The sequence below is a fragment of the Pongo abelii genome, chromosome 9 (genome assembly GCF_028885655.2).
Source record: "Pongo abelii isolate AG06213 chromosome 9, NHGRI_mPonAbe1-v2.0_pri, whole genome shotgun sequence".
Lineage (NCBI taxonomy): Eukaryota > Metazoa > Chordata > Mammalia > Primates > Hominidae > Pongo > Pongo abelii.
This window is the reverse complement of record NC_071994.2, coordinates 107832744-107957074: the sequence shown is the minus strand read 5'-3', so window position 1 is coordinate 107957074 and position 124331 is coordinate 107832744. Positions and strand designations below refer to the sequence as shown.

General features: G+C 35.0%; 1 protein-coding gene across 5 annotated transcripts; it reads left to right on the top strand.

The window, feature by feature from the left end:
* The first annotated feature begins 9077 nt into the window (after nt 1-9077).
* LOC100436165 (caspase-12) lies at nt 9078-94079 on the top strand. Of its 5 annotated transcripts, none has more exons than XM_054524980.2 (11): nt 9078-9454; nt 10386-10637; nt 12219-12284; nt 12449-12526; nt 16598-16692; nt 17089-17262; nt 18159-18393; nt 18925-19074; nt 22163-22272; nt 22664-22783; nt 93684-94079. In XM_054524980.2, exons 1-10 carry the CDS (start codon nt 9448-9450, stop codon nt 22760-22762), a joined length of 1266 nt encoding a protein of 421 aa, XP_054380955.1. In that variant the 5' UTR covers nt 9078-9447; the 3' UTR covers nt 22763-22783; nt 93684-94079. The 5 variants fall into 5 exon arrangements, 4 of the variants coding, with proteins under 4 accessions (XP_054380955.1, XP_024110639.2, XP_063567420.1 ...); XM_024254871.3 differs by lacking the exon at nt 93684-94079 and adding an exon at nt 23374-23541; XM_063711350.1 differs by lacking the exon at nt 93684-94079 and adding an exon at nt 23035-23541.
* The last annotated feature ends 30252 nt before the right edge of the window (nt 94080-124331 follow it).

The window sequence follows — 124331 nt, the reverse complement described above, 5'->3', positions numbered from 1 at the left end:
ACCAGGCTAAAATCAATTTCATATTGTTGCTAAATTAATGCTTAACAAATTTTTATTATAAAATTGTGCTTGTTTTCTCATTTTGCCATAAAATAAGTCATGCTTATAGGTGAAAAAATTAAGTATTAAAAAGCATAAACAAGAAAAAAATTAATGAAGAAATAATCATTGTCAACCTTTTTAAAACTATTCATAAAAACATAAGTTATTTTATATAGCTTATTTATTTTGTATATCCAATTTTGTGTCCTTTTTATTATATTGTTATAACATTACTACTAGTAATAAGAATGCCCTAAATATAAATTTCAATTTTATAAATTCATCAGGTAAATATATATTTAACTTTCACCTGACTTTTAGATGTTGATTTCAATATTCTTATATTTTATTTTATTTTTTATTTCATTAGGTTTATGGGGAACAGGTGGTGTTTGGTTACATGAAAAAGTTCTTTTGTGGTGATTTATGAGGTTTTGGTGAACTCATCACTCGAGCAGTGTACACTGTCCCTAATGTGTAGTCTTTTATACCTCAACCCACTCCCACCTTTTCCCCATAGTCTCCAAAGTCCATTGTATCATTCTTATGGCTCTGTGTCCTCATAGCTTAGCACCCACTTATGAGTGAGAACATACGACATTTAGTTTTCCATTCCTGAGTTGCTTCACTTAGAATAATGGTCTCCAATTCCATCCAAGTTGCTGCAAATGCTATTATTTCATTCCTTTTTACAGTAGCATTCCATGGTGTGTATGCATATCACATTTTCTTTATCCATTCATTTATTGATAAGCATTTGGGCTGTTATCACAATTTTGCAATTGCAAATTGTGCTGCTATAAACATGCATGTGCGAGTATCATTTTTATAATGACTTCTTTTCCTCTGGGTAGATACCAAGGAGTGAGACTGCTGGATCAAGCAGTAAATCTACATTTAGTCCTTTAAGAAATCTCCACACTGTTTTCCATAGTAGTTGTACTAGTTAACTTTCCCACAAACAGTGTAAAAGTGTTCACTTTTCACCACATCCACACCAACATCTATTTTTTTTTTAAATTTTTTGATTATGGGCATTCTTGCAGGAGTAAGGTGGTATTGCATTTGATTTGCATTTCCCTGATAATTATTGAGGTTGAGCACTTTTTCATATGTTTGTTGGCCATTTGTATATCTTCTTTTAAGAAGTGTTTATTCATATCCTTAGCCCACTTTTGATAGGATTGTTTCTTTCTTTCTTTCTTGCTAATTTGTTTGAATTTCTCATAGATTCTGGATATTAGTCCTTTGTCAAAGGTATAGATTTCTCCCGCAGAGTGGGAGAAAATCTCCCATTTCCACATATTTTACACGATCTTACGTGTGCTGTGAGAACAGATTCCTCCCCCCCACACATGTATTTTAAAAATTGTACTTTTATTATAAGTGTTACACTTTACAGTCAAAGGCATACCAAATATTAAAGCAACATAACACAAGAAATCCCATTCACCAATCACCATTTAAACATAAATGATGGATTCCGTTTTTTATTAAACCCATTTAACATTTTGTATAGTGTTTTCATGGATTCCAGGAATGGCTTCCCCTTCTCAAATGATCAACTTCAAGTCTTCTTCTCCATTTTTCCCATCTGATTCCACAAAAAGCAGTGCCATTACATGCCCTACTAGAACTGTGGATACCCTTTAAAACAAGTGGAAGATGACAGGGTGGGGCTGATTAGGTCTAATCTCAGTGAACACTGGTTAGTATTTAACTTCTAGGTACATATCTTAAGGAGTATACATTTAACTGTTTTTAATTTGTATATTTTTAAGTCTTATTTTTTAAAACCAGTTTACTGAGGTGTGATTGACATATATAATGTACACAACTTAATAAGTTGGAGATAAGTATGCACTCCTGAAACCGTCACCACAATCTATGCCATAAACATCTCTCTCTTCTCCAAAACATCCTTCCATTTCTGTTTCTTATTATTATTCCATGAGTGTGAGTGAAAAGAACACTTAACATAAAATCTACCCTCTCAGCAAATTTTAAGTTTACAATACAGTATTGGTTAATTTTGGCACAATCCTGTAGATTTTTATCACTTTTTCCATCTTCTGTAACTGAAGATTTGCATGTATTCATCTATTTTGTTTATTATATGGTGAAAGGCAGCGTGGCATAATTTGCCAACAGCTTTGGAGCCTAGTGGCAATTTTTTGTTGCTTACTCACTGTGTGAACATGGGGAAGTTCCTTCATCTTTCTGAGCTTCTATTCCTTCCTCTGTAAAGTGGAATGATTCCTCTTATTTCTCAAGCCCCTGTAAAACATAAAAGAATGAAAGTGAGATTTGTAGTAGAAATTCAGTACCAAGAAACAAAATTCAATTACTATGCAATCTCTTGCAATGCTTATAAACTGCACTTTTTGATCACCTTTTGCTAGGTTTTCTGTTGACATTCTGTGGAAAGTGGGTAAATGTCAGGTTATAAACTTGTCTTCCAAATCTGTAAAGATAATTCCCAAGCTATGCTTTTCTTTTTAAAAACATCCGCAAAACAAAAATATAAACAAAAACATAGTGAACGTCATAGCCCAAGGCATACCCATCTGTATCATCATAGATAATGTGTCCAGGAGAGACATCACACAACTCATCACATGCTTCCAGTGATATTCCTGGCACTATCACCTAGAGGAAGTATTTCAGAAGGTAAGCCTTTCTTTCATTCCTAGTCATTCATCCATTTGTTCAAGAAGAATTTGTCGTGATTCACCTTTCACTTCACTCTGACAATCTTTGTCAGGCAAGTGAAAGTAGAGAGATACCTAGTTTCTGTCATTCAAGTGTTTAAAATATGGTTTAGGAAAAAGCAGTTCCAATATATCTCAGCAGGAGATCAAAGTAAAACAAAATAATGTCAAACATAAGCTTTATGTTTTAGGCTATGAGTTCTTAAGTTTCAGAGAATGAAAAATATTTTGAAATACTTTTTATTATTTATTAAATGAATAAAAGTGGGTGGTCTGCTAGGTCATTGGGTCTATCCTGGTGACAGTGGGGTTCACGAGGCATGCATAATGTCAGCCTATCTAGCACTCACATTTTTGTGGGAGGTATAGATACTGATAATGTGGGTTACTGAACAAATACGTGTTTACAGACTGTGATACGATCCATAAAGGCATGTGAGAGGGAAGAAAAAAGTCACTTTTTCAATGGAAAATTGCAGCAGGAAAGGCTTGCTCCTCCTTGCCCAACGTGGGACATTCCTTATTCCCACTCCTTCTTACGTTATTCTTCTCCATAACTCTTACCTGCCCCCACTCAGCATATATTAATAGCTTATGTATTTGTCTGGTTGTTTTTTTTACTCATATTTACTTTCTAACATGCAAACTTCAGGATTATGGGGATTTGCTCAGCACCCCAGCAAAACTGGCATACAGTAAATAATAATTAATAATAGTTGAATAAATAGATGCATAAGTGAATAAAGAGAAAATCTATTCTATTTAATCTAAATACATTCTATTTTTTAAAAGAGAAATCATAATTGGTATTAACACAGAATCGTGTGATTGTTTATAAAGTAAAAACTGTAGAGAACAGTACGATTCCTGTGGGAAAAGAAGAATACACCTCTGGTGTTTAAAGAAGAAAGCCATCCAGGACTGGCGCCGCAGCTCATACCTGTAATCCCAGCACTTTGGGAGGCCAAGGTGGGCCAGTTGCTTGAGTCCAAGAATGAGAGGCCAGCCTGGGCAACATGGCAATACTCCGTCTGTACATAAAATACAAAAATTAGCCTAGTGTGATGGTGGGCGCTTGTAATCCCAGCTACTTGGGATCTGAGGTCGGAGGATTGCTTAAGCCCAGAAAGCCGAGGTGGCAGTGAGTGGAGATCATGCCACTGCTCACCAGCCGGGGAGACAGAATGAGACACTGTGTCAAAAAATAAAAAAGAAAATAAAAGAAGAAGAGTATGAGAAGATTGAAGCATAAATTGAGACAGAGTTTCTGTGGCTAAAGACCTAGGAAGTTAAATCTTTTAGGATAATTAGGAATTAGACATTGCACTTTCAAGCGTATTCTTAGAAAAAAGAGCGAAACACTCTGGATTTAGAGTAAGTAGAATCTCATCAATTAGTCCAAAAGACTACAAGGTCAACTATTTGGTGGAGATGTGAAAGTTGTTCAGCGTTCAAGTCTTAAAGACAAGATACTGAGACTTAATTCTCATTCAGTGGAGGAATCAGCCTTGGTGGGAGTTGAAAGTACAGAGTCATTCCCTATCCTGCCCTCATGAACCATTTCCAAGGGATAACTGATTGTCTGATCTGTAGGTCAGAAATGGAAAACAGAGGAAATGAATGTTGAAAGGCTTTGGATTAGACATGAGGTGTTTATCCTGATGTAAAGGGTACAGTCTGACATGGAATGTGAATTCTAAGAGGCAGTGTACAATGTTGAGAAGATAGAATACCCGTGAGCTTGGTCCTACGAAACCTGCAAGCTCTGTTCATTCCAGGACTTCCCTGGTTCTTGGTTCAAGATGCTTTCTGAGTCTTGAAAAGAGTCGTATCTCATCTATAGCCTACTTTCTTTTTCAGATACAGCAAGCATTTGAAAGTCCGGAGGCAACAGTCCAAATGCCCACCATAGAACGAGTGTCCATGACAAGATATTTCTGCCTCTTTCCTGGCAATTGAAAATGATTAAGTATTGAGAGTTGCTGGTGGTGCATGAAAAAAGTGACAGCATGATATTGGAGGTGAGGTCCGATGATCAATGACAGCTGAGTACTTGGACAGCCAAATGAGTGTACTTGTTGACGTAGTCTGGTGATTATCTGCTATTTTTTATTCGATTTTTTTGCATTTGGGTTCCCCCAACCGTACAATTAATCAGGAAATCAATCAATCAAGGACGTAAGGAAAACCGAGGTCGAATGAGATAATAAAAACCCCAAGGTAGCATTTACTGAAATAGAAACGTGCTCTTACATCCATTATTATTTATATTCATTTACCTCTCATACTCTTTCTCTTTTTTTCTCCTTTTCTTTTGTGTGCACGTGCACACACACACAAACACATACAGACACAAACACATATTGAGTTACCAAACATTGCATCAAACTCTGAACAAAAAAGAATAAACAGAGGCACTAACTCTGGAGAAAGCACTACTTTGATTTTCTGAGTGAGGATATCACAGCAAATACCACATTACTGACATTCAGCTACATTACAAAATGTATCCTACACTGTAGAGTTTGTGTTGTTCCAGCCTCGCGTTCTCAGAATGTTCTCACAATGCCAATCACAAAAAACTCACAGGCTCTTTTCAGACCCTCAATCACTCTCCAGAAGTTCCTTCAAGCTTATTAATAGGTAAACTTTTATTTTTACTCTTTTGGTAAAAATGTTATAGATTTGGTACATACAGTCTGGATCAAACGTTTACTTTCTTCACTCATAACAGCTTCATTTAATGCTATATTTTAAGCCTATTATCAATCTCCATCTCAGATACATAATTAAAATTATACTCTATACTCAACTGTGTAAAGGTTATCTCAATACTTCCAATATTTGCCACATAATCTTTTACTCTTGGTTTCTGACACTACACTCCAGTTACAATATTGCATCATTTCAGCATAACAGCTTTCAGTGCCTAATCCATCCAATGGGGCTATATTTGGATGTTGTTTGTTTGACTAATATTTGCAACATTAACCATGCACCAGGTTCATTTCTAGATGCTTGGAATATGCCAGTTAACAAAGCAAATAGATTCCTTACACCCAGAAAGTTTATATACTAGTGAGTAGAAACAGACTCTGAATACATAAACAGGTAAATATATCACAAGCCAGAACACACACATACAAAAAAAAAAAAAAAAAAAAAAAGCTAAGAGGAAACATAAAGGAAGACAAAGGAAAACACAGAATGATGGATGCTGTACTCCTATAGATATTTCACTCAGGAAAGCCTGCCTTGAAATAATGAAATGAGAACAAAGAATGGACAGGGTTGGAAAGTGAACCTTGTGGTTCTTATGCAGGAAAAGTGTCCCAGCACAGAATATAGCAGTGCAAATGCCCTGAGGTAGAAATGCACTAAATATGTTTAAAGAACTGCCATGAGAAAGTGTGACCAAAAGAGAACATGAGTGGGGAAAATGGCAGAGACATATTAGGAGAAGCAGTGTAAGGCCAGATCTCGTGGTTATTGATTATCACATGGTAAACCTTTAAAAATTACTATCTGAGTGAGACAGGAAGTGTTTCTAGTGCTTTAGAAAAGTGAAATGACATAATTTTACTTAGACTTTACAAAGACCACATTTTCATGAATAGACTAAGAGGTCACAGATGGAAGTCAAGAGAAGTGTCAGAAACACATGGAAGAGGATGGAAGAAGAATCATGATGAGGGATGGGATAAAGGCATCAAGGGGTAACCATCTTGACCTTCTGTTCTTTCTCTCCCCAGCAGGAAACCACAAGCAGCCCAGCCGTCCTTTATCAACTTCAAGGAGCCCCTTTACTAGTGCATCTTGCACGTTTAACATTTTGTGTTTCAATAAAAGTGAAGACAAATGAACTGTGTCTTTTTCGTTTTCTAATAGAGAATATAATTTCACTGAAAATGGTGGGTGAGTCTAAATGAAGTGGAAGAAGCTAACTGGATTTTTTGTCTTTATGGCTCACATAATATCTGATGAAGAAAACTGACTGTGACTTAGCCCCAACAATAGGATGAAAGAAGATGTTGCTGAAAACTATAGTGCCATAGCGTCTCATACCCATTAGAATGATTCCCATCAAAACAAACAAACAAACAGAAAATAACAAGTGTTGGCAGGGATGTAGAATAATTAGAACCCTGTGATCTGTTGGTGAGAATTTCAATTGGTACAGCTACTGTGGAAAACTGCATTAACAGTCCTGCACAAATTAGAAGTAGAGTTTCCATATGATCCAGAATTTCCTTCTATGGGTACATACCTAGAATAATTGAAAGCAGGGTCTCAAAGATATATTCATACACCCACAATCATAACAGCATTGTTCACAAAGTCTAAAATGTGAAAGCCACCCAACTAACCAATAAATGATAAATGGATAAGCAAAATGTTGTATACACTCATAATGGAATTTTAGCCTTAAAAAGGAAATTCTAACATTTGTTACAATATGAATGAACCTTGAGAACATTAGGCTATGTGAAATAAGGCAGCAACAGAAAAACCAACACTGTATGATTTCACTTACATGAGATAACTGGGGTATCAAATTCATAGACATAGAAGGTAGAATGGTGATGGTCAGGGGCACTGGGGAGGAGGAAATGGGAAGTTATTATTTAATGATATAGAGTTTCAGCTTTACAAGATAAAGAGGAATTCTGGAGGTAGATAGGGGTGACTGTTATGACATTATGAATGTATTTAGTATCACCAAACACTACATGTAAAAATGTTAAGATGGTCAATTTTGTGGTATGTATTTTTACCACAATAGGAAATTAGGAAAAAATGGTGTAATTGGAGGTGAGAAAAGATGGAGTAAATTGCACCTGGGAAACTCTGCTCCACTTACACAGAGGAGAATTAAGCTACTATGCAAAATTGATGAAGAAATGAGAGTTAAGTGTATTATTTATTATTTCAAATTGAATCAAGGAAATAATTGAAAATCACACTATCATCAATATTAGGTAGAACAGGAAAGAGATTTGGCAGTGTGAATGAGCTACATTTCATTTTTCATATGAGACAGTGAATAGCATTGTTTGCAGTCTATAGATCATGAAATAGATAAAACAGGCATTATTAGGTGTTCCAAAGATTGCCACCAAATAAAAGCAAATAACTTAAGGAAATTACACCTAGTTTGTGGGACTGAAGATAAAAATCATAAAAATCTGATTTTTATTGCAGCCCTTTCTCTACTACTGGATAAGCTTCCTTGCAAATGCTATTAACTTGATAAAACATTTTAAAATTATTATCTATCCATATTTTAATTACTGTACTGCTATAAAAATCAGATAGTGTTTCATGTGTTGATTTTTAAAAATGTTTGTCACACATTGTGAAGTTAAATAAAGCAAATTATCAATAATATAGTTGTAAGATACTGCCACTATAAAAAAAAATCTGTAGATAATTACATGTCTGTAAGTTATCTGTTGTTGAGTATCAAAACAACCCAAAATACAGTGGCTTCACACAAGAAGCATTTATTATTGTTACAAGCTGGCCAGTCAGCTGAATATTTCTTTTCGTCACTGCTGGCATTGTGTCTGAGATTATCTGTGTGTAGGATAGGCATCTCTGCTGATAAGGCTGGGATATCTCATAGGCTGGGAAAACACCTGGCTGGAGGCTGGTCTAGGATGGCCTTGGTTGGGATGACTGGGCTCTTCTACACATGGTGTCACCAATCAGCTAGCAATCTAGCCCAGGCTCATCCTCATTTAGCTTCAGGTGTTCAAGAGGGAGAAGGGCACAAGGATTTCTAAAACTCAGGCTGAAAACTCTATCAGATCGCTCTGCTGCATCATGTTGGCCAAAACCAAGTCATAAGGCCAGTTCACAATTAAAGTAAAGGCCAAAAATGCTAGGAGGTCAATGATTAGAGGCATGAATAAAATCAGTGTCGTATTGTTTTATAAAATTATAGAAAAAAATACACACAAAGATGCAAGCTACACAAATAATTGTGGTTACATTGTCATGTGAATTAAGGAACCTAGATGATCTTTTTCCATTTTATAAACTTTTCTAGTGTTTGATTTTAATGGCACACATATATCTACTTCAAAAATAAGTGAGTCTCTTGTTCATTTATCAAACAAAAATACTTTAATCTCATGAATAAACAACATCCCAATTTAAAAATGAGTGGATCTGGAAAGAGAAGAAAAGAGATAACTTGTGTGAGTTTTTCAAACAGTAAAGGGAGTATCACCATTTGGCAGTCCTCAGTCAGTCTCTTTCTCTTACCTTCCAAAATCCCACTTCCGGGGTTGAGTAAGTATCAATGAAGTAAAGATTCCTGACCATTTAGAGGCTGATGGTGGCAGAGAGACAAACTGAGGTTTAATTTGATTTATTAACAGTGTTAAAAATAAGTGAGAAAAAACAGAATGCAGAGACGTGTTCTCGTGTGAGTGTGCATGCTTTGATTCTGATCACTTTGTTACATCAAATAGAAAAAAAACACCTTCCGCTTTCTGTTTTCCAAAAGAAAGCAGTTATATACATATGAATCAGGAGTCTAATTGTTGGCAAAGAAAAAGAGAATTTGAGGACTTGCAGTTCTCCATTTAGGGCAGTATCAACAAACTGGTCCACTGAGAGCAGTACAAGTCTGTTGAAATTGCTTTCACTTTCGTAGCTTTTTCCTTTCCAGGGAGCAGGAGCAGCCATGGCTGGTGAGTGGCTTGTTTTTCTGTTGTTTATGGCTGTACTTTGAGAAAACTGTAGTTCAAGGGAAAGAAGAAGGCCGAGTGGAGAGGGTTCTCCCAAGACCTAATTATTTTGCTCTAGGTGTGGCGGGAGATATGTGAACTTGGTCACAGCACTAAAAATGTCAACCAAGTGTCTTAGTTAATATGTTACGACTTCTCAAATGAAAGAAAAATGTAGAAACATCTGGATCTCTGTTCTTAAACTTTTCCTTTGATTTTAGACTCTTCTTTTAACTCATACTGACCTGAAATTCTCACCCATTTTATAAGTGTTCTGTTATGGTGAGGGTAAGAAGCCAGGCGGTTGAACAGGGTAACTTGCATTTCCTCCACATTTCTGCTCTCTGTGTGACATTTCAGTTACAGCAGCAAATGGGTCAGCTACAATATGTGCTTTCAATCTGGGCATACCGAGCTTCCCTGCCAGCCTTGATAAAGGAAACAAAAAAGGTGTTATTTTATAGATGAATGAATTTATGCTACACATATTGAATGTAATGTCTTTTCAAACTAGTTATTGATAAAAGTGAAAGAAAATGAAGAGATCATAGGAAACGCAAAGACTAAACTGAGTCAGCTGTCACTAACTTCCTTAGTGAATTCACTTTGCTTCTCTGAATCTTTCACCATCTATGAAAATGGAGAGAGTTGAAGAAGATAGGAGTTTCTCCACGTGTGGTCCTTGCACCAGAGGCTTTGGCATCACCTGAGAAATTGTTAGAAATGAAAATTCATGGGCCAATTCTCACCTATCAAATAAAATTTGTTTGGACTAGGATGCAGGAAGCTCTCCTTACTAAGCTGTCTAGGTGATTCTTATGCATGTTACAATTTGGGAGCCACTACCCTAGAATGGGGATCTAAAGTTCTGTCTAAAATTCTGTCATTCTCACAGATAAGCAGCCATCCAAAGATGATCCAGTCAACATGGTGAAGTTGCTGGCCAGGAACGTTCTAGATGGCATTTTTGATGACTTGATGGAAAATAATGTGTTAAATACCGAAGAGTTACGCAGTCTAGGAAAAGGTGTGAACTTCCTGGTGAACAACGCTGAAAACCTAGTTGATAATATCACTGAGAAAGCTCAAATGGCAGGCAAAATACTTAAGGACCGCCTATTGAATCCCCCAAAACAGCTGAGTTTAGGTGAGTATTGTGGGGCTAAGAGCTAGTAACTCATTCTTTCTCTACTATTCTTATTCAGTTTTTGTCTTCTTTATTTTTCCCTTCTCCAAGTGGAGAATAAACTATCCCCATCTTAGGACCTTCTTCACCTATCTTTTTTTTTTTTTTGAGACAGAGTCTCACTCTGTCACCTAGGCTGGAGTGCAGTGGCACGATCTTGACTCACTGCAATCTCCACCTCCCTGGTTCAAGCAGCTCTCCTGCCTCATCCCCCTGAATAGCTGAGTTTACAGGCACCCTCCACCACGCCTGGCTAATTGGTTTTGTTTTGTTTTGTTTTTAGTTGAGATGGGGTTTCACCATGGTGGCCAGACTGGTCTCGAACTCCTGATCTCAGGTGATCCTCCTGTCTCAGCCTCCCAAAGTGCTGGCATTACAGGCATGAGTCACCAGGCCTGGCCTCCTGTCTATCTTATTTAATGCCACAAAATACTATGATTAACCCCAATTACTTTTACACTGCTGTTTATTTTTTTCTTTAACAATACTCACCCTTGTCACTCCCTTCAATTTACTGGTTCATTATATTATTATGTCTCCCTCTGGTGAAATGTAAGCCCCGCCATGTTGGGGATCTTTGTCTATTTTGTTCATGTATCATTTCCTAAATGCATGGAAATGATACCTGACACATAATAGGTGCTCAGTAAATATTTGTTAAATAAACTAATGGTGTTGGATACGTTAAATTCAGTGATAGCCTTTAACTATTCTGGGCTACTCTGATTTCACAGTGTGGACTTTAGTGTCATTCCCAGATACAGAATGTACAATAGGGAATATCCATTATCTTTTGCTTAGCTGTGGCTTTGCCCCAGGAAGAAATGTCTGGAAATCTAGATTTCTATTTAAGGAAGGAATAGGGAATTCATGGGTTAGTGGGGGTATAAATGTTTCTTTCTCTGTGGGGCATGGGTTGTTGCACTTTTGCTTTGAAAGATAATGAATATTTTAATCTTTCTGGACAATGTGGACTCTGTCATGACTCAAATCATCTACTGCAGCTCACAAACGGCAGTAGACCATAAGTACGTGATGGGTGTGTTGATGTGTGTCCCAGTACAACTTTATTTATAAAACTGGGTGTTGGGCTGAAGCTGACCCACAGGCTGTGGTTTGCTGATTTCTACTCCAGACTGTAATATATAAATGAGTATATTCCCAGTTCTTGGACATGCATCTGGAATTATTTTTGTTGTAGATAATTTTTATACATAGATGTACTTTCTTTCCTCAGAATGAACAATGCTGTTGCATAAAAACTTTGATTAAAGATTTTGATTATTCCTTGAATTCTATAAGAAGACAGATAACAAGCTCCCCTTTGTTTTATAGAAACTCGGCCTCCCTTTACACTTGGCTGAAGGCTAGATTCCTCTAGAACAAACTTGATGCTTAGAGAATGGGCCAAATCTTCATACTTCATAGAGTAGCCCCATGCTAGCATAGTCATCTACTCATTAGTGAAAGGGAAAGACTGTGAAGTGTGTAGGTTCTTGAAACTTAGTTCTGCAAACAAATCTGCGTTTTATATTGTTTCAGAATATCAACTTAAGAGTGAGGACACGGAATCTGAAGAAAGCTCTGCATCATCTTCCTCTTCCACAGGTAACTGCCTCCAAATGCCAGATTCCAAAGGAAAACTCTTAGTCTATTGTGAAAAGGTATCCCAGTAAAGCCCTGGGAAACCTGTGTTTTCAGTCATTTTAATCCTTGGAAATGGCTTTCAGAGTAGTGCACTGATCCTAAACCTTTTCTTCATTCTATTGCAGAATCTGAAGAAGAAAATGAAAAAATCAGAGATGAAGAAAAAGCTGCATCAGCCCAGTCAATGGCTGTTTCTCCAACAGGTAAATTGCCACCAAAAAAGTGGCTCATGGGAACCCTCAGGCATTGTTTGGGGGTAAGATAGCCTTAGAATGAGCCCTGTGTTACAGAGGAAACACCACTGCATTGAGGTTCAGACAACATGGGTTATCTCTCACCTCCTGTTGTAGCAACGTATCTCAAAGCAAGATTAGCACTTATATCCCTGCTCTTCAATTCTCCTCAAAACCCAGAACTGAAAGTGAAAATGAAGAAACTGAGCAGAATGCTGTGTTGGTCCAAGCATCAGCTCTAGCACTGACAGGTAATATCTATCCATGGACATGTATTGACATTATTTGAGATAAGGCAGACTTTTTAAAGGTCTTATGGGGTAGTGCAAAGAGAACTGGAATAAAAGCTAAGAACACTATATATGCTGAGCCCACCACTACCACTGACTATGTGCTTTGGTGTAAATATCCTCACATTTCTGACACTCATATTTTTAAATGGAATTCATAACATCTTTAAAAAATGTGTAAAACTACAGATATATAAGAAACTACTAACTGCACAAAACAGAATAAGGAAGTGGTTAAGAAAAGCACGTACAAAACAGTAAAAACTGCATATGAGTCACATTCTATGTAGTGACCAAGGAAACTTATAGAGCTACATTATAGAGCTACAACTATAGAGCTACATTGTAGAGCTACATTATAGAGCTACATTAAAGAATTGTAGTGTCTAGAATGACAGGATGAGCATAAATAATAGTATTGTCTTCCGAGTGCCATATTTTCAAAAGTTCTGAACAAACTTAAAAAGAAATAAAAACTTTGTAACCTTTATCATGGTTTTATCTATTCAGTATATATTAATTGAAAACATACTGTATGCTGTCTAGTACTGTGTGTATAGCAGTAACTAAGATAGACAAAGCTCCTGCTCTCATGGAGTTTACAATGTAGGGAAGTAGGTATATAATAGACATATAAATAATAAATGGTGTGATTTCAGAGAATGCATAAAATAAAAGAGGATTAGGTCATAGAAGTGGTGTGTGTGTGTGTATGTGTGTGTGTGTGTGTGTGTTTGTGTGTATGCACGTGTGTGGGTCAGACAGGGATGGTCAAGGGAAGACCAGTGAGCCAAGGTGTTTAGCCATGACCTCGCCCCAGAGGTGGCATTTCAGTACATACTTGAACTGTGGGGAAGGAGTTGTGCCAATCTCTGAAACAAAAGTGTTCTCTAGGAAGGGGAAACAAGAGCAAGGACCGTGAGACAGTAATACTCTTGCTGTGTAAGAGGGTCACAGCCAATCCGACTGCAGAGTAGGAAATTTGGGGGAGTATAAGTGGAGCTATTAAGGAGTCGTGCCTGGGATTTTATTTGCAAAAGAAAACATTGCAGGATATTGTTTTTTGTTTGTTTGTTTGTTTTGGACAACTGTTTATTAGTAGTTAATGATCCTTACAAATCTCAGGAGTGTTGCATAGCCTCTGCTCTTCCTAGCCATCTACTACAGTTAACATCCATTGCTAAAACACGTGCTTAAACTTATATAAGTATTAAAGAATATTTTCACGTGAGCTAAGTTTTATCTTAGTTTACATAAAATACGTTAACATTAAAAAGCAAAAGCAATATAAAATACAATAAATTGACCTCTCTGTGTAAGAATTTAGTACTCCCTTTTACCAAAATGTAAATAAGGTGGTTCCAACTGCGGTTTCTTTTTTTTAATAATAACCCTCAAGGTGAAAGAGAGCCGTTAATCTCCCACTTTTCTTTCTCCATCTCTTTCATTTCCGCTTCTTACCATCTGTTTCATTTTCTTTCCATTGACATTCTTTTTCTTGTTCCTCTGTTTTTCCCTCTTCTCTTTTTTTCCTCTGTTCTTTTTCTCCTTCCTTTCATTTACTTCGCTCTGTACTCTCAATTCTCCCTTTAATCTCCCTGCCCATGTTGAAATCATTGCATAGTAATTGAGCCAAGTAAATTGCAACTGCAAGGACATGACCTAATGTCTACAGCAGAAAAATGATAAATGATGCAACTTGCCTTCATTTACACTACCTTAGAAGTTGTTAAACAAGGATTGATAGGATAAGTGTCGCATCAAAAAGGCCAGTTAAAAGCGGTTTAAATATTTCAGTTAGAAAAACAATAGCTTTTAGACTGACTTTATGGCAATAGAGTTGATGAAAAGTTGTTAAATTTGAGACCTAGTTTTGGCAGCAGAATCAATGGAAACTGACTAATGGATTGGATATAGGATGTGAAAGGAAGGAAAGAATTAATAATAACTAGGTTTTTGGCTTGGCAACTGGGGTGAATGGTGCCATTTACTGAGTCAGAGAAAACAAATGTGCAGGAGACACAGTTTTGAAAGATTGCACAATATCAGGAGTCTTGTTTTGAATGTTTAGTCTGGAACATGTGTTACCTCCAATGGCAGATGTTGAATAGGCAAATGGATGGGCTCACAGAGAAATCTGGACTGTGAAAAATCTGGAGATTCATCAGCATGTAGATAGTATTTAAGAGATTGAGACTGGAAGACCCCACCTGGGAAAGAGCATTGATAGAGAATAACAGAGTTTCTAGCATAGGAAAACACAACTTTTGGAGACATTGTGGGAGAGGAAGAACCAACAACGAAGACAGACAGATTTAGGAAGAATGGCTGGAAAATGCAGCATTACAGAAGCCTAGAGAATGTTTTCCAAGAAAGAGTGTACGTTCAACCATGCCATGCTAAGAAATCAACAAATGATCAGTGGTAGTTTTGACAACAAGTATTTTATTTAAGGATTGAGGATAACAGTCAGATTGGATTGCATACAAAAAAATGAGATGAAAATTTGAAATAGCAAAAAAAAAAAATGCTTTTAAGGCATTGTGTAGAGAAGTAAATTAGAGAAATGGGACAATAGCTGGCAAGGAGACAGGAAGGCTTTTTTTAAAAAGAAAAAAAAAACGTTTATAGATATTAAGGCAAGCTGATGTCAGTGGGAATAAGTCTGTAGGAATAGAGGAAGAGATTGATGACATAGAACCTGAGGCTGAATAAATACCTGAGAAAAACCCTGGTGGGCGGCAGGGGATGGAATTCAGAGCTCAGGTAGAGGCAGTGACCTTAGATAGGAGGAAGGACACATTTTTTATGTAGTAAAAGAGAAAGTAGAAGAGATGAGCAGAGATGTAGGCAAATTGATGGATTTGGTGGTTAAAAGGGGAAATATTTCTTATGCAAAACTATGATAAGCGATAGGTTTGTTGCCCTAAGGGAACAAAGAACCAGGGGAAACCTTGTAGCTGTTTTCAAGAATTTGAGGATAATTATTCACTAACAGAATTTATAAACTAGCAATTTTTCCAGATACAATTCTATATACTTGAAATACAAAGATAGAAGACCATCTTATCTATCCTAATTAAGGTTATAGTACAGTAAACACAATTAAAGTACAGTGCAATAGTTGTTTATGTTGAGGGTATTTTCATGTAAGAATGAAAACGGAAAGACACATTGGTCATGGAAGAATTCATGGGCTTTTACAGGGAAATGAATTATATGTTTTCTGTATGATTCTGAGGTGGGAAATACCTATCAATACCTAGAAGGTACACAGTTTGTAATATACATAACTGTTCAAGAATGCCTTGGAATGTTTTGAGTTCCATGAAAGGGGAGATGTCTCAGAGAATGGTAATAATAAAGAAGGGATATTTCAAGTGACATTCAAATATCTGAGTAGTGATTCCACTAGGCTAGATAAACATTACACTTCCTTCCAAATCTTAGTTTCTGTGTTTATATGATGCTAACGTGTTGGGTCTGAAAGATTAGTCCATGCCATGAGCACTAACAAAAACACAGAAATTGATAACCAGGTCAGTAAGAAGCAGAAGGAAAATAGGGATGTACTCAATATTTTTGCTTTAGGCATTTTAAACATGAAGGAATTTTCTCATTTTATGAAACTTTTTCATGGACTGGCAGCAAGCAGTTTTGAGGAATGAGAGCCTAGCAAAAAGATCTGCAGTGTTGCAAGGCAGCAGACATTACTGCTTACTGAGCTACACAACTTTTTTCTCTCTTTCAGCTCTTCTGGAAATCCAGGGTGCACAACCCAGTGGCAAGTTAAAGCTTTGCCCTCATGCTCACTTCCATGAACTAAAGACGAAAAGGGCAGATGAGGTGATATGCTTTGAAATACGGAGACACAAGATTACTCATTCAGACAAGACACTGGGGACTTACTGGAATGCTTTAACTCTAGTCACAAAGGCCTTAAGATCAGGAAATGATCTAATCAATTGGTCTTCACATTACATTCTCTGTTTCTTCCATCTCATTTTGGGACACAGTCTAAACTCCTCTCCACCGTCTAACTTAAGCCAACTTCATACAGTGAACACTTACACCGCGTACATGCTTTCAGTCTGGTTTTCTGCCTCTTTCCTCACGAGGGTATATTTTCATGCAGAAACTTTGTGTCACTTACTCTATATTTATATTGGCCTGTTGTGTATGAACTTTGCAGGCAAAAGAGAAAAGTCCTGGGGAAAGTCATTCTGTGTGTATTAATTGCAGATATATCCAGTGATGGAGAAAGAGGGCCGAACACGCCTGGCCCTCATCATCTGCAACAAAGAATTCAACTATCTTCATAATCGAAATGGTTCTGAACTTGACCTTTTGGGGATGCAAGATCTACTTGAAAACCTTGGATACTCAGTGGTTATAAAAGAGAATCTCACAGCTCAGGTAATGGGTCCAGAGAGAAGAACAAGCTTTTTTTTCCCCCCTTTAGACAGTTTTCAACCTCTTAATTGGCAGCTGAAAGAGCAAGATGTGTGATATTATAGGAATTATATTTTCTCCAGAATAGGATCCCCTGGATTTCATTTTTCTCTAATGCACAATCTTATAGCATGTACATATGTGTGTGTGTGTGTATCTAGAAAAATTCTATGTAGCAGAGTTTTAGTAAAAATATTAGGTCTTTCTGATGTTGACAATCTGGGAGACATCTACTACTTGATGGTCTGGGTAAGACAAAAGCTCTGCACCCTGAAATGTCTGATTCCTACAGAATTAGCTTGTGAGATTTTTATAATGTCAATAGCAAAAGTCTAAATGTAAAGGCAGGTATAGGGGGAACAAATCACACACACGCAAATATATAATGAAAAAGTTGTGATTCTAGCTCCGTTTTGCATGACCTTAGGCCTTTTTAAACTACCTTTCTGCTGCTCCAAAGTGAATGAATTTCATATTTTTAATATTTGTCAGTTTTATCTTTTAAAATAAAAACTTACAAGAATTCCATTGTTAAACAGATTATAGCAAAATGGTCCTATTGGTGTCTTGTCACCTCACTTGGCCTTCATTTTATTCCATCTCCCAGCATCTTCTGAAACCTAAGGTTTTACTAAAAACCACTGGACAAGACACTACATAAAAACCCTACTAGCTTTAATATTCTATACAGCTAAATTTTCTAGTTTTATGTCAGAACACTGTTTATCTTATAATCCTATTCAGTCTAAACCATCTGATTCCTTAGTACTGGCTCCTTTTTGTGAACCCTACCTATTATTTGAGTACAAACTACATACATATGGAGACTTCCTCGATAGTGACTCAAGGGTCTCTTTCAGGAAATGGAAACAGCACTAAGGCAGTTTGCTGCTCGCCCAGAGCACCAGACCTCAGACAGCACATTCCTGGTGTTTATGTCACATGGCATCCTGAATGGAATCTGTGGGACTAAGCACTGGGATCAAGAGCCAGATGTTCTTCACGATGACACTATCTTCGAAATTTTCAACAACCGTAACTGCCGGAGTCTGAAAGACAAACCCAAGGTCATCATCATGCAAGCCTGCCGAGGCAGTGAGTCTCCAATTAGAAAGCTGTAAATCTTGATTTTGAGACCCCAGGGAGTGGCTGTGCACTTTTAAAAATTAGCCTGGTGTTCATTTTCCTAGGGATGGGCAAGAGAAACAACATTTCAGTACTACTCCTAGGTCCAGTGCACTTCGAAATTGTATTAAGTCCCTACCATTTTTTAAAGAAACTGTAAGTAGCATAATTAGAAACATCCCAATCATCTGGGACTATGTTGTCAACATGGTTGTTCTAAACTCAAGTGGGCTCTGTTTTGTTCCCGGTAAGTGAGGCAGTATTTCTAGTAGTAAGGTACTTGCATTTTTAAGCAATGCCATGATAAAATGTACTAAAGTAAAGGTATTATGGTAAAAGAGACAGTATTGTGTATGTGTATGCATATGTGTATGTGCGTGTGTATGTGTGTGTATGTGTATGTGTGTGCATATGCATATGTGTGTGCATATGTGTATGTCTGTGTGTATGTGTGTGTATTTATAAATATCTCATCTTTCATAAGACATAATCCTCTCTCAGATGGTGCTGGGATTGTTTGGTTCACCACTGACAGTGGAAAAGCCAGTGCAGATACACATGGTCGGCTCTTGCAAGGTAACATCTGTAATGATGCTGTTACAAAGGTTCATGTGGAAAAGGACTTCATTGCTTTCAAATCTTCCACACCACGTAAGTGATTTCAGAGAGAAGAATTTCTAAATTTCTTAGTAGGTTTCTAGATAGTAGGCTTGGCTATGATCATGTCTTATCACTGATAAGAGCATTTCTTCTCTAATTACTAGGATATTTTAGGTGGAGAAAAGATTTAAAATGCTGAGACTTTCATAATTAGAAAGCTATAAATCTTGATTTGGGAAGAAACGTTCAAAGTTAACAGGACTTTGGAAGGACTTTGGTGAGCGTCAAGACTTGGAATAATCTAACTACAAAAAGTGAGGCATTATTTGATTTTGTTTTTAGAATGTAGCAATGGCACAGAAAGGTATCATTTTTTCAGTGTAGCTCCACAGCCACTTCCCAGCAATTAAAGAAGCCAACCACTGAAACCATTATACTTGCTCCACACATCCCAGTAACTCTTGACCTATTATTATTAATCTAGTTTCAGGAAACTAGTTAACATTTAAATGCCTAAATGTTAACTAATTTAGGATAATGAAGTCACTGAATAAAAAATCAGTCCTTTGGCAGGAAAGTCATAATACAATGGAAAAATAGAGAATATTCTTGACCGCTCATGGTCAGAATTGTAGAACATCTCTTTAACAATCATCCACAATATTATTCTATCAATGATTTGGATAACAGGAACAATTTTTAAATACCTCCTTTGCACAGTTCACAGTTCTAAATGCTCTAACTTAGGGATTTCAGGATTTCAGATTTTAATGAACATAGAAATCACTTGATTTCTTATTCAGTAGTTTGCTTATTCAGTAGATTTCTTATTCAGTAGGTCTGGGGTGGGGCCTGACTTTCTGCCTTTCTTAAAAGCTTTGTTGTGATTAGGGCTGTTGCTTGTGGCTGCATGTGAGCACTGAGGGACTAGAGGACACTCTGAGTCCAGCCTGGGGAATAAATAAGTAGAGTAGCTTCCCTTCTATTCATGTAATGTATTCGAGTTTTAATAAGATTTTATTTGAATAATAAGTTCTACACTTACAGCTGTTGAAGGAAGTTAAAGAGGTATATAAGGCCTGGTACAAATTTTGAAAGTATACTTAATTTAGTTGGGGAAATACAATATAATATGCAAAATTGTTTCTTTCTCCTTCCTTCCTTCCTTCCTTTCTTCCTTCCTTCCTTCCTTCTTTCCTTCCTCCCTCCCTCCCTCTCTCGCTCCCTCCCTCCTTCCCTCTCTCTCTTTTTTTCTTTCTCTTTCTCTTTCTTTCTCTTTCTCTCTTTTTCTTTCTCTTTCTCTCTCTCTTTCCCTCTTTTCCTTCCTTCCTTCCTTCCTTCTTTCCTTCTTTCTTTTACATGTAATTGTGTGCTAGGCCTGGGTTTGGTGCAGGACATACCACGCACAATTAAAGCAGGTATGGTTACTGAACTTCATGGAGTTTACAGTCAGAAAGGCAGGCACTAACTGTGGGAAAAACACAGTTACAATATAAGAAGAATAAATAATAATTGTCGACTCTGGTAAAAGCCTTAAAAAATACGTGTTCACATTTGAGAAATGAAGGAGTTAACAAATCAAGGGTAAGAGCGGAACTTTTTAGTCAGGGAAGGCAGTGCCTATGGAGAACTTACAGACAAAAAAGGAGCTTAGGAGAGGGGGCTGGGTGGCTGGAACACAGCGTCAGGAGAGATGCTAGTGGAGAGGCTGGAGAGTGAGGCAGGCACTGAAACACCTGAGGCCTTATATGGGCCTTCATACTAATAGTAATAGGAAATTCTAGTAGGCTGTAAGCAATTAAATGATAAGATTTTTGTTTTTGAAGATCATTCTGGAGGTTCAGTGTGGAATAAATTACAGTACAGCAAGAGTCGATATATGAGGACAGGTTAAATGCTACCACAGTATTGCAAGCCATAGATGATACTGATAGTCTTGGGATGTAATAAGTTGTTGTATCTAAGAAACAATTAGTATACAAAAATAATATGACTAACCATCCAATTAGTTTGGTGAATATATGTCAGGTGAACAAGAAGGTGTGATAGAAATGACTCTAGCATGCAAGTAAATGGTGGGGCATTAATTAAAATGTAAGTTTTGCAGGAAGTTTTGAGGTGCTTTGGCGTATTTTAAGATGAAATGAAGAGTAGAGAGCCGCACAGTTGTATATTTCAGAGGAGAGATTTGCATTCAGGATAAAATTTTGAGAGATGCTGCCTTAAGGATAATATTTAATATCCTAAAAATGGATGAAATCATCTAAGAATTGAGAATCGCATGAGAAGAGACCTTGAAATGGAGGTTAAAATTACCCTAGAGTTCAATATTACAGAAATAGGAACCAGCAAATTTGACTCACAAAGTAGAATCAGAGAATAAGAAAGCACACAAGGAGTATGCATTGTCAGACTTTAATGTGAATGAAAGATCAGGTGAAGGTGAAGCTTGATGAATGACTATTAGATGTAGTAACTTGGAGGTCATGGTGACCTTGGGGAAAGCCATTTAGCAAAGTTGGTGTTAGGTATAGGAAGGAGAAGCCTGATAGGAGTGAGTAGGATATGGGAAATGGAATGGTGAATATAGACCAAATTAGAAATTTGACTTTAAAAAGTAAGGAGAAATCAGCAGCTGGCAGCAAATAAAGTAGTAGTTAGAGAAGTATTGCCTTTTTTTCTAAATTATAGGAGCAACTTGATCATATTGAAATGGTAAACAAAAGCAGTCCTTGAAAATATTTTTATACGACATAACAAAAACTGCAAAAAAAAATATAGTATGAAACAAGTCAGGATGACATTCCCAGAATCAAGGAATGTCAAGGCTGTATTATTTTTCTGTTATGTAGTTAGTGCTGAAAGGACTTACACTCTTTTCCACTACTTGCAAACCCAGAGGATATCACTTCGGTCTAGCCTACTAGAAAATCAAGGTGATTTATGAGTGAGGAAGGTCCATGATGGCTTTTTCTGGGCCTGGTATGGAAGCTGGGGGTCCAACTTTATTTAGCACTGGCTTCCCTCTCTTCTCCAAAGAAACAAACTCAGATTTTTTTCCCCAAAGTTATGGCTCCAGGAGTCTTCCACATGTATAAAAGATCACATCCTCCAATATTTTGATGCCTTTTATTTGCAGATAATGTTTCTTGGAGGCATGAAATAAACGGCTCAGTCTTCATTTCCCAAATTATCTACTACTTCAAAGAGTACTCTTGGAGTCATCATCTAGAGGAAATTTTTCGAAAGGTAGGGTCTTTCTTCTTTTATTTTCAATGTTATGCCCCAGAAAACTTTGGAGAGCCATTTGTGAATTTTTATAGGAAATCCCAAAGCTCTTAATTCATCTTGACAATCCTTCCTGTACTCCAAGTTTATTCAAAGATGGGGTCTTCCAAAATGCTACATAGAACCAGTGTGGGTTTTCCCAATAACCTGACTCTGATAGCTTTGCTCACCCAGGGAATTCTTTTTAAAGTAACAATTCATTTGTGTATGTGTTATATCTAAGGAAAAGCTAAAAAATCTTCTGTTTACATTACCTAGCTACAGCCTTAGTACACACCATGAAGTTTCTCACTCCTGAAAGAGTCAGGTTTTCCTTTTAGAACATCTCTAAAGGCTTTCTTTACTACTTTAGGTTCAACATTCTTTTGAGAACCCAAGTATACTGACGCAGTTGCCCACCATTGAAAGACTATCCATGACACGATATTTCTATCTCTTTCCTGGGAATTAAAACTCATAAGAAGCAACTCAGGTAAATATATTCTAGAAGTGGATTTGGGTGCTCCCTGCTCAGTCTATTCAGAAAGTCTGGATAGAATGGAGAATAATGATGGCATGTCAGCTGCCCACTAGTTATACAGGCTCGTGTTATTTGCCTTTTCTTAGTGACCCCCAGTGAAACCCTGGTTTTATATGACATCAGTCATAGTACAATGGTTGTATAACTAATGGTAGCGCAATAGTGGTCAGCTAGAAAATCCTTTATGTCTAATTTCTCTCAAGGAACTACTCAGCGAGTGGGGAATATTGGATTCCGATGTATGCAGAAAGTAAAGTCATTGGAAATGTGACGTATAACCAGTGTTTGTCTCTCTTCACCCAAAAGTCAGTTTTTCTGAGTCATGTTCTCCTATCTTTGTGATGAGGCTTTCCTGTACCATATGTCCGACTAGCTGCTAAATCTATGCTGAGGCAATGAGATCCTAGTACAGATCTTCCCATTTGGGGATGACAGGTCCGTAGCCCTTTTGTAAAAGTATTTCTCACAGTAGACATTAGTTATATTTACATCTTACCGATAATAGCCAGATTACTCATGTTCTTTTCTTCTACTTTCTCTAGGAAAATGAAGGCATTATGGTGTCTATGAATCTGCTAGTAGAAAAGGTCAATTTTTGATTAAGAATATTTTTATAACAAACTGCTCAGCTGTCCACCTTTTCAAATACCAGGCTAAAATCAGTCTCATATTTTTGCTAAATTAATGTTTAATAAATTTTTATTATAAAATTGTGCTTGTTTCCTAATTTTGTCATAAAGTAATTCATGCTTATAGGAGAAAAATTAAGTATTAAAAATCATAAAAGAATTAATGAAGAAATAATCATCATCAACCTTTTTAAAACTATTCATAAAAACTCAAGTTATTTTATATAGCTTATTTATTTTGTATATCCAATTTTGTGTCCTTTTATTATATTGTTATAACATTACTACTAGTAATAAAACTATCCTAAATATAACTTCTAAGTTTATAATATTTGTCAGGTATATATACTACATACTATTTAACTTTCACCTGACTTTTAGATGTTGATTTCAATATTCATTTATTTTATTTTATTTTTTGTTTATTTCAATAAGTTTTGGGGAACAGATTGTGCTTGGTTACATGAATAAGTTCTTTCGTGGTGATTTATGGTGCACCCATCACCCGAGCAGTGTACGCTGTACCTAACGTGTAGTCTTTTATCCCTCAACCCACTCCCACCCTTTCCCCAAGTCCCCAACGACCATTGTATCATTCTTACAGCTTTGTGTCCTCACAGCTTAGTTCCTACTTATGATTGTGAACATACCACATTTAGTTTTCCATTCCTGAGTTACTTCACTTAGAATAATGGTCTCCAATTCCATCCAGGTTGCTGCAAATGTAATTATTTAATTCCTTTTTTATGGCTAAGGAGTATTCCATGGTGTGTATATATATCACATTTTCTTTATTCACTTGTTGATTAATGAGCATTTGGGCTGGTACCATATTTTACAATTGCAAATTGTGCTGCTATAAACATGCATGTGCAAATATCTTTTTTGTATCATACCTTTCTTTTCCTCTGGGTAGATACCAAGGAGCGAGATTGCAGGATCAAATAGTAAATCTACTATTAGTCCTTTAAGGAATCTCCACAGTGTTTTCCATAGTGATTGTACTAGTTTACATTCCCACCAGAAGTGTAAAAGTGTTCACTTTTCACCACATTTATACCAACATCTATTTTTTTTAATTTTCTGATTATGGCCATTCTTGCAGGAGTAAGGTGGTATTGCATTGTGGTTTTGATTTGCATTTCCCTGATCATTATTGACTTGAGCATTGTTTTTTCATATGTTTGTTGGTCATTTGTATATCTTCTTTTAAGAATTGTTTATTCATATCCTTTGCCTACTTTTTAATAGGATTCTTTGTTTCTTTCTTGCCGATTTGTTTAGGTTTGTCATAGATTCTCGATATTAATCCTTTTTCAGAGGTATAGATTGCAGATTTTCTGCCACTCCATGGGTTGTTTGTGCACTCTGCTGATTATTTCTTTTGCAGGCAAAAGCTCTTTAATTTAATTAAGTTCCATCTATTTATCTTTGTTGTTGCTGCATTTGCTTTTGAGTTGAAGCAAAAAAAAAATGTTGTTTTGCATTTGCTTGGTCATAAAGTCTCTCCCTAAGCCAATGTCTAGAAGGGTTTTTCTGATGTTATCCTCTAGAATCTTTATGGTTTCAGGTCTTAGATTTAAGTCTTGATCCATCTTGAGTTGATTTTTGTATAAGGTGAGAGATGAGGATTCAGTTTTATTTTTCTACATGTGGCTTGCCAATTATTCCAGCACCATTTGGTTAATAGGGTGTCCTTTCCCCACTTTACGTTTTTGTTCGCTTTGTCAAAGATCAGTTGACTGTATTTGGATTTATTTCTGGTTTCTCTACTCTGTTCCATTGGTCTATACACCTGTTTTATACCAGTGCCATGCTGATTTGGTGACTATGGCTTTATAGTATAGTTTAAAGTCAAGTACTGTAATGCCTCCTAATTTGTTCTTTTTGCTTAGTATTGCTTTGACTACATGGGCCCTTTTTGGTTCCATATGAATTTTAGGGTTGTTTTTTTCAAGTGCTGTGAAGGATGATGTGGTATTTGTATGAGAACTGCATTTAATTTGTAGATTGCTTTTGGCAATATGGTCATTTTTCACAGTATTGATTCTATCCATCTTTGAGCATGGGTTATGTTTCCATTTGTTTGTGTTATCTATGATTTCTTTCAGCAGTGCTTTGTAGTGTTCCTTGTAGAGGTCTTTTACCTCCTTGGTTAGGTGTATTCTTAAGTATTTTGTTTTTTTGCAGCTATTGTAAAAGGGGTTGAGTTCTTGATTTGATTCTCAGCTTGGTCGATGTTGGTGTATAACAGAGCTACTAATTTGTGTACATTAATTTTGTATCCTGAAAGTTTGCCAAATTCATTTACCAGTTCTAAAAGCTGTTTGGATGAGTCCTTAGGGTTTTCTAGGTATAAGATCACGTCATCAGCAAATGTGACAGCCTGACTTCCTTTTTACTGATTTGGATGCACTTTATATCTTTCTCTTGTCTGATTGCTCTGGCTAGGACTTCCAGTACTATGTTAAATAGAAGTGGTGAGAGTGGGCATCCTTGCCTTATACCAGTTCTCAGAGGGAATGCTGAGGGTTTTAATTATAAAGAGTTGCTGGATTTTTTCAAAAGTTTTTTCTGTGCCTATTGATATAATCAGGTGATTTTAATTTTTAATTCTGTTTATGTGGTGTATCACATTTATTGACTTCTGAATGTTAAGCAATCCCTGCCTCCACAGTATGAAACTCACTTGATCATGGTGGATTATCTTTTTGATATGCTGTTAGATTCGGTTAACTAGTATTTTGTTGAGGATTTTTGCATCTATGTTCATCAGGGATATTGGTCTGTAGTTTTCTTTTTAAATTATGTCCTTTCCTGGTTTGGGTATTAGGGTGATACTGGCTTCATAGAATGATTTAGGGAAGATTCCCTATTTCTCTATCTTTTGGAATAGTGTCAGTAGGATTGGTACCAATTATTTTTTGAATGTCTGAAAAAATTTAGCTGTGAATTTGTCTGGTCCTAGACTTTTTGTTGTTGTTGTTGTTGGTAACTTTTTAATTACCATTTCAATCTCGCTGTTCTCTATTGGTGTGTTCAGAGTTTCTATTTCTTCCTGATTTAATCTAGGAGGGTTGTATATTTTCAGGAATTTATCCATCTCCTCGCGGTTTTTTAGTTTGTGCACAGAAAGGTGTTCATAGTAGCCTTGAATGATCTTTTGTGTTTCTATGGTATTGCTTGTAATATCTCCATTTCCTTTCTAATTGAGCTTTCTTGGATCTTCTCTCTTCTTCTCTTGGTTAATCTCGCTAATGGTCTATTGATTTTATTTATCTTTTCAAAGCAGCAGCTTTTCATTTCAGTTAGGTTTTGTATTGTTGTTGTTGTTTCCATTTCATTTAGTTCTACTCTGATTTTTGTTATTTCTCTTGCTCTGCTAGATTTGGCTTCGGTTCTTGTTTCTCTAGCTCCTTGAGGTGTGACCTTAGAATGCCTATTTATGATCTTTCAGACTTTTTGACTTAGACATTTAATGCTATGAACTTTCCTCTTAGCACCACCTTGGCTGTATCCCCAAGGTTTTGATAGGTTGTGTCACTACTATTGTTCAGTTGTAAGAATTTTTTAATTTCTATCTCGATTTCATTGTTGACCCAACGATCCTTCAGGAGCAGGTTATTTAATTTCCATGTATTTGCATGGTCTTGAGGGTTCCTTTTGGAGTTGATTTCCAATTTTTTTCTACTGTGGTCTGAGAGAGTACTTGCTATAATTTTGATTTTCTTAAATTTGTTGAGACTTGTTTTGTGGCCTGTCATATGGTCTATCTTGGAGAATGTTCCATGTGCTGATGAATAAAAGTATATTCTGCAGTTGTTGGAATGTAGAATGTTCTGTAAATTTTTTTAAATCTATTAGTTCTAGGGTACAATTTAAATCCATTGTCTCTTTGTTGACTTTCTGTCTTGATGACCTGTCTAGTGCTATCAGTGGAGTATTAAAGTCCTCAACTATTATTGTGTTGCAGTCTGTCTGATTTCTTAGGTCTAGTAGTAATTATCTTATAAATTTGGGAGCTCCAGTGTTAGGTGCATATATGTATATATTTAGGATTGTGATATTTTCCTGTTGGACTAGTCCTTTTATCATTATATAATATCCCTCTTTGTCTTTTTTAACTCCTTAAAGTTTGTTTTGTCTGATATAAGAATAGCTATTCCTGCTTGCTTTTGGTGTCAATTTGCATGGAATATCTTTTTCCACGCCTTTACCTTCAGTTTATGTGAGTCCTTATGTGTCAGGTGAGTCTTTTTTAGACACCAGATACATGGTTGGTGAGTTTTTATTCATTCTGCCATTCTGTATCTTTTAAGTGAAACATTTAGGCCACTTACATTCAATGTTTGTATTGAGATGTGAGGTACTACTCTATTCATTGTGCTGTATGTTGCCTGAATACATTTTTTTTGTTTTGTTTTTCATTGTGTTGCTGTTTTATAGGTCCTGTGAGATTCACGCTTTAAGGAGATTCTATTTTGGTGTATTTCAAGGATTTGTTTCAACATTTGGAGCTTCTTTCAGCAGTTCTTGTGGTGCCAGCTTGGTAGTGGCAAATTCTCCAGCATTTGTTGTTTGAAAAAAACTTTTGCTTTCCTTCATTTGTGAAGCTTAGTTTCACTGGATACAAATTCTTGGATGATAATTGTTTTGCTTAAGGAGGCTAAAGATGGGACCCCAATCCCTTCCAGCTTGTCGGGTTTCTACTGAGAAATCTACTGTTAATCTGATAGATTTTCATTTATAAGTTACCTGATGCTTTTGCCTCACAACTCTTAAGATTATTTCCTTCGTCTTGACTTTAGATAACCTGATGACTATGTGTCTAGACAATGATCTTTTTGTGATAAATTTCCCAGGTGTTCTTTGAGCTTCTTGTATTTTGATGTTTAGATCTCTAGCAAGGCCAGGGAAGTTTTCCTCAATTATTCTGTCAAATATATTTTCCATACTTTTAGATTTCTCTTCTTCCTCAGGAACACCAATTATTCATAGGTTCGCTCATTTAACATAATCCCAAACTTCTTGGAGGTTTTGTTCATTTTCTTTAATTTTTTTCTTTGTCTTTGTTGGATTGAGTTAATTCAAAAGCCTCGTGTTCAAGCTCTGAAGTTCTTTCATCTATTGTTCAATTCTATTGCTGAGACTTTCCAGCAATAGAATTGCATTTTGCATTTTGCAATTATCTAAGTTCGCCCTTCATTTTCAAATATTGTGATTATTTTTTATTTATGCTATCTATTTCACTGGAAATTTTTCCATTCATATCCTGTATCTTTTTTTTTTTTTTTTTTTTTTTGTCTTTAAGTTGGACTTCACCTCTCTCTGGTGCCTCCTTGATTGGCTTAATAGTTGACCTTCTGAATTCTTCTTCTGGCAATTCAGAGATTTCACTGGTTTGGGTCCATTGCTGGTGAGCTAGTGTGATCTTTCGGTGGTGTTAAAGAACCTTGTTTTGCCATGTTACCAGAATTGTTTTCTGGTTCCTTCTCATTCATGTAGACTATGTCAGAGGGAAGATCTGGGACTCAAGGGCTGCTGTTCAGATTCTTTTGTCCCACTGGGTGCTCCCTTGATATGGGGCCTTCCCCTTTCCCCTAGGGATGGGGCTTCCTCAGAGCCAAGCTGCAGGGATTGTTATTTCTCTTCTGGGTCTAGCCACCCAGCAGAGCTATTGGGCTCTAGGCTGCTACTGGGGAGTGTCTACAAAGAATCTGTGATGTGATCCATCTTCAGGTCTCTCAGAGGTGGATACCAGCACCTGCTCTGTTGGAGGTAGCAGGGGATCGAAGTGGACTCTGTGAGGGTCCTTGGTTGTATTTTTGTTAAGATCACTGGTTTTGTGTTGGTTACCCTCCAGCAACGAGGTGGTGCTTTCAAGAGCACATCAGCTGTGGTAGTATAGGGAGAATCAAGCAGTAGGTGGGAACAAAGAGCTCCCAAGGGATTATGTCTTTTGTTTTTGGCTACCAGGGTGGGTAGAGAAAAAACATCAGGTGGGGGCAGGGTTAGGCATGTCTTATCTTAGAGTCTCATTGGGTGGGGCTTGCTGCAGCTGCTGTGGGGTTGGGGGTGTGGTTCCTAGGCCAATGGAGTTATGTTCCTAGGGGGATTATGGCTGGCTCTGTTGAATTACACAGTTTACCAAGGAAGTAGGGGAAAGCCAGCAGCCACAGGCCTCACCCAGCTCCCATGAAGCCCACAGCTCAAAATGCCAGTCTCACTGCCACTGTGTCCCCACAACAGCACTGAATTTATTTCCAGGCAGCCAGTGAGCAGGGCTGAGAACCTGCCCCCACTACAAGCCTCCCAGCTGAGAAAGCATGTGGACTCACAGTTCCTCAGCTGTCCCACAGAGCCTGCAGTAGCAATCTACCTTCTTCAAAGGGTCTATGGATTCTCTGAGCTTTCCTGGTATGTTCTTGTGGTAGTTCTTGTAGCAAAGTACATGATGTAGGTCTACATCTGCTGCTCTGTCTGTCCAGGTGCGAGCTGCAAGTTGGGCCTGATTCTTATCTGTCATTTTCTCTGACGTCTCCTATTTATTTATTTTCTTTCTTTCTCTTTCTTTCTTTCTCTTTCTTTCTTTCTTTTTCTTTCTCTTTCTTTCTTTCTTTCTTTCTTTCTTTCTTTCTTTCTTTCTTTCTTTCTTTCTTTCTTTCCTTCTTTCTTTCTTTCTTTCTTTCCTTTCTTTTTTCTTCTTTCTTTTTTTCTCTTTCTTTCTCTCTTTCTTTTTCTTTTTTTAAAACTTATTTTAAGTTCTGGGATACATGTGCTGAATGTGCAGGTTTGTTACATAGGTATACATGTGCCACGGTGGTTTGCTGCACCCATCTACCCATCATCTAGGTTTTAAGCCCTGTATGCATTAGGTGTTTGTCCTAATGCTCTCCCCCAACTTAGCCCCCACCGCTGGACAGGCCCTGGTATGTGATGTTCCTCTCCCTGTGTCTATATGTTCTCATTGTTCAACTCCCACTTATGAGTGAGAATATATGGTGTTTGGTTTTCTGTTCCTGTGTTAGTTTGCTGAGGATGATGATTTCCAGCTTCATCCATGTCCCTGCAAAGGACATGAACTCATTCTTTTTTATGACTGCATAGTATTCCATGGTGTATATGTGCCACATTTTCTTCCAGTCTATCATTGATGGGCATTTAGGTTGATATGATTATGAATATGTTTAACTTTTACTTTTGTCTAGAAAGAGGTTTATTTTCTTAGAATGTATTACTAAAAAGTAGAATTACTGGATCCATACACTTAAACTGTTTGATAAATTATTGCCAAAATTTTATGCCAAATTATATGCATAGAAGAAATTCAAGATAATGACTGGTAGGTAGAGGAATATTTTTTTAAAAAAAATCATTACTAATATAATAGGTAAAAATAGTCAGTTTCATTGACATGTCTTTTGTTATTGACATTATTTAACATTCTAACCACTTTATTTGCTGTGTTTTGGTGAACTGTTAATTTATTTTTTTAATTTTATTTCAAATTTTATATGTGTTTTCCTTATCAATTTGTATAAATCCTTTATATATGAGAATATATTAGCTCATATAACATTAGGTCATATAATATTTTTAGTTAGTTCTTTGATATTATATTTTCTATATGATATTATGTGATGTGGAATACTCACATTTTCAGTAATAGAATCCATTTATATTTTCTTCTGTGTTTGTTTTTATATTTTCAAGCTTAAATATTGTATCACTACCTATAATTTCTTACAATTATATTCAAGATATATTTAAATATCTTATTCTTCTTTAAATTTTATGAATTCATTCTCTAAACAATATGATTTTGCAGTGAAATGTGAGATGAGGATATTATTGATTTTTTCCAATGAACTACCAGTTGTCAATGATACACCACTTGAATCATATATATATATTATCATATATATATATACACACCAATTGTAACATTGTCTTTAATATTAATTTAGAATGTGTTATGGAATGGGTATCTTGGAGGATATTTAAGAAAAATACTGAACATTGGTATCTACTTTAGAGAAACTTTTACTACGAGGGATTGAAACTCACTCAAACTAGCTTAAAGAAAAAGTTTTGACATAAGCATACAATGGGTAATCTCATATTCCTCCATTATAAAAAGCAAACCACAATTAGGTCTCTGGAGATACGGTCTAGAACATTGAAAATCAGGTAATCATTCTCTTTGGTTAGCATCTTCATTGTGTAATGACTCCTTTTGGATCATAAATTTTCAGATTACTAATTATGGTATTTTTAATAAATTAACTTATCTGACACCAGTTTCCAGGTATGAAGTGGGCGTGCTAGTATCTGACTCATATTGAGCAGGTATATTATGTGCATGTAGCACCTCCCTGTTGCACTGCCTGCCGCACAGTGGGCAATTGTTTATGGTAGAGATAATTAGTGTTACATTCATTGATTCATCTTTCAGGACTTATGCTGTATTACATTGCTAATTACTGTTTGATCATCCTCTGTAGCCCTTGCTTGTTCTTACTGTCCTTACTCACATATTGTGTGTGCTTCCAGGTAAATTTTATAATGACTGTATAAGTTTTCTGATAACTAAAATAGGGTTCTAATGGAATTTAAACGTGTACATTTGTTTATCTAGAGCTATGGTTTTCAAATTTATTGTCATGCATTTTTTAATTTTTGAGCAAATGTTTATATTTTTCTTTGTATAACTTCCTCAAATTTCTGAATCAGGATATACCTAGACATTTTGTATTTTGTTACTATTTTGAATAAGAATGTTTTTCCTCCAACATTTCTAACTGATCAATGCTGTGGATGTAAAGGAAATAAAAATGACAGATTCCCTAGATTCTTAAATATATATGTCCGTTTTCACGCTGCTGATAAAGACATACCCAAGACTGGGGAATTAACCACAGAAAGAGGTTTAATGGACTTACAGTTCCACATGGCTGGGGAGGCTAGGGAGGAACAATCATGGCAGAAGGCAAGGAGGAGCAAGTCATTTCTTTCGTGGATGCGGGCAGGCGAAGAGAGAGAGCTTGTGCAGGGAACTACTCTTTAAAAACCATCAGATTTCATGAGACTCATTCACTATCATGAGAACAGCACAGGAAAGACCCACCTCCATGATTTAACCACTTCCCACCAGGTTCCTCCCACAACACGTGGGAATTGTGGGAGTTACAATTCAAGATAAGATTTAGGTGGGGACACAGGAAAACCATATCAATATGTAAATATTTATATATATACATATATGCAGTTTTTGTAAATATCAAATTATATATTCATATTAGCAGCTTCAATGAACATTCAATTCATGGATCTAGATAATTTTTTGTTTTATCCTTTGAAAATTAATTACATAAAATTTTATTATCCACAAATTCTAGATTTGTTTCTTTCTCACCAATATCCACAGTTTTTATTTTATTTTCATAAAGTTTTATATTTATTATATGTCTAGATTATATAGCCAATTAAAATAATGATAGCAAATATTCTTAATTATTATCTTAATAGGAATTCTTCCAATTTCCTGATTAAATATATTTCCTGTTGATTTTTAGCTAGTTTTTATATAATGAAATGTATATTTACATTGCTATTTTTCATATGATTCATCTCTCAGTGTTATTTGAGGTCCTCATGTAGAATAGATAGAATAAATGGAAAGTATAATCTTTGTATTTAGAATACTTATATGATCATACTAGCCAGTGGTCTAATATGAAGCAGTGATTGCTTTCTTAGTATGACATCTTTGTAATGTAGGTTTATTTATTTCTTCTACACTTAAAATAATTTTGCTAGTAGTTGATTTTGAAATCCCATATTTATATTTATAGATGGGATTCTCATCTTTTTTGATTTATTTTTCATTATTTCATAGGATATTTTTAATAATAAAGTATTCTTTAGGGAAATACAAATGATATTTTTTAATAAAACAATAATACTTGAACATGTTTTATACCTGAGTTCACCTCAGGTGAACTATATATAAGCACATATAAAGGCCAGCCTAAGTTTAATCCTTAATAGTTACTATTAAAAACTATCAAAATGATGTAAATTTTTAAAATAAATTACCAATATATGTTTGCAATTTTGTAGTGCTTATTTTAACTTTTCATCTAGATAAAGGCTTAGTTATGCAAACTAAAAACTATTTTGTTTTAATCTTGAGAACATTGGCAATTTTGTAAAACTATCCAAACAGAACTAAAAATTATAAAGAGGGAAGTGAAAATCATCTATGTTCCACAAGATGCCATATGTTCTCTCATTTTCACCTTTCTGTCTTTCTTTGTCTCCTCACATACAAAGACATATACAATGAGAAGCATAGTGTACAAGCCACTCTATGACCTGCTTTTTAATTTTTCTTAAAAATAATCACCTAGAATTAAATTGAGTAACAGATATGTGAAGAATAGGTGACATAAATGGAATAAATTCAGAAGTCTTGGGGATGACAATCTATGGTACAACTTGAGGGTGCCATATTTACATAATTTTCTGATTTTTCTCATTCCCTCTCTGTCCCACCTGCCCACTGCCACCAGCTGTCTTTTCTGTCACTCCTCTGTGGGTGCCTGCCTTTCAAAGGTCACCTCTTGGTTCAAGGTGGCTACCGGAACTACAGCCATTACTACTATTAAAAGCATACTCCAGCCAACAAGGAGGAAGAGAGGAAAAAAACACATTTGCCCTCCCTTTCAGGGAATCATTTATGCTTATAAGCCATTAACCAGAATTTAGTAACAGAGCAACTCTTAGCAATGAGATGAAAAGTGACATATTCATTGCATGCTACCACATGACTAGCTAAATACTGGGGATTCTATTAGGAAAGGAAAAAACAATATTGGGTCTCAACTGGCTGCCTCTGCCGTGCATTGTTTCCACATTTAATAGCTACCCAATATTCCTTTTAATAGGTGTACTAGAATTTATTTTATGAATTTAGGTAATTTCTAAATTTGTTATCTTAAGAATTTCCATAATAAAAATTCCCTTGTACATATATCTTTAAGTTTCTGTCTGATAAAATTATTGGAATAAACTCTCAGAACTGAAATAACAGAGTCAAAAGCATTAAATTTTAACTTTTCTATTTGTAAGGTACTGTTAACAAAATTGTCCAAATGGGCACTATCTGTGAGCAGAAAGTGACAGGGCCCACTTATCTATAGTTTCACCAATGTGATATATAGTTAATCCTGTTGATTTGTCAAGCCACAAACAAAATCACTGTAAATTTTAGTTATTTCTTTTATAAATTGATTAAGCATCCTTCCATATGCATACTGGTCACTATACACAAGTTACATGTTAGCTGGTGTCTCCTATTGCCCACAGGTTCTACACATGTTTGCTTTGCACTTAAAGCAACTATCTTCTGGGCTACCTCTCCAAATTCAAACCCCACCAAGCTTTTCCTCTTACCTGTTAGGCACATTCTCACTTTAGAATTTGCTACCATTACCATCACTGCCCAAAATAATACCCCTTCTCATCACCATACTCACATGATGTGCCACTGCATTATTTCAGCCCTTATTGGCAAAATCTAATAAAAAGCTATCCGACTAAGGAAAAGTAGGGTTTGCAGAATTCCAAACCTGAGATCATAGAGCAACGTATGAAAGGATGAAATTAAAGTTGATAAATAATTGTTTAATGACTGGTACAGTGCACTGCTGTGTCCTATGTAACTTATCAAAATCATTCTGCTCTTCTTAGTGCTACAGTAGCATTACCACAAAAGCAGAATCAGATTGTTTGTATCTGTATCATTCAGAATTTGATCAGAGAAGCAGAATCCTCTGAAAGCTGTTTCAATGGTCTATGTGAAGCTGATGCTTCTTTGTCTATGACTGGAGCCTGTAGGGTACCTGACAGGGTAAGCAAGAGGTGAGTGAAAATAGACTTGATGGTAAGGAAGCAAGACAACCTAAAACCTGTATGAATCAGCTAAAAACCAAAAGACTGGACTAAACTCATTCCAGTCTCTCACTGTTGCTATGCTTCCAACTTTGGAGATAGGTGTGTTCTGCAGAAGGAGCTGTTAAACTCATACCTGGATCTAAGTAATCATCTCATTGAAGAATTGAGGAAGGTGAAGGAGAAAACTGACTGGACCCGCAGGAACTGTGGGCCTGGCTGTTTCTCCAACCAACCACAAGAGTGGTGACCTGTTTTTCACCAGGCTTCCATGTCTAATAAAATATGGTTGCTGCTTTACTATCATCTTCCAAATCTCAGGAAAAAATAGCTCCTGTGGCCTAAGCTAACCTGGAACTACATACAGAGGGGAATTCTGAAAAACTTAGTTTCAGCTTAGTTAAGTTGACACAATAAAAAACTAAAACATTGGCCTGCATGTAGCACACTATAAATATGTATGTATAAATAGTCATATATATTGATCCACTGACTTCTCTTATCACTTCTACATTATCTTCTTAGATGAAATCATGTTATTTCATTGTATTCAATGTCATCTGTATGTCGCTATATTCCCAACTTTGTATATACTCAATAGATTTGTCTTCTAAGTTTCACATCAATATTTAACAAATTGACAACTGGTATATTTTTGGGACATAATTCCAAAACTGGATTTATATTTATCATGTCTTTCTACTCCTCATTTAACTCTTCCTTCATTCTTCCCACACTTCTTAGTGAGTGATACTTATACAGAACCAAAAAACTTGGAGTTATCCTTGATATCTTTTTCTCCTGCAAATCCCACAAAAAATCAGTCACCTAGTTCTGCTAATTTTCTCTCAATTTCATCAACTTTTCCACATCCTGTGTGGTAGGCCCAGGCTAAGGCAAAAATCATCTCTCAATTGAAGTATGACAAATGTCTCTTAATTCCTTTAAAAAATGCAAGCTCTCTTTTTTCGGTCTGGAAAAATATTGGGGAATACAATGAACAAATTTTGTGATTATAACAGTAATCAAATTAGATGGATTGGCTAATGGCATTATGTAATGGGATTTTGCTGTACTGTTGAGAATATTCAGTTCTGCTATAGAAGATTAAAAAACAAATAGGATGGATGGAATTCATAAGAAGTGCTAAACATGGACAATAATATGCTAGAAAATAAGCATGTGAGATATAGGCAAAACCCACAGGATAGGTTTATTATATATAAAGAAAAAGAAGTAATTTGTGAGACATAGGTAGAATTCAGATGATCTGGTAAAACAGATAGTAAGTTAGTAACCTGTATGACAACCAGAGATAGAATAAATAGAAAATGTGATGGAACAAAAATATGCTGCTTAGATGCAAAGGATGAAAAGACTGACATCTTGAGGATGCCACTTCTTCTTGACCAAGAACTTTATTAAACCTCAATTAGCCACCACTTGTTGACACACAGCATGGTTCTATTCTAGTCCTGCCCAAGAAGTTCAATAAGATACCCAGTATGGTTCTATTCTGGTCCTGCCCAAAAGTGCAAATAAAACCAAAGGCTGTTCAACAAATGAATTGATGCTACTCTTGCATCAAGCACACTTCTCCTGCATCTCTCTGAAAGAGGAGGTTTGTGTCCTTGGCTCAGGATATCTTCCCCTGGGGCCCTTCTCTGTTCAGACATTAAGTCTGGCCCTCATCATTGAACCAGCACCCGTGAAGGCTGATGTTTCAAAAGAGAAGCAAGATTTATGCACATTGTGAACACTAGGACTCAGGGAGTGTAGTCCTTTCACCCTGTTTGCACCTATCTAAATGAATTACCTTACCCCATTTCATTCTCCTTGTTTTTTGCTCAGTATTTTAATCAATTTAATAAGCCATGTGGTTTGGTTATTTTAATTTGGTCTGAAAGCCTTTCTGTTCCTCGACCTCTGGGATAGCTCGCCAGTTAGTGCTTCCACTGCATCAAGGTAATTTCCCACATATTGCATTCTCAGCTAATGTAGTGTCTTTCTGTATTGAAATAAAACTTGGGAAGGAGGCAAATGTTTCTCAGCATCATAATACTAAGGCTATCATTTTTCAAGTCAGGTCAAAGTCTAATTGATGGGATAAATTTATATTCCTTAATGAGACTAAACTATGTGTGCTTTAGAGAAAATGTAATATACTTAGAACTGGTGTGTCTGCCCTTAAGTAATTTAGGAAGAAATTCATCTTTAATGTTTACTGTTGGAGAGAATAGGGAATATTCCCCAACCCAAAGGAATAGATTCCCTAGGTTTCATCAGTGTTAGCATAGTCTGGGCAGAAGAAGAGAGTCTAAGGCACCAGACTTTGAATAATTCAAGAAGGAAAAGAGAAATGAGGACTTTCATGATTGTTTAAGTTTCTAAAGAAAGGCAAGTAGAAGTGTTGTTATTGAAAGTGGACCTCTGGAAGAAGACATAGATTTTGAAGACAAACTGAAATATTAAAAGTAATTGAAACTTATACTAGATTCTTAAACTAGTGCATATATGAGCACACACATACACTCCCACCACCCGCCCCCCTACACACACACTGAGGCATGAGAACAGGAAGTCACACTTTTTTCCTTCCTCTCTGTCTTATTTTCATTTTACTTTCATAGCCCTTGATTCTCAGAACTGCTTAATCCTTTTCTGAAGTTCAGTGTATCTTTGGTCTGAAATGGCAATTCTCAGCAAAATAACACTTCTATTTTCTGATTATTTCAGAACTAGAAAAGCAAAGTGTTGGCCTTCTGAGATTTAAGAAAAAATCATATTGTGTATTTCTAGTCTCATGCACTCAACCAATCACTCAACTCAACACTTCTGACACTAGATGTATGGGGGTCTTTCCCCACACACCAAATAATTCCCCGGCAGACACTAGCTGGGTTTCCTATAATTCAATTTAATTCTGATACTATCTAGATAGATAATGGGATCTGGATAGTGTCTGATATGGTTTGGCTGTGTTCCCATGTAAATCTCATCCTGAATTGTATTTCCCATAATTTCCTTATGTCCTGCGAGAAACCTGATGGGAGGTAATTGAATCATGGGGGCTATTTTACCCATGCTTTTCTTGTGATAGTAAGTTCTCATGAGATCTGATGGTTTATAAGGGGCTTCTCCCTTCGCTCGGTTCTCATTCTCTCTCCTGCTGCCATGTGAAAAAAGACATGTTTGTTTCCCTTTCTGCCATGATTGTAAGTTGTCTGAGGCCTCCCCAGAGATGCTAAACTGTCAGTCAATTAAACCTCTTTCCTTTATAAATTACCCAGTCTTGGGTATGTCTTTATTAGCAGCATGAGAATGGACTGATATGGTGTCAGATCCCACAAGTTAAAGGCTTATTCCCATAAAATTTTCCCCCACTTCAAAGGCCAATTGCAAGTAGTAGGTTATCAACAATACTTCCTATTAATCAGCTACAAATCATGTTTTGCATTAGTGGCTCACAGAAGTCAGAGAAACAGTTTACTTAGAATTACTGGCTTATTAATCATGGATATAACCAAGGATACAGATGAACAGCCAGAGGAAGAGGTACATAGGGTGAGGTCTGGAAGGATAGCTTCCGTCCCTATGGAGTTGAGGTGCACCATCCTCCCAGCACTCAGATGTGTTCACCAACCCAGAAACTCCTGAACCCCATAGTTCAAAGATTTTTATGGAGGCTTCATCATGTAGCCATGACTGATTACAAACTCCATTTGCAGCCCTTCTCTTCTCTTTGAGGAATGGCGGGTGGGGATGACAGCTCCAAGCATATAACCATGGTTTAGTCTTTCTGGTGACCAGCTCCATCCTAAAACCCACCAAGTCACCTCATTACAACCAAAGATACTTCTATTACCCAGGAAATTCAAATGGATTTAGGACCTCTGTGCCAGGACCCTAAATCAAAGACCAAATATTAGAACAAACAAACGATTAACCTACCATCTTTATCTACAATGTTACTAGGAGCTTTGTCTCAGGAATCAGGGCAGAGACTAAACATTAGAACAAAAGATTCTTTTAGCACCCCTATTGCTCAGAAAATTACAATAGTTTTAGGAGTTCTGTGCTAGGGACTGGGGTTAGAGACCAATATGTGTATTTCTTATTATTTCTCTGATCTTCTTCCCTGTCTGAAGAAAAGTACAGAAAAGAAGACGTTCCCTGAGGATGAGAAAACAGGAGACCAATTTTCCTAATTTTTATTCATTGGGCAGCAAGTGATATCTTCACCGGATAACAAGTGACAGAAAGGAGAGAGTCTGATAAAGTAATACTAGATATCCCCATCTCTTTTGCATCCTCGCCAACCCCACTCCTGCCTCTGATTCATTCTCGAAGCAATAGCCTGAGTAGTCTTACAAAATACAAAATCATAAAAAAAAAATCCTTAACAAACATTTCTGACACTGCTAACTTCGTTTTATATCATTTGTTTTCTCTGAACCACATGCAGACAAGCAGTTTCTCACCTAAGGGCCTCAGGGCCTGCAGGAATTCACATGTTGTTTTTTTCTGCTTGTAATACAGTAATTTTCCTTTCACTGTCCATTGGGCTAACTCATATGCCTTCTTCAGCCATCATCTTAAGAGGCACTTCCTCACAGAGGACTTCTCTGATCCTCAGTCTAAACTGGATATCCTGTTATTTACTGGCATAAAAATGAGATTTTAAAAAATCCTTCAATGTACTTGTCACAAATTGTAATTATATATTTACCAATTTTTTTTTGTTTAATGTCTATCCTTTCCTAAAACTATAAGCATTTATTAGGGTAAATGATCCCTTTTTTATTCTCATCTGCACAGAACCTACCAAATTATATAAAACAGAATTTGTGCTCAGAAATACTTAGGGAATGGAATAAATTCTCAAATAAAGTGTATTTTCCCAAAATGTATATGGATTCATCATGTTAAATATACCAGAGATTAGGCTAGATGGGAAAGAAATCAAATAATTTATACATAAGAATTTAAATATCTTTTAGGATTCAAGTTCAAAGTGTTTTACTGTCATGGCAAAAGAGTAAATGACCATGATTAGATGCATTTACTCCATTATATTTTCAAGAGTGTTAAACATTAATCTGAACTTCCAAATAATCATGTTTCTCTCCCTTCTGTTTAATTGTGAACAAACTAAGAAGTCCACACCCTATTCAGATAGTTAGAAATAAGCAAAACTCCTTTACCATTAAGTTGGCTCCTAATAGGATTTTGAATATCTTTTGCCTGAAAGTGAGGCACTCTCCCATAATAGCACCCTTCCCCTGGCTGCATTCACAGACCCTAATGTGGTAAAATTATTTCATAGCACAGAAGAGCATGAATACGATAGTCCCCCCTTATCCATGTTTTGTCTTCCGTGGTTTCATTTACCTGCAGTCAATTATGGTCTGAATATTACAAGATTTTGAGAGGGAGAGAAAGACCATATCTACGTAACATTTTTACAGTATCTTCTTAATTTTTTATTTTACTATTAGATATTATTATCAATCTCTTACTATACATAATTAATAAATTAAACTTTATCATAGTATATGTACAGGAACAAGCACCGTATATTTAGTGTTCAGTACTATCATAGATTTCAGGCATGCACTGACAATTGTGGAACATGTCCCCCAAGAAAGATAAGAGGGGAAAACTGTGTTTTCTAAGCATATGCCCCTCCAAAAAGACGAAGAAGACGCCAAACTGATTATATGCAACATATTCTTATTTCACAGAATAGATAACTTACTTTCTTTCCCATTATAAGGAGTGAAAAGAAGGAGAGGACAAAGTGCAGAAGGCTTCCTCCGAATGTTGGCTCTTCCTGGGTAGCAGGACTGATGCTTTCTTTGTAGGCCCAGTTACAAATTCAGGAAGAAGGAGACCATGGTTTTGCCAACTTTCTTCTCTTTTCCTAGATATTTTCTCCTCCTCAGTTTATAGTGTAAACACTTCTTCCTATGAAAGAAGTGACATAGGAAAGTCTATGTCACTTCACCTAAATCCACAAATTGCTACCCACTACCATTTACAAAGAAAGTAAATGAGAAAAAGATAACTTTTAAAATCTAAAGGATTGTAAATTATATGAAGAATAAAAAAATTGCATAACACTCCATACACAGAGTTAAGAAAAGTAAAATAATGGCATTTAAACATTTTATCCAATTTTATAATATTAAAGGAAAACATAAAGAAGCAAAAAAACAATACAAGCAGCTTCGTTATGTTTAAGAAAGTGTGTGTGTGTGTGTGTGTACAGCAAGGTTTCTGATTTAGTAAATACTAAGAAAAGCAAGTTAGTCTTTCATTCTTTTTTAAACAATACCATCACGAAATTCTTGTTTTTCATCCCAGTTATCAACGGTTTGAAAGTAGCTATGTTTGGACCTGGACCATTCTCCAGCTCTTTTTGTTTGTATTATCCGTGCCCACCTAAAGGGGGAGCACAGGTCAGACGACAGGCCCTGCTCCCAGGCCACACCCACTCCCAGCTGCACCCTTACCTATGCCCTCGCGTGATGAAGATGCCATTCTCAGTAGAGAAGGCGTCTAAGGGCAACCCTTGGATGTTCCAGCTCCAGACTTTCGTAGGATTGGACAGGAAGTTATCAATGGCAAAGCCAGGGGAGCAAGGAACCTGAAGCTCCCAGATCTTGAAAGTATCTGGTTAGATAGTCAGAAAGAAGTCCAGCTGAGGGAGCAAGCTGTCGCAGGAAAAAGAAAAGTGCACTGATTGGCTAACAAGCTAAAATTAATACTGAAAGATTCAGTGTGTATTAGGCCTTTTTTGTGTTGTTATAAAGAAATATCTGAGGCTGGGTAATTTGTAAAGAAAAGAGGTTGAGTTGGCTCACACTTCTGCAGGGTGTACAGGAACCATAGTGCTGGCATCTTCTTCTGATGTGGGTTTCAGGAAGCTTAAAATCATGGTGAAAGGCGAAGCAGGAGCAAGCATGTCACATGGCAAAGGTAGGAGTAAACCAGCGAGGGGCAAGGTGCCATACACTTAAACTACCAGATCTCATGAGAACTCAGGGCAATAACTCACTTATTAGCAAGGAACGATGTTAAACTGTTCCTATGGGATCTGCCCCCCATGATCCAATTACCTCCCACCAGGCCCTGCCTTCAACACTAGGAATCACATTTTAACATGGGTTCATGTCCTTTGTAGGGACATGAATGAAGCTGGAAACCATCATTCTCAGCAAACTATCGCAAGGACAAAAAACGAAACACCGCATGTTCTCACTCATAGGTGGGAACTGAACAATGAGAACACTTAGACACAGGAAGGGGAACATCACACACCAGGGCCTGTTGTGGGGTGGCAGGAGGGGGGAGGGATAGCATTAGCAGATATACCTAATGTAAATGACGAGTTAATGGGTGCAGCACACCAACATGGCACATGTATACATATGTAACAAACCTGCACGTTGTGCACATGTATCCTGGAACTTAAAGTATAATAATAAAAAAAAAAGAAATTTGGAGGGGACAAACATCCAAACCATATTAAGGTATATACACACACACACACACGCATATATATATATATAATGGTCTATAAGACTGAGAGATCCATGCAAAAGCTGGTATAGCCATATATATCTTAGATGAGAAAGGGATTGAAAGTGAAGGGGGGGACCAGAAAATAGAGGCCATATGGGACCTAAACTTTTTAACTTCTGAAGGTTGCTAATTTTCTGCCCAGGGAAATGTCCTAAAATATCTTAGATGAGAAAGGGATTGAAAGTGAAGGGGGGGACCAGAAAATAGAGGCCATATGGGACCTAAACTTTTTAACTTCTGAAGGTTGCTAATTTTCTGCCCAGGGAAATGTCCTAAAAGGGGTCAACTGATAACCTTTTATTAGTTAAACTAGGTTCTAATACAACAACAACAAAGTTTTCACTCATTGACCTAAGTATCAGGTATCAATGCTGAATTACACACTGTATCAAGAGCAACAAAGACAAGTTATGGGGAAGGAGCTTTGCACATTGACACAGACTGAGAAGGAGATCCTGTGTCCCAGTGTCCTTTCTAATCCTAGATTACAGCAAGGAAGTATGACCAGAGCATCCTGCGCTTCCACACATGGCCCAGTTCCACTTTTGGGTGTGTGTTTGCATGTGCTTGCGCACCTGTATTAAAATTTACATAACCTAGAATTCACTCTTTATCCGTGTTAAAGTGCACAAGTCAGGAGTTTTAATTTATTTACAGTGTTGGACAACCTTTATCACTATCTGATTTCAGAATATTTTCATCACATGAAAAGAAAATGCCTTGCCCCTTAAGCATTTACAACCTATTTGTTCCCTCCTTATAACCTTTGGCCACTAAGTTTCTTTTGGTCTGTATGGATTTTTCTATTCTAGACATTTTATGTAAATGGCATCATATAATACATGGCCTTTTTTGTCTGGCTATTTTCACTTACCATAAGATTTCCAAAGTTCATCCATTTTGTAGCATGTACAAATACTTCATTTCTTTTGATGACTAAATAATATTCCACTGTACGCACATACCATAATTTGTTTATCTGTTGATCAATCACTCTTTGGCTATTGTGACTAATTCTACTATGAACATTTATGTGCAAATGTTTATTTCATTTGAAGTTATGTTTTTATATTGAATATACATGTTCAATTCTCTTAGGAAACACCTAGCAGTGTAAAATCTGGGTCATATGGTAATTCTATGTTTAACTTTTTGATTAGTCTATTGCTTATACCAACTATTATCATTTGCCCCAGGCAGTAGCAACTATTAAATTTGTCTTTAAATGTTTTTGTCGTTAAGTAGCCTCCTCAGACCTGAGAGAGTTCTGAGTTAGGAAAAATAAAGGCAAGCCCTTTGAGCCAGGCTTTCAAGGAGTCATCACATAGGTTAAAATAAACAACCACAATTCTTTGAAAATAAGGCCCACCCTGGACCCTCTCGTGCTAGTTACTCATACCAGGAATAAAAATTGGCCTTTTCAAGACTATCATCAAGGAAGTAACTGAGGTAAGTTAAAATGCTACAAACATCTCTTACTGAGATTCAGCTGTCTTTTCCTTAAGCATTCTAAAATAGTTTATTCTTACAGTTTTTGTCAGTGTATTTATTAATTATTGGGGAGGCAGATTTTAGAGTTCTCTACTTTGATATTTTTACTGACATTGACTTGCTGTACACATTTTTGTAACTTCGAGTCTATACTTGCTTTAAAATAAAAAGTTAAAAATCCCCAAATCTTTCATATATATGATAAATACTGAATAAACAATGGGTAACAAGAAATAAAATAATTTTAGTTACGACTCAATATGTCCCAGTAGGCTCACTGAGAGAAGGGAGTCTTTACCCCAACCCAAAAGGACTGATTACAAATCTCTTCTATCCTTTCTCTCCCCTAAACTACATTCCTTGCATACACCCTGAAACACAACATTATAATTTCTATTTCTAATAAACTTCAAATCAAAACCACAATGAAGAAAAGTAAATACCACAAATTAATAAATAAGAAAAAACTACTATTTAGAAATTATTTGCTTTTGGATCCTTCCAACAATCAAAACAATAAACTAGAAGTATTTTGTCCCTTTTCTCAAAACATTTAATATGGTATGGTAGCATAAATACATTAACTATGTTAATTATTATTAATTTAATATGGATTTATTCTTTTTCCTTGATATCATGAGACATGAAGTATCAGTTATTATTTTTAAAGTAGGTGAGCATGGCTTTAATTCAAGTGCAAAAGATAGTTTTTCGTCTCTGCAGATGGTAATAAAAAAGTAGGGCATACATTTTTAAAGGTAAAAATAGATAGGACAGTTTGAACACAGCAATTAACTCAGCAGCTTATCAGTATGTTTTTATTTTATTTCCTTTTGAGACAACGTTGTTTTCTATATTTGTATGAGAAATATTTAAATTGTAGTTTGTTTAAAGACGCATTTATTTCAAGTGTGTAGTAAGTGCTGATTCTGCAATTATTGCTAATTACAGAATTTCCAAATTGCCTGAAGTGTTGAAAGCCTCATCATTTTATCATTATTCCTTTCTACTTTTACTTCAAATTTGTGAAATGAAAAATATGCTAAACTAAAATTAAACTTTCAAATACATAATAATATTGCTAAACTTTGTCTTTTAGCCACAATATATTACCATATTATAAACTTTCTATGTTTACAGTAGAGTTGGCGCAAACTCAGTAGTGACAGCTTTTATCTCAGTGACTCATCTATGCTAGTTCATTGGAAATATGTAAAGGTTATTTGGGCTACTAAATTTTGCTGTACCCCAAACAAACAAAAAACAGTTTTCACTTTAAATATGAATTTAAAATATATGTTTGAAAATTAAATCACAATCTATATTTTAGCAGGGAGAAGATATTTACTTTAGATAGGACTCTCATTTTTATTTTCACAGATTGTATGTTAATTAAAATAACAGTGATAGTAAATGGTAATAATAATTATTATCCTTTCTGTAACTTCATGGAGAATCACATAAGGAACAGTGGTACTAATGAGGGTCAACTTATGGATAAGTCACATGGTAAAGTTCTTTCCTTAAAATTTCTAAAAATAGGAAAAATAAGTCAAAATGGTTGAATCAAAGTTGGGGAATTAATAAAGATTACTGCATTCTCCCTTAGAGGATCTCTGAGATTTTGTCCTTATTATCACAAGTTGGGCCAGCTGAACTTACATAAAATATAGTCAGATGATATGGCTACTTCATATTTGAAACCAATCCAATTCTCATATTAGTAAATATCTTTAATTATTTAATTCCCAATATTTTAGTAGTTGTGGTAATAATTAAGTAGGTCATTTTAATATTAATTCCATTTACTCAGAGAACTGTATGAGATATTGAGGGTTAGGGAAAAGAATAAGAAATGACATGTCTCATCGCATAACGTGAAATTTAATGGATTTGTTTATGAAACTACATGAAATTTAAGGTAAACATAAAATTTTATAAGTGAAGGCTGTATGTTAACACCATGGGCCAGAGTTTTTTATTTGTTTGTTTAGTTTTTTAAAAATGCTTTGTTTTCTTCTATGTGTTCAGTACCTGGCATTTAGTAGACACTCAATACATGTTTGTTTAATCAGTGAGGTTTCATGTTGGAAACAGTTAATTGTATCCATTTTGATTCTTGAAAGACTATTTGGTAGAAGTTCGATTTTCCACATGTTTTAAAAAATTAAATTATACTCCCAAATAAAATGTGAAGGCTGGTCAACAATACAGAAAAAGGAGCCATGCTCTTACAAACATCACATAAGGACAAGATACTAAACATTAGTAAGGAGGTACTATGTGACTTTCAATGAGAATTGTAGAGAGCAACAGGAGTTTTTGAATATTGCATGCCATTCCTCCACTTTTCCCGCATTTTCTGTTTAATTAGAGCCAGCTGGCCTTTGTATAACTGTTGTGTAACTATTTTGTATAACCACAGATTCTTCTCTTCTGATATCTCTTGACTATGGTCAGCATTTCTTTGACTTTAAAATTCTAAGACTCCTGCCTATTCAATAGCTTTTTGCATTTTACAGCCTTCATTTTCTAATTCTCACACATTTCTAGAACTACTGTTGTGTGACTTCTCTCATAATTACTTCGTGGGAAATGCTCTTGACAGGGACACCCATTATTCATAAGCCAAAGTAAAAGAAGTGTTTATTTAACTTGTTTCAAGCAAATATAACTGCAGATGTTTCCCTCCTATGGTTTCTGTATTCTGAGACACTTTTTTCATAGATTCCTCAAAAGCAGGCTCTTCTCCTGCAACTCACTTTACATTTGGCTTTCTCAATTCCTCATTTCTAGCCTCACTTGTGATGCTTTACATGCTTTATCTGGAATATCTTATTTATTTCTAAGGATTCAGTGTTCATGTATAAGGCTATGACTCCAAAACCTGTATTTCCTGAGCTCTATAACCATAAACCCGACCCTTCATTCAATGTCACCAGTGGATGTATTACACAAACAACACGTTCAAATGTGATGTCAACCTGTTCCTGTGTAGCTAATTTGTAATGCATATTGATTTCTCCTTGCAGTGAAGGGTACTAGCATCCAGCTCATTGTCAAAGCCAGAAACAGGGAGCTCCCCTTGACTTCTCCCTTATTTTGTATATCCACATCAAGTCAACCTGTAAATCCTATGTCTCTCAAAACTCCATGATTTTCATGTTCTTTTTAATTTTTTTTCTAGCTTTATTGGGTATAATTGACAAAAAACTGTATCTATTTAATGTGTACAATAGAATGGTTTGATACAAGTGTACATTATGAAATGATTACCAGAACCAAATTGATTAATATATCCATTATCTAAGATCCTTACCATTTAGTGTGTGTGGGGATGGGGAGAACATTTAAGATCCACTCCTTTAGCAAATTTTAAACATATAATACTCTATTAACTATATTCATCAAGTTATAGATTAGATCTCCAGGATTTACTCACCCTGCATAACTGACACTTTGTACCCTTTGACCAACATCATTTTATTTTCCCACACCCCAGACCATGAAGACCACCATTCTACTCTGCTTCTGTAAGTTTGACTTTTTTAGTTCCACATATGAGTGAGATCATGCAGTATTTGCTTTTTGCGCCTGGCTTACTTCACCTAACAAAAATGTTCTCCAGGTGCATCCATGCTGTCACAAATGACAAGATTTCCTTGTGTTTAAGATTTCTTTGTGTTTAAGATTAAGCATGTAAAGCATGGTATTCTGTTGTGTTATATATATACACACACATATATATATATATATACACACACACACACACAAACACACACACATACACACACAGCCTATATACAAAGGGTCATTTAACTGGCCAACAAAAGGCACTTTTGACACTCAATGTACATTGACCCAGGTTTCTGTATACATACATACACATTTACACACATGTATATATCTTAGCCATTCTAACAGTTGCAAAGTAATATCTCATTGTGGCTTTAATTTGCATTTCCCTAATTAGTAAGGCTGAGCAGTTTTTCATACACCAGTTGTCCATTTGTATGTCTTCTTTTGAAAAATGTCTATTCTGCTCCTTTGCCCATTTTTTAATCAGTGTATTTGCTTTCTTGCTATTGAAATTTTTAAGTTACATATACATTTTGGATAGTAAACCCTCATCAAATGCATGGTTTGCAAATATTTTCTGCAGTTTCATTGATTGTGTTTTCACTCTGTTGTTTCCTTTATCGTGTAGAAGATTTTTGGTTTGATATAATCCCATTTGTCCATTTTCACTTTTGCTGCCTGTGCTTTAAGGTCATATCCAAAAAAACATTTCCCAGATCAATATCACGAAGCTTTTTCCCTAAGGTTTCTTCTAGTATTGTTACAGTTTTGGGCCTTTAATCCATTTTGCAATGATTTTTTAAATAGTATGTGATAAAGATCCAATTTCATTATTTTTGTATGTTGAATATACAGTTTTTCCACCAGGATTTGTTGAAGAGACTATCCTTTCCTTACTGTGTGTTCTTGGTACCTTTGCCAAAAATGAATTAACCATAGATGTGTGGATTTATTTCTAGGCTTTCTGTTTTGTTCCATTAGTGTATATCCCCATATGTATGGAAGTACCATACTGCTTCAATTACTTTAGCTTTGTAGTATATTTAAAAATTAAGCAGTTTGATGTCTCCAGCTTTGTTTTTCTTGCCATTCTTATGACTTTGGCTATTTAGTTTTTTGTGGTTCCATGTGACTTTTAGGATTTGTTATTTTTTTTTTATTTCAGTGAATAATGCCCTTGAAATTTTGATAGAGATTACATTTCTGGGTAGTATGAACACTTTAACAATATTGATTCCTCTGATCTATGAACAGAGGATATCTTTGCATTTATTTTTGTCTTCCTAAATCTTCATCAATATCAGAATTTTCAGTATACAGATATGTCATTCATTTTATTAAATTTATTGCTATGTATTTTATTCTTTTTGAGTGGTATTTTCAATGAATTTTTTTTCTTAATTCCTTTTTTGGATAGTTTGTTTTTAGCATATAGGAATGCAATTGATTTTTATATGTTGATTTGTATCCTGTGACTTCACTGAATTCATTTATTAGTTCTAACAGTGTTTTGGTGAAGTCTTTAGGATTTTCTTAGTATAAAATCATGTTATCTGCAAACAGAAAAAATATACTCCATCCTTTCCATTTTGGATGCCTTTTATTTCCTTGTCTTACCTAATTCCTCTAACTAGGACTTCCAGAACAATGTTGAATTGAAGTTGCAAGTTGGGAAATTCTTGTCTTGTTTTTTGATCTTAGAAAAGAAGCTTTCAACATTCAACATTAAGTATGATATTAGCTGTGGGCTTGTTGTGTTGAGGTACATTTCTCCTGTACATAATGTGTTGATAATTTTTAACATGAAAGGATGTTGCTTTTTATCAAATATTTTCTCTGCATATATTGAGATGATCATATGATTTTCATCCTTCATTCTATTAATGTGGTGTATTACGTTTGTTAATTTGTGTATATTGAACCATCCATGAATGCCAGGAATCAATCCCACTTGATGACAGTATATCAGTCTTTTAATAGTTTGTTGAATTCAGTTTGCTGGTATTCTGTTAAAATTTTTGTATCTATGTTCATGACAGATATTGGCCTGTAAGTATGTTTTTAAATTATTTATCTGTCTGGCTTTAGTACCAGGGTAATACTGGCCTTGTGAAATGAGTTTGAAAGTCTTCTTTCCTTTCTTTTTTTTTTTTTGAAAGACTTTGAAAAAAGATTGATATTAATTCTTTATTAAATAACTGGTAGAATTCATCAGTGAAGCTATCAGGTCCCAGGGCGGGGAAAAAAGAAAAGAAAAGAAAAGAAAAAAAACCCTCAGCTTCTTTCTCAGGCAGGGAAAAGAAGCAGGCAGGGAAAGTCACTCAGCTGTGCTGCTTCATCTGGGATTTAACTGCTTCCTGTTCCTACTTTCAAGACTAATATCTTTCTCTCCTGGCCAGGCTTATTATCCATTTCTGATTTTATTTATTTGTGTCTTCTCTATTTTTTCTTAGTCTAACTAAATGTTTTTAAATTTTACTCATCTTTTCAACAAACTAGCTCTTAGTTTGGTTCATCTTTTCTGTTATTATTCTAATCTGTATTTAACTTATTTCTGCTCTAATCTATCTTATTTGCTAACTTGGGCTTAGTTTGTTTTTCTTTTTTGGTTTCTTCTTTGATCCATTAACTGTTCACGAATGTTCAATTCATTTCTACTTATTTATACATTTTCCTATTTTCCATTTTCATTGCCAACATTTCCATTAAAGCTAATATTATTTATCTCAAGAATATTCTCATATATTCTTACTGGACACCCTGTCTCTATATGTTTTTCAGCTTTTATACTCTAATCTTTTTCTACTCTCCTTAGGGTAAAATATTTACTTCCAGATTTGATTATAAAGTCTGTCATAGTCAAGCCATGACTTGCCCACTCTTTAGCCACCTCTTTCTCTCTGATCTCGTCACACTCAATCCCCTTCATCTCTTCATTGTTCTTTCTTTTTCGTGTGCATTCAACGTATCTCTGCGTGGGATGGCCATTTGATGTGCTTCTCTGCTCCCTTTTAGTTTGGATAACTTCTTACTATCATTTTGTTCTTAATGTCAACTTATCATTTCCTGGTAAAAACCTTCTCTGAAACTCCAAATTAACCTATAGGGCATTTGGGTATCAGCACCTGCTTTTTCCCTATTATAGCATTTATCACCCTCTGTTTTAATAGTTGCTTAATGGTATATCTGTGGTTATACTAAAAACACAAGGAAGACAATGTCCATTCCTGCATTCGTTACTATTATAACGTCTAGAACAGAATATAGTTTCAATAAACATTTGTTGAACAGATGGATACCTTAGTGACAAATGGATGAATAAATAAATGTTTTCTTTTCATTAATTTGTACAGAATTATCTAAAATACATATGTAAGTATACATGTGAGATTACTGTAATAAGTATTATACTGATTTATGTACTGAAATGGAAAACTTTATATGTCTGAGGTATTCTTCTATGTGCTGCAGAAAAAAAAAATGAGAGAGAGGTAATTTATCTCTTACCAGAATATAAATATTGATTATTAAATGCTGATCAATAACGTGCTTATGAAACAGTACATTTTACTCTTCCAAGACTAAGCCAGGAAAAAATTGAATTCCTGAACAGACCAATAACGAATTCCAAAACTCAATTAGTAATAAATAGCTTAGCATCCAAAAAAAGCACAGAACCAGAAAAATTCAGAGATGAATTCTATCAGACGTACAAAGAAGAGCTGGTACCATTCCTGCTGGAACTATTACAAAAAACTGAGGAGGAAGCTTTCCTCTCTAACTCATTTTATGAGGCCAGCATAATACTGATACCAAAACTTGGCCAAGACACACACAAAAAAGAAAACTTCAGGCCAATTTCCTTGATGAACATCAATGCAAAAATCCTCAAAATAATACTGGCAAACCGAATCCAGCAGCATATCAAAAAGTTTATCCACCACAATTAAGTAGGCTTTAACCATGGGATGAAAGATTGGTTCAATGTACGTCAATCAATAAATGTGATTTATCACATAAACAGAACTAAAGACAAAAACCACATGGTTATCTCAATAAATGCAGAAGAGACTTTCAATTCAACATCCCTTCATGTTAAAAATTCTCAAAAACTAAGTATTAAAGGAACGTAATACAAAGTAATAAGAGTCATCTATGACAAAACCAAAGCCAACATCATACTGAAAGGGAAAAACCTGGAAGCATTCCCCTTGAAAACCAACACAAGACAAGGATGCCCTCTCTCAACACTCCTATTCAACATAGTATTGGAAGTTCTAGCCAAAGCAGTCAGGCAAGAGAAAGAAATAAAGGGCATCCAAATAAGAACAGAGGAAGTCAAAGTATCCTTGTTTGAAGACCACATGATTCTCTACCTAGGAAACCTCATAGTCTTGGCCCAAAATTTTTTCAGCTGATAAACAATCAACAGTTTCAGGATACAAAATCAATGTACAAAAATCACTAGCATTCCTATACACTAACAACAGCCAAGCCAAGAAAAAATCAAGAAGGCAGTCCTATTCACAATTGCCACAGAAAGAATAAAATACAGAGGAACACAGCTAACCAGGGAGGTGAAAGATATCTACAATGAGAATTACAGAACACTGCTCAAAGAAATGAGAGAAGACATGAACAAATGGAAAAACACTCCATGCACAGGGATAAGAAGAATCAATATCATGAAAATGCCCATACTGCCCAAAGCATTCTATAGATTCAATGCTGCTCCTTTCAAACTACCAACGACATTCTTCATAAAACTAGAAAAAAAAAGCTATTTTAAAATAGTTTGGAACCAAAAAAGAGCCTGAATAGCCATGACTATACTAAGTGAAAACAACAAAACTGAAGGCATCATGTTACCTGACTTCAAACTATATTATAAGACTACAATAATCAAAGCAGCATGGTACTGGTACTAAAACAGGGACATGGATAAATGGAACAGAATAGAGAGCTGATATATAAGACGATATACCTATGACCATCTAATCTTTGACAAAGCTGACAAAAACAACCAATGGGGAAAAGACTCCCTATTCCATAAATGGTGCTGGGAAAACTGGCTAGCCATATGCAGAAAATGTTTGTTGCAGCACTATTCACAATAGCAAACACATGGAATCAACTTAAATGCCCATCAACGGTATGCTAGATAAAGAAAATATGGTATACATACACTATGAAATACTATGCAGCCATAACAAAGAATGAGATCATGTCCTTTGCAGGTACATGGATGGAGCTGGTTGCCATTATCCTTAGCAAACTAATGCAAGAACAGAAAACCAAATACAACATGTTCTCACTTATAAGTAGGACCTAAATAATGAGAACACATGGATACACAGAGGGGAACAGACACTGGGTTCTATTGTAGTGTGGAGAGTGGGAGGAGGGAGAGACTCAGGAAAGATAACTAACGAGGACTGGGCTAATACCTGTGTAAAGAAATAGTCTGTACAACAAACCCCCATGACATGAGTTTACCTATTTCATGGGAGTTTCCATGGTTGGTAACTCCTTTCTGTTAACCACTGAATAATATTCTATTGTTGGAATGTACTAAGGCATGTTATCCATTCCCTTGATTAAGCACATTTTGGTTGCTTCCAGGTTTTGGCAATTATGTTGCCAAACATCTGTCAACATCAGTTTGCATGTCTTTGCATGGATATAAGTTTTCTACTCTTTTGGGTAAATGCAAAGGAGCACATTTGCTGTACTGTATGGTAGAAATATATTTAGTTTTGTAAGAAAGTGTTTTGTCTTCCAAAGTAGCCATACAATTTTGCATTCCCACCATCAATGAATGAAGCTTGCTATTTCTCCACATCCTTGCCAGCATCTGACACTGTTTGTGTTTTGAATTTAGACAATTATTATAGGTATGTAGTGGTATCTCATTGTTTTAATTTATAATCTCCTAATGATATATGATGTTGAAAACAGAAGCATCTTTTCACATATTTATTTGTCATCTGTGTGTTTTTTTGGTGAAGTGTTTATGTCTTCAGCCCATTTTTTATTCAGGTTGTTTGTTTTTACATTGATGAGATGCAAGAATTCTTTGTATACTTTGGATAGCAGCCCTTTGCCAGTCATGTTTCTTGCAATTATTTTCTCTCAGTCTATTGCTTTCCTTCTCATTCTGCTGACAGTGTGTTTCAAAGACTAGAAGTTTTAATTTTAATAAAGTTCAATTTTTCAATTATTTCTTTCATGTATCCTACCTTTAGTGTTGTATCTAAAAAGTTATCAGCATATTCATCATTTAAATTTTCTCCATGTTATCTTCTAGGAGCTTTACATTTACATTTTATATTTAGGTATGAGATCCCTTTTGAGTTAATTTTTTGTGAAGTGTGTAAGGTCTATATCTGGATTTATTTCTTTTTCTGCATGTGCATATCCAGTTGTTTCAGCACGATTTGTTGAAAGGCCCATCTTCTCTCCATTACATTGCCTTTGATCCTTGTCAAAAATAAGTTGATTATATTTGTGCAGATCTATTTCTAAACTCTCTAATATTTTCCACTGATCTTTCTGTCAATTATTTTGCCAATGTTACACTGTTCGATCACTGTAGGTTTCTTTTTTTTTTGAGATGGAGTCTTGCTGTGTCACCCCAGGCTGGAGTGCAGTGGTGTGATTTCGGCTCACTGCAAGCTCCGCCTCGCGGGTTCACGCCACTCCTGCCTCAGCTTCCCGAGTAGCTGGGACTACAAGTGCCCACCACCATGCCCAGCTATTTTTTTTTTTTTTTAGTAGAGACGGTGTTTCACCGTGTTAGCCAGGATGGTCTCGATCTTCTGACCTTATGATCCGCCCGCCTCAGCCTCCCAAAGTGCTGGGATTACAGGCGTGAGCTACCTCGCCCGGCCTAATTACTGTAGATTTCTAATAAGCCTTTAAGTAAAATAATGTCAGTCCTCGAAATTTGTTCTCCTCCTTCAATATTGCATTGCTGTTCTGGTACTTTTACTTGTATGTTAACTTTAGAATCAACTTATTGATATCCACAAAATAACTTGCTGGAATTTTTATTTGGATTGTTTTGAATCTAAAGTTCAAATTGGAAAAAAAGTGACATATTGAAAACATTGAGTTTTTCTATCCACTAACATGAAATGCCTCTCCATTTATTTAATTTTTCTTTAGTTTTTAAAATCAGAGTTCTGTAAATTTTCTCACATAGACTTTGCACACATTTTTAGATTTATATTTAAGTACTTCATTTTGAGAGAGCAGGTATTTTGAATGGTAATGTGTTTTTAATTTCAAATCCCATTTGTTTATTATTGTTATATAGGAAAGCAGTTTACTAATTTTTATTGTGGTAATAAAACACATAACATTACATTATTAAATGTATTTTCTTAATATTTTTAGTATATAGTTCAATAGTGTTTATTATTACATGGTTGCATAGCAAATCGCTACAAATTTTTCATCTTACAAAACTGAAACTGTATACCCACTAAATACTAATTCCTCTTACACCCTCCATCACCCAGTTCCCACTCATGACAAAAACCTTTCCACTCTCTGCCTCTGTGATCTTTATTTCCTTCAATACTTCATATGAATGGAATCATACAGTACGTGACTTTTTGTGACTGGCTTATCTCACTTAGTATAACTTCTGGAGGTTCATCCATATGGTAGTACGTGACAGAATTTTTTTCTTTTTTAGGGCTGAATAACATAACTTTGTGTGTATATATCATGTTTCTTCATCTATTCATCTGTCAGTGCACATTTGGGTTGCTTCTACCTCTTGGCCATTGTGAATAATGCTGAGATGAACATGAGTGTGCAAATATTTCTGTGAGATCCTACTTTAAATTCTTTTGGATATATGACTAGAAGTGGGATTTCTATATCACATGCTAGTTCTATTTTCTAATTTTTTGAGGAAACTTCATATTCTTTTCATAGTACTTGAATTAATTTAAATTCCCACCAACAGTGTGCAAGTGTTTCAATTTCTCCACGTTTTAACACTTGTAATTTTCTGTAATTTTTATACTGACAATTTGTTTCTAAAATTGGTATTTTCTTAATTTCTTTTGCTGATTGGTCTTTGTTAGTGTACAGAAACGCTTAATATTTTGTCTGTTAATTTTGTATCCTGAAACATTGCTGAAATTGTTGTTGTAACAGTTTTTCGTGGATTTTTTTTAGGTTTTTCTACATAACTAAATTATATCATCTGCACACAGATATAATTTTCCATTTCCTTGTCCAATATGTATGCTTTTTATTTATTTTCCTTTTTCTTTATTTTTCGTCTCTAGATAGGATTGATAGTTTGCAATGTTTTTATCATGAATAGTGTGGATTTTGTGAAATGGTTTTTCTGTGTCTATTAATATGATCATATGATTTTTTTCCTTTGGCCTGTTGATGTGATGAATTAAATGAATTCGTTTTCAAATGTTGAAATTTCCTTGCATACCTGAGAAAAATTCCATTTGGTCATGGTGTTCAATTATGTATACATTATTAGATTTGATTTACTAAAATGTTGTTGACAATTTTGCATCTATGTACGGGAGATATTAGTCTCTAATTTCCTTTTTTTAAGAATGTCTTCATCTGATTTGGGTATTAGGGTGATCCTCTTCTTATAGAATGGGTTAAGAAGTGCTCTCTCTGCTTTTATCTTCTGAACAAGATTGCAGAGAATTAGTAAAATTTCTTCCCTAAATGTTTCCTGGAATGCACCTGTGAATCCATATGAGCCTGGTGATTTCTGTTTTGAAGGGCATTTATTATTGATTCTATTTCATTAGTAGATATAGGCTATCCAGAGTGTCTACTTCTTTTTGTGTCACTTTTGGTAGATTGTGTCTTTCAGGGAATAGGTAGATGTCATCTAGGTTATCGAATGTGTTGACACAGTACAGCTATTTCAAATATTCTTTTATTATCTTTTTAATATCCATGAGATCTGCAGTAATATACCCTCTTTCATTTATGATATTGGTAATTGCACCCTTCTCTTTTTATCTTAGTTAGCCTGGCTAGAGATTTATTAATTTTATTGACCTTAATGAATCAGACTTTAGTGTCATTGATTTTCTCTTTTGATTTAATTTTCATTTTTATTGATTTCTGATCTACAGTTTATTATGTCTTTCATTCTGCATACTTTAGATCTAATTTGTTCTTTTTCTTTCCAGTTTTCTAAGGCGTAACCTTAAGTTGTTAATTTTAGATCATTCTTCTTTTATAAATCTACAAATTCCCTCTAAATATGCTTTTGTTATTTCCCATGAATTTACTTGTGTTTTCATTTTTATTTAATTCAAAATATGTTTTAATTTGTCCTGAGATTTCTTCTTTGACTCATGTGTTATTTAGAAGTGTGTTGCTTAATCTCTAAGTATTTTGGAATTTTCCAACTATTATTTTTATTGATTTCTAGTTTAATTCCATTGTGATTTCAGAGTAGGCATTGAATAATTTATATTATTTTAATTCTGTGAAGGTGTTTTCATGGCCCAGAATACGGTCTATTTTGATGATTATTTAATGTGACCTTGACAATAATATGTATTCTACTGTGTTAGATAAAGTAGTCTACAGATATCAATTTTATTGAGTTGGCTTATTATGCTATTGAGCTCAACCATGTTGTTACTGAAAGTCTGAGTACGTTACACCTTTTGAAGTTGTCTATGGTTCTTAGATACTTTATTCTTTTCTTCTTCTTTGCTTTTCAATTTTGGAAGTTCCTACTGACATATCTTCAAGTTCAGAGATTCCTTCCTCACTCATGTTCAGTGTACTAATGCCCATCAAAGGCTTTCTTTGTTTCTGTGTCTTTTATCTCTAGCCGTTTTTTAAAATTCTTTCTTAGAGTTTCCATTTCTCTTTCTGCACTATTTTTCTGTTATCACGTTGTCTACTTTGTACATTAGAGCCCTTATTAATCTTAGTATTTTTAAATTGATGGTCTGATAATTCCTACATCCCTGCCATTTTTGAGACTGGTTCTGAATCTTGCTCTTTCTTCAAACTGTGTTTTTATCTGTTTAGTGTGCCTTGCAATTTTTTTCTGGATATCCTGACATGAACGAGGGCACAGGGAACTGCAGTAAATAGGTCTTTAGGGATGTGGTGGTGAAGTGGGGAGAAGGGGCTGTTTTGTAGTCCTATAATTAAGTTGCAGTCTTTTTAGTGAGCCTGTGCCCCTGGACCATAAAATTCATCAGTGCTTCTCAGTCCTCCTCCCACTCAAAAGTAGGACCAGATGGCTGAGGCGGAGGGGGTGGCTAGAGTTGTGTATTTCTCTTCTCTCATTTGAAAGGCTAGAACAGGCTGAATTTGACTATTTCCTTTCACCCATGTGAAAGCTAGAGAGGGCTGGATTTGCTTTATGTACTTCCTCAGGTCAGTTGGGCTCTGATAAAATCCCAATAGGTTACTCTCTGGTGAAATATTTTCTCTTGAGGGCAGGCCTTGTTAAGAAGAATAGAATGCTCTGGGGTATTTAAAAGTGAGTACATTTTTACCATGCTGGAAACACCAGGGAATTTTCTCGCATCTTCACTGTAAAAACCTGATAGCTCTAAGAAGTAAAGCTCACAAAAGTGTCAGGGCCCTCCTATTACTTGGTTCCCATAGAGTTTTCAACTCTCCAACTTTTCCAATCTAAGCCTCCAGCAACTCTTCAATTACAGTTCAGTTTTCCCTACTATGTCATTGGTTTCTAAGGATGTTTTTGATTATGGGTTTCTGTCCTGGTAAGTTGTAATTTTTTGCATCCACTTGTCTGTCTCTCCAATTTGGGGTTTAGTGGTTTGCCCTGTGACCTCATTTCTGTGAAGACTCTAAGAAAAGTTGTTGCTTTTACGGTTTGTTCAGTTTTTTACTTACTGTTAGAACAAAGACTTTCAAATTTCCTACATGCTAAACTGAAAACTAGAAGTCCATATTGTTATTTGAAAGGAAAAATAAACCCTTCATATCCAAGTAGGAGAGTAAAACTTTGAAAGCAATTCTGAATCCAATTCTACAGTGTACTATTGGCTTCTCTCAGTTCAGACCAGAACCTTTTTCATGAAGTTTTTTATTTTGCTGGTTTTCTTTTCCATTTCCATGACCTCCACAAGGCACCTTGTTTTTGCTGGGTTCTATTACCTGTTATTGCCTCTTCACTTCTTGAGTGAACAGGGTAGACTTCAGTCGCCTGCTTAAATATTAATTTCTCCAGTCTTTGAGCCAGTTTAGATATTGATGCATCTTGCCCTCTCTACCATTATGAAGATACCTGAAATTACTGTGAGCTTGCTGAAAATTTCAGCTTAAAATAATTTTTCTTTAGCAATTGCCTGTTTTTCTGAGTTAGAATGAACAGCATGAATCTTTGAAATTGAAGAACATGACATGCATACTTTATAGTGTTTTGGTAAAGCTCTCTAACTCATTTTCATTGTGTCTACATGACAGGCTTTTACCTTGAAAAGATGTCCACAAACTCTGCTTGTTCACGAAAATTCAGTAAAATCTTGACATCAAGTTTATTTCTTTCTATGTAAGTACATATCTCAAGAAGAAGTCCCTAAGGAGGGCACTACCCCATTTCTCACCAGATCTCCTGTAAACTGGAGTCTCTCTCTCTCTCTCTAGTTAATGATACAATTATTCTATTTTGCTTTGCAAGACATAGCCTATTATCAACAAACAACAACAAAAAAAGTGACTACTCTCTCTTACCTTGTTTAGGCATCTCCTACAGGACCTCTGAATGATTTGCTTGTGCTTATTTATATGCTTTTCTCTCAATAAATTTTGAATTACAGAGAGAACAGCAAACACCACTTTCTAATCATTTTTATTTTAATGGTCTCTGGCATAATTTTGTTGAATGAAGGACTTGAGTAACAGTTTTGTGACTTTGAGCAGGATATTTCACCGTATCAATCCTTATATTTTTTCATTGTAAACTAAGGACAAAAATGCCTCCTTGTCTTATCTCATAGAGTTTAAGGATTAAATAAAACAAATCATGGGAAGATACTATGTGAGCTGTAAACTGTCATACAGATGTGAGTGTTATAAGAATAAGAGAAGCATGTACATATATTCAAATTATCTGTCTCCTTACTTTCCCTTTCTTTGCCAGGAGGACGCATAACTAAGCTGTCAAAATCGAAATAAATACAAAGTTTAACTAGGAAGATTAAGTGATAAAACAAAATTAAGTTATTTACCTAATAGTAGGTAGATACATTATGGTTCCATTATTTTAAGTTATATGCATTTAGAGGAAAGTACGGAAAGATGTTCAAGTCAGTATACTTTCAGAAGAGGTTTGCATTCTTTTTTTACTTTTTTGTATTTTTTAAAGTGAGCATTTATTATTTTTACAGATACAGAAGAGTAAGTTTCAAAAAAAGAAAAGTTAAAGAAAAGGTAGGCTTGCTTTGATGCTTTCCTTTGCCACTTCTCACCTGCTCATCTAAAGTCTGCATTGTACTTAACCTCATTATATTATAAAATACTCTTGTAAAGATACCAATGGTTACTTGGTTGCTAAATGCAATACATTCTTAACCTCTTTCAATTTGCCAGACACCCCTGAGCTATTTCTCCAAATCGTTTTTCTCTTTGGTCTCAGGGACATGTCTTTTTCTGTGTAGTTTTGCTTGTTCATATGATAATTGACTGCCCTCTCTTTCACTGACATTTCTTCTTTGGTGCTGTTAAAATATAATTTTCAGAAAAGGAAAAAATTGTAACTCTCACACAGATTTAAAATAAACACATTTTAATATCTACTCATTTAATGTGGTTGCCAGACACATGTTATAACTGGTTCAAAGAGGACTGTATAAGCAGGCACATTTATAGATCAGGAATGTTGAAATAAATATGTAAAGGGTGGCAAAACTGGTGTTAATACAGAGTGGAAAGGAAGTGTGTTGAACCTCTATTATGCAAGACAGAATTCATAGGTCTATTAGAGACCTACCACTTACAGAGTTGAAAATTAGCTCAGTCAGTAAAAAGCTAGAATTAAGTAATGCTTGGAAGATTTTTCTGTATGGGGCAATGCATAGTTTTCTGTTGAAAAGTGCTCACCCACCCACACGCATACAGTCTCCATTCAAATAGCATTGTTTCCCTAAATTCTGATCTTTTCTTCAGTCATTCTACGTACACTTCTGCTTATTAATACTTAATTTAGATATGTTGATAAATTGCCCAGATTTTTTTTAGAAGCACATAGGGATTGGTTTTGTAGTCACTCAATTTCTTATGTTAATTTTAATTACAATAATAAGACCTTACACTTGCATAGCAATTTGTGCTTTTTCAAGTTCTATCACATCTCTTACCTCATTTAATCCTCACATAAACCTATACCTTATAAGAAGTTAGCATTTGGCAAGTTAGGAAACCCATTTTACAGATTAATGTTTTGCTTAAAATATTAAGTGACTTATCCTTGGTATTAGTAATATATTGAGGTTTGAACTCAGATCTTACTTTTTGTATATTTTGTTTTCTAATATTCTGAGAAATGAACATTAAGTGAGATTGGGTTGTAGGTATTTAAAGAACTTTTTTTCCAGATTATACTAATATGGTTGGCAGCTATAGCTGAGAGCTACTTCTCAAAAAGACTTGAGAATTGAGGAGTCAGTGAAAGATTCATAACAACCTCTTTCACTGAACTGAACCCAGTTCAGTGTTCCAGTGAACTATTTCGTAACAACCCATTTATACATAACGGTTCTTTTTAGTATTGCACAGTGACGTCAACAAAGACTATAATTCAAAGAACAATAGTGCAGCTATTTCATTATGAAATTTGAATAAGTGAAAGAAGCCAAGCACAGGATGACTAATGTCATATAATTTCACTTATATGTGGATTTTTAAAAAGTTGACCTCATAGAAGCAGAGAGTAGAATGGTGGGGTGGGATTATGGTGTTGGAGAGATGCTGGTGAAATAATACAAACCTTCGGTTAGACAGGAAGCATACGTTCAATAGATATATTATACAACTTAATGGCTATAGTTAGTAGCAATGTATTGTATTCTTGAAAATTGCTAAGAGAGTAGGTTTTAAGTGTGCTCACGACACACACACACACAAAGATAAGTATATAAGGTAATGCACATGTAAATTATCTCAGTTTAGCATTCCACAATGTATGCATATTTCAAAACCATATGTTGTACATGGTAAATATGTACAATTTTTATTTTTCAATGAAAAATAATTAAATATTATCTTATAAAAAGAGTACATGCCCTGTAGTTAAGAAAAAAATGTATTATTCTGCATCTGTGATTTATAGAAATGCAGTAGTAATGTCTGTCTGTCTGTATTTTACAAAGCATTGCAAGGCCACTCACATATCAAAATGAAACTACCTAATTATCTTGTATCATTTGTATTCTTAATACCAGTTCATATAGTGGTCTTTGGATGGTAGCCATTAGCCCTACACATTGATTGATTTAAACAGTATTTTAGCAAGAAGAATCAGTGACAGAAAATAAACCTTTTATATATACAGTAAAAAAAAAGTAATATTCATTTGTTTTCTATCTCTAAATAACCACTACAAGGGGATATGTATGCTCTGCTTCATCATTTCAATGGTTTAGCATATTAATCTTGAAAACTCCATTATCACCTTTTATTGCAAATTAGAGGAAGCTTTTAAATAATACCTGATGTGTTCAATTGCTATTAGAAAGCATGTTGTATGCACACATATGCATATTTTGTTTTATTTTTTGACAATGCGAAAATACATTATATTCAATATTTAAGACAATAATAGCATCTTCCTTTCCTATTTTCTAGGCACGTAAAGCCGTAATCTCTTATCTTTTCTAAGATGATGGTATCAGAATGCAGTACCGTCCTTCTGAAAAGTCATGATATCCTAAAACTGCATGAATACACTTTAGAAAAACGCTGCAGTTCTCGATAGCTGCTTGCCTTGTGTCTAGAATGTAACAGTATGCTGCCTGTTTACTTCAGGCCAAAGTTGTTATTTTCACTATCTGGGCCACTACATTTCCTCTGGCTAGAGGCCTGTCTTGTATGTATTAGGGACTTCTGTTAATGCTGGTGTGTGCAGTTACTCTACACTGAATTGGATTTTTGTCATCTATTTGAGGATTACATGCATGATATGCCTAGTCATTTTGTTCTTCATCATTATGTTATACCAAATCTGAACTGAAAAGTCTCCACATTGTAATGTGTGAGGCCCAATTATTCAGATAGCAAACAGCAATTATATATAGATGTAGATATTGATAAGGAAATGTAAAGTTCAGGGAACTTTCAGGCGAGGTCACAAATTAATAAATTCCAGGTAATTCAAGATCAATGAGAGATTAATACTTACATGAATAGTATTTTTTTTTTGGAAACAAAGATGTTTCACCTTGATTTATGTTGCTAAAATGTGCCTATGGACTTGAAGATTATACAATGGCTAAGTTGAGTTAGGTGAAGCACCATGCATTTGGCAAAGTGTGCTCATTAACGCCCTCATTCTGAATTGCTTGTAACACTGTCACTCTCAGGATAAGTAAATGGAAGCACAGGCTGGCAAGCAATGGCTAAGAAGCAGGATGCCCATGTCAAACTCTCTCCCTCAAAGTAAAGGGGAAGGGAGTGGTTTACGTAAGGAGTACAAATGAAGACAGATTTATTTAAGTGTAAAATGTGAATTCTGAACTAGATGAACATAAAGCCCTGTTCAGCTTTGTGAATCTACGTTTCTATGATTATCTTGAGTTATTAAAAGTAAATTATGATAGATCATAATTAATAAAGAGCCATTTGAGCCATCTGTAACACAAAATCCTCCTTTTCAATTGGGCTGGGTGATTTGCCCAGGATATTTATTTTAGGGGAGATAGGAGATGTGGAAGAAACTGAAAACTGCTCTATCCCCTTTCCAGGCACAGTTTCTCAAACTTAGCTGCAAATAAAAAATAGAAGGCCTGATTTTATTCAGTGCTAAATTAGGGTGTTGATGCAAGATTAGGTGACTAGTATTGCAAAAGTTTGAATAAAGTAAGAGAACTTCCTAATTGTATGATTTACAATATTTAACAATCAAATTACCAGGAAGTAATTTTTCTGGAGGAGATTAAAAGCCAATTCTATTTGCCATTACTGAATGAGTGCTGATACAGGCCAACTGCTATTTTAATATTTTACAAGAATTACTTATTTAATTTTCATAACAATCTGATAGAATAGACATAATTATTATTCCCATTTTGTAAATGAGCAAAGTTTTGCCCAGAAAGATAACATTACCAAGATCGCACAAGCAGAAGTGAGAGAGTCAGGTATTACAAGCAGATGCATTGCTTAAATATTAGCTCCTCACTTCTGACAGTTGATCTGATACCCTTTGGATGGCCTAGCATCTGGTGGACCAGGCATATCAATTCAGTGAGTGCAGTTTTCTGCCTAGATATTGTCTGTAGTGTAGAAGAGAAGACAAACTTGCCTGGAGGCTTTCTTCTAGAATCAGTAGCAATTTCTTACCCACAAAAAAGAGAGACTATTCATTCCTGGCCATGGAGATGAGAAAGTGTGCATCTTAGCCTCTGCCACTGACAGTAAAAGATAACCCGATATCCAGAAACATGAGAAAAACCACCTTGAGCATCTGCCATCATAAACATTTCACTGCCTTTAATTTGAAACTTTTTAAGCTACTTGTGTATTGTCAGCACTCTTTCAACCCCACTTCCTCCACCTTAGTGGGAACTACATAGTCTACGCATGGCATAAAAATCAAGCCTTAATAGCAGGTAGAATTGCAGATTCCAGATTTGCCCATCAACTTGCCAGAGCTGCTGAATAGTTTATGACTCACACTGAGATACACATCTTGGGCACCGCTTTATATATTCTAATCTTGAATCTATTAACATTCTCTTTTTCTGGACTGGCCTAAAATGCCTGCCATCTGAATTATATTTTTAGGTTCAACAGCAAAGTTTTACTCTGTTAAAAAATACTTATTGAGAACCCATGGCTTGTGTAAAACAATGCTTAATGAAAAGGTATATAGAGATAAATAACTACATTTAAGCTCTCAGTGAATTTACAGTACAATGTCTTATCTCCACTCTACCACTGTTAACACACATCCATTATTTGGGGACAATAACAACAGCAGCCACAACACAGCAGTAACTGTTAAGTATGTATTGAGCATTTACTATGAGCTAGATATTATTACAAATATTTTGCAAAATTTATCTTGATAAATTTTCATAATAACCAAATAAATATGTTGTATTACCCTGATTTTATAAATAAGGCATCAGAAAGATGTGGCTATAGATAAATAAAATAAATTTAAATAAATAAAATTTAAAATAATAAATGAGGAAACTCAGGAACACAAAAATTGGATAATTTGGCCAAGATCACCAGCCCAAACTCCTAAACACTGAGGAAAATAGTAGCATGGCCAGGGAGAGAGGAGTATCTTTTCGTAATCTTAGAATCACCTAGAAACCAAGATTCAGTTTTTAAATATAAGAACGCTCACTTTGGAAATTCTAAGAGAGTGGTGTGGAGGGCTAGAGATACAGGGCAACCATGTCTTAGCTAAGTAAAGGGGTTAGTTCAGACGTGAGTATCATGAAAGGAATAAATTGCAGGGTGCACTGAAGACTTGTCTGTGTGGGCAAGTGGAATGAGCACCTAGCTAGTTTTTTGGACAGTCCGAGGCATCTTGGGAGCAATTGACAAAGATTCCTTTTCTATACACACCTAATGTTTTAGCTTATTTGTAATGCTGTCTTTTAACACTTCTTCTGTACTGCTTCTCGGGACACATTTTAAAATTTAGAAAATAAAATAAATCACTATTCACAATGAACAGCCCTATAAAATCCACTCTTTGAGTTCACTTTTTCCTCTGTTCTTGCTGACCTTGGGATACTCTTACATGACTAGTTTTGAGTTTGGTGGTTGGGTCCGTAAATGTACCATGAAGTCAGTTTTTGCACATTGCACGCATCTTCAAATAAAATGTTCAGCTCTGCTGGGCAGTGCTGTTGTTTCTGGTGTGCTTATCTCCTTCAGCAAGAAACAGGTGAGTTTGCATTTACCACTATGTCAGGAATTACATGTGGATGTTTGAGATAAATGGCACCATAGCTTTGATCTCCACATCCTTCCAGTGGCAGACTGAGCAACTGGTTAATCTCTATCTGCACCCGGTTCCTTACTCTGTGAATTTCTAACAAACACTAAAGCCTTATTTTATAGAGGTTCATGTGCTCTGCTTTGTACAACATATGTGGCAAATAGTTTTTTGTTCAAACTTTACTCAACTTATTAGTTTTAAGTAGATGGAAAGCAACATGTCAATCATATGGAAATGCTCATGTGATTTGATAAGTCAACCAGTCATGTTGACCTACTGAATCATTTTTTTAGGATATTTTATTAAATTATTAGTACAAGTGGTTCTCATTTTTCCACTGTTTTTAATCAGGTCAAAACCCAAAATCTTTTAAGAAACACATAAAAAATAAGTATACACATTTAATTATCATTTTATGTCACCTGAGACCTGCAATTTTTAAAATTTCCCGGTATTCATTGAATATGTCACCATGGAATCAGACCAAATTATTAAATTAAGCATTTTATTAGTTTCAAATGTGTTCTAGAATTCAGGGCAAATATAATTTTAGGTTTGAAATCACAGTGATGCTGAAGACAGCATTATTTCTCCTTCACCTTCATCTGAAAATAGATTGCTTCAGGGAGTTTGAAAAATAAAATATGAAAAAAATGTGTTGTGTCAATTTCCACAAGATAAGCAAGGATATTAAATGTGGCCTGATTTGAGTAATAAATCTTTTTTGTACTCGTCAAAATGCACCTTCCTTGTTAGGATCCTTCAAGTTTTCTTCTGGCCATTTCCTAAATCTACTTCTTATAATGTATGAATTGAGAATGCTGAAATATCCAAATAGACCATTAAAAAACACACATTGAATATAAATGGCCTTGAAATATTTGGATTAAAACTTAAATCTCCCATAGTAAATTAAGTTATTCCTCCTATCTTCACATTGCTTTCGGTAATTGAATCTCATACAATAGAAGTTCATTGTGACAATACATGGGCATTGGAACAATATGTAAAAAGCAGTAAAACTAAAAATTAATCCACCTTCATATTTGGAAGTCTGTAGAAACAGACTAGGAGTTTGCTAAGTCACAAAAATGAACTCAAATGAGTCAGAGACAAATATTATGTTCCAAGAATAATACCACGATGCAGAGGAAAATATAGATAGAAACTCTGTCAGAAACAAACTTTTAAATTTTTGTTATTTACAGTGTTTCCTGTGAACTAAGAATCAAAGATGTAGTGTTTCTAAATGTTCTCCATCCCTCCAGATACCAATCTTCAGGACTGGGAACAAGAAATTAGACAGAAATTGGGAATTTCTGCAACCATGTTATTCTGAAAATACACCCAAGGTTTCTCAGATTCTTTAAAAATTGTTATGAATATCTTTTTTCAATGTCTAATAAATACAAAATTTTGAGTGTAGTGGTATTTACAAGGACCTGTAGTGTTGGGTGAATATTTAAACACTGGAAATCACCAGTCATCCTTATTGGGCAGTATTTGAATAATGTAACATTAGGATCATCTAAGCAAGTTAAACGGCTCTACACAGTATCACGTGTTTAACTTGCTATTTTAAGGTCTTATTTTGTTTCCTAAACTTGCATTTTTGGTCACCTTATGTGCAAAAATTACTTGTTAGCTGAAGATAGGACCATAAACATCTGCTTATAACATGGCAAGAGCTACAGGTAAGACTGAGGAAATCATGATCATTTCTCTCCTGCCAGCTCGTGAAAATGGTCATGTTAACCTTAGACTTTGCATGTCAGCTTTGCTTCCTCCAAACCAGTTAAGTCTCTATGTTAATATTTAAGCTTTAATGCTCATAGAATAATCATTTTCCTGATTTCTCAACTAATTTTCTCTTGACATCAAAAATTGAGAAAAAATATAAATTTCCTAAAAAATAGAAAAATCTACATGGAGATATTAAAAAGATAATATACATTTTTTAAAGTATAACTGTGATATTAGGATTGTTGGGATTATGGGTTTAGTTTTTATTTAATATTATTTGGTAATATTATATCAACTTTGCAATAGTAAAGGCTTGCCCTTACTGAGATACTCTTAAAAATTGTTTAAAAAACTATAAGGCTATTTATTGAGATAGTAAATTATAAATGTCGATATATGCTGCATGAAATGAGGTTCAGGCAAAATTTAAGTGAGTGATTACATTACCTCAAACATAGCTCAACCTTTCTTACATTAAAGATCTCCCAGCCAATCAATCCTTGTGGCTCTGTCCTTTTACCCTTTAAGAACTGCCATAAAGGATAAGAGGAAGCCTGAATTTACTGCTTCAACCTGTAGTGATTTTCTACCCTAAATCTTATATCTTTTTGGGACTCATATCTTTAGCCATTAAAACAACAACAACAACAACAACAAAACCTCAGAATGTCCACTTTTTCAGATGATTTTAACTAACCAATAACCTACCAAGATATTACAAAATAGCAGGGACCTACATTAAACTCCTGTGATGTTTTGCTGCATGTGCTTCAATCCCCTAATGTAGATGTAAAATAAAAACTCAGTAAGGATTAGTCAATAGAGTCAGATTGTCTGATAAAATAGACTATAGTTTTCTTGATAATTTCCACAGTGCTTTTAATGATTTCATATAATTTTGACTTAGAAGAAAATAAGGGCTCTACTTACTGAATTAAACAGAATCTCAATTTAATTGGCTGCCCATCAGATGACCTCCTTCTTAGTCTCATCTTTTTTCCTGTTCTAATATGAAATTCCTGCCAGTATTTTCTTGAACATGCTCTTTTTTATCCCCTGAAATCTGTATGCCGCCACCTTTAAATTGGAGATTTCAAAAAAAGTCTTCCTTTCTCTGTTATCAGAAGTTTTTAAGAATTGCAAAGTACCCAGATTGCCTCTATAGTAAAGTAAAATATAAATTTTATGTTATAGAGCCATACAAAAATGACAGTCATTTAGTTGTTTAGTTGCTCTGGCAGCTTACAATGCATTGATTCTCACTGTATCTCAAAGAGTTACATAGGCTTCACTTTTAGTATATATGATTGACTGTGGGGCTTAATATTGAATAAAATAGCTGCTATAGATGCTCAAAATAGGCATAATCAAAGGTTTTCACTCTCTGTGGCACGTGTCATGTTAGAACGGAATTTTAACTGGAAGGTAGTAAGCCCTTGCAGAGAAATCTTAGTCCCGGGTAAAAAGTGGGAAGAAACACCAGTGGATCTATAGCACATCTCTAGCCATAAGCATTTCTCTCCTTTTCTTGGAATCAGGACATAAGTTGTCAATTTATGTGTCTAAACTAATGTATTCTTCTTTCTCAATCATGTATTCACTTAAAAAATACACAAGGACATAATGACCAGTCTTTTTTCACCCATTATGTAAATGTAGACATAATTTTTATAGGGACAACTGGAAGATCACCTTTGTGAGAGACAGAGATAGACCTTGGAGCAAAACCTCAAGATAATGTTCCTCCAACAGCACCATAAAACAGCTATCTATCTGACCTACTCACGAAAGAGGTCTTTTACTGCATCCTTTGCCCAACTGTATACTCTCACCTAGGTTTTTAAAATTTTCCTGAAGTTGAATAGCTACGATTATATTTACACTATTTACCTCACATTGTTGTTAGAATCGAATCATCCAATAAGTAGGGAGGTGTTTTAAGAATAATGCTATCCAAATGTATTATAACAAAGGATGCTCTTAAATGCCATGTTTTCCAAAAGAATAGAAAAATTAAAAAACTTTTAAAACACAGGAAATACAGCATCTTATATAAAACCTTCAGGGATATGTAGGAAATGTAACGAGAATACATCTCTAAGAACAAAACGAAGGTAAGCAAAGCAAACTTAAAAAAAAAGTAGGCTCAGACCCACAAAATCTCTATGAAATGATCATCAGAACAGAACACTACTATATTTTCCATCTGTCATCTCAGACTACCCATGTCTCCAATCAGACATTAGGCTCTGTTTCACAGCTGAACCAAATTCTATAGTTAGAATGTGTGCTCCAAACACAGCTGGATTAAGGAAGTGTCACGAAATATTAGATTATTTTAGAGCCAAGGGAAGTCTTTCCTCTTTACACATAGTATGAGATTGCCCTAGGCTGGATGTGATGGCTCAGGCCTGTAATCCCAGCACTTTGGGAGGCTGAGGCAGGTGGATCACTTGACGTCAGGAGTTAGAGACCAGCCTGGCCAACATGGCATAATCCTATCTCTAGTAAAAATACAAAAAAAAAAAAAATTAGCTGGGCATGGTGGTGGGAGCCTGTAATCCCAGCTACTTGGGAGGCTGAGGCACAAGAATCGCTTGAACCCAGGAGGCAGAGATTGCAGTGAGCTGAAATCATGCCACTGCACTGCAGCCTGGGTGACAGGTGAGACTCTGTCTCAAAAAAAAAAAAAAAAAAAAAGAAAAAAAATCTGCATATGGCTAAGCAGTTTTCCCAAAACCATTTATTAAATAGGGAATCCTTTTCATATTGCTTGTTTTTGTCAGGTTTGTCAAAGATCAGGTGGTTGTAGCTGTGCTGTCTTATTTCTGACATCTCTATTCTGTTCCATTGGTTTATGTGTCTGTTTTGGTACCAGTACCATGCTGTTTTGTTTACGGTAGACTTATAGTATAGTTTAAAGTCATGTAGCATAAGGTCTCCAGCTTTGTTCTTTTTGCTTAGGATTATCTTAGTTAGACAGGCTCTTTTTTGATTCTATATAAATTTTAAAGTAATTTTTTTCTAATTCTGTGAATAATGTCAATAGTAGTTTAATGGGAATATCATTGAATCTATAAATTACTTTAGGCAGTATGGCCATTTTCATGATATTGATTTTCCCTATCCATGAGCATGGAATATTTTTCCATTTGTTTGTGTCCTCTCATTTCCTTGAGCAGTGGTTTGTAGTTCTTCTTGAAAAGGTTGTTCACGTCCCTTGTTAGTTGTATTCTTAGGTATTTTATTCTCTTTGTAGCAATTGTGAATGAGAGTTCATTCATGATTTGGCTCTCTGCTTGTCTATTGTTGGTGTATAGGAATGCTTGTGATTTTTCACATTGATTTTTGTATTCTGAGACTGCTCAATTTGCTTATCAGCTTGAGGAGCTTTTGGGCTGAGTAGATGGGGTTTTCTAGATGTAGGATCAAGTTGTCTGCAAACAGAGACAATTTGACTCCCTATCTGAATACTCTTTATTTATTTCTCTTGCCTGATTGCCCTGGCCAGAACTTCCAATACTATGTCGAATAGGAGTGGAGAAAGAGGGTATCTTTGTCTTCTGCTGGTTTTCAAAGGGAATGCTTCCAACCTTTGTTCATTCAGTGTGATATTGTCTGTGGGTTTGTCATAAATGGGTCTCATTATTTTGAGATATATTCCATCAATGCCTAGTTTATTGAGAGTTTTTTAAATGAAGGGATATTGAATTTTGTCAAAAGCTTTTTCTGCATCTATTGAGATAATCATGTGTCTTTTGTCATTAGTTCTGTTTATGTGATGAATTACGTTAATTGATTTACACATGTTGAACCAGCCTTGATTCCCAGGAATGAAGCCAACTTGAAAAAAAAAAAAAAATTGCTCTTCTGATTCACTGAGATTGAAACAGAAAGAAAGAAAAACACAACTTATTAGTCAATAATTTGAACTCCTCCTCTTAGCAGCATCTCCTGGTCAGCATTATAATAATTATTCAAAAGCAGTGATTCTGAATATTCAAAAGCAGTGATTCTGCAAATAATCTCAGAAATTCCCCGATGATTTGAAACATCTACTATAAGTTCTCAAAATAAATGGAAAAATATTATTGTATTATTTAAACAAAGTCCATATCTTTGTTACAAACCACTGACTACACCCCAGGGATACTTCAAGGAAGAAAAGACACAAGAAGATTTTGGGGTAAGAGCTAAATAACTAGAAGTTTGAGGAAATCGATTTATTTAGTGGAAATGATTTTCATTTACTGATAACATGGCAAAGCTTAGAAATTCCTATATATTTATTATCTAGGAATTCATCCCCACATACTAAATTGGAGACACACACCCATGCAATAGAAAGCCTCAATTTTCTTTGAGAGACCTATGAGATGTAATGTCTTAGAATCCTGGCTTATTAACACTAATGCCATTAAAACTTTTGTAATATTTTGAAACTTGAATTTTAAAAAAAGGATTAAGTTATGAAGACAGGAAAATTTTTCTGTATGCTGGTAATTAACTTGATGTAAATGAACAGATGCAATTTAAAATTGTATATACTAGGATAATGATTTAAATGAATCTTAGCTAATACAGCTTATGAACTGAAAAAAAATTAACAAGTTTGAAACTTAGCAAATGCAGAAAGTAACAGAAAGAAAAGCAAAACTTATTCATAATTACATCATTCATAGACAACCACAATTAGCTTTGAAGGTATAGCCTTCCAGTTTCTTTAGCAAATATATGTTTTATGAGTGTATGGGTGTATAAGTTCAGTTTACACTTGGGAATTTTTTTCCCCTTAAATGCATATTGAAACTTTTGTCAAAAGGTTAAATAATTTTTTCTAAAACAATAATTTGAATAAATTATACATATTAATTATACGGCTATCCCATAACGCCGTACTTAATGAATTTTCAATTATTAAAGCTTATTTTGTTTTTAATGTTTTTATTGAATAAACAATGCTAAAATAAATATAATTCTAGATTAACATTTGCCAATGTCTGGTTATGTCTTAGAGTATAAATGATTTAAAATTATTTAGCCATTGAAATCACCCATTAAGATTTTTAATATATTTTTTTAAATTGATCTCCAAAGTCTCTACGACTTTACAATTCCAACTGACAATGTAAAAGAAAAGTCTGTTTTAAAATATTTTTGCCAATTTTGAATACAATCAATTCTTTCTTCTTTGTCAATTTGCCAGACATATTTTTAAGATATCTTATGTGCTAAATTATATTTTCTTAGCACAGTGGCTTAAGAACATATTTATAGGAATTTGTCAGTCATAAACTTGTGATTCAACTCTACCACTAAATAAATTTCGACAACATAACTTCCCTTTTTATTTCCCCATTTCCTCATCTGAAAAGCAGGTTTTATAAGAATAATAATAATAATGCTTTTATATACTTTTAAAATACCACTTTTATAATAATAATAATAATACTTATCTCCTACATTTGCTATGATGTTTAAATGGTTTAATTTAGGTCGGTGCTTGGCACATGGTAAACGCTTAATAAATAGTAGACATAATTTTGTTGTTACTACTAGAAGCACTACCGATCTAAAATTAATTTGAACTTCTCTTTACATTAATTGAAAACATTTATTTTTCTGAAATTCCACATTTACTTTTAAGAAACTTCAAAATTATGGGAGTTTTATTTTTATTGGTTTATTAAAGTTCTTTACTTTTAAGCTGCATCATTTTCTTCAATATAATATCTGAAATAAATATGTTATTGCTATTTGTCTTTATCCTTTTAATATGGTTTATGACATTTTCTGAACTTTGAAATTTTGTAATTTTCTTTAGTGAAATAGTATGCATTTTCCTATTTCATTTTGCCTTTGCTTGTACACTTACAAACGTTTTGCCATACTAAGATAAGTAATGGATATTAACATCAAACCACAATATCTAATTAAAGGATTATATGTGCTAAGAAATCTGGGTGCCAGCAATATGCCATGACTGAGAATCTACATAGCTAACATTAGAATTTCTGAACAAGGTCACAAAACACATTAGATTATTTAACATTGTCGTGCATGAAAACAATGTATCAATAAAAACATATGCCAATGTCTATTGAACGGTAAAACTAAAGAACGTACTAATAGAAAATAAGGATTAGGCCAAATGTCAAAGGATATGCTTTGAAAGATTCATAAATAGTGATTAAAAATGTAGATTAAAATAAAACTATCTGAGTGTAATGCTCCTGTGTTAAATTATCCAAGAAAATTTGGTCACCGTTACTCTCTACAATTTAAATTGATTGCTATCAACATGTTTGCATAATATTAGAATACCCACAAAATGTTGACTTACTCTGTTTTAGAGGTTAGTGTTTCAGTTCCTTTTCTCTAAGAACATGCATTAAAAGACTTAACTTTTTATTGTTTCTGAATGACTAATTTTTATTTTGATGAGCAGATTTCTAAAGCAATAAATACCTCATGGCATATCTTAATTTTTTCTTTGTGTGTATTGGATACATAGGAAATACGTTTTGTTCCAGTTACTAGTTATAGATTCAGCAATGCCAGAGAGACACTTCAGAAAACACTATAACAGACCTCAAGAGACAGCTGGGTCATTGAACATCATTATTTCCGAATCGTGGTCATACCTAGACCTTCAGACATTTGCATTTCAGTTAGCCTCGACACACTACACAGAAATCATTTCTTATATAGTCCTAAACAAGAAGACTCAACTACAATCTTTTCGTTATTTTTAATAAAATTCATGTAAATATTTAAGAAGAAAATACAGCCTTTTCTTCTTCTACAATGTGCTTAATGAAGTGATTGTGGTTATTAAATAGACTTCATATGAATACTATTTCATGAATAATACTTCCCAAAGTTATAAAGGGTCAGATGAGAGCATATATTACTTGAAAAGAACTTGGCTCCATCTCTGTTAATCACAAAGACTTCCTGGGATTACTGTTGAATAGTTATTATGATAATGATCTTTCTCTATATAGATGTAAGGTAATTACATAGTTAGCAGATGGCAATAAAATAATTGTGGTAATATTAAAATGCTGATAGGTTTATCTAGGAAAAATTAACTACTTTGCAACTAACAAAATGAGAGTAGCCAAACATTCTTACATACTATGTAAGTATTTTTCTAAATGTTCCAGATGTATTAAATCATTTAATCTTCACAACCATTCCATGAGATAGATAATGATGTCAAATAAGGAAAATGAAACAAAGAGGAATTATGTAGCAGGTCTGAATTCACATAGCAAATACAAAAGAGCTTTGTTTAAAATTTAGGCATAATTACTCCAAGATTTATACTCTTAGCCACTTGCCATCCTAACTCAAAAGAAGAAACCCCATAATATTGTTTATTTGAATCAGATTTTCAAATTACTTTAACACAATGCATCTTCAAACTGAGAATCAGCACCACCTGTCTTAGTCTGCAGTCACAATTCCAACTTTGAACATGAGATTCAAGTATGTAACCTGGGTATACTCTTCTAGCACTCTTAAGATGTTCTATATTTGAAAATGTAAGAAAGAAATAAGGCAATTGTTGAGGAAAAGAGAGAACAAGGGAGGATAGATTAGTCACCTTCCAAAAATCTCTTTCTTCATAAGTTTATGACTAAATCTTGGCATGCAGGGAAACTCAGACTAATACAGTCACCATGCCATGGCAATTTGATGTAACTTTAGAAAGTCAACTTCAAATATTATCCTTTCTAGTTTTTCTATTCCCACTTTTATTAAACGTACTCAAAAGTATGTAAATTTAGATTGTACAATATTGTGCAATCATATACATTATGAAGAAATGACAAATCCCTAATTTGTTTCACAACCTCTATCTTTCATCCTCAAATCCTCGTGAGACAGTACCAAAGCTTTTCATTTCTGACAGTATAAATCTGAACATTTTTAGACAGGTTTTTGATTGGCTCTCAAATGATTATAAGAAAAAAGTCTATATCCAGTTACATAGTGTAGAAGGATTTTAGGATTTTCAGCATATTGTACAGTCAAATATTCAAAAGAGTAAAAGAATTCTACTTCTAGCCACTGTGGAGAAACAGTAACTTGATTTACTATTCTTCTCAAAACAACCAAAATAAAAAACACATAAAAATACAAAACTATATGTTATGATACTACATACCAGGTAATAAAAGATATTTATCTCTGAGAGATGAGAAATAAACTAGGTGAATCTCAGGATTATTTCACTTTATTGCCTGGAGAGATATTCAAGGCTACAGTAAAATGAGGAAGAATCTGGGCAGAATCTAGTGATTTCCTTCTAGGAGAAGGAGCCGGTAATACAGATCCTTCCATAAGAGAAATGGGTGGCTAGCATTTTCACCAGAGAGTTAGTGCCAGAGAGAATAAAGCTGGGGAGTGTAGGGGGAGGGCAGAAAGAGATATATTCAAGGCTATAGTACAATGAGGAAAAATCTGGGCAGAATCTTGTGATTTTCTGAGCTGAGGAAAAGAAGCCAGTAATATAGCTCCTTCCATAAGAAAAAAGGGTGGCTAGAATTTGCAGGGGTTAGTGCCACAGAAAATAAAGCTGCAGAGAGTCAGGGGAAGAGAGCAGGGGGAGAAACTGTCTGGAGAAATGCAGGTTTCTTCAAGCCTTCACTCATACTGATCAGTGCATGCCATATGATGTTACCACCAGAAACCAGATATTAAACAGCAAAAAGAATTAGAGGAATAATGCCTATTCCCACCAGCCAGAGTGGGAACTTACAATTCACGAAACATTGGGTGTATAGGTAGGTAACTCAGAAGTGAATTGCTTCATAAGTGAAGTCAAATTAACTGTAAAAAAACACTTATCTGGTCCTGATTAAAACAATCTTAAAAGCCAGACCAAAAGGATCCAATTATTTTCACATAAATTAACTGCTCAAGAATATATGTAGAAATACAAAAATATCCAGCACCCAAAAAGATAAAGTTAGCAGTATCTGGTATCTAGTATAAATTACCAGATATGAAAAGAAACAATAAAATACAATACATACAAGAAAAAAATTAATCAATTAAACTGACCCTGAAAAATACAGAAAATAGAATAATATATGAAGCTATCACAATAGTTATTAAACTTTATTCCATACCTTGAACTAGCTAAATTGAACTTGTTCAGCAGAGAAGTGCTAAGACCTAACTCAAACTTCTAGAGTTGAAAGCAATGTCTCAAATGCAAAATATACTAGATGCGATTAATAATAGTAGTTTATACCTTATATAAGAAAAGATAGAAGGGATGGCAACATAAACAATCCAAAAATGAAGCAGAGAAGAATAAAATGATGAGAAAAACATTAACTGAGCATAAATCACCAGGACAATTTGAGTCCTGGTGTAATTTGAGTCCTGAAGCATAAAAGACAGAGGAAAAGCAGAAAATATATTTGAAAAAATAATGACCATTTTTTCCAAATTTTTGGTTCACCAAAAATCTCAATCAAGCACAAGCAAAATTAAGGAAACTGTAGTAAAATATATCTTAACCAACTACTTAAATCCAATGATAAAAACAGCCAGAGAAAAAGGCACATTATATTCAGAGGAAAAAAAAGATGAAAAATTACAACAGACTTCTCATTAGAAAACTGAACACCAGACATCAGTTGAGGAGTAACTTCAACGTAATGAAGTAAAAATGCTATCATTCCAGAATTCTGTATCCAGCAAAATGTATTTTTAAATGCAGAAGAAATAATAGCTGAACATACAGAAGCTATGTCTGAACTAAAAGAAATGTGTTACCGGAGGAGTAACTAATAACAGAAGAAAGTATAATCTACATAATTGAATAAAGAGCTCCAGAAATTTAACTACATAAAATATATCTTTCTTATTAAAAATTTTTAAAAGATAATTAACTGTTTAAGTAAACATAATAACACTATATTGTTGGATTTGGAGCTCATGTAGAAGTAAAACGTTTGACAACACCACCACAAAGGCCAGGAAAGAAAAGATGAAAATGTAAGGTTTTTATACTAAAAGTGAAATGGTCTTATATTTGTGGAAGGTAGACTATGATAAGGTAGACATGTATACTATAACCATTAAAACAAAACAACAACCACAATAACACCACAAACAATTATAGCTAATAAACAATAATGAAAGAAAAAAGAAAAACACATAAATTTACCAATAAATCAAAAAAAAGGTAGAAAGAGGGAAAAATAAGTTAAACAGAATAGGAGGACAAGAAATACTGGCCAGGCGCAGTGGCTCACACCTGTAATCTCAGCACTTTGGGAGGTGAGGTGAGTGGATCACCTGAAGTCAGGAATTCAAGACTAGCCTGGCCAACATGGAGAAACCCTGTCTCTACTAAAAATACAAAAATCAGCCAGGCATGGTGGTGGGTGCCTGTAATCTCAGCTACTTTGGAGGCTGAGGCAGAAGAGTTGCTTGAACCTGGGAGATGGAGGTTGCAGTGAGCCAAGTTCGCATCACTGCACTCCAGCCTGGGTGACAGAAATAGCAAGATGCTGTATTTAAACCAAACCGTGGCAATAATTATATTAAATGTAAATGATCAAAATGCTCCAATTGAAAGATAGAGACTGTGAGTGTCTAATTAATATTGAAATGGGCAAGAATGAAAATAAAGTAATACTCTAACTCTTCCAAAGAAATTCAGTCTAAAAATAAATAAATGAAAGAATAAAACATTACTTGGTCCTAACTAAGCAAGATGTATATCTCTGGTGGGAGTTGAGGAGCTGTGGTAATCCAGCAAGCCATGTCAGAACCTGAATAGAGAGTGTTTGTGCATCACATGTCAAACTTCATGGTGAAGAGTGGGATTCAGGAGGATAGTTGAGTGTAGGATGTTGGGGCCCATAAGGCTTCCATGTATGGGAGTGACAGTGGCGGCCAAGCACTGAATGTCAAAGGACTAACCATTATAAAGAGGGCATGGTGGGTGGCTTAGAATATGGTACTGAAGCCCAGGCAAAATGAGGAAGGTAACCAAATGAGGGAAGCTATGGGAAGTGTATCTGAGCTGGAGTAGGGTTAGGAATGTGTTAGTAACATTTGAAACAACCAATTGAGTAAATATCTTCAGGCTAATGGAAGGCAGGTTTCTCCATGTTGGAGAAGAAAGAGACACTTAGAGAAAAATGTAGAACAAACCTTATGGTTTATTGATTGGTTTGGAGATAATTGTGAACATGTGATTTTTAACTGACAAATGATATTGGTAGACATGAGATAGAGATAGTAATATCCTAGCTCTGTCATATGAGAGGATTTTGAACAACATACCTTAATAACAATAAACAAATATAGTTCACAGGTTTCGTTTTCCAAATTTCATTGATAAAATGAACCAGAACATCCTTAGAACAGGTGTCCCCAAATCGCTAGCCACAGAATGGTACTGGTCTGTGTCCTGTTAGGAGTGGGGCCACACAGCAGGAGTTGAGTGTCAGGCAAGCATTACCTCCTGAGCTCTGTCTCCTGTCAGATCAGCTGTGGTATTAGATTCTCATAGGAGCTCAAACCCGGTGGTGAACCATGCATGCAAGAGATATGGGTTGTGTGCTCCTCATGAGACTCTAATAACTAATGCCTGATGATCTGAAGTGGAACAGTTTAGTCCCAAAACCATCCCTCCACCTCCTACCCATGGAAAAATTGTCTTCCACAAAACCTGTCCTTGGTGCCAAAAAGGTTGGGGACTGCTGCTTTAGAGAAATGGCTGATTCCAGTTCCAGGAGAGAGGAAGTACAAAACTAACCTTAAATACTTTTTTCATGCCAGACAGTAAGGGAGTGTTCAAAAACCATAGACACACTCCCAAAAGATGCACAAAATATCTTGAAAGTGCTTCTATTAACCAAATCTTGGGGAATTTGAGATATAAATAATGAGCATAAAGATTTTTAACCCAAATATTAAAATAAGAATATGTGAGTTCATACTAATATAAATAAGTGAATAAAATTAAAGTTTGAAGAGAAATTTAAAGTTTGAAGTAAACTAATATCTAGTTTCAAAGTACCTTCACAAAATTACAGTGAGAAAAAAGAGAACTCTTATTCGTAGGAGTCTGGCTAACTCCTCTTAATTAAAGGATTAAAGTTACTATCACCAATGGTGGAATGAATGGAAACCGCATAGTATCTTATATGTAATGTAAGAACGCATAGGTAGAAAACACATTCATGTTTCTGTCATATCCCTGCCAAAGAAGCATAATCTATTGATGAAGAACCATCAAGCAAACAGAAACTGAGGGGCTTTCTATAAAATAAGTGGCTTCCAATCTTCAAAAGTATCAAAATCACATGCGTTAAAAAAAGGTTGAGGAAATATTTCAGATTTGAGTAGACTTAAGAATAATCAAGTAAATGTAACATACATTTATAGACTAGAATCTTCTGCTTTAAAGGACATTTTGGGGGACAATTGGTGAATATTAAATAAATTTTGAGAATTAGTTCCCATAATCTATCAGTGTTCATTATCTGATTTTGATGGTTATACTATGTACAAGGATATTAGGAAATTGTCTTTGCTTATAGAAGTACGCCAAAGTGTTCATTGGTAATGAAGCATCAGTTTGTCTAATTTATTTTAAATGCTTCAGGCTAAAAAAATTATATTTTTATACTATATGGGCAACATTTTTTGAGATTTTTAAATTAAAAAATTAAATTAAAAATGTGTTAAGTATTTACACATGTAAATACTACAACTTTCTTGAAATTATTAACAAACTTTAAAAGGTAAAATATAAATGAGAAAACATTTGAGATAAATATTAATACCTATCACTAAGATTTCATGTGGAGAAATATAAATGTAGGATCTAATTCAGATATGGTAGGATTCAATAAAAAATTTGAGAGGCTAGGGAAGTGAAAGTCAGAACTGGCAGTATTTAGGAAATCAGGAAGGGCAGGGATTGCAAAATATCATCAATTTTAATATTAGTTGCTTACAGAATCAAAATGGGTAATTTGCAAAAGAATATTCAGAAACATTTGGTAACATTTCTTACACATCATCTGTCAGACCATATTCCTATTATGCTACTGCAGCAGAAGCAACAATGGTTTCTCTTTCTATCTCACTTTCCAAGTCTTGTGTGGATGCTTTATATTGCTAGAATCAAATCCAAAAACATGCTGGCAAGCATTTTGGAAAATGTAATTCCCAGGCTTCCAACTCTCAATATATAGAGGAGCCCATAGAAGAGGGAAAATGGCATTTAGTTGGCAGTAGATAATTCAGCACATGATAATTGTATTAATATATAAGGATCTTATTAAAAGTTAATGGATTGATTAATTTAGAAAACCTTAATTGAAATTTTATTGCAGGACATATACGGAAAAATCACAGGAAAAAATATACATTATTAATAAGTATGACAAATATGTAAAATGTACTTTTTCTTCTTCATTAAGCAAAATTAAATTTATGCCTTTTTTTTTCTGGGAAAGATGTAGTAAGTCGGGCAATCTCATACATAAATAATAATATACACCACCATAAACTTTAGGACACAGATTTGCAAAATGTATTTAGTGGCCTAAAATATGTAGTCTGTCTCTGTGACTGGATTTCATAGAATGTATTTTAAAAAATATTCAGGCAACAAATATTTATATAAGTGGATACCTTTTTCTTATTAAAGAATGGAATCAACATAAAAGCCAAACAATAGGGGAGTTCTTAAAAAAAAAAAGAAAGAAAGATCATTCCACAGGATAAAATGTTATGTAACTATTAAAGATCCTGACCTCAACAAATATTTACTTAAAACTAGAATTAGTAGGAAGAGAGAAATAATAAAGATTAGTGCAGAAATAAATAAAATAGAGACTAAAAAACACAAAAGATCAACAAAATGAAAATTGGGTTTTTTCAAAAGATAGACAAGAACCAAGTAAATAAAATCACAAATGAAAAAGGAGACATTTCAACTAATAACACAGAGATACAAAATATCATTAAATTATATTATGAAAAAGTATAAGCCAACAGACGAGAAACCTAGAGAAAATGGATAAATTCCTTGACACATACAAGCTACTAAGAATGAAGCAGGAAGAAATAAAAAACCTAAACAGACCGATAACTACTAAGATTGAAGCAGTAATAAAAAGTCTCCCAACAAAGAAAAGCCCAGGACTAGATAGATTCACTGCTGAATTTTACCAAACACTGAAGAACTAAAACCAGCCGGGTGCCGTGGCTCACGCCTGTAATTCCAGCATTAGGAGGCTGAAGCAGGTTGATCACTTGAAGCCAGGAGTTCACGACCAGTCTGGCTAATACAAAAATTAGCCAGGTGTGGTGGTGGGCGCCTGTAATCCCAGATACTCAGGAGGCTGGGGCACGAGAATCACTTGAACCCAGGAGCCAGAGGTTGAAGTGAGCCAACATCACACCACTGCACTCCAGCCTGAGTGAAAGAGTGAGACTCGGTCTCAAAAAAAGAAAGAAAAGAAAGAACTAAAACCAATTATTTGTCAACTATTGTATAAAACTGAAGGGGAGAGAATTTTTCATTCTGTGAAGCCAGCATCACTCTGATATCAAAACCAGACAAGGGCGTAACAAAAATGAAAATTACAAGCCAATATCCCTGATTAATATGGATGTGAAAATACCAGCAAACTGAATCCAACAGCACATCAAAAAGATTACACACCACATTTAAGTGTAATTTATCCAGGGATGCAAGGGTGATCACATATACACAATTGAAGAAATGTAATACAGCACATCAACAGAATAAAGGAAAAAAACCATGTGAGTATCTTAATAAATGCAGAAAGAAACATTTGATAAAATTCAACATCTCTGCATGACAAAAGCTCTCAGAGAATTAGATTTAGAAGAAACGCATCTAGACACAATAAAGACCATATATAACAAACCCACAGCCAACATCATACTGAATAGGGAAAAGTTGAAAACTTTTCTCAAATAACTGGAACAAGACAAAAATGCTCACTTTCACCACTTTTATTGAACACAGTACTGGTAGCCCTGACCAGAGTGATTAGTCAAGAGAAAGAAATAAAAGACTTCCAAATTGGAAAGGAAGAAGGCCAATCGTCCCTCTTTTCAGATGACATGATCTTGTATATCAAACAACTTAAAAACGTTACCAAAAATCTTTTAGAACTGATAAATTCAGTGAAGTTACAGGATAGAAAAATCAATGTACAAAAATCAGGAGCATTTCTATACACCAATAATAAACTAGCTGAAAAAGAAATCAGGAAAGCAATCTTATTCACAATAGCAAAAAAAAACCCATAGAAATAAATTTAACCAAACAGATGACAAGTCTTCTCAATAAAATTATAAAACTCTAGTGAAAGAAAATGAAGAGGATGTAATCAAATGGAAAGACATCCCATGCTCATGAATCAAAAGAATTAATATTGTTAAAATGAGCACAGTATCCAAAGCAATGTAAGTATTCCATACAATTCTTATCAATATATGAATTACATTATTTGCAAATATAGAATAAATAATCCTAAAATTGATATGGAGCCACAAAAGATTCTGAATAGCCAAAGCAGTCTTGAATAAAAAGTACAAAGCTGAAATCTTCAGAGTATCTAACTTCAAAATACACTAGAAAGCTACAAAACATAATATTAATAGAAAGAAAACCAAACAATGTGGTAACTGGCATAAAAACAGACACATGACCAATGGAAAATAATAGATATTTTAGACATAAATCCACATATTTATAGCTAACTGATTTTTTCATACCAGTGTCAAGAACATACAATGGGGACAACATAGTCTCTTCAATAAATGTTCCTGAAAAACCTGGATATCCATACGAAAAAAAGTAAAACTAAATCCCTATCTCTCACCATATATAAAAATTAACTCAAAATGAGTTAAAGACCTAAGGGTAGGACCGGAAACTACTGAAAGAAAACATAGGGAAATTCTTCAAGACATTCTGGCAAAGATTTTTATGGATAAGACCACAAAATTATAGGCAACAAAAGCAAAAATAAACATATATTGTATCAAACTAAAAAGCATCTGTACAGCAAAGGAAAAAAATCAGAAGAGTGAAGAGATAACTTATAGAATGCAAGAAAATATGTGCAAATCATTCCTCTAAAAAGAGATTAATATTCAGAATATAAAAGAACTCAAGTCAACAGCAAAAATAAAATAATTCAATTTAAAATGGGCAAATTATCTGAATGGATGTTTCTCAAAAGAAGACACACAAATAGACAACACATATGAAAAAATGCTCAACATCACTAATCAGCAGGGAAATGCAAATCAAAACCACAATGAGATGTCACTGTAACCCAGTTAAAATGGCTACTATCAAAAAGACAAAAAATAACAAATGCTGGTAAGGGTGCAGAGAAAGGGGAATTCTCATACAGTGTTGGTGGGCAGAATGAAAATTAGTACAGCCATTATGCAAAACAGTATGTAGACTCCCCCCCACAAAAAAAACTACAAACAGAATTACCATATGATCCAGCAATCCCACAACTAGGTATATATCCAAACAAAAGCACATCATTAAGTCTAAGAAATACCTGCACTTCCATATTGCTGCACTATTCACAACAGTCAAGATACGGAGTAAATGTAAGCATCTATCAACAGATGAATGGACAAAGAAAATGTGGTATATATTCACAATGGAACATTATTTGGCCATAAAAAAAGAATGAAATACTGCCATTTGTGGCAATATGGATGAACCTGAAAGACATTATGCTAAGTGAAATAAGCCAGGTACAAAAAGAGAAACAACAAATATTCTCATTCATATGTGAAAACTAAATAATTTGATCTCATAGAAGTAGAGAGTAAGAATAGAATAGCGGTAGCTAGAAGCTAGGATGGGTAGGGAGTGGGGGGGATAGAGACAGGTTGGTTGCTTAAGGAATACAGCTAAGTAAGAGGAATCAGTTCTAGTGTTCTATAGCACTGTACAATGAATATAGCTCACAGTAATTTATTCCATATTTTTAAGTATCTAGAAGAGAGAATTTTGAATGTTCCCAACACAAAGAGATCATAAATAGAGGGGCTAGATATGCTAATTACTCTGGTTTGTTTATTACACATTGTATACAGGTATAGAAACATTGCACTGTACCTCATAAATATGTGCAATTATTATGTATCAATTAAAATTATAATAAAGTAATAAATTTAGATGGTAAAAATAAATAAAAGAGAGAAAAATCTTAGTATGCACTTAATTTTTAAAACCATGGTAAATAAAAAACAGTATCAGTGTAAAATAGGCATATATACATAAAGACTGACAGATATTATTAATACTGTATTTTCTTTCTTATTCTTTTAAAATATTTCCCAAATTTTCCACAATTCATTTATGACAAATAAAATAAAAAAATAACATTTTCACATAAAATATATTTCTAAAGCCCCCCCGTTCTTTTTTTTTTTTGAGACGGAGTCTCACTCTGTCGCCAGGCTGGAGTGCAGTGGCGAAATCTCGGCTCACTGCACCCTCTGCCTCCCAGGTTCGAGCGATTCTCCTGCCTCAGCCTCCAGAGTCGCCGGGACCCAGCTACTTTTTGTATTTTTAGTAGACATGGGGTTTCACCATATTGGCCAGGATGGTCTCGACCTCTTGACCTCCTGATCCACCTGCCTCAGCCTCCCTAAGTGCTGGGATTACAGGCATGAGCCACTGCGCCCGGCCTACTAAAGCCCTTTTAAGAAACAAACAAAAAAAATGCAGATAGGGCAGAGCAAGAGATTTAAATATTATATTTATTGGCATGTAGGAAATAAGTGAAGCCAAGAGTCTACATACATAAAAAGAAAAGAAGGTGAATGTTAAGACTGGAGAGAATGACTACATTATAGTCCTTGTCCTGTTGTAACTCTTCTAGACATCCTAATTTGAAACTACTGATAAAATATATGTGCTAATATATCATTCCGTTTACTGTTGAGTATCAACTCTGTATTGATGACCAATATGATTGTAGTTTAGAAATGCAATTTCATTTCTAACATCTTTTTACTTATCTAAGAGAACAGTTTATTTCAATTTTAGTGATAAGGTCCAAGGCAATGAGTGGGGCCATTTGTCTGAAGCACTCACTGTTAAATAGCACATACAGAGATCTTGAATGGTAAATATTAGAAAAAATATCTATATTTAGTATTAAATATTGAAGGCTTTCTCAGATTTGTACCAACATTCTTACTTGAGATTCGGCAATCAAAATGGCTTATTTAAATTAGTAATTCAGATTCAGCACCTCCCCCGACAAACACACACCCTTATATCAAAAGAGCTTACATATGATGACTAGTGACATCTGAATAAAAGCCATGCCTATGAATATCAAAATGAAGAGAATCATGGCTGTATGAGGCTGAATGTTGTAGCTTCAGACAGTGTTCACCTAAAGAAATATTGGTATCATTGACCACTCTAATGAGGAACGTCCTCCCTCCATTAAACCCAGTTAAAATGATTGATCGATTTGGTCAATGTTTTGCCTCTATTACTTGACTCTGCACAGAACAAGGTAGACAGGTTTGCAGGTAATGTTTTCCAAAGTCTCTAATTTGAACTAAATCTATATAATTTCTAAATTTATCCCATCTCTTCCTCCTGGCCCCTCTCCATCTTGTTCCTTACACGTAAGCCTAAACCTTTTTCTGCACTTCTGAACTTTCCTCACTTCCAGTTTATCTGTTATGTATTTTCTTATCTGATTTTGCTCAAATAAAATGCTTTTAGAGGCAGAAAGAAAAGTGTTGCAATGACCATATATGTCATTAGGACAGCTCTGTTATCTCAAACTAAATATTTCAGGTAATACATTTTATTTAAGTGTATTTTTATTTTTTAGCTATTCAGGGCACAACTAATTTTGGTATAAAAAATCATTAAAAACCCAGAATTGCAACTTGCTCAAAATAGAATGCACTGTTGAGATATATTGTACCTACTAAATCTTCTATGCTTACAGTCTAGGCCCATATTTGGAAGAATAAATAAGATACAATTTCCTGCTTTCGTTAAGTTTAAAGTCTATTGAGATTAACTTAATGCTAAGCAGGCTACTATAATTTAGTCAGCAACGACCTGGGATAGAGTACTTTGAAAGTACAGAGGAAGACTTCCTGGTGCCTTCCATCACTTTAGATAACACTTAGACCGGAAACGATTGAGTATGAAATATCTAGGAGAAGAGCCAAAAGGGAATTTTATCAGAGAGAATGAAGTCATGTAAAAAAATTGACAGTGAGAAAAAATAAGGCAAATCTGGGGAATTTAAAAGTATTTTTGTATCACTAGAATGTAAAAGATAAGGTATGAGTTGAAAAGATTAGGTATGCTGGTGAAATACATAGGAGTAATTAGTTACCCTGGGGACAGTTTAAAGCATTTCAGAATACTATTAAACAAGGGAGTTAAATGTATTCAGATTTATGATTAATTCATTGGCACTAGTGAAGTTTTTGGGAGCTAGCAAGCTCTGATGAGTGAGTAAGGGTCATGGCATTTTATTATGGTTTATTGTTGTCATGGCAGTTTATTTCAAGAGTTACCAAGTAAAACTGCTCTTACGGTAATAACAGGTCATTTCAGCAGCTGGCTTGCAGCATAATCCCTCTGAAGGCAATTGTATCCTGAGTGTTTTCCCCTCCACCCCGGTCTCTTGACTCTAATTTAGTTAGGTATGATAAGATAACTTCAATTCATATTATCAATTTTCACACAATTTAAACAAACTGCATCACTTTCTCAAAATTATATAAACTACTACAACTCATTTGATATAAGATGAAGTTATCTGAGCAGCCCTATAACTATTAATGCAATGGAATTCATGGTTTAGAAAGTCTCAGAAAAAAAATCGGAGAAAAAATATTTTGACTGTATCAATGTCAATATCCTGGTTCTGATATTACATTATACTTTTGCAAAATGTGATCATTAGGAAAGCTGAGTAAAAGGTACACAGGATCTCTGTGTTATTTCTTACAAATGCATGCGAATCTACAATTATTACAAAATAAAAAGTTAAAAATATTATGACAAATTAACTGTCATTTTAAATTCAAAAAATAAAATTTTAGATTTGTAGCATGGATATTATTTATCTTCATATTATGTAATACCACCTTTAAATACAAGTATAAAAGTATTTTACTTATATGCAAAATAACCAGTATTTTGTATTTTTCATTTTCTTTCATTTTAATAATTTCAACTTTTATTTTAAATTCAGGGGATACATATGCAGGTTTTGCCACATGGGTATATTGCATAATGCTGAGATTTGAAATATGAATGATCCCTTCACTCAGGTAGCAAGCATAGTACCCCAAAAGTTAGCTTTTTAACACTTGCCTCCTCTCTTCCTCCCTGCCAGTAGTCCACAGTGTCTATTGTTCCCATCTTTATGTCCATGAGTATCCGAGTTTAACTCGTACTAAAAAGCAAGAATGATGGCTTTCAGCTACATTCATGTTGCTGCAAAGAACATGCTTTCATTCTTTTTATGGCTGCATAGTACTCCATGGTGTGTATGAACCACATTTTCCTTATCCAATCCACCACTGGGCAGCTAGGTTGATTCCATGTCTTTGCTATTGGGAATAGCACTGCAATAAACATACGAGTACAGGTGTCTTTTTGATAGAACAATTGGTTTTCTTTTAAATATACTCCCAGTAATGGGACTGCTGGGTCCAATGGTAGTTGTGTTTTAAGTTCTCTGAGAAATCTCCAAACTGCTTTTCACAGTGGCTGAACTAATTTACATTCCCACCAACAGTGTGTGAATGTTCCCTTTTCTCCACAGCTTCACCAGCATCTGCTGTTTTTTGAGTTTTTAATAACAGCCATCCTTACTAGTGTGAGATGCTGTCTCATGGTGGTTTTGATATACATTTCTCTGAGGATTATTGATATTGAGTATTTTCTTCATATTTTTGTTGGTCAGTCATATGTCTCATTTTGAGAAGTGTCTCTTTATGTCTTTTGCCCACATTTTAATAGGGTTATTTGCTTTTTGCTTATTGAACTAAGTTCTTTATAGCTCAATCATCAGCATTTTTTTATCTTGTGCAAGCATATGTTTTGTTTTTGCTGGAATAGTAGAAACCCTGTCCAAAGATTTTTATTTCACTTCTAATATACATATATTCTAAAAATCCTATATCCAGCTTACAGGGATGTAAGAAATAATTGAAATGAAATGGAACTATGGATTTCTCTACTTTTCCCTTCCTTAGTGTGCTATTGTTTTCAGCACAAGTGTTTGGCTAATATAATATCAGGAAGTAAAGTGAGTTTGAAAGGATATTAGATGTAAGGCTCCTTGGGCCTTGGAGTCTGTTAGAATGCTGGTATCTTCTTTGAGTGTCTGTTTCAGATGGAAAACAAGGCCTCCCACAACTCTCAACTCCCAACATCCTTAGACACAGACTTGTGATTCTGGAACATGAGCACAGAATTTCAGTGGAATCACAACACTCAGGGAGACTCAAAACAACCTTGAATGATTGTTTAGATATTGCGGGAGAGAAACACGGGTAGTCCAGCCTAACATAGCGGTTATTTTCTGGGCAACTGCAGATCTTATTTACTCATATAAAATTACATTAAAGTTCTATAAAATAATCTTTGAAATATTATGAGAAAATATTTCTATTCTTAGAAGACAGAGTGAAATTATGAGGAGTATATGCTTTGAGTAAGACAGCTTGGATTACGTGGATAAAACAGGAAAAAAAGTGGGAATAAATAACATGTGATAGTATGAAACATTCAGTGAATGCCTGGGGGATAGTAATACATTAAATTCCTGTAGTAGTTGTATATAGATAACAATCGCTGCTGGATAACCATTCAGCAGAGTAAGTATGCAGTGTATATACTAGCAAGAGAAGGTCATGAAAAAACAGTTTGAATAAAAGTCTTTGTTAAGTAGCAATTATACAATCTTTTAAAAAGCCATCTGATTTCTGTATGCATATGTTGTATGTCATGTTTTAATGTAACATTGTATTTTAACCACAAAGGACTGAGAGAAAGATATCAGAATCGTGTGTGTGTGTGTGTGTGTGTGTGTGTGTGTGTGGTTTGTGCCCCCAAGGATTTCAATCCTATTCAGAAACAAGAGAAATAAAAAGAATCAGCTGGTAGAAGATACACAACTATTTTTTTCAAACCAAGAAGAATTTATAATGGTCAAAGCTGTCCAAAGCTAGAATTTTCTGTCTCAGAAATTTGACATTCTGATTTACTAAATCTAAAGAATATATATATGTATGTGTGTGTATACTTTAGAATATATATATACACACACTGTATATACTATAGTATATAGAATATACTTAAGAATATACTTTAGAATATATGTATATAGAAATACACGAAATATCTATGTATATATGAAATATATGAATAAATGTATATAGTAATATATGAAATATATACATACATTCTAAAGTATTAATACATATATTTGGAATGTTGGAATAAGATTTCTTGAATTCTTTTTGTTTTGTAATATATAACACTAAAATAATTTAAGAAATTGATTGTAGGTTGGACTACATCTATGCTTTCAAGTCGTTCTTCATTGGCATTCCAACATTCCAAAGTCACCTAAGATACATAATAAATACTTAAGTGCCCAAATTAGTTTAACACTTATTTTGTGTCTGAGGTACAAGGTCCATAACTCTGAACTTTTTAAAACCCTAGAGATGACTCTGATATAGTCTGCCAATGGAGCTGCTGACCTAGATGACCTTTCATATCCTCTCAAATTTGATGTTTGGTTTACTTGGTTTCTATCAGTGCTTGGAGTACAGGAATGAGTCTTATGCCTTTCTTCACATGCAGGGCCTTGCTCATAACTGGCATTAGGTAAATGTTTCATAAATAAAAGAACAAATGAATGATTGAATAAAAGGACATCTCATTCCCCCCCTCCAACCTCTCTGTGTAATACTAAAGACCTTTATAAAAATTAGCATAAAAGTTAATGAAATCAGTATGAAAGATGAAATAGAATGCAGTGGCAAGATGGAAAAAATATGGGTAAAACAAACTCAATTATTTAACATGTGGGGGAAGCAAAGGAGCTTGGGGAAAAACTATTTAAACTAAGATAGGATGATAAGTTTAAGAAACTAGAACATGCTGAAAAATATGCAGTATATAGAACTTGAAACTGAAGAAAAAGAAGGCAATGCATCAATATTGAGAGGCTTGAGGAGTAAGAGACAGGGAAGAAGAAAGCTCTGTCACTGAATCTGATATACTCATCATCTAAATACTACAGGCTAAGAAAAAAATTATGTATGTATTTCCTTTTGCTCTAGGAAGTAGCTTCATTACAAGAACTGTGAATGCATTAAGCATTTCACTGTTCACCTTAAGGGCATGCTACATAGACTATTTTTTTTTCCTAGTCTGGCATGCTCTGGGGCATAAAATGATTTGGTTGCCGAAGTTTTGACATTTTAAAATATTTCAATGATTAAATGTTTAATTAAGTCAGTGGACCCTGAGGTCACTTGGCAAAGGGTAGTTTTTTTGTTTTGTTTTGTTTTGATTTTGATTTTGGATCAAATTCATTAAAACACACACACATACACACCCAATTTGAGAAAAGCGTTGGTAAATCTGTTGGGAAAAAGGCTTTCCTAAAAATATTCATTTACTACTGTTTCTTGAGTTAATCAGAGTTACAAGAAAGTGGTACTTCTGCATAGAATTATCTGGAAGTGTTTCATTGGAAAAAAGTTTATTATCCTAATAAATGATGGAGTAAATAACAAATAACAGGCCTGGTACAGTGGCTCACACCTGTAATCCCAGGACTTTGGGAGGCTAAGGTGGGCAGAACACTTGAGGCTAGAAGCTAGAGACCAGCCTGGCCAACATGGTAAAACTCCATCTCTACTAAAAATACAAAAGTTAGCTGGGCGTGGTGACATATGCTTGTAATCCCAGCTTCTCCAGGAGACTGAGGCAGGAGAATCACTTGAACCCTGGAGGTGGAGGTTGCAGTGAGCTGAGGTCGCGCCACTGCACTCCAGCCTGGGCAACAGAGCAAGACTCCATCTCAAAAAATAAATAAATAAATAAATAATAAATAATAAATAAATAAATAACAATAATAAATTTAAAATAATATATACATGGGTGGGAAAGCTAAAAACCGGAACATGTAATACCAAGGAATCCTGTAGCTTCTGTATGCATCCAACTCTATCCTAACTTAAGATGCAGGCTCACTGTGGACTGATCAAAGACAGTCAGATTAATAGTGGAAAATTATGCATATTTCACTGTAGTTTAATAATTTAGTGCTGCATTAAATCCTTTGGGGATTAAGGCATTATATGATTAATTTATTCATAAGCCATTGATTCATTGATTCAGAGACACTTGCTAGTTAGTGAGCTCTCCCATTTGCAGACATTGGTTCAGTTTGTTTGTTGTTGGTGTTTTAGCAAAACTTGGCAAAGCTTCCTCCATATAGTAATACAGTTATTCTTTGGTATCCATGGAGGATTTGGGGGATTGGTTCCAGAACCCCTGTGAATACCAAAATCCACAGAGGCTTAAGTCCCTTATATAAAATAGTGTAGTATTTGCAGATAACCTACATACCTTTTCCCATATAGTTTAAATCATTTCTAGAGTACTTATATTTAATTTACATAACAATATAGATTTGTACAAATTGTTACACTGTATTACTTTTAAATATTTATTATTTTTATTGTTGTATTGTTAATTTTATTATGTTTTTAAAAAATACTTCAATTCATCGTTGGTTGAATTAGAGAACCAGTGTGCAATTAAAAAAAAAAATGTGGCGTGTAGTATCTGTAGCATTGAATGAATTTCCATATATATTTATGACGATAATTTTTTGAACAGAGATTTATGCTTTTATTGCATATTCTGTTTTTTTTTTCAATGTTCTCCTCCCTTTCTTTTCCCCTTTAAGTAGCTGGCCACATTCTACTTTCTTTCCTCATACGAGATTTGTTTTTGTGCTTCTAGACTTTTGTTTCCAAGTGTCTAAACCCACTGAAGATAATAGAATTTGAAGAAACATGCTGTATCTCTAGACTAAATAAAGATTCTTGCAGGTTGAGTGGTGTGTGTGTGTGTCTGTGTCTGTGTGTCTTTGTGTATATGGTGCTGTGTGGGGGGAGATGCCATGTGGCAGCATCTCCAAGGATGTGGCAGAACCTCAGTAGTAATGAACACACGTTACATTGAGAAGACTGGAAGGGTCCAGCACTTCCAGCCAATATGGTAATTCCCATGCATAAGGAAGGCACAGAAACAACGGGCAATTGGTGTTGCCAGCTGGATAATAACATTTTTAAAGGAAACATAATCAGTGATCAATTAGTCATCCCTGATGTTTAGTGTGGTTTACAATTCCAAAAACTTGAAGTGAGAAAAACAACAAATATGATTGATATTAAATTATTTACAAGGCTATGGAAATCAAGAGATGAGTTTATCAGTTGAGATTTATACATAATATACAGAAGTTCCTAGTAGAAAGGGCAAGAATAATGACCATAACCCTGTATGTATAGGGATGTTGTTTGTGTTTTCCCATAGATGGATGAAGCTCATTGAAATCAGCAGAAGTATTGTATGAGTCATTCATGGGCATGGGAGCCTCTGAGACAGAGAAATATATACACTTTGAAGGCAACTCTGAGAGATTTATTCACTGATTGCTTGGGAGAGGATATCGGAATTTCAACAGAAATAATAAAATGCGAAAAATCCTTGGAATTTACCAGACCTGTATCCAACCTCCAATGCAAGTAACATGAAGATTATCTGTTGATTCTTATTCTGTGGTGACAGAGACACACTGGCACCATCTTGTGATGACACCAGAGAATAAAACTAAAGGCTAAAATAATAGAACATCTCAGATTATGAATAAGAGAAATGGGAGCTCCATGAGATAGACCATCCTTTACTAGAAATACAAAATGTTAATATCTGATTAAGTGTGAATAACACTGGAATACATTACAGTAACACAGTAATGGCCATGCACTATTGGTTAAAATCATGAATTATTAAATGAGTATATCATGATAATGCTTTTATTTTTACCTTCTATACTTCATTCTAAATAATTTTCTCAAACTTAAAATAAATACATTATTTTACCTCTAGTCAAACCTGATTTATAAATTATCTTTCTAGTTATCTTTTTTATCCATAAAATGAGGAGTTTGTTATATTAATTGATCTATTAAGCTTCTTCTAGATCGATAAAATGTCTTACTGACAATGATAATATAATAACAGTTCAGCTTATAGAAGAAAGAAATTTTGGTTCATTAATTTGTCTATTCAACAAATCTTCATTGTCTCTGGTTTACTAGCTATTACAGTAAGTTATAAATTTGAAAATATAAGTAATATGAAGATATTTTCCACAAAAAGGATAAAGACTATAGGGACAGACATGTACGCAAATAATTACTCAAGATGCAGTACTCTGCATCACACAGAAATAAGACGATTTTGACTCAATTTTGGCTCACGTCTGTAATCCCAGCACTTTGGGAGGCCAAGACGGGTGGATCACGAGGTCACGAGATCAAGAACATCCTGGCCAACATGGTGAAATCCTCTCTCTATTAAAAATACAAAAATTAGCTGGGCGTGGTGGTGTGCAACTGTAGTCCCTGCTACTGGGGAGGCTGAGGCAGGAGAATAGCTTGAACCTGGGAGGCGGAGGTTGCAGTGAGCTGAGATCGCGCCACTGCACTCCAGCCTGGTGACAGAACAAGACTCTGTCTCAAAAAAATAAATAAATAATAAAAAATAAATAAATAAAACTATTTGGACTCAATTTTCTTTTTCGTTCATTCAAAAAAGCAGATTCTCTCTGTTGTCATACATAGTCAAAATTTTAACATTATCTGCCAGAATACTTAAGTTCACAGGTATTTTTTAAAAGAATTGGTGAAGGAAGGTGTATTAGTCAGTTTTCACACTGGTGATAAAGACATACCTGAGACCAGGAAGGAGAAGAGGTTTAACTGGACTTAAGAGTTCCACATGGCTGGGAGGCCACAGAATCATGGTGGGAGGTGAGAGGCACTTCTTACATGGCAGTGGTAAGAGAAAATGAGGAAAAAGCAAAAGTGGAAACCCCTGATGAACCCATCAGATCTCGTGAAACTTATTAACTATTACAAGAATACCACAGAATAGGCTGGCCCCCATGATTCAATTACCTCCCTCTGGGTCCCTCCCACAATATGTGGGAATTCTGGGAGAGACAATTCAAGTTGAAATTTGGGTGGGGACACAGCCAAACCATATCAGAAGGTAAAGACAGAGTACAGAAAAGGTAACTGACTTTGGGAGGTCACGGTGGGTGGATCACCTGTGGTCAGGAGTTCGAGACCAGCCTGGCCAACATAGTGAAACCCCGTCTCTACTAAAAAATAAAAAAAAAAAAAAAATAGCTTGACATGGTGGCGGGTGCCTATAATCCCAGCTACTCGGGAAGCTGAGGCAGGAGAATAGGTTGAAACTGGGAGGCGGAGGGTTGCAGTGAGCCAAGATTGTGCCATTGCACTCCAGCCTGGGCAACAAGAGTGAAAATCAGAAAGAAAGAAAGAAGAAAGGAAGGAAGGAAGGAAGGAGGGAAGGAAGGAAGGAAAGAAAGAAAGAAAGAAAGAAGGGAGGGAGGGAGGGAGGAAGGAAAGAAGGAAAGAAAGAACAAAAAGAGAGAGAGAGAAAGAAAGAGAGAAAGAGAGAGAAAGAAAGAAAGAGAGAGAGAGAGAGAGAAAGAAAGAAAGAAAAGGAAGAAAGGAAGGAGAAAGAAAGAAAGGAAGAAAGAAAGGGAGGGAGGGAGGAAGGAAGAAAGGAAGGAAGAAAAAGAAAGGAAGGGGAAAAACAAGAAAAGGTAATTGAATGTTGTTTTTCATTCTCTTAAAGATATGGGATTTGCTATACCAGTGGTATGAGAGAGAACCATTTATTAAGTGTTAAGCACTGTGCTAGGAACTGAATATTTATTGCCAAATAAATATGGGTATATAAAATCACCAAATTTTATATTTGTGTGTGTTGTGGCGGATCACATCTCTATCTTGATATCATTCTTCTTTTTTTTTTTTTTTTTTTTTTTTTTTTGAGACAGAGTCTCGCTCTGTAGCCCAGGCTGGAGTGCAGTGGTGCGATCTCGGCTCACTACAAGCTCCACCTCCTGGGTTCAAGTGATTCTCCTGCCTCAGCCTCCTGAGTAGCTGGGACTACAGGCACATGCCACCATGCTCAGCTAATTTTTGTATTTTTAGTAGAGACGGGGTTTCACTATGTTGGCCAGGCTAATCTTGAATTCCTGACCTCGTGATCCACCCGCCTCAGCATCCCAAAATGCTGGGATTACAGGCGTGAGCCCTGTGCCCAGCTGATACTATTCCTTTTAATTTAAGTCATTATTTCACAGGTCAGAATCTGTCCTATTCCTTCAGCCATCAATCTTTCCCCAGATAAGACCGAAGAATATTAGCAAATTTATTTTGGAGATAGAATTTTTCTCTGTTGGTAATCAGTCTTAAATAATGAAATAGTGTCCTGAGAGAACAGTAGAAGTTCTACTAATTTAGAACATTTTAAATTAGACATAATGACATTGCTAGACATGATCTTGTTAGGATTTTAATAAGGCTATGTCCCCACGCTTTATATGACTCTGAGATCATTCATTTGGAAGGATTCCTGTTCTCATTGAAGACCTCATACTCTTTTTTGTTCAAGTGGAAGCATTTATTCTAAAAAATATATTCCAGTTCATCTCATTAATAATGTATATTGTAAGGAACAATCTTGCGCCAGCAGGTGTATAGAACAGTTGGCCCAGTAGGTCATTTCAATCTCTTATTTCTATAATTCTATGAACCTGCTCTGAAAATGTGAACACTGGAACACCCAATATTCCTAAAAGCCGAATGGCTGTGAATCAGGAATTTTGATGTCTAGCTGGCAATATTAGCACAAGACTGTCAGAATGAGAAGGGGATCATTTCAACTCCTTAGCAAGATTGAGATAAATCTGGCAGAGCTACTGGATGGAGCATTTGCTAATTAAACTACAATCTCTTAAGTTAAAGGATGAAAAAGTGCCAAATAAAGAGAGAAAAATGAATAATACATGTTTAAAAAGATGTTTCTCTATGGGGGTTGGCTGCAGTGTTATTTATGATATCTAAAATTAGAAATATTGTATACTCTAACAATACAGAAATGATTTTTTGAAACTAAGCTATAGCATGGGATAATCATGCAGCAATTTAAAAAGTCAGCATATTATGTTTGATGTAGAAAAAAATCAAAGACTTAGTTTTAAATCCAAAAGTAAGAAAATTGCAGAATATAATACATAATGTAATGCCATTTTTTAAAAAGTTACTAAATTGTAAATTTGTGCGCTTACATATATCTGTATGTAAACAATACAAGACTCAAAATTATTAACATTGGTTACTCAGAGGAGAAGAATTGGGTTTGAGTAAAAATTAATGGCATTTAGCCACTGTGAACTGCTCATAAATATTATAGCAGAATAGATTTTTATATTACTTTTTAGACAAACGTGTATAAAAATAAAAGAAAAACTGCTTAATTTTTCAAAATAAATTTGAAAAGTAGAAGAATATAAGGGAAAGACTTGTTAATCTGGGGAGTTGAAACAAACTAGGCACAGGTCTGGGTTTTTCTGAGTCTGAATTTCTTCATCTGTTTTCAGAATAGTTAATAACTAAACCACAAGGTTAATGTGATACCCTATATACAATCACAAGTACAGAGCCTGCTACAGAGTAAAAATGTTCTTAATGGCTACAAAATAATTGTCCTTTCTCTCTTCCCCTTTCACACACTTAAAAAAGAGACAGGTCACTTACAGACTTCTGCTATAGTACTAAGAATGGAAAATTAGTCAAAAGGTGAGTGAAATTTACAGAATTCATAAGAAAACAACAACAAAGCCCAGCCATCGTGCCTCACTATTTGAAAGTATAGCAAAACATATGTTTCAGGACTAATCATTGGGAACAGAGATCTAAAACGGAAGAAAAAATGTTGAACAGATGAACTTTAAAATCCAGACAGAGACAAGATCTGCATTTAGATACATGTGGCTATTTTAAAACATATATATGTCAAGAGAGGAGACAGTAGTTGGGAAGAGAAGGTTACTGAATCACTGGTGTCTGCTTTGGCTTTTCCTTTGCCCTGTAAGGAATCTTGGCTGGAAATTATATGGGAAAATCCAATGAATAAATTGGATATATTCCCTAGTCATTTATCTTCAGCCCGTGGCTCATCAAAGTGGTGCTGTGATGCTGAGACTGCTCCCTGCTCAGGCTGTATTTCATCAGTCTCATTCAAAGAGTGTACTTGCCAAGGAGAGTGTGTAAGAAGCAGGATAGAGAGGAGGTCAATAAACTCATAATCATAGGAGCATCCTGCAATGCCATTGATGAGGCTCTGCACCCCCTGAAAAAGCTTGGGTATTTCCTTAGCTTTATCATTTTATGAATTACGGCTGAGACTCTGCAGCATATATACTCATGTGGTGATTAAGATCCTTAGAAACACAGGACAAATTACACACCAAGCTCTTGGACAATTTTTATTTCTGGATATATCCTAAGTTGCCTTTTTTTTTTTTTTTTTCACCTCTCAGCCATCCTGGCCCTTATTTTTTCTCTCAGAGTAAGGATCGTCTAAAGGAAATAAGTGTAAGGAAAAAAAAAAAAAACACCTTTGTATTTCTCCAACTACAAAAGAGATTAGGGAGCTTCCACTTTTGGTCATGATGGCGTAAAGGAGCCAGATTTAACCTCCCATTCTGAAAACCTACAAACTGGATAAAATACATGAAATGATAGTTTAAGACATTGGATAACCAGCAGCGTAGAACAGTGATCACTGAGAAAAGGACCAAGCTAGATGTGCCCTATGATTTCCCCAGCTTACTGGCTGCAGACAGACCTTAACACAGAGGAGTTAAGAATCTTAACAGAGCTCAGCAATCTCAATGAGTTAAGGAAAAAGACTTCCAAGTTCAAGGAGAGCAGAGCTCTGGAGATATGCAGAGGACTAACATAAGCCTTCTCATGTAAGCATGTGGGAAAACTACCACAACCAGAGAAAGAACTAACAGAAAAGTGCAGGTAGAATAATTCAAGGAGCTTACATGGGGCAATAGCAACTGTGGAAGAATCACAGCAATAAGGGCAAATCAAAACAATGGGCTAAACTGAAAGTCATGACTCTTGCCTAGGACAATATTCCTAAGAACTAGGTATGACATATTTTACTGAACTTTGGCTTGCTGCCAATGTCCTAGTCCTATGAGTTGCTACTTGGAAGACTGCAGACTGACATATTAAAGATTTCTCTCTTTCAGGCCATAAAACACAGAAATAAATCACTGCTGCTAATTGAACAGTCTGGATCACTCAGGTAGACACCCACAGTTAGGGCCCATTCTCTGATGACATTGACTGCAATCAAATTACTGATCAAGATAGCACTGCCTGTTCACTGAAAACTCTACCTAGATCTATAATCGAACCAGACATGGTAATCCATCCAACATCACGGAAGGGCACAAAGCTAAATATTATATGTTTATGATGCAAATGCTATCCTTGCACGTCAAATATTTCATGTGGTGACTCTCACCAATAATTCTCCCATTTGTTTCATGGTGACAGAGGCTATATTGCATGGGGTTTGCCTCTGCTAACTTCTGGCAAATTGACCACATTGGAGTATTTGCCCATTCCTCTGGGCAACGGGGCCTCACTACTATTTCAGTCTGACCAGCTGATTCTGGTACCATATTTTCCCTTGAAACAAAACTGTCATGTTTTCAGCTCATCCATAGTCAATGATAATGGTGCACATTTTGTAGCAAAGACTGCTCAACAGTGGGTCAATTGTCACAGCATTTGATGGACACTTCATACCCTTTATTTTCCCCAGGTTGCTGACATCATCATGAGGTGGAATGGACTTCTAAAAATAAACTCAAAACGGTTTCTGCTCTCTATTGCTCTCACCTCCTCCTCGTCCATACACCTTAGCAAGGCAGTTTGGTAATTAAAAATGGTTGTCCACAACAAAGGTTTACTTCTCTTTGTTAATGAAAGAAATGTTGAGTTACATAAACTATTTAAAAAATCAGGTATTTTGCTATGACCAGTCCTAGGCATGATGCTTCTTCTTCCTCTTGACTTCTACTCTGAGGAAGCTTGCCTTATATGTTTCTGAATGGCCATCTGAATAAAAAAGTGCCTGAGAAATTCAAACTTAATTCTAGTTCAGCCACCTGCATTGTCATTTGGGGTGGATGTGGTCTTGGATCATAAAAACAATTACCACTTGCTTGAGTACACTGCTCACTGGGTTTGCCTTTGCTGGCCCCATGCAGGCAAAGGTAGAAATAGATTTCCAAGTTCCCCACTCAGCCTCTGTTGGCATTCAAAGACTAGGCTCTTTGTGAATGCTGGACAGAAATGGGAGTTCCGGCTCCCAACTAGGCCTTCACTGCTCCATCCGTGGATGGGTTGGAGTACTTCATTACTGCTCCACACTTGGCTTCCACTGACACCATGGATGGGTACCTCATTGGCAATTAGTGGTGGTGGGAGTCCTGGCACGTCATTTGATGTCCCCTGTTTTCATCCCAGCAGGAAGAAGTAGTACCTCTTTAGTGTCAGGTGAAGATGGAACCTCGGGTTCTTTATGTGGTCTCCACGTCACCGTGGGGCCGGGGGTGGTTGCCATCCCTTCCAGAATGAAATTTTCAGCTCCCTATTCAACCTTCTCTGACACCACCTTGGTGTGGGGAGGGGACTGGGGCCACCCATTATAACCTGATGAGAATAGACATCTATGTTTCCCACTTAGTTTTTCCTGAATAAAGGAAGTATCTCAGTTTTATCTGAGGTGCTTTGCTAGAACAGAGCAGCTATTATCTAAAAGTGTTTGTCTTGTAATGCTGCCTCTTTTTCTATACTTAAAAGGAGGAATAGGGAAAAACAAAAAACAAAACAAACAAATGAAAAACAAAAAGATGTACTCCATCTTCCCAGAAGTTCTGTTTGGCTCACATTCACAAAAGTTGATTGTGAAAATAAACATTTAAACATTTACTTCCATTAAAAGCCAACTTTTTCAACAAAACTAAGCTGCTAAGAAATTTTGTTGCGAGTAAATTCTACCAGGAGTGGCTATTGCTTAGGCATTTTATAGGTGGGTGTGAATGTATTTGACTCTCCTATCTAGAATTAGGGACACATTTTGGAAGCATTATAAGCTTTTGCAGATTTTATAGCATCATTTAGCCAAGAAGAGATTCAAAAGAGAATGAAAGGAAAAAGAATGATCATTCAGAAAAGGGAAACAGACTTCATGGTTAGAATTTTTTGGTATTTAACTCAGAGGAGAAGGGAGGTTCAGCTACTTTTACAGAAATATGAAGGCGTTTATTAAATTCAGTGACCCAATAATATGTGCTTGATTCTACAGAAAAAAAAAGTATTAAAATCTTTGCAGAGATTATACAACTCTAGAGTCCTCAAATTGTGAGCATCCTTTAAGACAGCTTTCAATCCATTTATGTCTTACATTACCATACTTTATAAAAAAAAGCTTTCATGTTTTGTTACTTCCAAACTTTTTAACTCTCACCTCCCTATGTTTTTTCTCTGATGCCTTATGCTCCAGTCTTTCCATACCCTTCTTAGTGTCCTAAGCCTTCCTGGGACCAGCCAGCTATTATCTCCTCTGACAGAAATGCCCATCCCTTGCCCACCCCAACCTTTTTTCTTTGTCCACACCCCACCTCTGTGACTTTATTAAGTCCGTTTTAAATTATTCTAATTTGAGAGTACCACCTATTCACTGTTGCAAGCCTGATTAAACTGCCAAATGCCTTATAATTTTAGTATTTCTACTTACTTATCCAATAGCATGAATGACAATAACCCAATTCAACAGGTCACATCCCAGGTTGGTAGTCAGCCTTCAACTAACTGCCCTTATGTAGGGGGCTCACTGTAGTGCAACTGTGGATGTGGCTAAGAGGACAGTGATCACATTGTACCAAATAGAACTGCCTGGAGCTGACCCCTTTTTAAGAGATTTTGTAAAGAAGGATATGTAAATAAAATCATATAATATGTGGCCTTTTATATCTGGTTTCTTTCATTCAGCATATTTTCAAGGTTTATTTATCTTGCCTCATGTATTGAGTACTTACTTCTTCCCTTTTTATGATGGAATGATATTCCTGTGTATAGATATACTACCTTTTGATTACTGATTTGTGAGTTTATAGACATTTGAACTGTTTCAAAATTTGTGTCTATCATGAATAATACTTCTATAAACATTTATGTACAAGTATTTTTGTCATATATTTTCATTTTTGGATATATACAAAGTCATAGGTCACTTAAAAATGAGAATACATTATTAGAAATGTGTTGTTAGGAGATTTCACTGTTGTGCAAAGATCATATAATGTACTTACACAAATCCAGATGGTATAGCCAGCAACACACCTAGGCTATAAGTTATAGCTTATTGCTTCTAGGCTGTAAACCTGTACAGCAATTTACTATATTGCATACTGTAGACAATTATAACACAATGGTATTTGTGTATCTAAACATACCTACACATAGAAAAGGTACAGTAAAAATATGGTATTATAATTGTATGGGACCACTGTCATATAGTGGTTCTTTATTGACTAATATGCCATTATGCAGTGCATGAGTGTATATAAGAATATAATTGCTAGATCACACAATAACTTTATGTTTAACTGTTGGAGGATCAACTAAATTGGTTTTCAAAGCATTTGTGCCACTGTACATTCACACCAACAAAGTATAAGTGTTCTATTAGGTTGGTGCAGAAGTTAATTGCGGTTTGCCATTACTTTCAATGGCAAAAACCGCAAATACATTTGTATCAACCTAATAATTTCTCAACATCCTTGCTAACACTTATTATTTTTCATGTTTTAAAACTATAGGCATCCATATGGGAGTGAAGTGGTATCTCATTGTGCTTTTGACTTGCATTTCCATAATGATTAATGATGTTGAGTATATTTTTATGTTATTATCATCCACTTGTATATCTTCTTTGAAGAAATGTCTGTTAATTCCTTTGCCCATCTTTTCTTGGTTCTTCCTCAGGTGGCTACCAGCCTGCTGGTTTTCCCCGTGAGTGTCAACTCTTAGTTTTCAAGTCTACCATAGAATTGGAAAGGAGTAATGGGAATAGGGAAAATTTAAATACCACAAAATTTACAGGTTTTACCAAGATTCAATAATCTTTAATAAGTAAATGCTCCCTACATTGCTGCAAGCCTTTGGTTAATTTCCAGAATTCTGAAAAAATTTATTTTGTCCATTTTTAACAGTATTCTTATTGCCTCTTTGAAAGGGAGAATTTTCAGAGGTCTGTGTCCTACCATTCCAGAAATACCAGCCTCTATTATAATTTTAAGGAGTATTCTTTTAAACCTTTTTTGTATCTTTCACCTCACAATAGATATATCATCAAACCCTGTTTGTAATTTTCTCAACTTATATCTAGAACACAACTACTTATCATAATTCTCTGCCACCATCTTGGGCTATGCCACTATCATCTTACATCTTGATTGTTACTGAATTCTTCCATAAGGTCTGAGTCAACTGTTGTCTTCCTGTAAAACTCAAACAAGCATCTAGGCTGTCCTCTTTGAAATGTAAGTCAAAGTATGTCCTTTCTTTGTTTTAAGTACTCTAAGTAGTTTCCTTTCTCACATAGAATAGAATCGAAGTCCTTATAGATGCCTAAAAGTCCCTACATGATCTGATACCTGCCTTCCTTTCTGCTTTCTCACCTCTTCCCTGCTTTCTCATCTTACATCAACTGCAGTGGCCCTTTACTATTTCTCAAGTATGCTACGTAGCCCTGCATGACTTCATCTCAGAACCTTTACATTTTCTTTCTTGCTCTGTGCAGAGGTCTTACTTAGTTCAAGTGACACCTCAATGGGGATAGCTTCCATAATTTTCTTATATAAAACAATAAACCAGATCGAGTGCAGTGGCTCATGCCTGTAATCCCAGCAATTTGGAAGGCCAAGGCAGGTGGACTGCTTGAGCTGAGGAGTTCGAGATCAGCCTGGGCAGCATGGAAAACCCCATCTCCACAAAAAAATATAAAAATTAGCCTGACATGGTGGCATGTTCCTGTAGTCCCAGCTACTCAGGAGGCTGAGGTGGTAGGATCGATTGAGCCTGGGAAGCAGAGGCTGCAGTGAGCCAAGATCGCACCACTGCGCTCCAGCCTAGGTGACAGAGTGAGACCCCCATCTCAATAATAAGAATAATAATAATAAATGAAAACATAATAAACCTTCTGCTCTATAGGTGGTTTCTTCCCTGTGTTACTAACCTGTGTTATTCTCTGTAGCACTTACCACCTAACATTTTTTTTAAATTTATTTAGATTATTTCTATTTTTATTTCCTATCTACTAAAATGTAAGTGATATGAGTACCAGGGCTTCTACATTTTATTTCTCACATTATCTCCAGTTCTTAAATCAGTGCCTGGTATAATGAGTGTGTTACAAATATTTTCTAAAATAAATGAATGAACCAGAGATGTGCAAAGCAAATTAAGAGCAAGAGAATTAAGTTTGCAAAAACATTAATAATTTTCTATCTCTGAAATAAAGGAACAGAATCTCTTGATATATTTTATAATGCCCATCATAAACTAATTTATTTGAGTTGCTCTGCCTCTGTGGATTAATTGCAAATGTGTTCTCACTTAATAGAATCCAGATCAATAGAAGTGACAGCAATTAATTCAGGGTGATTTTTTCCCCCCTCCTAGTTCAGAATCCAAATACCAGAGGAAGCAAAGAAAGCCCGCCCAGTAGTTTCTCTTCACAAACACAAAACTGTGGAGCACATCTTGGCTCAACCCAGCTTCTGCCTGAATGGTCTCCATCTGTTTGGTACCATGTGGCACACTAGCATATGCCAAGCAATCAGTCATTCTGCTGTATGCGAAGGGAGACAATGAAAAGATTAATACAATTCCTTTAACTCTGATGAGGAACACAACGGCTCAGTGGCCTCACACATGCATTCTGGAAATTACTGTGCTACAGAAAACTGTTAAACTCATTTCTGGGCTGAGTAAAATATTAAAAAACAATTTGACAGAGCAAGTGCATTGAACAATGTTCATGACAATCCCCTCTAGTCCTCATTTTCTTGCCCAGGTTGACAAGACGCATTGAAAAAAATGTACACAGCAGCCTCAGAAAAAGACGTGTCTTCTGTGTTAGAACACCCAGGCAAGGGACTCTCTGTTAGGCATGAGATCAGAGCAACACAGCCATTCACCCTAGATAGCAACATTGCCACTGATTTTCTGTCCCAAAGACCTCCTCAAGTTTCTAGGAAGCTGAAAAGAGGACTGCAGGGTAACTTCAAGCTTGGTAGAAAGGCAATTTTAACTTGGTTTTCCTAGACACCAGCTTGGAATTTAATAATTGATCTTAAAGCATGGCAGGAACTTTCTACTCAGTTCAAGCTTCTCTCATAATTATCTTCTCTTAACTTTTTTTAATGTCTCAAGAAATAGATAACATTTATATTCACCAAAAGTGGAGTCCCTGAGTTACAATTTCTTTATAACTTTTTCCTTATTAAACATGCAATACATATTCTTTGGTAGATAACTTGGAAAATATAAATGAAGAATACACCTAAATTCCTATAATCCAGCAAAGGACTATTAAAATTTAAGTGTATAATATTCTTGAAATTTATATTTTGAAAATTGTGTGTGTGTGTGTGTGTGTGTGTGTACACAGTAGACATACAGATGTTTCTCAACTTATAATGGGGTTATGTCCAGGAAAACTCATCATCAGTTGAAAATATTGTAAGTCTAAAATTCATTTAACATACCTAACTTATCAAACATTATATCTTAGCCTAACCTACCTTAAACGTGCTAAGAACACTTACATTAGCCTACAGTTGGGCAAAATTATCTAACACAAAGCCACTTTCATAATAAAATATGAATATCTCGCATAATTCATTGAATATACTATATTGAAACTGCAAATGTATACAGCATAGTTATTCATAGTTACATATGTTGAAGGACATACATATGTTTCATATATATATACAGAAAATATATATATATACAGAAAATATATATATACAGAAAAAAATATATATATATACATACAGAAAACTCAGGAATGCACAAATGATGTTTTACTTACTAATTTACCAGTTCTGCAATATGACAAGGAAATTATATTCCCAGAGGACAATGAGAGACAAAGAAATTCTGATTACTAGCTAGAATTCTGGCCTCGAACTTTCGTGTGGTAACCTGCTGAACTAAGTAAGCATGTACCAGGAAGAGCACCTCTTGCTCAGGTGACATAAGCCAAAATGGTCTTATTTTCTATAACAGCCATTCTTATCTCACCTTTCCTAACTAAGAAAGGATGATCTCTGAGATGAGGATAACACTTCTTTCCAAGCAGGAAAAGACTACAAGCATTGTATTTTCACCACTTGTACTTGTACAGCAAAAATTAGAGGGGTTCATGGTTTTCCACTGTACCACATCTCCTTCCAAAAATGACACTAATATGATAATAAAATATATTTTTAATGACATAAAATTTAAAAAATACAGAGAATGTGAAATAAAATAGAAGAAAACATATTAGAAATGGGGCCTCATTCTGTTGGCCATGCTGGAGTGCAGTGACACAATTGTAGCTCACTGCAACCTCACACTCCTGGGCTCAAGCAATCCTCCTGCCTCAGCCTCCCTAGTAGCTAGAACCTCAGGAATGTGCTACCATATCTATATATTTTTTTTTGTGTGTACTTTTTGTAGAAACAGTCTCTTACTATGTTGCCCAGGCTGATCACTCTCTGTGATCATGAGTGTTACATGAACAAACATGAATGTCAAATATGCAAAAATTAATTCATATTTGAACTGCAGATAATTATAAGATACATATTTACTGTCAATCTCAGACTTGACTGCACATTAAAACTACTTGGGGTACATTATCAAATCCTAGGATGGACCCTAGAACAACCACTGGTGTTGAGGCCCAGGCAACAGTAGTTCAAAAGCCTCTCCATGCAAAACTAATTTGCAGACAAGTTTGACTACTGGTGGTTTAGAATAGTGGTTCACAAAGAGCAGCCCCAAACTAGCAGTATCAGTATCATCTAGGTACTTTTTTTTTTTTTTTTGAGACAGGGTCTCTCTTTGTTCCCCAGGCTGGAGTGCAATGGCATGATCTTGGCTCAATGCAACCTCTGCCTCCCAGGTTCAAGTGACTCTCCTCCCAAGTAGCTGGGACTACAGGAGCGTGCCACCATGCCCAGCTAATTTTTGTATTTTTAGTAGAGATGGGGTTTTACCATGTTGGCCAGAGTGGTCTCAAACTCCTGACCTCATGTGATCTGCCTGCCTCAGGCTCCCAAAATGCTGGGATTACAACCATGAGCCCCTGAGCCCTGCCTAGGCACTTTTAATAAATGCACAATCTCAACATCTAACCCAGTTGCACAGAAGGAGAAATTCTGGGGGTAGGTAACAGCAATCTGACTTTTAGAAAGCATTATGGATGATTCTCAAGCATGCTGTAGTTTGAGAATCTCTGCCCTAGGACCTTATCATATAAAGTGTAGTCCACAGACCCACAATTAGGGTTACTGTTGTCCCAGTTTACCAAGAACGTTCCTGGGTTAGCACTGAAGTCTCATATCCTCAGGAAACCAGAATGGTTGGCCACCCTACTCTCAGCAATATCATAAGTTGGATGCTTGATATAAATGAAAAATGTCAGGCCCTGCTCCAGACATTCTGGATCAGAATCTGCATTTTAACAAGATCACTAGATGATCTGCATGCACTTTATGGATTGAGAATCACTGTTTTGGGAGACAATGGTAGTGAATCTCGAGCCTGCTGCACAATAGAATCACCTGGAAGTCTTTTAAAAAATGGTGGTGCCCAGGCTTTTACCCAAGACTGAACATGGGCATGGGTCTCTGGGCATGGGCCCCAGGCATCTGTGTGAATCCAAGTTTGAGAAAAACTGCACATTCCAAATATCATGAAGCAAGAATGAAGTCAATCTTACATGAACTCTTAAACTTCTAGACATCCACAGTCCAAAAAAAAAAAAAATATGTTGGAAGTATGTTTTGAGTGTCTATTCGGATAGTAGATACTGTGTTAGGATCCTATGGACACAAAGATGAGTAAGACATAGACCTTTATATGAAGTAATCATAATCTAGGGACAGCGTCTCCTTCCTAATCTCTATACTTCATGCATAGAAAAAAAAAATACTGTTAACAATTTAAGTTCTTTTAGTGTTTCCCATTTGCTTTCTTTTTTACTGTCTTTCAGCCTTTGCCCTTAAGTTTGGAGAAATTAAGATGTTTCTGATTCAGGTTTCAACGAATCATCACTCTTCTATGAATACGCAACTAAGAAACTTCAACAAAAATTATAGTGAAAAATAAACATTCGTGTCCCAACTAGGGCAGATATTTAAAGATTCCCTATGTTTTAGACTGAAATGAATCTTGAACTGTAATATGTTTTTACTTTTTTAGTTAAAAATTTTTGGGCTTCATCTACTCTCAGTAGAACACTTTAGAAAACATTTTTTTGGAGGTATTTTTGAGAAGTAAATATATAACCAAGAAATCTTTATGACATATATTAAGCATTAGCTGTAATTTATCTCTCTTTTGAGCACTTAATTAAAATAAGATATACAGAATAGAAATTTGCAATCACACAGCTTAAACAAACTTGAGTATTCCCTTTGCCGGCTAATCTATCAGAGACTGACATGGCCATACATTGTGTATTCAGGTGTGTTACTGAAATGACTCAGTGGCAGAAAGCTTTAGTTCATTAGATAAAAATCAGACTTGGTCTTGCCTTGTAATGAAATCTTCTTACATGCATTTAAGAAAGAATACTGAGTATAACTCTTTGTCATTGAAATGACTGCTTCTATTATTTTCTCCCAAGATACATACATTCTTTAAATTGAACGTGCCACAATCACATTTCACCTTGCTGACACAACTTTTTGAGTACTAACAATGCTCCTAGATCAAGTAAGGAGGACATGAGATAACACCTTCTCCTCAGACAATGGGAATGAATTTTATTTATTTATTATTTTATTGTACTTTAAGTTCTAGGGTACATGTGCACAATGTGCAGGTTTGCTACATATGTATACATGTTCCATGTTGGTGTGCTGCACCCACTAATTCGTCATTTACATTAGGTGTATCTCCTAATGCTATTCCCCCACACATCCACCCCACAAAAAGCCCCGGTGTGTGATGTTCCCCATCCTGTGTCCAAGTGTTCTCCTTGTTCAATTCCTACCTATAAGTGAGAACATGCGGTGTTTGGTTTTCTATCCTTGCGATAGTTTGCTGAGAATGATGGTTTCCAGCTTCATCCATGTCCCTGCAAAGGACATGAACTCATCCTTTTTTATGGCTGCATAGTATTCCATGGTGTATATGTCCCACTTTTTCTTAATCCAGTCTATCATTGTTGGACATTTGGGTTGGTTCCAAGTATTTGCTATTGTCAATAGTGCCGCAATAAACATACATGTGCATGTGTCTGAATGAGTTTTTAATAATATAGCATCCAAGATTTCTTACCCAAAACTCCAAGAACACAGATCTACGTGATCATTGGCTAGAACTGAAAGAGTATCCTGAGATGGGAGGTCAAGATGTGGAGCAAAGCTTTGTCTATTCAGGTAGCAAGTTCTAAATCTTGGTTTCTGCAGGTTAGGGTGCCAACATTTTTAGTTATTACTATTGCAGCAACTATGTGTAACTGACCAGGTATTTATCAATTACCCATATCTAGTATATATTCCATCAAAAAGTGATGGTGCAGGCAGTTTGCTTTTGCATTAATGTAATGACTATCCTTATTATTGGTAATACTGTCTTGTCACAAGTGACAAAATCTGGGGCTCAAGTGAAATTCTAAGATACCGCCTTGGAAAGTTTTAAATATATGAGGCATAGAGCAGTCTGGATGCTTGAACCACTATGACTAGTTCTCATCTGCTTCAGGACTTCAGAAACCAACCTTACACTAGTTTTATTGGTCATTGGGATTCCATTTTCTTGCTTGTCTCTTTTCAAGCATCACTAAAATGTATGCTCTAACTTGGTCAATGAGTCTTCTAACTTTGTGTTTTTAAATAAGCAATTGGAAATCACTTTAAATTTGACTTACATAAAAATTAATTGCTTTTTATATGATGTTGAAAAAATTTAACCACATTTCTTCATTGGTTAGAAGCAAAGTTTAAACTTTTACTTCCTCTGTTTCTTGTTAACAATTATTATTTTATTTAAATGTTATTAAAAGAAACAAAGTCTTTCTGAGATATTTGGCTTTTTAATTATACATATATATATACATGTATATGTATATAATCTCCAGAGAATGTAACCTTTAACCATGAGAACTATGAAGACTCTAGAGTTTTCTTTTTAATAGGAAATTCAATTAGTCCATTTTACTGTAGCATGGCCTTTGACTTCACTCTCCGGCAATATGGATGCTGTCTGAATTCTGTTTCATATCTATAGCAGGATGGCAATTTTGTTTGCAAAACTTTTAGTTTAATTTTCATGTCTAACCAACTTTAATTCATGCAATTATTCAGGTCTGAGATTGCACATTTCTCAAATCTCACTTTCTGGCCTGCTCTCACCCTAAACAGGTGCAGTTTGGGAGAAATAACAGATTTTACTATGCACTGTTAATATAATCCCTTTTAGTTCCCCATCTCTCCTCTGAACTACGATTTTTACAGCTCCCAAGATGTCATTCCCCACCACAACTTCCTCCCTAAATCCATGCTGGCTTGTTGTTTTCTGAGTATCTCTCTCTCCTGATGAGAAACCAATGTTGAAGAAAGAACAATGTTGAAGGAAGAAACCAATGTTGAGAAAGAACTAAAATGGATGAAGAAAAATTAGTACATATAGGGAAGAGCAGTAGCTCATTTTCAAGGTTGACATAAATTTACTTTTCAGCCCAGTATCACAAATAATCTGTTTTAAATAAAAGGTTATGTCTGCCTATCTAGAGAAGTTTTTTTTTTTTTGACTTGGCTGGGCATGAGAATACACAAATTGTATTTTTAAAATATGAGTCCTCTCAAATTGCAATTACTAAAAACTTCTAATTTTGACCACAGGTTAACCTTTCTTTCTTGCTTTTATTTTCTCTGTCTTCCAGTATATTTTACTAAGAATATGGAAGAAAATAGCAGGTCAACAACTTGCTGGAGCAATATAATTTTTTAGAACAGTTTGATTGAGGTGTAATTCACATACCATAAAATCCATCCATTTAAAGTGAACAATTCAATGATTTTTAGTATGTTCACAGAGTTGTGCAACCATCACCACAATCAATTTTAGGATATTTAAATCAACATTATAAAGAAGTCCTGCATTCAGTAGCAATCACTCACCATTTCTCCTACAACTTCCCAGTCCTAGGCAACTACTAACATATATTCTGTCTCTATAGATTTGCTTATTCTGGATATTTCATACAAAGGAATCACACAATATCATCTTTTTAAATTGGCTTCTTTCACCTGGCATAATATTTTCAAGGTTCATCCAAGTGTTAGCATGTATCAGCACTTCATTCCTTTTTATGACCAAGTGATACTCCACTGTATTTATATAACACATTTTGCTTATCCATAAATCAGTTACTGAACATTTGCCTTGGTTCCATTGTTTGGCTATTGTAAGTAATGCTGCTCTAAATATTTGTGTACAAGTTTTGTGTGGATGTGTGTTTATTTCACTTTCATTTATCTTGGGTATATGAGTATGTCTAGGAGTAGAATTGCTGGGTACTATGGTAACTTTATGTTTAATGTTTTGAGGAAATGTCAAAATGTTTTCCAAACTGACTGCATCACTTTACATTCGAACCAACAATATTTGAGGGTCCCAAGTTTTGAACATTCTGGCCAATACTTTTCATTATCTATTATATTATAGCTACCCTGGTAGGTCTGAAGTAGTAGCTCACTGAGGCTTTGATTTGCATTTCTCTAATGGGTAATTTCTCTAATGATATGGAGCATCAATTCATGTGCTTACTGGCTATTTATAGATCTGTGGAAAAATATGTATTCAGATCATTTGCACATTTTTAATTGGGTCATTTATATTTTTGTTACTGAGTTGTAAGGGTATCTTTTTGTATTCTGGGTACAACTTCTTTATCAGACATATGATTTGTAAATATCTATTCTATATCTGTGTTGTCTTTCTTATTGGTAGACTTTGTAGTGCAAAGTTTTTAATTTTAATGTATACATTCTTTCTATTTATTTTTCTTTCATCACTTGTACTTTTAGAATCACCCAAAGCCTCCTACGTTACTCTGTAGGAACACTTCTGATTACAGTGAACTCATACAGATAAGCTAGAATAACTTTTTCATCTGAATACCTCTAATTTAATGACATCATCAAAGTTTACTTGTCATTTAAGGTCACATTTTTACAGTTTCTGGGAAATATGGCCTGAACATCTCTAGGAGTAATTATACTGACTACCTCAATGCTTAAATAATTATTTCATACTTTTTTTTCGCTGTTGCTGTTATACCTATTATAACTTTATATGTTACAAACACAACAATTTATTGTTACAATTATTAATTTAGATCATTTTAAGTTTTTAAAAAGCTGGAAGAACAAAAGAGGCTAAGCATATATTTATAAGGTTTGTTGTATTTACATTTTTATTTACTATTATTTAATATCTTCATTGATTCCTGTGGATTCATATTGTGACCTGAATTTTTTTATACTCTAATACACCTCTGCCCTCATTCACCTTACCTGTGTTGTTACTACCAAATATATTACATTGTTACATGTAATAGGCCCAACAACACAATTAAATATATATTGTGTTATGCAATTGCTCTTTAAATAGGTGAGAGTAGAAAGAAGTATGCAATTATACTATCTTTTATACATCCCTACATAATTACCTTTACAGATTCTTTTTGTCTTGTGTACATTCAAATTACTATCTGGCATCAGTTGATTTCAATGTAAAGAATTTCCCCTGCTATTTCTTATAATGCACATTTGTCAGAAAAAAATACCTCTCGGTTTTTGTTGATCATTTCTTGAAGATAGTATTGCCAGATTTAAGAATTTTGACTGATTTTTTTTCCCTAGTACTTTGACTATTTCATCCAATTGACCTCTGGACTCCACTGTTTCTGATGATAAGAGAGTGGTTAATATCACTGGCCTTTTTTAAATGTGAGAAGTACATTTTTTTCTGGCTACTTTTAATATTTTCTTAATATATTTGTTTTTTGACAGTTTTACTATGATGTGTCTGTGTATAGATCTCTTTGCATTTATTCTATTTAGAATCCACTGAGTTTCTTGGATGTGCAATTTAATATGTTTAATATAATTTGGAAAGTGTTTGGACATTATTTCTTCATGTACTTTTTCTGCTCATTTATCTTTCTCCTCTCTCTCATAATCTCAGTAGCTATATGTTGGTGTGTTTAATGTTGTCCCACATTTCTCTGAAGCTTTTTTAACATTTTTCTTCTTCATTTTTCTTCTCTGCTTTTCACATTTGGATGCAGATATTGATTTATCTTCAAGTTTGCTAATGCTTTCTTCTGTGAGTTTAAATCTACTGTTTAGCTTTTCTAGTAAAATTTGTTTACTTTATTTTACAACTTCAGAATTTCAATTTTTTATATTTCGATATCTTTATTAGCAATTCTTTTTTTTTACTTGATGACATAATACCACCAAACCTTTCATCATGGTTTCCTTTCATTTTTTTGGCAAATATTTATCATAGGTGCTCTGATTTTTTTTTCTGGTAAGTCTAACATCCTGGCCCTGTCAAATACAATGCCTGTTAATTAGTTATTCTTTCCTGGGTATCAAACATACATTTATGTTTCTTTGTATGTCTCATATTTGCTTTTATGTTAACTGCACAATTTAGATAACATATTGCAGCAACAATGGTGTTGGAGGCACCAACAGACAATTGGAAGCCTGGGGGAATGACAATCAGATTTTTTTTTTCCTGCTAGCCCCACTACCTGCCTATTCTATATTTTTCAGTATAATTTTGTCTTTTTGTAACTATAGCTCCTACCAGATTACACTCTTTCCTAATGTCAGTGCTCACATGGCTCTGCTAACTGTTTCCTCTCCTTCACTCAATGGAGCTTTTTCTTACCACTGCTGGTTTCTAGGGCCTCATCATGTCTTGCTGGTTCCCTTATCCTTGTCAACTATAAAGTCTCATTTCAAAATATCAGCTAAGTATGGATTATATTTCCTAATGGATCCATGACTTGTTAGCTTGGTGAGAATCTTAGCTTCCAGCTTAGCACTTGTAACTACAGATCAGATATTTAGTCTCCTATTTTTGAAAGTTCTCTGATAATGCACATTTATCGTCTATTCATAGATTTTAGGCCACTTTGTAGGACCCAGAATCTGTCATTATTCCCATTTATTAGCTATAGACATTGGCCCAGGCATGTATTTGTCAAATATATATTTATCAAAGAAAATATATATTTATCAAAGTATATTGAATAACTCAGGAAATTTCAGGAAGGCTAGGGAATCATGCCTGGAAAATTAGGCAGGAACAAAGCAGGACAGTCATCAGATAGGACCACAGTCAAAATCAGTAACATTAGTCCAATGAAGAGACTGCTACAGTTTCCACAGAACATGAGCAACCTGTTTAAATTGCCGCTAGCAGTACTGAACACTAGACACTGTGCTATGCCGCCTCTGGGATTTGTCCCTGCAACTAATGCTGCACACTGGCAGAATGGGTTCTTTGTTCTTGTCTCCCAATTTCAAGCCCAGAGTTGGTGAATCAGTTTGACAAAACCAGTATTTCATGTCATGCCCTGAGAAAACTGGTATCTGGCATTTTCAGCTTGCATGGTAGAAAGCAGTCTGTATCTCCACTGACACTCCAAGGAAGAAATTGTCCATCCATAAAATGGGAACTGGATGCTTGTCATAGAGGACGTGATAAGTGACCACCACCATATACCTATTTGTCTGCCAAGCATTTGTTATTTTTGGCTCTCTAGCATACAAAACCTTTTCACATAGTTCCACTTCAAAAATGAAAATGAAATAAAGCAACCCCATCCTAATGTAATACACTATGCTTTATGAAACCAAAATGCATTCTCACCTTCTGCAAAGAAGAGCAACTCAAAATTTCATCAGTTACTACATTTAGCTAGAACACCAGGATCTCTAGAGAAATGTTTATTACTTCTTCTGACCTCAATACGTCTTCATAGATACACACACACACACACACACACACACACACACACTTCAGTTACTTATTTTGTTCCTTTTATTTTTGTGTAAAATATTTTCCCTGCTTAATTGAAATACCATTAACAAATAAAAATTCTATATATTGAAAGTATACAACATAGTGTTTTGATAAACATATACACTGCAAAATGATTGCCAAAATCACGTCTTGATATTTTTTAACCATAGAATTATTACCAAGCATGCCCTATAGAAAACAGCAGAAGAAATGAAACTGAAAGAAAATGAAAGAAGAATGAAAATACAGAACTTTGTTTCTCCTCTATTTGGGGTTGTTTACCTACTGAAGAGGTTAAGTAACTAAAATATTTTTCCAGACATGGAAATTGTGCTCCATGTGCCTAATACCCAAGTCTATGGATTACTTTCTATGCTTTAAATGAAGAAATTTTTGTCATCTCCATATCCTGTAGTCCAAGGTGCTGTTGAATCTAGTTTCAGTTAACTAACTAAATTAAACTCACAAAAGCCCCAGGCTGCTTAATGTGTCATACAAATCTATAATCTTTGAAAAACCTGATAAACTTTGGGATGGGAGAAGGTAGATGGAGGTAGGTTTTTCCTGCTGTTCACTGAAGTCTTGGGAATGCATTGATAAAAGAGAGGTTAAAACTGTCCAAAGAGTGTGCAAGGTCAAATCAAAATGCATGGTGGACATTATTCTCATTTGGCACTTAAAATAACAGAAGTGGGTAGTCTGAAGAAAAAAAAAAATGAATAAACTAAAAATGATTATCAGCTTGCATTATTTATGCTTAAGATCAATTACAAAAGTTACCTATATTTACAATTGCTTTTTGAAAAGTGGATATTTTCAAGTGCTCATGTTATGATCAATTTCAGCAGTACATATTGCTCTGAATAATGTAGTTTCTTTTAAAGACATGACATACAGCTATGGCTTTCTTTTTCTTTCTTTCTCAGGCCAATGATGAGCATCAAGTAGAATGTCTTTCTTCATAGTAAGCAATTCACTATGTGTTGACAACATTTCATCAGCATATTTCTAGACATCTCACTAAATTCAAGCTTCTTACCAAGATTTATGATGTTCTTACTTTTTGTCAATCATCTCCCCAATGGCGTGCAGTCAGAAACAATTGAATTTTGCAATTCATAGACTATTGCAGCCTCATTATCAGCAGAAACTCCTTGACCCATAATCTTCAAATCATGCAGTCTTGCATGATTCTTAAATACCTTAATCTATCCTAACTCAGTCTACTTCTCAGCTCATTCGCTAAGTCATCATACTCCTTTATCGTGGCCTTATTCAGGTCTTTAAATATGTTTGACACTTTCTGCTGTACCAGTATGATGTTCAGGGGCAGCCAACACTGATTGTGATTCACATGCAATGGGCAAGTTAATTCTCTGATTTTTTTTTTCAAAATTAATATGCCATATATAGGTAACATGTTGAAATTTTCCAGAATCAGTGAGGCAGGACAATAGGGTCTGGCGTCAGGGAACCTAACACTGAGCTGACCTCCTAGAACTGAATCAGAAGGAAAACCCCACCTCTCCACATCCAAGTTACAAAAGGATCAGAGGCTACTCCCGTGCCCAAATAAAAAAGGGAAAGTATCTCTGATTGGTCCCCTCCCCCAACCAGTCTTCATATATAATTTTGTAACTTTACTTCAGCCTCTGATTGGCCCCCTCCCACAACCAATCAGACTGGTCATGGCCCATAATCATTTATATAGGGTGTACCCAATTAACCAATGGGAAACCTCTAGAGGGTATTTAAACCCCAGAAATTTCTGTAACCAGAGCTCTTGAGGCGCTTGCTCTAACCTACTCCCACTCTGTGGAGTGTACTTTCATTTCATTACGTCAGTGCTTTTGTTGCTTCATTCTTTCACTGCTTTGTTTGTGTATTTTTTTCCAATTCTTTGTTCAAAACGCCAAGAACCTGGACGACTCATAGTCAAGACCCTCCACTGGTAAAGCTAGCAATAGCTATACTTCATAATTGTTATTTATTTTCCCATGCTGAGGAACAACTCAAACAGTTATTGGGAATATGTGTATGGCCATGATTATGTCTTTTAAGTAGCCACCTCTGTTAAAATGCTTTATTACCTCAAATGTTTTTTCTAATATATAATTTTCGTGCCGCTTAGGCTCACCCATTTTCTTCACAGCATTTCTACTTTGTTAGAAGACTTTTTCAACCTACTCATGTAGGAAACAATGGTAGCAAAAATACACATCATATTTTTTAAATGCAAGGACAAGACAAAAATTTATTGAGGAAATCACTGAGGTAAAACTATGACATACTCTGCATATTTTCACATTAATATCCATGCAATTTAAATGTTTTCACCGAAACTTGCATGTAGGTTTGTTATACCAGGTTTTCAATTTGGATAGTAAGAATTGGCTAATTTCATTGAAAGGTATTATAACATCTATTCAGATTATTAGAGTTCACATAGCATGGAATACATTCGTTTAGCCATTGCATGCTAGGGATGAACAGAATTATTTCCCCAAATATTAGTTGTGTTTTTCACATCACATCTGGACAGATCTCTGTCCAGAAAATCTATCTCAGATTGTCTGCATTTTTTTGAGCTTCTGTGATCACTTCTTGCGCCAGTTATTAGATTCTTTTTTGTGTGTAACAGGAACAAACTTGTTAATTTAAACAGAATATTTATGTAGAGGGTAGCAAGCAGTACAGAAAAGAGTCAGGAAGATTGAAGAATCAGGTTGGAAAAATGGCCAAGAAGAGGAAAAGCTAGGTTGCAGCTAGCAGCAGACTGGCTGCCATATCAAATATCAGCTCTGTGAGAACTGTCTGGCTGCTGCTGCTGCTGCACACCACATATGCCAGCTTGCACTTCTGTCACTGTCAGCACCAAATACTGTATTCTCCCTGTGCACTGCACTGTTTCTACTATTGCTGCTCCTATTCCTGGAGCCTTGGTGATGTTGCCACTATTGCTAAAATTGATGTTCTATGGTTTTTGCCCTAAATTCCAATTCAAAGTCTAAGGTGGGGAAAACTGATTTGAAAAACTAGATCACATGCTCTCAATCTAGCTGCAAGAGAGGCTGAAAATCTCACAGTTCTCTAGGAAGAGATGGACTTTTTCTTTTTGATACTCAGAGTCAGAGTAACCCACACATGGGAAGAATTATCAGATAGACAGCTATCTGACATCAACTCACCTCTATTGCATATCTTATGAATTTTCCACGGTTTCAATGAGTTGAAGGTATTGACTTGTCAGTAAAATAGACAATCAGAAACCCTAAATATAAGTTGATGGATCAATGGAATTCATCAACACAGAGACAATGGAGAATGGGCATAAAAACATTATTGTTGGTTTTAATTTGTGATTGAAACTACAAATCCAATATTATTATGAATGTGCTTTAAGTTTTTCTTTTATTGTGGCATTAGAACTTCAAGAATTTACCCACTATGAATGAATCTGAATAAGCATTTATGAAATGACTGACCTGGGTTAAATATGTACACTGTGGACATGAAAACGTGTGAAAATAATGAGCCCATAGGAGACATGAGGTCTTGACCTGAGATTAATCAAGCTCTCACCTGCTGAGTTAGCCATCTGTGTACGTAATCTTATTCTTCTTTTCTAACAAGCTTACGTGAAACATATACTGAAAAGAATGATAAATTTTCAGGCTGATGCTAGATTTTGTCAAAAGACTTAGACCAAGTTTATATTTCTTAGCTCTATTGTTTTGCTGTCTCAAACCCTTTATCTCCTCTCCTGTCTGAAAAACTGGCATTTTTGAAATCTCTTCACTGAGAAGAGGGCAAGTAAAAATGGCAGAGGGGCTTGAAGTATGGCTATTGTTTACATGTAATATAAAAATAATCCAGTGTTTTAGAACACATTCCCCAAATAAACATTTTTTTCTTTTGGTAACTCTACTGTGCTCTTTTTCTCTGTGCATATATATTATATATAACATACATAAGATAATATATATGTATTATATATCATATATGTTATATGTAATGTTACATATAATTATATAACACATAGTTCAATATTTCTCCTACTTCCTCAACCCATGTGTGTAAACATTGAATACGGAGTATTTAAACAAATAGTAATGATTATAATAATGGATTGAGTTTTTACTGTGTGCAAAAGTGTCAGCTAGGCATTTTTTGTGTGTGAATTATTTCTAATTATTCAAACATCTCCACCAGATTTATATATCAACAGAGAGGAAACATAATTTTTTCAGTGTTACAGAACTCTTAAACATTGTGTTAGAACTGAGTACACATTGCCCACATTTGAGGTCCCAGAAAACTATTTGAGGACTGATACATAAAGAAAAAAAATCAAGAGTCTATCCACCTTTTCCATTGTGAACTGTACTTAAGGATAACCAATTAATTAAGTTGTGAAAATTCTCCTCCAGATTATAAACGAAGAATAGTAGAGTCAGAATGTCAGCATTTTGCAACTTCAAGAAAAATAATGACCTAATAACAGCTAAAAACACAAAGGAGAAAAAGCTAGACATTATGTGCCTCCTGGTGTTAGTACACAGCACCACATTTTAGAATCTGGACAAGGCTCTTAACAGTAACATGGCACAAAGAAACATGTTAAATAATACCACAGGGATGAAATCAACCAAATCCATACTGTGCATAACCACTTGAATAGTCAATAAATAAACTTCTAGAGAGAGAGAGAGAGGGGTGTGTGGGGGGGGAGGGAGAGAGAGAGAGAGAGAGACTATATAAAGGAGACTCTTGCAATTTATCATCTAAATGCAATGTATAAATTTTATCAAGATCTTGATTCTTTTAAAAATTATCAAATAGAGATACTTAAACACTGCCAAAATATTTGGTGTTATTAAACAATTAACTTTACACATGTTTTAGGCATAATAAATAGCAATATTGTGGTTATGTTTAAAAAGTCTTGTATTTTAGATATCCCTAATTAATATTTATTGATTAAAGTACATATATTTTAAATTTGTATCGATTGTCCTTAAGGAAGAGGTGGAAGAAGGTGGGGTGTACAGATGTAAGATTGAAATTGGGTGATGAGACACTGCAATTTTCTCATATCAGTCTTTCCACATTTGTAAATATTGGTCCATAATTTTAAAAAAAGTATAATTTTTAAAAAAATTTAAAATGCAAAGGGGAAATTGTGAGTCTTTTTGACTTCCTATAGTTGATATCAAACACCCCAACATATTAATTTTTTTTCAAATTTTTCACTCCCTATTAGTGACATAGCAACAGTAAATCATGTTCGCACCATGAAAGATGATTTCTCTAGGTTTCAGAAGACTCAGAAAGTGTGCCAGTTGCGTTTGTTGATAATATCTTGCCTACTCTTCTAGATCTGTTGTTTGATTGTGGCAGTATAAAGCCTTAAAATATTATTTACCATATGCCCTTTCTAATAGCTTTCTATTTTAATTCTTCAGTGGAAGGCACTCAGGTAAAATTTGATAGACTGGGGAGAAGGAGAAGCCATTTAAAGGAAAACCTATTTTTATCCACAGAACATTTCTGACACCAAATGTGTATCAAGTTTTCCCGCACCAACTGACTCACCAACTGTACAGATACCAACTTGATGTCCTACAGTTTAATTCTGCAACTACCTGGAGTTAGTGCAGATCCAAGAGATTAAGGGCTCAGTCCCACAAGTCTGTTTACCTCTTCAAATGCCAATCACAAGTTCCAGGTTGTCATCTATACTTCTGACCAACCAGTTATAAATCAGAACTTCTCACCCTCCTCATGTCAAATAATTTGCTATAACAGCTCACAAAACTCAAGCAAATATTTACTTAAATTTACCACTGTATTGTAAAGGATATTAGAAAGAATACAGATGAACAGCCAGATGAAGAGGTAGGTACATAGAATGGGGACTGAGGGTTCCTGAGCACAGGAGCTTCTGTGCCCATGGAGTTGTGATGTGACACTCTCCAAGCACATCAATATATTCGATGCCCAGAAGTTCTCTGAACCTGTAGTTGAGGGATTGTTATGGAGGCTTCATCACATAGGCATGATTGATTACTAACTCAATTCCCAGCATCTCTGAGGCTGAAAGTTTCAAGTTTCTAATATGGCTTGGTCTTCCTGGCAACCAGCCCCCAACTTGAAGCTATCCAGGACCCTACCAAGTGTTGCCTCATCACAAAAAAAGATATCTTTATCACCCAGGAAATTCCAAGGAGTTAAGGAGCTCTATGTCACAAACCAGGGTCAAAGGTCAAATTGAACAAAGGATGCTCTTAGCACCCTATCACTCAGGGAACTACAAGGGTTTTAGGAGCTCTATGTCAAGAGACAGGTGTAGAGACCAAATATATATTTTCTCTTATGCCACAGCATTATTTTCTTGCAGCAGATGCAAGCATATATAAGTGTGTATGTGGCTACTGGCAGGGCACAGAAGTAAAGTTTTGCTTACAGCTTTCAGGCTTCCTCCTTAGAAACACTCACTTAGGTATGGAGGCTTTGGTGGCAGCTTCTCTGAAATTCCTCCATGAACAGGAATGACACTAAGCAGGGATGGTGATAAATGCCTATTTATTCATCTGAGTGTTGGTTACCAGAGTGCTTAGTGTGTGAAAATCATTGAGCTCTATACTATGATATGTGCACTTTTCTGTGTATGTGCTACTTCACTCTAGTAAAATGTTAAGACAAAAAACAAGAATAGAACATGGCAAAAAAAAAAAATCTATCTGTGTGTCTTTTCACATTTGTCTCAATTGAACAAGAAAAGAAGGTCTACCCTGTGGTGCTGAAAGACAGAAAAGGCTGACTACAGATAAATTCATATCTGCATTATTTATGGATATCTAAACTGCAAGTCAACCAATTAAGACCTCAGTTTTAGATTAACCCTATGCAAATACAGAGCAATGATTGATCTTTCTTACGTGAATTGAAGCATTCTATGGTTCACATTCAATTTGAACTTTGATAGCAATTTTGGGGATTCTATCAGGGCCTATACCTGCATTAGGAATTGTGAAATATTGTGAGAAACACTTCCTGGCTCATTTCAATTTGGTATAAAACAACTCAGCTTCACTGGTAATGGTATCTCAAGGTGGAGGCCATAAAACTTGTGCATGAAAGAATTACAGGGAAAGAAATATGAGCCTCACGTTCCGACCTGAGGGTCAGAGAGTGGACTTGTAGATACAAAACGCAGGGAGACTTCATCTTTGGAGGAGGATTAGGATAGGGAATTATGAGGGAAAGGAATTAGGAGTTGCTCTGTTTGACACATTTAACCCATTTTAGAGCTATCAAAGTTAAACATAATGTAGAGTATAAAATTACATTTTGATGACACATTATTTAACACATTGATCTTAAGATACTGATGCATAAAATAATATATATGTTTTTGGAGATAATTTGTAATATTTTAGATATGGGGAATTATGTGTCATTAGGTTAATTGGTCATACAAATGTTCAAATAATCACATCAATTCTAACACAATCAATCTTAAGTATTACATATATAAAATATATAATATGTATTTATACACATAACATAAATAATATTATATGTACAGACATAAGTATTATATATAATTAATATTATTAAAATATACTTAATCACATAATAATAAAAATATAATAATATGTATTATATATAATACTTATGTCTGTGTATATACATATCCTAATCAAATATAATACTTATTTCATGTGTACTCATATATATACACTAATCAAAACTAACATTGTATACTGTGTTCTATTTCACAGAGTATTTTGACATTTTTGTTAGGAATGACGTTACATATATCAAACATTCGGCATGCACTACATACAGACCAATAATTCCTATGAAATCATAGTCAAAACAATCTGTTCATATTTCCCAAAGAAAATGTGGTTTTAAATTTTTAAAAATGGTAATATAAGACAATATTATCTTTGTGAGAAACTCAAACATTAATTACCAAACAAAGAAAATACTATTATAAAGTCCTTGATCTCCTCCTTGTTATCCACTTAAGACCATAGAGAAAAAAAAACACACTTATTAACAATTACTATGCATTTTTCTTACCTTTTTTATGCTTTTCAAGTCAATATGCATGTATCTACCTTTTTCTTCATACATAATAGGATTTTTAAAACTTAAATAGATCATTGTTTTCTGTAACTCTTCCTCCCACTTAATATATTCTGAAGTTGTGTTCCATGTTAGTAGACATATATATAAATCTATTTAACTACTGCATATTCTTCAACATTATGAATGCATCATAATTTTGTTGACACCTATTTCCAAAATGTTCACTATTATAAATAACAATATAAGAACTTACAACTTCATATAATATGCTTCTAAGCACAGGCTCTGGGGTCAGACTTTTCTGCTGTCTAAATAGTGTGAACCCTTGACTGAGGTATTTAACTATTTTGAGATTAAATATTCTTAACCTATAAAAAAGAAACAATAAGTATCAACATCACAGGGTTACTATGAGTATTAAATAAGTAACAGGCCCTTAGCATAGAGCCTGCAATCTAGTAAATATTTAGTAAATATTAGATAATACTACTATATACATATAGTGTATAAGGCATCTTTATAACGCATATACTTTATACATAAT

Coding starts and splice junctions, on each gene's coding strand:
- LOC100436165 (XM_054524980.2), top strand. Junction 10,638..12,218: donor CCCAAAACAGCTGAGTTTAG/GTGAGTATTGTG, acceptor ATATTGTTTCAG/AATATCAACTTAAGAGTGAG. Junction 18,394..18,924: donor CATGCAAGCCTGCCGAGGCA/GTGAGTCTCCAA, acceptor ATCCTCTCTCAG/ATGGTGCTGGGATTGTTTGG.